At 37.9% G+C, this 140,980-nt stretch overlaps 18 protein-coding genes and 1 long non-coding RNA gene across 22 annotated transcripts in view; 7 read left to right on the plus strand and 12 right to left on the minus strand.

Annotated features, from left to right (window-relative positions):
• Positions 1 to 988: 988 nt before the first annotated feature.
• LOC114536055 lies at positions 989 to 1,944 on the plus strand. The gene is made up of 2 exons (XR_003688386.1): positions 989 to 1,103; positions 1,906 to 1,944. It is a non-coding gene; the product is annotated as an uncharacterized LOC114536055 (long non-coding RNA).
• Positions 1,945 to 15,891: 13,947 nt separating this feature from the next.
• LOC114536048 lies at positions 15,892 to 18,166 on the plus strand. Its single transcript, XM_028557406.1, has 2 exons — positions 15,892 to 16,056; positions 16,958 to 18,166. The coding sequence occupies exon 2, from the start codon at positions 16,996 to 16,998 to the stop codon at positions 17,962 to 17,964; it is 969 nt and encodes a 322-aa protein (XP_028413207.1). The 5' UTR covers positions 15,892 to 16,056; positions 16,958 to 16,995; the 3' UTR covers positions 17,965 to 18,166.
• Positions 18,088 to 20,415, minus strand: LOC114536047. Its single transcript, XM_028557404.1, has one exon. The coding sequence runs from the start codon at positions 20,342 to 20,344 to the stop codon at positions 18,347 to 18,349; it is 1,998 nt and encodes a 665-aa protein (XP_028413205.1). The 5' UTR covers positions 20,345 to 20,415; the 3' UTR covers positions 18,088 to 18,346.
• A 758-nt stretch (positions 20,416 to 21,173) lies between these two features.
• Positions 21,174 to 22,259, minus strand: LOC114536042. The gene has a single exon (XM_028557400.1). It carries the CDS (start codon positions 22,001 to 22,003, stop codon positions 21,212 to 21,214), a length of 792 nt encoding a protein of 263 aa, XP_028413201.1. The 5' UTR covers positions 22,004 to 22,259; the 3' UTR covers positions 21,174 to 21,211.
• Positions 22,260 to 24,341: 2,082 nt separating this feature from the next.
• On the minus strand, positions 24,342 to 26,795 carry LOC114536032 (G-protein coupled receptor 157-like). Its single transcript, XM_028557387.1, has 3 exons — positions 26,120 to 26,795; positions 25,525 to 25,695; positions 24,342 to 25,208 (listed from the first exon to the last, which is right to left on the minus strand). Exons 1-3 carry the CDS (start codon positions 26,714 to 26,716, stop codon positions 25,032 to 25,034), a joined length of 945 nt encoding a protein of 314 aa, XP_028413188.1. The 5' UTR covers positions 26,717 to 26,795; the 3' UTR covers positions 24,342 to 25,031.
• A 3,436-nt stretch (positions 26,796 to 30,231) lies between these two features.
• On the plus strand, positions 30,232 to 32,891 carry LOC114535998 (von Willebrand factor A domain-containing protein 7-like). Its single transcript, XM_028557341.1, has 4 exons — positions 30,232 to 30,661; positions 30,862 to 31,242; positions 31,737 to 32,134; positions 32,706 to 32,891. Exons 1-4 carry the CDS (start codon positions 30,232 to 30,234, stop codon positions 32,889 to 32,891), a joined length of 1,395 nt encoding a protein of 464 aa, XP_028413142.1.
• Positions 32,892 to 37,579: 4,688 nt separating this feature from the next.
• LOC114536031 lies at positions 37,580 to 38,718 on the plus strand. Its single transcript, XM_028557386.1, has one exon. The coding sequence runs from the start codon at positions 37,711 to 37,713 to the stop codon at positions 38,470 to 38,472; it is 762 nt and encodes a 253-aa protein (XP_028413187.1). The 5' UTR covers positions 37,580 to 37,710; the 3' UTR covers positions 38,473 to 38,718.
• Positions 38,719 to 40,151: 1,433 nt separating this feature from the next.
• LOC114536065 (probable ATP-dependent RNA helicase DDX49) lies at positions 40,152 to 41,903 on the plus strand. Its single transcript, XM_028557422.1, has 3 exons — positions 40,152 to 40,405; positions 40,548 to 40,934; positions 41,122 to 41,903. Exons 1-3 carry the CDS (start codon positions 40,152 to 40,154, stop codon positions 41,774 to 41,776), a joined length of 1,296 nt encoding a protein of 431 aa, XP_028413223.1. The 3' UTR covers positions 41,777 to 41,903.
• LOC114536067 (regulator of G-protein signaling 8-like) lies at positions 41,888 to 55,054 on the minus strand. Its single transcript, XM_028557425.1, has 7 exons — positions 54,560 to 55,054; positions 52,022 to 52,098; positions 50,365 to 50,484; positions 43,640 to 43,765; positions 43,233 to 43,307; positions 42,512 to 42,623; positions 41,888 to 42,436 (listed from the first exon to the last, which is right to left on the minus strand). The coding sequence occupies exons 1-7, from the start codon at positions 54,647 to 54,649 to the stop codon at positions 42,329 to 42,331; spliced, it is 708 nt and encodes a 235-aa protein (XP_028413226.1). The 5' UTR covers positions 54,650 to 55,054; the 3' UTR covers positions 41,888 to 42,328.
• Positions 55,055 to 56,542: 1,488 nt separating this feature from the next.
• On the minus strand, positions 56,543 to 61,621 carry LOC114536063 (NACHT, LRR and PYD domains-containing protein 3-like). The gene is made up of 2 exons (XM_028557420.1): positions 61,002 to 61,621; positions 56,543 to 59,928 (listed from the first exon to the last, which is right to left on the minus strand). The coding sequence occupies exons 1-2, from the start codon at positions 61,089 to 61,091 to the stop codon at positions 56,623 to 56,625; spliced, it is 3,396 nt and encodes a 1,131-aa protein (XP_028413221.1). The 5' UTR covers positions 61,092 to 61,621; the 3' UTR covers positions 56,543 to 56,622.
• Positions 61,622 to 70,990: 9,369 nt separating this feature from the next.
• Positions 70,991 to 73,861, minus strand: LOC114536000 (NACHT, LRR and PYD domains-containing protein 3-like). Its single transcript, XM_028557342.1, has one exon. It carries the CDS (start codon positions 73,841 to 73,843, stop codon positions 70,991 to 70,993), a length of 2,853 nt encoding a protein of 950 aa, XP_028413143.1. The 5' UTR covers positions 73,844 to 73,861.
• A 1,415-nt stretch (positions 73,862 to 75,276) lies between these two features.
• On the minus strand, positions 75,277 to 79,633 carry LOC114536001 (NACHT, LRR and PYD domains-containing protein 3-like). Its single transcript, XM_028557343.1, has one exon. The coding sequence runs from the start codon at positions 78,829 to 78,831 to the stop codon at positions 75,277 to 75,279; it is 3,555 nt and encodes a 1,184-aa protein (XP_028413144.1). The 5' UTR covers positions 78,832 to 79,633.
• Positions 79,634 to 87,080: 7,447 nt separating this feature from the next.
• LOC114536062 (NACHT, LRR and PYD domains-containing protein 3-like) lies at positions 87,081 to 102,405 on the minus strand. Its single transcript, XM_028557418.1, has 2 exons — positions 101,510 to 102,405; positions 87,081 to 91,216 (listed from the first exon to the last, which is right to left on the minus strand). The coding sequence occupies exons 1-2, from the start codon at positions 102,080 to 102,082 to the stop codon at positions 87,458 to 87,460; spliced, it is 4,332 nt and encodes a 1,443-aa protein (XP_028413219.1). The 5' UTR covers positions 102,083 to 102,405; the 3' UTR covers positions 87,081 to 87,457.
• LOC114536064 (NACHT, LRR and PYD domains-containing protein 3-like) lies at positions 92,967 to 95,705 on the minus strand. The gene is made up of 2 exons (XM_028557421.1): positions 95,299 to 95,705; positions 92,967 to 95,122 (listed from the first exon to the last, which is right to left on the minus strand). The coding sequence occupies exons 1-2, from the start codon at positions 95,319 to 95,321 to the stop codon at positions 93,064 to 93,066; spliced, it is 2,082 nt and encodes a 693-aa protein (XP_028413222.1). The 5' UTR covers positions 95,322 to 95,705; the 3' UTR covers positions 92,967 to 93,063.
• Positions 102,406 to 102,553: 148 nt separating the features above from the next.
• On the minus strand, positions 102,554 to 108,101 carry LOC114536066 (developmental pluripotency-associated protein 2-like). Of its 2 annotated transcripts, none has more exons than XM_028557423.1 (6): positions 107,378 to 107,608; positions 106,746 to 106,907; positions 106,220 to 106,463; positions 105,730 to 106,014; positions 104,918 to 105,119; positions 102,554 to 103,795 (listed from the first exon to the last, which is right to left on the minus strand). In XM_028557423.1, the coding sequence occupies exons 1-6, from the start codon at positions 107,405 to 107,407 to the stop codon at positions 103,618 to 103,620; spliced, it is 1,101 nt and encodes a 366-aa protein (XP_028413224.1). In that variant the 5' UTR covers positions 107,408 to 107,608; the 3' UTR covers positions 102,554 to 103,617. The 2 variants fall into 2 exon arrangements, with proteins under 2 accessions (XP_028413224.1, XP_028413225.1); XM_028557424.1 differs by lacking the exon at positions 107,378 to 107,608 and adding an exon at positions 108,031 to 108,101 and having other exon boundaries at positions 102,558 to 103,795.
• A 1,320-nt stretch (positions 108,102 to 109,421) lies between these two features.
• LOC114535985 lies at positions 109,422 to 127,137 on the minus strand. Of its 3 annotated transcripts, none has more exons than XM_028557330.1 (23): positions 126,748 to 127,137; positions 125,131 to 125,176; positions 124,927 to 125,024; positions 124,657 to 124,802; positions 124,125 to 124,220; positions 123,923 to 124,047; positions 123,304 to 123,412; positions 123,102 to 123,210; positions 122,374 to 122,471; positions 122,214 to 122,267; positions 122,034 to 122,094; positions 121,860 to 121,952; positions 119,633 to 121,549; positions 119,330 to 119,380; positions 119,158 to 119,246; positions 118,952 to 119,068; positions 118,717 to 118,809; positions 118,191 to 118,377; positions 114,547 to 115,119; positions 111,436 to 111,612; positions 111,145 to 111,222; positions 110,944 to 111,025; positions 109,422 to 110,802 (listed from the first exon to the last, which is right to left on the minus strand). In XM_028557330.1, exons 1-23 carry the CDS (start codon positions 126,836 to 126,838, stop codon positions 110,724 to 110,726), a joined length of 4,569 nt encoding a protein of 1,522 aa, XP_028413131.1. In that variant the 5' UTR covers positions 126,839 to 127,137; the 3' UTR covers positions 109,422 to 110,723. The 3 variants fall into 3 exon arrangements, with proteins under 3 accessions (XP_028413131.1, XP_028413130.1, XP_028413132.1); XM_028557329.1 differs by having other exon boundaries at positions 122,034 to 122,097; XM_028557331.1 differs by lacking the exon at positions 119,330 to 119,380 and having other exon boundaries at positions 122,034 to 122,097.
• Positions 127,138 to 127,704: 567 nt separating this feature from the next.
• Positions 127,705 to 131,572, plus strand: LOC114536002 (G-protein coupled receptor 157-like). Its single transcript, XM_028557344.1, has 4 exons — positions 127,705 to 127,714; positions 129,437 to 129,900; positions 130,320 to 130,508; positions 130,915 to 131,572. Exons 1-4 carry the CDS (start codon positions 127,705 to 127,707, stop codon positions 131,116 to 131,118), a joined length of 867 nt encoding a protein of 288 aa, XP_028413145.1. The 3' UTR covers positions 131,119 to 131,572.
• Positions 131,573 to 131,653: 81 nt separating this feature from the next.
• LOC114535995 (ras-related protein Rap-2a-like) lies at positions 131,654 to 137,220 on the plus strand. Its single transcript, XM_028557338.1, has 4 exons — positions 131,654 to 132,405; positions 134,335 to 134,391; positions 134,504 to 134,577; positions 135,273 to 137,220. The coding sequence occupies exons 1-4, from the start codon at positions 132,054 to 132,056 to the stop codon at positions 135,681 to 135,683; spliced, it is 894 nt and encodes a 297-aa protein (XP_028413139.1). The 5' UTR covers positions 131,654 to 132,053; the 3' UTR covers positions 135,684 to 137,220.
• Positions 137,221 to 139,937: 2,717 nt separating this feature from the next.
• LOC114535996 overlaps positions 139,938 to 140,980 on the minus strand; it is a 1,275-nt gene continuing 232 nt past the window's right edge. Inside the window, exon 1 of the mRNA XM_028557339.1 lies at positions 139,938 to 140,980. This exon is cut by the window's right edge and continues 232 nt beyond it. Coding sequence (XP_028413140.1) covers positions 140,384 to 140,980 — 597 coding nt within the window. The 3' untranslated portion in view covers positions 139,938 to 140,383.

The raw sequence follows: 140,980 nt of genomic DNA on the forward strand, positions 1-140,980 counted from the left end.
TTACTGAGACAACCAATCTCAATTCTCAAATTATAGGTAGTTGTTTTGAAATTGGTTGTTGTTTTAATAACCTGTAGTCAACATGTTTACAACGCCCCAGAGTCGATTCGAATTGAGATGATCAATGAAGTGTGGAAAAATATATATCATGGCTTTTTAGGAGACGTGGTATGAAAATGATCGTGGGATTGGTTAGGGTTGCTTTCCACTTTTTCGCTTTTTGAGCGTATCTACACGCACGTAAAAGTTTAAAATAAAAAACCTAAGTTGTTGTATAATTAATTTTATTGTCGGGAAAACACAGCAAATCATCAACTGAATCCGATCCTATGCATCTATTGAATCGTTGATTTCATATAAGTATCATTTAATTTTAAAACAATTTAAACTATTATATACGTGGGTATACAAACTAGAAAAACGCAGGGGGAAACAGCCCTTAATTCCTTGTGTCGTCTGTGACTTGGAAAAAAGAAATGACAGAAATCATGATGGGCTTATTACCCACAGGCAGAACGGGGCTTATACGGGCAAAAAAATTGCAAAGTATGTCATGGAAGATGGAGGTATTTATATAAACAATGTTAACATTAACGTACTATCCGCATTTGATCATATTCAGATGCTAAAATGCGCAATAGAAATATTAAATATTATTAAATATTATTATTACACGCTCTCCAGAGTGGAGCTTTTCGAAAACGCCGTTTTCGTGTTTACGCGTGGACGGGCGAAAACCAGTCATTTTCAAAAAAACAACAACCCCATGTTGCATAAAATCGTTCGAAATTGGAGTTTTTGTTGGGTTTATTAAGAATTCTAGATTGGTTTTGTTATGACTGATTATGAATGGCATAGTGCATGCATGGTAATTTACATGTCAAAGATATCATATTTATTCGTGGATGAGAGGTCGCGTTCGACCGTACAGGCGGTACAGCAGTTGTATGTCACTTTTGAATCCTAGTGTTTCGACATTAAATTTCGAGTCGCCTTATATAATAAGAACCCGCCATTTTCCAATTACATTTGAGGGAAGACGTGCGAATGTAAGCTGAGAAGTAGTACACAGTCAAAATCAAACCAAAACGACATTACGACAGGTATGTTCTGATGTTTAGTTCAATCTTAGAAACGCGGAAGTACTCGCTCAGATCGCCAATTCGCTTGTCTTATTTAAGTATTTTATTATATTTTTACTTCACCAAATTTCCGGGGAAATTGCCCTGTGTTGGTAAGACGGTAAGAGGCAGGGTAACCGTTGATCAAAGCTACAAAAGTGATAAAACGTTGATCACAAATATTCCACTTTCATTTTAAAATTATGCTATTCAATAGATATGTGATGTTTTCAATTTATTGATCAAGGACCTATTTTGACTATATGTCAGTGTGTTAAGACAACTTTGAAATAAAAGAAGAGGGGTATAAAGTACAGTAGAGCGGTCGGGAAACAATCATGGTGGCTATTTTAATCGGTGAAATTTTAATCGTTTATCAGATGGCAAATACTGACATACCTATTCAAATTGTGTTAACAGTTAAAGCAAGATACAACATAGGGTTATTTACAACTTAACGACTGAATAAGATATATTTATATAGCATCTTCATAGGTCATGATAAAATTCATCATTTCCCTTGAATCATCACAAAATTAGTATCGGGAGAATTTCACTTGTATATACTTTGCCTACGTGTCTGGTTAAGGTTCATTGCTGATATGTAATCCTTAATTTGGCACTGACATTAATAAATATTATTGGTTTGGATCAACATTGAGACTAGTTTTACACAAGGATTAAATCCTCCGTTCGTATTTATTGCTTTTAATCTTTAATCTAAATCATTAGTTTGGATCAACATTCATCGACAAATCTTAATCATGTTTATTGCCTTTATTAGTCTTTTATCTGCTGATTATTCCAAGCTAAACATGGCAGAGCAAAGTGCCGACAGTATACCAGAATTTCAAGATACAGAGGAGTATAAAAAAGTGGTTAATGCATTGGAAGACCTCGCTAAAATGGCGACGAATCGCGATGAGAAATTGAGGCACAAAAACTGGTACGAAAATCTGGAACATTTACAATGTGGAGGTAAATTATGTAAACATGATTGCGTGCTGTGTACATTACTTTGGATTTGCAAAGAGAAACTAGGAGTTATTCCTTGTGGTCGCCAGTTGGAAAAGGTTCTGACTTGGCATGCAGCCACAAAAATCACTGCAAGTGATTTACAATGTGATCAGTTGATGGACATCGTTACAAAATGTGGAATAGCTGAGCGTAAAGATTATAACTACAATGACCAAGGCTCCAAGCGTATTGAGATGATTAATAAAGTATGGGAAGATATCAAGGCTTTTCAGGTATCTGGTGTACGAGTATTAATACTCGGGAAGTGGCATAAAAATGATAATGAGATTGGTCATTGTGTGGTTTGTGACTTGGACAAAACAAGAAATGACAAGAAACATGTGATGATCTACGATCCAAAGGCAGAACAGGGCTTATACCTAAATAAAGAAAAATTTACAGAGTATGTTAAGGAAGATGGAGGTATCTATTTATACAATGTTAACATTGACGTACTAAATGACATACTTAAAAAGCATTGGAATAATTTACACATAACAACTTTAACAAGTAGGAAAATTCGCAGCACGACGCCGGCACATTTGTAGCTAGTCGGTGGATGGAGATGCTGGAATTCAAAAAATGCCACATGTTTATATATAGATGACCCACATCCTCCTCTTTTACACTTGACATTGGGTTAGAAAGATCGGGCCGAACTCACAATCTTAATTAATCGGTGCCTTCTCTTCCATAAACAAGCACATCCTTTAAAGGCTTTTATTTCTATATAAGCATGAGTATTTTCTTAGCTCACCTTTTAGTTCCGCATCAAACTAAGGATGACGGAAACAACATAGTTATTGTAGGAGAAAAGCCGAGCAAGCAATATAGTTCATCGACCATCCAGCCCACCTGCATGTGGTTCAAAATTGGCGGAGCCATGCAGGGTTTTTCACCATACATGCATAAGGCTGTAAGCTGGCAACAGTAATACGTACGGTTCAGTAACGCGATCGCGAGTCTTTCGATTAAAATCTGTCTGGCTAAAGGTCCAAAGACTGCTTGGAGTAGACTTGAGAATCTATATTGAAAGGTAATAGCCTTACTTGACTGCATGACAAATTACGAATATTAGCTGATTATTATCGTAGATATGACATGGTCCGAAATTGAGTTTTCAGCAAAACTATGCAAACAATTTTATAATATTTCAAACTTTATCTATATAAATCACTTATCTCATTTTGTAATGTTATAACGAGTAAATATGATGATAACTAAGCGATTAAATTTTGTAACAGTTCAATGAGAAGGATCTAGAATATACACTTTCTAGAGGATTTTATTGTGAGATTGTCGTCTAAATTGTCTCAAGTCTCAATTGCGTCGGAAGTGAGAAATTGTTCGACCCACTTTCGTTCTGGGAAATGGAATTAGAGCACATTTTGGAAGCTTAAAGTTTTAGCTATGGCAAATGACTTCTCAAAGACTTCATGCATTGTCATATAACATTTAAAAGTGATCGGTTGTTATACCTGTTGACTATAGTGGCAATGACAGGGACCTGTCAAGGTTAATCTTAATTCGGACTATTCTCAAGGGGCTGAAATATTTTTCATCAAATATATCATTGGGTATACTTGCCATCGCAAATTCTCTTTGTCGTGTCCGTAAGTGTGATGTCTAATAATTAAGCAAAAATGTCACTTAGGAGTTTATACAAACTCGCGTTTGTTCGAGTCGATCTTTCTTGCCACAGTTTTTGCCTAACTTGGTCCTCTTATATTTTCATTTCTATATCTCAAAGCATTAGGCTGCATAACACTTTAAAATATCGAGAACATTTTTTTTTTCTTTTTCTTGTGAATATGCTGGCATTGGTAATATTGTAAGATCTACAGTACGTTGTCGTTGGTTGAGATCGAGTTGTTTTGTCTTTTGAGCTATCCGCAGTTTTTAGTAACTTGTTATTGTCAATTGTCTTCTTTTTAGTGCAAAATTTCCTCGACATCAGTCAGTGTAGTCAGTCATGCAGTCAGTGCGTCATGCAGTGAAAACTCTGCGGGTGCCATAAAAAATCTTTGTCTATACTGTAAATTTTTTAAAAAACCCCTGTCTTTCAGCCATACGCCCATAGTTTTATAATCCGCGTGTAAATTGTAAGTTTGTATGTTAATTTGTATCTCTAAGCTTTGTTTAAATAAGCCATTCATAAAAACAGCAATTGCTGATGAGACTAGTGCGCAGAGTTGCAAAAAAGCTGCGGGTACGCGGGTACCACCCGGAGGAAGGTTTGCTTTGAACGAGGTTTGTGAGGAAGGTTCAAAGTTGCACACTCTAATTGATCACATGCATGTGCCAAAAAACCAAATATTTCTTTATGCTGGTTGCCACTTGACTCAGTGACGTAACGTCATTTTGAGAAAGGTTTTCAAAACTTGAAATCCTACCGGAGGAAGGTTGACTCTCTTTTTGCAACTCTGCTAGTGCATTGAAATGTTGAAAGTTTTATGTGGTATAAAGCCCTAATTCCACAGGCTAAATTTCCAAGCGAAATGCGAAATATTTCGTCTGCTTCTTTTGTATGTACTTTAGAGTTATATATACACAAAACTTGCAGTAATTGTTTCCGCTAGCGCTCATGCATGCATGACACTATGGAAACGGGAATGTGACTGTGTGTATATATAGGAATTTAATTTAATAGCTTAAGTAATTAATTAGTGCAGCAACCAATGACAGAGTAGATGAGAGAGAATATATAATATAGGAAACGAAAAGTAAATTAATTGTGATATTTTTTACGCAATTTAAAATTGTGAGACGTTTATCGTGTTAAAATATCTATTTTTGGATAAGAATTGGATAAAGCTCAAAGCAAAAGGAAAAGTGAGAAGGGACCGAGAGCAAGACTAATCCTAAGCCAAGGTAAGATTTAAACGATATTTTTGACAGTGGCTAACAAATCTAGCCACTATAACTATGGTCAAAGCTATTGTACATATCTCATGACGCAGATCAACTTTCAAGGAAGCGAGTAACGCGCAAATGACATCACCAGACACTTACATGCAGATTCGCACCAAGAGTTGGGTTGTTAATAAAGACACCTCGCTTCCTCAATTGAATTTTCCAGAACACACGCGAAAAGGGAAGAAACTTAATAAACTGTTAATAAGATAAACAATGCCAGGAAACGTTTAAGCATAATCAGTATTATACGACTCTCATCTGTTATTAATTGTGAAAGTATATGGCCGGTTATGGCGTTAGCGGCTTTGTAGAAACTGAATGTCTCAACAGAACTCAAAATATGATAATTTCTAGGTTTCTAAAGGCAAAAGTACAGTACAATCTACAATCGGTTCTGGGTATAACCATGGCTCTGAGTTTCGTAAGTCAGTTCTTCTCTCTCGCGTATCAGGGAGTTAAAAGAGCGTGTGGCGCGATGTTTTCAAAGTACAACGAAATGAAGGCCACGAAGTTCTGGTCACAGGTACGGATGCTTTCATCACGCCTCCCACAACAGGAGAGTTAAATATTTTAATATTTATACGGCAACTTTTTGTCTCCTGTCTCCAGTGTTTCCAATCTCTAAAGACTTCGTATGGAAAGGGAAATGGGAAATTTGTAAATTTGCGCCAGTTTAGTCATGTTTTTCTATCGCAGATTAAAATTCAGTCTGGGAGCATGCAGGCATATATTGCTGCGTGTTCACTGTATGTTTTAGGTTTGTTAATGTGCAATTTCGTAATGTGCAATTCCTGTGGAACATGTATCAACCCTTTACACGAGAAAATAATAAAATATCCGTATTTTCTGAATCAATCTTTAAATAAACTCCAGTCAAACACAACAAATCTTTTTAAATCGTTTTAGTCGTGGAAAAAAGCCACCTCAATATCGTTGCACTACCGTCTGCCAATAGTTCAGCCAACAAGCGAAACAGCTGAACTTGAAAGGAAAGTTCACGAATTGCAAAACGAAGTTAAGAAGAAAGACGAGAAAATAAAAAAGATGACATATGAAAAGAAAATGTTGTTCAAAATAATCAAAGACCAAAAACAGAATTCAATACCCTCTTTACAGTGAAGGCCAAGTTTCTGCAATAAATTGTGTGTTGTGTGCATGCTCTTATTTAGATACGCCAAAAAAAACTGGGCGAGTTTCTTTGTGGACCTAAGTTAGTTCTTATCATGTTCTGCACGTTGGCGAGAGAATTACGAGGAAAAACGTTATGTGTGGAAACTTAGTGGACATGCATGCATATTTCAAAAATGCAACGTGATTAAAGAAGTGCTCTCGTTCAAGTTTATGACAAAATGTCGAAGGGTTATTAACTCAGTAACTGTCTACATCCAACCTCGTTCCCAGGGCCAATTCCAATTTCCCCTTTCCCCCTCTTTTGAAATTGGCCCTGGGAACGAGGTTGTGTCTACATCAAATCATGCAATATCTAGGTTTTATTTCTCATATGATGCAGCTATAGTTGTCAGTTTGACCGCAATATTTATAAAGTGTCATTTAATTTACGTATATATATATATATATATATATATATATATATATATATATATATATATATATATATATATATATATATATATATATATATATATATATATAGAATGTGATTGATCCACTGGTCTGTTAGCTGACAAAATAGAAAAAAGTATAAAGGATAAAGTAGGTTCTTAGTATAAACGGTATTTTACAATACCCAATAGGTAGCATTAGTTTATTAGGATGTAATGCATGCATGTTTAAAGAAAAAATTAACACAAAGTTAAAAAATGATACCGTGGCCGTGCGTTTTAAGTTAAACACACAATATATAGCTATTAGTATTACATGCAAGTACAATAATATTGAATAGGTTGTAAATACCGATACTATAGATTAAAATCGAATACAAATATTAGAATAGGGTTCAGTCAGAGACGCTTAGATAAAGATTGTGGATGGTCATTATTCTGTAATGTGATGGTAGTTATTCTGTAAAAGCATTTTTTTGTATAATTAATAGTTTTCACGCGTTTATACATCCTTTCTAGCGATAAGAATTAAGAATTTATCAATTGAGAATTCTTGTAGTTGAAGGTATTCTCTCAGTAAGAACCATTGATATTGTACGTATTTTTATAAAAAGTTTACTTAAAAATATCCTGTTTACTTCTCCGAGCCCTTAGACATAAACTTATAGACTTAGCGGAACAAACAAGGTCTTTATATGCAAAGCATGACACAGTTCTTCGCCTGTCAATTTCGTGTCGTCTAAATTGAACACATCCCGCCCAGCATAATAAACATTTTTTAACATTTTTAAACTTTGAACTGATGAATTTTCATGAGGATGCTAATTCAAGACTCAGATCCCGTGATGATCACACATTGTTGAAACAACATTGCGACACTAAATCAGCATTGCTTTTGACTTGACGGCTTTCCGACTTGCGGTAAAACATTGCTTATTTATATAGTTTTCAAGACATATTTGGTTCAGGATCGCATGCAAAGTGTCTAGAGGATATACAAAGTTAGATTTAAACCTAAAGGTAAGATCTAAATTATATTTTAAGCTGGCGAAGACTGAAGTGTTTATGACAGGTCTCGTCTAGTCACATTCAATGCAGTTGATATATATATTTTTTGTATTTTTCTTTAATTTTAAGACTTTTTAGTCGTATAGATTTTAGCATGCGATACATAGCGGGATTTGAAACATATTATCTATTTCAAGTCCGAGTTTTCACTTAAGTTTCACCTCAAAAGGCCCGGCCGAGCAAAGGCGACAAATGCATGGCTCCATATGGAATCATGTTGTTTTCAACTGAGCGCATTTTGAAAATAATATATTTCACATTTGTAGGTAAATCTGCGGTAAAGTGTGAGACTGTAAATCAAGAAGTCGTGTACAACAAAAATCGAAAGCCCGAAAGCAAAGTAAGTTGAAAGAAATCTGTATTTTAGCAAACGGAAGTAGGCCTTTATATTGGTCGTGATGTTGACTCAGGCCCTCATATTGCATGAGTATTGTGTTCGTTTGTAAAAAGATTTGCTCTTAAAATTTACTTGTAGCACCAATTCAATAAAAATGAATGATTCATATTGGCATGTACCCCAATTTTATTGTACTGAAGATGTTTTAGTTAAGACAATTCTTTAATAAATCTTTAAATTGAGTTATCAGTTTTGTCAATACTGTAGTCTGTGTACTTCAGTGGATATTTAACAATATAGATATTAGGTATATATATATATGAGCTGATAGTTATCGGTTATATTTAAGAGATAGGTATAATTGTTTTATAATATAGCCAAAACTTTCAATGATAGAATTGTGTAAACCTTTATTAAATTTTCATTACAAATGCTAATGTTTTCTGTGTTTAGATAAATGTTCTACTGTGAAAGTGCATGATTACAGTAGGATAAAAGGTGGGCTTTTTATAGCTACCAGGTAATTTGTAATTTCATGTCACCACCCTGATAAATTTAGTAGCTTTAACAAGTACGTCGTAAGGTTGTTAGGATGCCAATGGTAATATTCTGAAGCATTTCAGTCGTAGGATTTTTCTTATGCTTTACTGTACAAAATATGGGTGTCTAAATTGCATGGGGTTGAACTTGGGAATTGAAATATTCACTATATTTTGCTCGTATAGGTTCTAAAATGTGGAACGGTGATTGCTCTGGATCAGAGAAAAAAATCCACGAGGAAGAAAACTCTCGCATCAAACAAATGGAGAGTGAAATAGTGCGGTTAAACCAAAAGCTACGGGCAAAGGACCTTCAGCTTGAGACTGCAGAGAAAAGACACGACGATGAATTTAAGAAGATACAAGATATAACAGAAACGAAAGAAAGGCAAATCAAAGAATTGGAAAAGAAAGATAGAGAAAAAAACGAGGAAATAAAAAGGCTGGAAACTGAAAAAAAAGAGTTAAATGATCGTGTAGAAAAGCTACTCCAATGCTGGGAAAGCGAAGGAAAGGTGTGCGCAAATAATTGTGCCGTATGCGCTATTGCATTGATCTGCCGAAGACTTGGCTACTCTCTTTGTGGTCTGCAGTTGATACTTATAATGGTTTATCATAAAATGGTTTGTGCCCTTGGGGGTAGAGATGACGGTGAAGAAATAACGATAGGGGACCTACTGTGTGCAAACCACATGGCCATATTAAAGAAATGTGGTGTATTTGACAAAATGCCAAAGTTCGATTTTCCTGAAAACATTCATGACAAGACTGAAATGGTAAATGAGTTGTATAAACAACTCCAGAATATGGGCGAAAAAGGGGAGTGCATAATAGGAACAGAAGACGTCTCTGGTATCGGGCATTGTTATGTGAGCTATTTGGAGAAAGATGGAGCAGTTAGGATTTACGACCCGCAACAAAACTGTCCAAAATATCCAAAAGATTTATTCAATGATGTCGAAATAAAAGGCCTCAGATTGCATTTTGTTAACACAAAGAAGTTACAAGAAATAATCAGTAAATATAGTCAGTGTTTGCACCTCACAGATGAACCCTACGAAGAATTTATTCGAAGAGAACGATTACTTACATTATCTGATTTATGTTAGGTAACTGAACAGTAAATTTGATTAGTTTGTATTGTACGTTAAATATCTCAGCTCAACTGAATTGTAAATTAAATTAGTTTGAAATATCTCAGACTTTGTCATTCTCCAGCCTCGTACCCAGGCGCTTTCTTTAGTAGTAAATATATAACATATGTTATAATATATGTCACAATTTAATAAAATGCATTCAGCTATTATATAGAGGACAGTTGGAAAAAAAGCGAGCGCTTCGTAACCCAGGTCTTCGCTCATAGAACCCTTAAAGGGGTTTCCTCTGAAAAACGATTCGCACTGAGCGGCCCGTGTGTTGCAATTTTCCCTTTGTATGTAGATCTGCATGATCGTTCCTTTATATATAAACATGCTCCAGACATTTTATTGTGCTTCCTAAAACGGCCTCCTGACACTAACATACAAAATTTAAACCTCCATTGAACCAGAATAGGTTTGCTGAGTTGCAAAACAGTCAGTCTGTTGCTGTCCTGTGACATGATTCCATATGAAACCGTTTTGAAAGTTTGTGCTATTTGCAAATGCTTCCCGATAGTGATACTCGTTTCCTAAGCCTACTCCACTTCCAGAAGCTTCTTTCTTCATAGTCGCCTAGCTCCAACCACGTTCCTCGTTCCCCTCTTATTGGAAAAGGTTTCCGCATGGCACAGCGATAATCTACCTTAGAAACCTCTGATCGGCTCCAGCGCTAGGTATTTTGTCTCCAAATATGTCTCCCTTAAGCTTTCTTCATAACGGGATGGAAATGGTGAGCCAAGAGAAGCGTATGAATTATGCAATTATAATAACTCATTTTGGAGCTCTTTTCTGAGGGAAATTCCTTATTTAGTTTTGCCATGTCTCCAACATGTTACCACAACAATAATACAAATTTTCTTGTTGATACCGGTTATTGGATAACGGTTTCCACACAGGTGGGTAAACCAGACCAGGTATAAAAATTAAAACACACAAATAAATCCTACAAACGTTTCCTTGAACGATGGAAATATCCGCACGTTAATGTTGCACATCGTTAGGTTGCCCTAATTTCGCGTTGTGGTTCATAAATTGTGTCATTTAACAATAATAACAATAACAATTTTACGTGTTTTTATCTAATGTTAGTGTTTTTTTTTCGAAAGCGAATTTGCATGAGAATGCTAATTCATGATCCAATAATCTCGTGAGTCGTGATGAATGGACACACGCAGAGTTTATAAACAGTATACAGCCGAAGAAATCGATAGTTGGCCTGTTGCAGTCGAGTTTTGAACACCTCAGAGTTTTGGTGTTTCTAACGATACTGCTAGAAAAGATTTTTGTCAAGTTCCGAAGTAAAATGCATGAGAGGCGATAGGCAGTGATAGCTATTTAAACGAAAAGGTAAGATCTAAATGATATATTTTTCTTAAACAAAATATCAGACATAATAAAAGGTCTCATAACTGATAACCATACATTTTTATTTTGATATTCTACTATATCTCTTTCAATTTCTAAAGGGAATGGTAGATGCATTTTTCTTGTGTGAAGACTATTTAGCTATATAGATTTTAGAATGCGGCACGGTTTCTCGAGTTTCATTTCGACTTAAGTCTGACCAAGCGATAAGCAATTACCGATAGACTCTTTGTAGTCTTATTTATATTACAGATTTGTAGATGAACTATGAGCGGTAGGGTGTCGGAAGGCGCGTTGAGAATCAACCGAGATGTAGTAGACGGCTTTAATTTGCCTTCATGCAAATTTAGTTAAACTTGTAGAGCAATTTAGCCAACCTAAAATCTATATGAACGAGTGATACTTGCCATGTAGCACAATATAGTTAAACAAATTATGTTCTTGAGACAATTAGTCTCACAGTGAAACATACCCCTTGATTTATTCAATCCGATATTTCGTCCGTGTACTATAGATTTTTTTGGAACTTCAAGCAAAATGTCAGATAGACTCTCTGTGGAGGAATCGCGGGAAGGTTACTTCAAAACAGCGTGGGCGATGAAATACTTCAGTAGCACAGGAGATCTTGATGCTGATCGAGGTATAATACATAGATTATATTGTAGCTTTTACTTTTGCACATTTTGACATTTCATTAGGTAAAATGCCCTTTGAGAACTCATTTTTCCATCTAGGAGAGGTGTTCGATTGCGCACACGGAATTGATATTGAAAGGCTTAGCGGAAATTTATTTTGGTCTCACACGGTAATTGGCATGAGCCGCAAAGTTAACGAATAGTTAAAGAAGATTCTAAGGCTAAAAGATAGATTGAAGCGTGTTTCTGGCCTGTACTTGCAAGCACAGTTCACTTTAAACAAGGCGCGAAGTGATATTAAGCGTCACAAGAAGATGATTGAGACGTACCAGGTAGAAGGCAAAGTTTGTGATAACAGTTGTGTATTGGACACGTTATATTGGATCTGGAAAGAAAAGCTGCCTTCAGTACCTGCCAACTGTTCCTGTAGTCGCTACAATTGCCGTCGAAGATTAGAAAAAATTTTAATTCATAATGCGTTTGAAAGGATTGAGAAAAAAGATTTAGATTGTAACCAATTAATGCGCATAGTGGAGAAAAATGAAATAGTTCACGAAGAAAGGGACAGGTATCGTTATCCTAAGGAAATGCCAGGAAGAGATCGTGATGACCAGATACACCATGCATGGAAAAAAATTATGCGAAAAAAGCATGAAAAGATACGTGTTTTGATAATTGGGAGGGTGATTGTTGAGGGACTCGTTGGTCATGTTATAGTGTGTGATTTGGAGGCGAGGCCAGAGGATGAAAACACGGTTGATATCTATGACCCACAGAACGCTCTAGGAGATGAAGTGAATGAAGAAAGATTCAGAAGTTGTGTAAAAGATGACATTGGGCTTCGAGTATTCACCGTCAGTCTCAACCAGTTCGAAGAAATAATCCGGAAATATTACTCCTAAAATGAACGTAACTACACATTGTACAGATGTTGAATGTTCTAGCATATAGTAACCTGAACTGAAACTGATTACGTTCATATCAATTCATGCAACTGCATGCACCAAACAATAACAAAAACGTTTTTGTAGGTCTTATTAAAAATTCTAGATTGATTTTGTTATGACTTATGATGCGGACACGATAATGCAATTTGCATGTCATTCATGAATGAGTCAGGGCGATGCCATGCACATGCAAACATCTATATATGTAATTTTTAAACTGGCTTATAGTGAAGCAAAGTTTTCGAGTCACTTTTTATAAAGAATACAACTACCGAATTACACTTAAGGGAAGACGTGCGATTGTAAGTTGAGAACTGAGTAGTACACACTTAAAATCAAACAAAACGACAGGTATGTTCTGATATTTTGTTCAATATTTGTAACACGGAAGTCGCTCAGAACGCCGAGCAATTCGCTTGTTTTATTTCGGGATTTCATTATATTCTTACTTCACCAAATTCCCGGGGAAATCGTTCTGTGTTGGTATAAGAGGTAGGGTAACCGTTGGTCAAAGCTACAAAAGAGATAAAACGTTACAGTCGACCACAAACATTCCACTTTCACTTTCACTTTGAAATTATGCTATTCACATTTAAACACATTTAGTATAGTGGCTAAACTTCACCTCGTATGTAAAAGAGGCTTTGAAAAATGCGAATTGTAATTAAACTCTTTAAAGAAATGAAGCACCGGGCAGTCGTACAGGGCAGACGCCGGGAAATTTACTTAGGATGCTATTCGCCGGAATTTCCTGTCGATCTTAATTATTCAAACTTCAAGTGCCCAAATTACTTTAGCAATATAAACTTAATGTGTTAGAGTGCCGAGATCTCACATATAAAAAGGTTATCTTTAATGCAACGGGATATTCTTATGACATCTTCATGGGTCAAAATAAATTTCTGCATTTCCCTTGAACATCAGAAAATGAACTTTCATTTAATCATTTGAAGATTATTAATTGATGCCCAAGATCCATTTTACTATTTTTGTCATTAATCTATCTATTATATTAACATTAATAATATTCGCTGGGATCAACAGTTATAGTCAATTAGAGGGTAATATTCTTTCTTAATAACATTTACCAATATCTTAGTCCGTTATCTGCTGGTTCATTCTAGGCTAAACATGGCAGAAAGCAACGACGACGACAACATACCAGAAATTCCAGATACAGAAGAGTTTAAAAATGTTTTAAGTGCTTTCGAAAACCTCGTAAAAATGGCCAAAAGTCGCGAGGATAAATTGTGGTGTAAAAACTGGTATAAAAATATCGAATATTTACAATGTACAGGTCAGTTGTGCAAGCATAATTGCGTATTGTGTACATTACTGTGGATTTGCCATCACAAACTTGGGCTCGTTCCTTGTGGTCGGCAGTTGGAAAAACTCCTCACTTGGTATGCAGGCCCAAAAATCACTGATACAAGAGATTTGCAGTGTGGCCAATTAATGAACATCGTTACAAAATGTGGAGTAGCTGAGCAGAGAAAAGAATATGATTACAATGACCCGAATTCCACTCGTACTGAGATGATCAATAAAGTGTGGGAAGACATCATGGCTATTCAGGTACAGCGCGTACGATTATTAATACTCGCGAAGTGGCATGAAGATGTTAACATGCTTGGTCACTGTGTGATTTGTGACTTAGAAAAAACGACGAAGGATCGGAAACACATTTTCATTTACGATCCACGGGCACAGGTTGGATGGTACGAGGATCGAAAGAAATTTAAAGATTACGTTGAGAATGACAGTGGCCTGTCTTTATACACTGTTGACATCGACGTACTACATGCAATCCTTTTTAGACATTGGAAAACTCTACACCTAACAAGTGATACTATTCCCACTCTCCCGAATGTGGAATTACCACAAACATTGGAGTGAGGGAAATTAGATGATGGTAAACTCCCATGCAAGACAGATATACGTCCAAATATTTTGTCAGTCTCCTGCGGTCTTATGCTTATACATGCAGGAACAGTCTATCCTTCACTTTTTACTGTCCTGCTTCTGTCCCGGACATACTGCAAGTTCTGAAGAAAAAAGGTAACGCTTTTATGGAATATTCGCAATTATGTACGTATATTATGATCCGAAAAATGAGATGACATTTTGCGTATAACGATGAATGGGATTCAGTGTTTTAGTGACGCATGCATCTGTGGCTGTGCTTATTTTTATAAACAAGCGACATGAACTATATTTATAAATGAACTCATCGAGTGTTTAGTGTTAGCCTCACTGTGACGAGTCCTGTGACAAAAAAGGTTAAAGTAAAAGGGTATATATCATTTGTGAAAATGTTGTAACTAAGTGAAATCGAGAATTCATAATTGATAATTTTAACGTCTACAAATTGTAGACAATACCATTCTTATAAGTAAATTAGCTTGTAGGTAGACCACGTAAGTATTTAATACTGCAAAGCTTTCGGTCCGTTAAACCCGGGCTTTTATCAGTGCAATTCATGAAGACCTGTGGCTCTAAATATGTTTGTTCGTTGCCATTGGATATTCTGTACTATTTAAATTAATGATTTTTACTTCACCGACTAGGAATTCGTGTAATTCAAGATAACTTTATATTCTTGGTAGGAATAAGATAAATATTGTTGGTTGTCATAGGATAATTTAAGGTACTCTCTAAAAATCATTGTACATATTTTTTATTAAAAGCATGACTCAGTTCTTTGTTTGTTAAAAACTTTGATTTCGTTTCGTAGTCTAATTGACGACACTTACACATAACACATTTCTCAATATTTCTAAACTTTGAACTTCTGAATTTGCATGATAATGCTAGTCAAGATTCAATGATCTCGTGATGTAGACACACGCTCAATTCACCACTGTTCAAGCGGCACTTCGACACGAATTGAGCTTTGCTTCTGCTTCGAGGACTTTTCGGATAAAATATTGGTACGTTTTTAGAAGATATTTGGGCCAAGATCGCATCTGAAGGAAGAGCACATACATAGTGAGATTTAAGCCCAAAGATAAGGTCTTAGATACTTTTCACAACCAAAATACCAGACCAATTTGGTGGTTTCGTTTTCATGACTAGTCTTGTGCAGTTACATTTTAATCTTTTACTGTTATTAATTTCAAAAAGAAATGGGCAATCATCTCGTATGAAAAACTAGTTTTGTCATCAGGACAAATTTTAGAATACGTGATACATTACCAGGGTTTTCTCCAGCTCAAATTCACTTCAAGCCAAACAAGCGAGGCCACCGAGACTGACTAACAAGAGAGTCTGCATGTAATCCGTAATTGTGTCGTTTTTCGCACAAATTTGAACAAATATTTTATACATTTGTAGATATATCTCCCGGTAAGGTGTGAGATTGCGAGTTGAAGGAAATCGTAAACAGCCATAATCGAAACCACAAGAGCAAGGTAAGTCAAAAGATATTAATTTTTTAGCACACGGAAGTGGTAGTTGTGTTGATCATCGTCGACGTATGTTCAAATACTGGGTTTGCAGCGTGTTTCCATCAAGTTTAACTTGCAGTGGCGATTAGGCAACGAAAAAAATACATGTGCTGTTAGTATAGCATGAAGCAGAATGGTACTTATACCAATGATGTTTTCCTGAGGATTCAAATTCAATGGGTCAATTTCAATTTTGTCTGTATTAAACCTGTATTATTTGGATGAATATACCATTGTGAAAGTGGTTACAACCGGTTAAGCGACGGACCTTATGAGTTTGTATCACTACCGATATTTATTCAAAGGATTTTGCTATTATATGCCACCGCTCTGGTTAATAATAACTTTCACATTCACAAGTAGTCAATGTCTAAGCGTTGTCAGTATAGCATTACCTTTGTTAGCAACCTGGAGTTTTCAAAGGGGGTGGCATATTTCAGGCTGCTAGCAGGTTAAGATAGCACTAACTATGGATTGATTAAAGGTTTAAACTTAAACTGGACATTATGAAAACAAATGCAAACGTAAAGTATTCTGAGAGACGTTTTTACAATCCCTCGTGTCTTATAGTTTTTTTATCACAAAATATAAGAGATTTTAAAAGTGGATTGATGCCGATTGGGTGCAAGTGTTAATATTTTCCAGTAACCTATTAAATATTTATTCACTGATTTATTCACTGCATGATGTTATCAAAGACATAGGCAAACTCGCAAGCCAGCTTTTTCTAGGACATAGGAAGGCTGCATGGCTATGGGGGGAGGGGGTGATAGGGCGGTGGGGGCACAACACCTCACTCCTATCCCTCGTTCCCGCCCCTGCATGGCATGTCATTGAAAAATTTTAATCTACTTCTCCTGTTTAGATCTTTTTAAATCCAAACTTCAATAAAGGATAATCAAAATGGCGAGAAGAAGACAGGAATCGACAGAAGGATTGGGAGAGTCTCGCATCAGAGAGCTGGAAGTCGAAAATGAGAAGTTAAAACATGTGTTGCAGGAAACGTTATGGGGCGTTAAAAGTTATTTGCAAGAAAGAAATAGTATGAAAGAACGTGTGAAAAAACTGGAAGAAGAAATTAATGGACGGAAAAGTCAAATTAAGAAGTTGCAACAAACTTTAAGTGGAGCTTTTGAGACTATAAGGGGTCTTTACACGGAGATAGAGTCTCTTCAGGGGGAGGTAGACATTCTACAGGAGCGGATAAAGATGCAAGAAATAGTATTTGAAATGCAACTCAAGACAGGAGAACTTTGTAATTACAGTTGTGTAATGGACACACTATACTGGATTTGTAGAGAAAAACTGCCCTCGTTAACAGTCAAATGTGCATGTGGTTCAAACAATTGTCGTCGGAAATTAGAAAAAATTCTAACTTACAATGCGCACGGAAGAATTGATAAAGGCGATTTGGACTGTCATTTATTACTGGAAATCCTCAAAAAGAGCAACATAATTCAACCACTAGAAGAAGTGTTTGATTTCCCCAAGGATATGGCAGCCAAAGATCGTGATGAAGTTATTCACCGCGCGTGGCAGAAAATCGTAGAAGAAAAGAAAAACAACACGCGTGTGTTGATTCTTGCAAGGACGTGGGCCAGTGGGGCTGTTGGTCATGTCGTAATGTGTGACTTGGAGAAAAGGCCTGAGGATGAAAGCAAAGTTGATGTATATGATCCGCAGAAGGCTAAGGTACGTACAGAGGAAGAAAAAGAGTTCAAAGAGAGTGTCATTGGTGACATACAGCTTCAGTTGTACACCGTCAATTTCAGAGAGTTTAAAAAAGTAATAAAGACATATTACCCCGATGCGACTGATGACACTCAGAATTTCGATAATGCCATGAAGGACTTGGATTTAAACAAGGACTGATTTCGCTTATACTTATAATGTTAAACTGCTTTCATTTATGCACATAATCGAAACACAAAATAACTGGGATGTAATATAATCCAAGCACTAGAGAGGGAACTTACATTTTTAATATTTGCTATTTGATAATACTGTAATACCTTGATTGTAATAACACTGACGTAGCTACAGTTGTGGCCATTTTTATGAATGAATAAAAAACGAATACTTTAAAATGATATCACTTTATTGTTTTTTAAACTCAGGAGTGTAGCGACCAGTTAACATTTCCGGTGATACCTTTCAGAGTGGGGAGAGCAAAAAGCTTGGATCCAGGCCTAATAAGGGGGGAGAGGTGAAAAAAAAGGTGGAATAATTTAGATGGTAATGTAATTGGCCAATTCTATTTCCACCATAGCATAACTAAACGAGTCACAGCCCTTGAGATTGGAATATAGTTCTGCATGTCTTTCACGTGTCCACAAACTGCTATAACAACAGGCCATTCATACGATCGAGCGTAATCAGCCAAATCCAGCACAACTTTATTCTCCGTCTCCCCGATACGACCCACTGGGATCCCTTCACGAAGCATGAAAGAATGAAGAGTATCCAAATACCTGGGAGCCACCACCAAGATGGCAACTTTTTGATAAAAAAACACATCATCCTCCTTCGCCCATTCGTGAATCTCCTCTTTGATCATCTTGCAACAGTCAACAAAGCGTTCCTCGTACGACGCGTAACTAATCTTTCCTTCGACGATGACTTGAGGTCCACAAATCTGATGGCCAAGGTGGACCGGATGATGCCAATACTGCTGAGGTATTTGCGGTCCATCTCCGGCCTTTTTACCAAAGGAGAACCTCAGGTAACGCTGTAGAAACTCGTATACTTCAGAAGTGGATCTCATGACGGTTGTGAGGCTGGATGCATGGTGGAAGTTCCTCTCACGGCAAAGCTCTGACAGGTAATTCGGAATGCTGAAGCTCCAATCTCGTTTGATCCCAAACATCTCGTCAGTGGTAAGGATCATCTGGTTGACATCATATATTATCCATTGGTAATAATCCTGCGACTGGTTTTCGACCAGAAATTGTGTAAAGGGATCAAGGAGTATCTTGCTCGTTACAAGAAGAGTTTGAAACTCGTCAACAAAGATATGAAATGGCTCGACCAGAGAATAGGGTACCAAGGAGAGTTTTGAAGCCAGGTTGTCAAAGGTGATTATGAGAAAGATGTTATTGTCTATCTGATTTCTTGAAAAGAATTCTTTGTAGAGTTTGTCAAGCGGTGGTGGAACAAGAATGACAACCTTCTCTCCTTTCTTGGCACACTCTAAAGCTTTGTGTTGAAGTAGGATTGTTTTACCACTTCCAGGCGCGCCACAAAACAGCTGCTTCTTCGCGCCGTTCCATAAAGCCAGCTGCTCCACGTTCAAAAACAGAAACTGTTTTGTAAGAATACTCAGACCTTGCACATCCGTGGTCTTCACAACAGCATCTGAACTCCTCGAACCCTTTCTCTTCATCATCTTATCGTAGCTTCGTTCCAGAAATCGTTGCTCATCAATGCTTTTAAACACTCCGCTAAGAATCTTCGCTGTTGCGCAAATCGCCGCTCGCTCGCCAACAAATATTGAAATCATCTTCACAAACTCTGCCTCGTCGTCTTCAAAGGATTTCTCGATGAAATGGTTCGCCCACCACATCTCAAAATGTCCAACACCGTCTTCTTCACCTTCCATTCCATTCAAATGAATCTTTCGCAAATCGATTAGTCCCGATCCGTCACGACCCTCGTCGACAACGTGGGGCATTGCAATCACCTTGTAAATAGGAATGTCTAAACCTTTGGCTGACAACAGTGCGTTTATGAATCTTTCTCCAACCTCAAGTTGTTTTTTGGCATCGAGGTACCGGTTGGACTTAAACTTCTCGGTTGCCTTAACTTCTATGAGAATGAAGCCGACACGGCGGTGCATTACTAGGAAATCAATTTCTCGGGAGAGATCAGTCTCGCTCAGGTTAGCAAACAAAGCGTCCACTTCCTCTTTAGGAAAATATTGAAGGAGAACTTCCTCGATGAATTCTTTGAATTTAAATTGCGTGATAACAACCATTGGTTGTTTTGTTTTTCTTCCAAATTCATCGAGTGAGCGAAATATCTGAAGTTCAGCGACATCTCCCTTCAAGTCTATTTCTTCAGACTTGCTGAGACGAACAGCTCCAGAGGCTTCGCCTGTTGGCGCTGCATAGCGAAACGAGAAGGCTGGTGGAAACATGTAAGTTCGCTCGTTTGTCTTCCATTCTGGCCAGAGACGACAGAGATAAGCATCACAGGCGTCTTCCAAGACACTGTAGTAATTTCCTGCCACATCTTTCGCTACACAACTCGCCATTGTCAACGTTAAGCAGCTATAAAGCGAAATTACTAGCCGACAATTCGTTGAGGCATCTTGCGTGTGTAGACGGAAATACGCTCCTCGATATAAGGAGTTGTGGCGAATATGGAAGAGCGCAATTCGTACCCAGGTCTTTACTCATAGAACCCTTAAAGGGGTTTCCTCTGAAAAACGATTTGTGCTGAGCGGCCAGTGTGTCGCAATTTTCCCTTTGTAGATCTGCATGATCGTTCCTTTATAATATAAACATGCTCCAGACATTTTATTGTGTTTCCTAAAACGGCCTCCTGACACTAATATACATAACTTAAATCTCCATTGAACAAGAAGAGGTTCCTAAAAAAACCAACTTCAGTCTGATCAGGATAAGCTGCAGAAAATCTAAGCCGTGGATTTGAGCGGTTAAAGCCCCGTTTACACTACACGCGATATTTGGTACGACTCGGATAAAAGTTCCGGCCTTGCCACTTTTACAAGTACTTGGACTGCCTAAGATACGGGTGCCAGTTTCATCCGAGCCGTACCAAATATCGCGCGAAACGGGTTTTAGTCAGATTTACTGAGTTAAACATACAGTTTAACCGAACTGCAATCCAAGTTTCAAGAGAATGACACAGTTGTCACTTGTCTATTTATCTATTCATCACGCAAATTCAAGTTTTTATATTTAAAACTTAATTGGCCACCTAGGTCATTCAGTTAAAAAAAAATGCAATATGACGCAGATTGACGAAAATGATGCATCGAAAAAATGAAAGACTATATTTAGAAAAGAGAGAAATATAAAAGTTCAGACACATCATATTAAGATTATTGTTCACTATTATTATATATTCTTATTATTACATACTTAACAATACTATTTTACCAACTAAGAATACTTGTGGTCGAAGGAACAGTCTGAAAAATATTGTACATATTTTCATCTAAAGTGCAAGACGAATACTTGAAAACATCCTCGTTATTCTCTTGCGATCTTTCGGGAACAAACAAATCGTTTATATCCAAAGCATGAGTCAGTTCTTCTCCTGTCAGAAATTGTTCCGTTTCTTCGTACAACATAAAAGGCATTGTGTCATCTCTATAAGATGACGTGCTATGAATTTGCTGAGTTGCAAAACAGTCAGTCTGTTGCTGATTCCATATGAACCCGTTTTGAAAGTTTGTGCTATTTGCGAATGCTTCCTGAGAGTGATACTCTGCGTTTCCTAAGCCTACCTCACTTCCAGAAGCTTCGCGAGGTAAATATATATTGTTATTAGTTGCAAAACCTTGATTTGGATTCGTGTTCATGTATAATCCGCCATGGCAGTTTGTTTGTCGATACCAGCCTTGCGTTGCTGTTCCAAGCGCCTGCTTGCTCGCTCCTGTTTTCACCTTCGGTCCAGTCTTTGCCTTCGTTCCACTCCGTTTCTTGCGTCTCGGGCAAATTTTCAGCTGTTTTTGTAGATATCGTCTGTGGTTGATGTTCTTCTTGTAGTTTGCAGGTTTCTGCAAAGCGGTTTTAACACTTCCCGTCGCGAGCGTCATGAATTTAATCAACGACAACCCCAGAGTCGCTCCATCATTTTTCACTTCGCTTTCCGAAACTTTCTCGGCAGCGATTTGTGAATGACTTGTGCTACCCGACGCTTCTTCCCCGCTCTCAAAATTCATTTCCTCTTTTTGTTCACCGCTTTTCTGACACAAATTGCTACCTTTGCCTGCAGCCCTTTTTCACGGCAAAAACTACCGGAAAACTTCAACAATTTCAGCGTCAAAGTTTTTCAACGATTCGTCTCTCTGACTTTCAACAAGTCTTCGTCCTTGCGTTATAAGATTTGTTGTATGAAAATTTTCTTTTTTCTCGGGGCCACCTAACTCTATCCTATAGCCTAGCAAGTATGATATTTTAGAAGTATACACTGCCTTTTTATACCTCTGTAGTTTGTATGATATTCATTGTTTTATTCATCCGTCATCACACCTTTTTGATGCAGATCGCTGTTGAGTAATTGTGTAAGCGCAGGTGTGCTAATAAAATATCTGCATATTTTTTTCTAAAACGCCGGGAACGACTCATTAGCGGTAGACAATTTATGCGAATCCGTTTTAATTCGCTACAAAAAGACACAAGCTTTAAACAATGATTTAATTTGTTGTTGAGGGCCATTTTATGTGATTGCAATATTTTAATTTGATGAATCCTGCGGGCGACAATGCCGTTGGATTTTTTCCCACCTACACGAAATCTTGAAGAAAGGAAATATCTGCACGTGTAATGCAAACAAAATGATTTTTTAAAACAAGAAAACTGTCCATTGTGTCAATTGTATGATATATCGTGCTTTGTTCGTTAAAATATCTACGTCTTATATTTGACAGGGTGAAGGATACACAAAGGATTATTTATATGAAGAACAGAATATCAAATTTTAATCTCTGCACGAATCACAAGGGTCGCTTTCTGCCTTTTATATTAAACAAATTCACAACAAGGAATGATTAATTTTTTAAACACCCCAAGATATCGTTGATTTATAACAGCGCTTAATTTGTATATATTAGCCTGAAAAATTTTAGATTTATTGCAACTAGTGATAAAGAAATATTTCCAAATGTGATAGTTTCATTCAACAAATAACAAAAATATCTTATCAACGTATGCAATATATTTTGTAAAGAGTCAGCGATGATTTCGTTTTTTGATATAAGGTTATAATATAAGCCTTATTATATTTTCTGGTCAGTACTGAACCTCACGATTTCAAACGCAAATTTCTAAAATCAAATTTTTGCAAACAAAAACGGCAATCTTTTGTACAATATCATAGACACGTTCTTCCTGAAATCATGCGGCGTTTTCAGACAATGCACAAGCGTGCTGTCAGTAGTTCCTGGGGTTTTCAGTCCTCAGTGTGAAAGAAAGGAGCTCAAAACCTCGAAGATAAAACGTGCTTTCTTATATATCCACCACAATAAAAAATCTATATATTCTCTGCGCTTGCACGCGCTCGAATGCAAGACGAAATTTTAAAGGGAACACAGAACTTGATCTCCAAGGGCTAAAATTTTTCAGCATTTTATAATTAGCAATAAAAATGCGATACAATATTTACTTTACGACGTGAAAAGACATCAAAGCATAAACATCAATATATCGAGTAATTAGAGGGGTGCCACGTCAGGAAAGCGTGATTAATTACTGCACGTGTGCATTAGTATTCCAATGTTCCTGCAAAAATTATTCCAAAAATAACCGGAATTGTATCATTACCACGCGTTTGAACGCTTTCCAAGCCAACAGGGCAGGAATAAGGAACGATTAGATTTTTCTTTATGCGAGCAGTCTGTAATTGCGAGATATGCTTAAGTTCCGCTAGTCGTCTTTGTATTTAAGAAAGGGAAAGATATCATTTCAGATTGCCATTTTGTGGAACTTAAGTCAGAAGTGGTTGAAGGAAAGTAACAGTTTAAGTTCTGATCAATATCTGATCGATATTCGCCCATTCCAAATTTCAGCAATCTTAATTTTATCCGCACCAAACCTAATATGAAACAAAGTTGAAATTTGACTAGCTTTTAGGAAATCAAAATTCTATCCGTAACAATTGTGCGTAGTGTAAATAATGCTTAATCAGGCCATAGCAAGTGTTAACATTTCCATTATATATATGTTTCTAAATATATATCTTTTGCAGTGTTTATCAATGTGTCCAGTGTTTCTACCCGCTGTGAATAAATTGGAGGTGACTTTAAAACCCCGTCGAGTTAAAGAATTTGAAACACATTGCATGATGATAGATAGAATGATTGCTTCAGAACGCAACGAGTTCTCGTCTGAAACGGGAGACAAGGGTGCCCGTAACAGCTTTAAATGAACAATGTATAGTTATTGATACATATATAATCTTATCTTGATTCACTAAGAGTTTGAACGGCAGCGTGGGGTTATAACTTTGATCCCTAATTGAAAAAAATTAACAACTCAATTTTTTTACTAATTTCCATTTTAAATTTCAAACTAATATTTTCCTCTCAACTTCAAGAAAGGAGTTCACTGACAAGAAGTGACATTCAGTCAGAATAATTAATTCCATGCTCCGAGCACCTTTCATACACTCACAAATCCGTTTTATATAGAAATAAAATTAGTTTGATATTGCCTCCATGAACCCTTCAGCGACCTTGACTGCATGTCTGTGTCGTATTCAAGTAAAATTACAGTCACATGGTGGAGCAATTACACCTCTTTGTAGGACCAATCTTAACTGATGTTATCTTAAAACGCATCCTGTCCTTTGGCGATGTATAGTTCACTTGCATGCGATAAATTGATCAGTGGTTAAGATAACATAGAGCACCTTACGAAAACATTTAATTGCATTTCATATTAAATATTGATACATTTCCATTCTTTGTTTCCCCGTCTGTCTAAAATGCATGGCTTCATTTATTCCTTACGATTAAAGGAAGTAATTCTATTATACTGCATTGAAATAATCTATATTTAGAGGCGAAAATAATTCCATTCATATTGTTGTTGAACGAAAGAGTGAAACGGACACTGAAGCCAAGAGATTAGTTCAGACGTAAGAGCACTTAGTGTTTCCAGTGAAATAGGTTGCGGTTTAAGTACAAGTCTAATATACCTCAGAACTTGATAATTAAAATAGATCGTCGTGAAATTAGAGCTAAGATCGTATCAGATAACGTTCCCACTGCCAGGGTTATTTTGAACACTTCTACGTTCCGCTAGTAAGCTTTGTCGTTCGCCATTTTGCTCGCGACGGCAACACTTAAGAAAAATTAGTTTCGACTTGTCAGCTATCAGACAAAAGAGGACTGCGTTTACAAAGCCTTGTGCTCCGTCACCAAAAGCCTAGAAAAACAAAACTTCTCATCAATGAAGTTGAGATTTAGCAGGAGACGTTGAGATTTAGACTAGGAGTTATGAGATGAACAAACCAAATAACATTATGGCGTTGAGCCAGAAAGGATGAGATTAGAGTGAAATACTGAATAAAACACTGCAAAGCAGCAAGTACTGGGCTAGTCAGACTGGTATTAGTAGCAACAGTCAGCACTCAGTCAGACTACTGCTAGTACTACAATGAGGAAGGTCGAAGGTGAAACACTGAGTTTGCAAAACTGACAATAAGTACTAGACTAGAATAAGTACTTTTAAATAGTCTTACATGGAGATATTTTATACCAGCGATTTCATTGCTGTCACCAGTGAAAGCATAATTAAAAAACTGTAGAGTTCCCCAGATACGAATGCATATGAAGAAAATAGGTATTGAGATTGTCCTCATTTCAACAGCGCGAAAACGTGCAACTGACATTGCATTTGACTGCTCTTCCACCTGAATCGAAACAAAAAAGTATTTTGATGTAGGAAATGAATTTGCTAGTAAATCGTTTTATTCATACGGTCAGCCGAGCCAGGGATTTCAATCTATCAACAATTCAAAGGCTTTTGTCCTTTGCGCGTTCTGTACATGACAGGTTAGCTTCAAGCTCCAGCATGTTAAAACTTATTTCATTCTTAGAATTTGACCCTGGCAATGTAATTTAGGAGTTAAGAGTGGTTTTTCATAAATTTCTGTCAAAAGAATGTCTACAATGGACCTAACTCAACTCCCAACTGCTTCCAAGTCCCTGATGTAAGCCAACACTCACGGTCACAAACTGCTGACCCTTGAGGCAGATTAAAGGCTCAATTTACAAGTGAGTACAAATGGACAGGAAAACACAATATCGACAAAACAAATATATATCATTTCTTACCAATTTTCGTTGCCTTCTCACATACATGAATATCCGAGCATAAACAATGAGAATGAGAATATAAGACAATATCTCCCATAATTTCCCAGTGAGCAGCATCCAAGAAACTGTCTCATAGCGAGGATCACTTGTCGAGTTTAAATTATCAGAACAGTCCAGATCCTTAATCCAACACCAGTCGTTATTCCAGCATCCTTCGCCAAGCTTATGAGCTAACAACGCGATGAGCGTGACCAGTAATGGTACAGGCCACGCTATGCAATGGAACGCGAAGATAATGCGTTTACCAAGCTCATAATTTGCATTAATCGACACGACGTGTAAATACAGCGCCATACAAGAGGTCCAGAAGAAGGACATCATACTTGACGTTGTCGTTATGAAGCTCTGAAACACACAGCTATCTTTCCAAGTGCTTTGAAGGTTGAATAAATATCCCATCGCTGTAAATAGATCGGCGATTGTGATGTACAAAAGAATGTTACGTGAATTCGAGTGTAAATCCTTCCAAAATCTATGCGCGATGAAGATTACGATACAACCGAGAATGGAAAGACTAGTTGAAATCGTTGCGAGGATTTTTGAAGTATCAGCCATCGTTGAATTAGGTGAGAATAATAAAAATCAAAACAAATATGGTGCCTTGTTTAGACATGCCAAATCACATCACGGTTGTGTAATCACCTCAAATTCCTAAAGAAAATATCGGATTACACTTTGCTGGAATTGTTGTACATTTCGATAAGAGAAGCTGGAAGAGCTGTTTTTTCATTAGTTTCTCTTGCTCGTGCGGGCAAATCATGCTTTGTTTTCTAAATCCGTCAGCACTAAATCCGTCAGCACCTGTGATAACTGGCAATCAGATAATCTAGTTGGCGGATGTTAGAGATCACTCAGTCACTCACTCACTTAGTCTTTGAGGCTTCAGCCCAATTTCCCATCAGAAAGGTAACTAAATACTTCTCAAGAACTTGCAGATGACCCGAAGGCAATGGAAAAACAACTTGTCACGTGAGGAAAAGGTTATAAGAGGCAGAGATTTGAACACTGTTCGAACAGATGAGAAACTGAAGCGGTGTCAAGATGAATAAGTTGCTCAGTTTAGTGATCGTGTCGTTCATCCTCGAAGGCACGGTGTTTTCACAAGTTTTGTTGGCTAATCCAGGTTTGTACTCATCAGATTGTCTTATTATCAACATTCTATGATTTTTTTTAAATACCAGTACAATAAGAACGCGATGCTGAGTGTGAAGACGATATTGATTATTGAGAACAGGGATAGTGGAAAGACAGGAAAGTGGCTTGATTCATACATTCGAGGCAACACGCATGCAACCAACGCCTCAGCCATACTGTTGCAATGTCAGCCAGTCGTATAGTAAATTCGTACAAACAAACGTCTCTGAAATACAAATCTGAAATCTCTCTTATCTGTAATAATTCGTCTCATATCGTGTTCCTGTCGGTGCTTCTGTCTTATTCCACCGCTCTCCTAGATTCTTTCCTACCCACATGAATGCCCATGCAGCGAAGTCTAACTTCATAATGGAATTGCTGATCAAATATGGAAAAACATCTGATCAAACAGAAACTGAACAATCTAACTAATAGTGACACATTTATCCACGTCGTAGTTCTATAACGTGATACTACTGAACTTAACTCATATTTTCCGCATTCGTATGAACAAAACGCAATAATGTTTGTATTGCATCCTGTACGACTGATGCTCAGTGTGACGTGTTTTTTTTACGTTACGTGCAATCACGCACGCGAAAGATTATCGCATATTCCACGTTATTACGCTGTTAATTTCAAGTTAGCAAAAAACCTTATATTATATCATGTTAGGGAAACACGTTAAAATCATCAACTTGTACCAAACCCTTTTCATAAGTGAATAAAATGAATGATCATAATCTAGATTCAGGCAAGCGATGCATGATTATTGCATGGCTCTTTTCAGACTGGTCCCGTCCGTACCGTAAAACTAGCATATATACAAAATTATGTTATATAATCATATATATAAATATCTATTCGTATAAGGTTGTTTACTTGTTTACAAGTATCATTCAAATAATTTTAAACGTGTGTTTACTTACGCCCGACAGTGTAAACAGCTGTATTGACATAAGCCTATATCATCGATCTGCGTGTACAGCGGAATGCAAGTTTACTTCAGTGGTTCAACTATATTGATACTGAATCTATATTATTTCTGCGGTTATTGTATTCTTTCCTCGCCTTTATCGTTTACCAGCCGGCGAAATTATTAATTGACGCAATTCCTGAACGCGCTTGCATTTCCGTTCCAAAATTTCGCCGAAAAAAAATCGCGTTTGGAGATAGAATTTGAGTATAGGTCAGTACTCGCTTCAGTAAAAAACTTCCTCTGATGCAGGTGAGAGAGGAAAGGCCCGAATTATTCCCACACACTTGTTGCATTTTTTTTAACCCGCAAAATTAAGTTGATCGCTTAAATTTACGCACATAAAATTATCCTCGTGAAGTCAATGAATGGAGCATATTTTACGCCTGGCTTGAGCAGGCTAGTTTGGTCAGTGGTGTGCCCATGACCAATGTTTTTGACAATGTTTTTCTGCGTTGATTGAACGACAGACGTAACATTCTGAAAACAACCAAATATGTGGCTGTTTCTTTCACGGGGATGAAAACGCGAGATCATATTGCTCAACCGTCCGGGGGCGATTTCTACGAAAGATTACTTAGGATTTCAGGAAATTGCGATGTAATGATTGAGATGTTTTTCACCATGCTGTTACAATTCGGAAAAACAATTTATCGTGTTGAAAGACGGAGGCGAATGCCAAGTCTTTATTTCCTGTTCACTGAGGTACAAACTATTCAATTGTAATCGATTTTTTGCTTTTACAGCAAAACCTTTTTGCACGAAGCTGGAAGACACGATTTGCCCCTTAAAACCAGCAAGCTTTTGCAAGTTATCCGCTAACTACAGGTATCAATGTCCACGAAAGTGCGGGCTTTGTGGTAAGTATATTATATGAAAAGTGGTTTAGAGACATGCACAGTTCGTTAAGAGTGAAAATTACTTGCCGTAAAATGAATATTAATATTTCATTTGGGATCTCTCTGAAGTCATGAGGTAAAACTTTAAACTTACCTTGTAGTTGATAAGCCAGTGGTTCCAAAACATTTGGTCAGAGTGGATGAAGCACGCTCCGTGATAACAGAGGTCGTTCAAGATGTTATAAAAAACAGTATACTGACTTCCAACAGCACGACCAAACCTAAAAATTTAAACCAGGTCAATGACGTCATTTACCAGATCGAACGTTCTGTTGCTCAAGCTGATCTTTCAAGGTAGCCTCAAGAAGGATTTTAATCCAAGTTTGTAAATAGTTGTAAATGCCTACCTTAACCAACCACCAACTTACCCAGCTCATATCCACTTTACCCCCAACTAACATTACCCCCTGGCATACCCCCACCTACACAAATCTCCCCTACCCAAACCCTCACCTACCCAAATCCCCCATCTACCCAAATCCCCCCACCAACCCAAGCCCTCCACCTACCCAAATCCCCCTTACCCAAATCCCTCCCCCCAACCCAAACCCCCCACCTACCCAAATCCCCCACCTACCAACCCTTATGGACTATATGCGATATATTTCAATTTTAGAAAGAAACATAAATTACCAGAGCTGAAAAACGATATAAAAGATGCAGTGAATCTTGGTAACATAAAATTTGCAAGACGTGCCGTAGCTGTAGCTCTTAGTACGATTGGAAAAGGCAATTCAGGAGCTTCTGGTAGACGAAAACGATCGACAAAGATAGACCCGAAGAGATTCCTGGCTGAAGTGAGGAAAGATATCGGCGAGAAAAATTTCTCAAAACTTCTTGGCTTGGATGGTGGGAAAACTTTAATGTTTGCCATTGATATAACAGGAAGTATGGATGACGAGATTCAATCAGCCAAAGCGATTGCAATTGAAATAAGCTCGTACAACAAAAGAAATCCACCTTTTAATTACATTCTGTCAACATTTGGAGACCCAATTGAAGGTACAAGCCTACAAAGTTGAAGTTGTTATTTCTACTACCATAACTACGCCTCAATTCCCATGGTTGTGAAATGCTACCGTTGTATTTTAGAACAATCAAATCTAACGTATAAAGACGAGGGAGAAGTGGACGAATTCATAGATGAAATAGAAAATCTGAAAGCCAGTGGCGGAGGAGACTGCCCGGAATACACTTTCAATGGGATGATTGCAGCGATAGAAGAGGGTCCGGAATTGGGATCACCGTTGATTGTTTTCACAGATGCTCCTCCAAAAGATGCCGATGAAAACGATAATCTGAACGGCCTCATCGCACTTGCTGGAGAGAATGAAGTTAACATAAACTTTTTCACGCACGAAACTTGCGATAGTTTTCCTTTCAAAGGCTTCGAGCTTTTCAAACAGTTATCCGCGGAAACTGGAGGTCAGTATTTACCAATGGAAGAATACGAATTGCGAAGCTTGGCGAAGTTCACGGACGCAAAATTAGGTGGGTTTCTATGAAGAAATTGTTGATGACTTACTAGCTATAGTTTAACTAGATAGTTTATGTCACTAGCTATATGTTTTATCTAGATGCAATAGCGTATATTAACGCTCAAATGCATATAGCAAGGTGCATATGCAAACTACACTCAAGTTCCTCTTTGCAATAAGCTATAGCATAATTTTTATCCGGGATGAATGTAGGTACTTTGGCGGCGGTAAAAACTGGTGAATCAGTGGCGAGGACAAGGCGACGACGCAGCACAGTTGATGAAATCCTTATCGCACTTGACGATACCGTCGACCGTCTGGTTGTGTCGACAACCACCGAGAACAGCGCGACTGACGTCAGTCTTCGGGCACCTTCGGGAATAGCATGGGACGAGGGAAAGAATATCATGACTAATGCTGCTGTATACATCGTTGATCTGCCTGCTGATGGCGATTGGAAACTCGAGGTCCCAGTGAGTGCTGGAGAATATCGTTACTCCGTGAAAGTCTCGAGCAAAGAAAATATCAACTTTAAACACGATTTCAAAAAGAGCGTGAACAGAAGAAAAGTTGACCTGAAATATCCCTTGGCTGGTGAGTGACCAGCTTATCAGAACTGTTTCTTACAACGATGATGGAAGGGGGTACTGAGGGGGGGGGCATACTTCATTGTTTTTGCGTTGTTCCAGCGCTTCTGAGAGGGTAAGAAGGGAGGAGAGGGGGTAAAGAGGAGGGGGAGAGGGGTAATGACGAGGGGGAGAGAAGGTAAATAGGAGGGGGGGGAAGGTAAAGAGGAGGGGGAGAGAAGGTAAAGAGGAGGGGGAGAGAAGGTAAAGAGGAGGGGGAGAGAAGGTAAAGAGGAGGGGGAGAGAAGGTAAAGAGAAGGGGGGAGAGGGAGTAAGGAGGAAGGGAGATGGAGTAAGGAGGGGGCACACATGCCCCATTGTCTTCGCGTTGTTCCAGCGCCCCTGGTTGCTTGAAATCAGGCAACAGCGTGGGGCGAGAATCATATGTTGTTGATGAAGAGGTGATTTTTCTATTCGAGGCTTTCAGTCAATAAATAACAGACAGTGTCTCATTGCATTAAGGTGAACAGGCGGAGGTGGAACTTAGGATGGCTGGAGAGAAACAAATTAAGAAAGATTCGCTACGCGTTGACATCGTGGATACCTCGGGCGAGGTTCTTATCCCCGACCTGAAACCGACACCGAACGGCGCCGATGGCGTATACTTCACCGTAACATTCAATCCACCGAAGGAGAAATTCAAAATGATGTTGAAAGGGATGACAAAGAAGAACAAAGTCTTCACCAGGGTCTCGGAGCGCCCAGATGAAGTTAAACCGTTGGTTCTTAAAAAATTCTATAATTCAAGAGGAGATTTCATCAGACCAGGGGGGAGTGTCTTCCTTATGCTGTACTTGTTCAATGGAAAGGACTCAAATCAAGTGTTCCGAATTTCGTTCAAAGATACTCTCGGATATAGTGTAAGCAATACCAAAGGGCGATTTATTTTCATTCCTGTTTCTAGTAACTAGTAAGAGTAGATACACATCGCCCTGTTGAACACAGAAACGTTTATAATAAAACATGGTTAAAGCCTGCTTTTTTAATCATGTCGGCTTCGAAGCAAATATATTTTTCTTCGCAATTTCTGAAGTTTAAGTTGAGACATTTCACCACACAACGAGGCTAAAGACAGCAGTATCAAGTAGTCATTGTTTGTTACAGGAAAATTTAGGAAGAAAAAATATACATTGAAGCGTGACAAACCTTCCTGACATTAACGTAGGGCCAGGCAGTCAATGGCTTCATTCTTTATACAACCGCTCAGATATTATGATATAGTGCATGGAACCGACGTTCAAACCTAGCTTATACGGTTTGTTACGAACAGTATAGTGAACCTAACTATCTTTCCGGTGGTATGCATTGAGGTTAATCGAAGCTAGGGGGCTATAACAGTCTGTGTGTAAACCAACCGTCTTATAGTACCACAAGTCTCGAAAGAAATCTTTACATTCGAAGTTTACCCATCATAAAAATTTGCCTTTACAGATTTCGCTTCTTGGTCGCAGACGATTGACAGCGAGGGCTAGAAGCAAGAAGTATTTGCGAGTCGCTGTTCGTTATGGCGGAGGAAAACGTGGTAGAGAAGGTCAGAATGAGAATGTTATCATTCTGGTCAAAGGTCCTGATGGTAGCATTGCAACAGAAGTTGTTCCATTGATGGTGAAGAGTTGAGTTGTGTGAAACCTGTGGGTGGTGTTGAAATTAACTTGATCATGATTTGAATGATTGACTAGATTGTTACGTGATAAATATATATTTAGTTTTTGGATACAAAGAAACCACAACAACATACTATAGCTTTCATCGATGCTCAGACATTTTGGGTGCGAATTTGAACAGTCGAACATGTTGTTGAAAAAGCGCTTTTAGAATTCTGACTATATTATGGCTTGTTTGGACAATTTATCTTTAATCAAATAAGTAAATATTCAATAATGAACAAGGACATATTTCCGTCGTTTTTTTTTATATGGACCTCTCGATAAAGACAATCATGAAAGCGCAAACCGCTGGCAAACCACGCACAAGCACGCTTTCTAGTTACGGCCAAAAATAGACGCGTTAATTAGCAGGTTCACTAATCGCTCTGAAACGACGAAATTTCCGATTTTCGATTTTTCACAAGCCACTTGAACTTAAAGCTCTTGAAGTCAAGAACGACAGCCATGATTGCTCTAGAGATACAATTATTTTGAAAGCTGAGCTTTGAGAGGCGAGTCTTAGACCATGGAACGAATTGGGATGCTTTTCAACCGAAAAAATGTTCTTAATTCTTATATACGTGTTATGATAATTATGATATTTATAGCCTTGTTTTTGATAAACATCAAACATGTTTTGATTCTCAATTGTTATACTAGAGGAGGAAAGTTAAACTAAACTAACTTTATTTATACTGGATAGCTCTATCAGTTCTAAACTGTTCTTCCTAGAGATCCAGTAAGGATCATCTCTTATTGATTCAGTGTTACTACAGGAGGAAACCTAAACTAAACTAACTTTATTTATACTGGTTTCGTTTGAATGAGAAAAATTTGAAGACTTCTACCAAAAGATGCATTGTCAAAAAATATTCCATTCTATTTCCAGAACATAGAAAAGTCTTACTGATTAGACTTCTTCACGTATTTTGACCATTCGAGTTGATATCAAGAAATTGTCAGGCATTATTATTACTGGAGGGCGTTTCTTCCTAACGATGTTTTAAAAAATTCTAGAAATTCATACAGGTACGCTTTTAAAATGATTGACATAGGTGATTTAGTAATTTTGTGCTCTTAACAAAGAGGGTGAAATCACAGATATAGATCTGTTTAATTACAGCCTTTGAATGATATAATTGAATGATACTTCGTTCCCATGGCAACCTTCAAAACAAATATTATTGCCTCTGAACTCTATACGATGCACGGAAGCGCATTAATTTGCGTAGCTAGATGTTTGAAGATATCACGTAATAAGAGAAGGTCCTTACTGGACCTCTAGGAAGAACAATTTAGAACTGATAGAGCTATCCAGTATAAATAAAGTTAGTTTAGTTTAGGTTTCCTCCTGTAGTAACACTGGATCAATAAGAGAAGGTCCTTACTGGACCTCTAGGAAGAACAGTTTAGAACTGATAGAGCTATCCAATATAAATAAAGTTAGTTTAGTTTAGGTTTCCTCCTGTAGTAACACTGGATCAATAAGAGATGATCCTTACTCGACCTCTAGGAAGAACAGTTTAGAACTGATAGAGCTATCCAGTATAAATAAAGTTAGTTTAGTTTAGGTTTCCTCCTGTAGTAACACTGGATCAATAAGAGAGTGATCCTTACTGGACCTCTAAGAACAACAGTTTAGAACTGATAGATAACTGAAAGTTAGTTACTTAAGGAAGACAGTGGCCTGTATAGAGCAAACCGTGGTAAATATCACGAAAAGTGTTTTTCGTTAAACAGCTCCACTGGAGGTAAACCTTCAATATTTCAACAACGCGGTATGACGCAATCTACGTCTATGACGTCAGCTAGCTACTCAGGGCCATTTCGTAACAGATTCCAGCCGCTTAAGTAAGATTATAGTTTTGCATGCTGAACTTGATCATGACCATGCAATAGCTCTTAAATTTCACTAGGATATGTGGGTTAACTGTCTCGAACGAGTTTATACAGACAATAATTTTAAGTCAAGTTCATTCATCTGAAACACTGAATACAATTCTGTGTTGTTGAGGAAACTTTACACTATTCATCAACGAAATTAAACGAATATTGCAGGCCACTCTTATCTATGAGGCTACTTCATTCTAGTGTAGCGTTTTTTTCTACTTGCGTAAATTAACGTGTGCTGAAATATTTGAACTTCTTATAAGCTGCAGCATTGTTTAAAATAGGAAAACATCTGATCAAATAGAAGCCAAATTACTTAAGCCACTAAATAGTATCCACTAATTCATTCTGTTGTTCGTTCATGCAATCAGTAATCATGCATGTCGTGTTTACCTCATCTGCAACACATGTTTACGCGCACGTGAAACTGTTAAAAAACCATTTCAGTGTTTGTTTATCACAGCAATCGCTTTTAGCAGCAAGCTTTTAGTATAATAAACTGAAAGGAGGTCAGGAAGCCATAAATGATGACGTACAAAGGGCCATGCAATTATACTCATATCTATAAATCTGGTATAAAAAATAACGAAAAAAAGGTCATTCATATATATACCTACATATATATGCATGACTATACAATTTTTAAAGCTGCTAAAGGCTGCTTTCCACTGTCGTATTTTTTGCATAGGATTGGATTCTGTTGATGATTTCTTGTGTTTCTTCTGGCATAGAATTTATTAGCTATATACCAACTTAGAAAGTTTTAAGCTTTAAGTGTTCGTACGTGCAAAAAACGCGAGAGTGGAAAGCAACCTCAAGGGTAGTGTTTAAAACCTTCTAAGGTGTTATATAATAAATTCTATGCAAGAAAAAAAACACACCGTATCGATGCACACGTAATAGAGTTAATATTAAAAAAAACTGCAGCTGAACATTGAATCTCATGCATCGCCGGTATTTTATTTCAATTGTTCGACGATTTGTTTTATTTCTGCCAGATGATTGCGCTATTCTTGATGCACGTTAACGTTGGCAATTGTATTTCTAGCATTGTCGGTTGTTCGAAGCGGATTTATGAACAAATTGCAATGCAATAATCAAATAAATCGATAGAGTATCCCTTGCCCCATCCTAGCATGGCTCCACCGGTAAAAGGCAAGGGGGGCAGCTCCCCTGATCCCCCCACCTTCCAGGTCTAGCGTCTTCGACTATGCTGATAATATTCGCAATCTCACTGCGGATAGAAACTTCTATCTTAACATCGTCCAAGATCCATCTAAGGTCCTAACTCGCTCTGAAAACATTTCTCGAATCATTCTTTTTGACCTCAATTGTGTGAATCTATATCCAGGGTTTGCGATATATAAACTGCGGTCAGCACAAGCCATATATGAACACGACTATTGCACTCGCCTTTAGGTATAAATGTTTTCCTGAGGTAATTCAGTATCGACTAGAAACATATACAGTTAAAATTAAATCTGACTCACGCACCACGATAAATCTATCCAAGCTGTTACCCTTCGTAGCTTTTTCCCATCGTGAAATTCCAGCAACGATTTATATCGGTTTCCTTTGATGGTATTTGTCAGTTTGCTAAGATGACGCAACTGTGAGCATAAAAAGTGTATTGCTCACCCGTGGAGAAGAAAGAACTTGTGTCATAGTATTATTGCCTGTACCTTTTACGTAACCAAATGATGATGCGATGCGTGTTATTGACGACATGATGTCAATTTCATGAACTAAAACGTTCAAACAAAGAGGCCGAATTAAGGCGTTGAAAAGCTTACACTCTTTGAAAAACGTATTGAAACAGATCTTACACAATCCGTGGTGTGATGAGACTCAAGTGGCTATTGAATCCTATTTTGTACTCGCAAAATTGTCACGTCCCCGCCTATATTGACATGAAATATAAACACAGTGCCACGCTAATATCTTTCATTATCACCTTGAGGTAAATCGACCGCACATCGTCTAGATATATACGCTGAGAATTGTTTGTGTTTGAGGAAAAGATTCAGGTAGTTGAATCATTGCCATCTCTGCTTATATAGTGTTGACAATCGAGGAAGGTGAACTACAAATCTACGACGATTGCAATCGTCTGGTAAAGCGTTGTGTCGACGAAGGGCTGACAGCTTCAACTAGACTTATCAATACACAGGAAATTATTGTTAAAAGCTCTGATACAAGACTCATTGAAAGAACAAACGGAGCGCAGACGACTCATCTCGTGAGAAAATTGCTAAGCTGAACTATAGTACAATATAACAGCACTGAAAACGGTCTGCAATCCTCTCCGCTGTGAAAAATCTACCAAGTGTAATATATTTTCCCACAGCAACCAGGTAAGATGATTTCATGTTTCATGAAAGAAGATTTACAACAGCACACGGCTAATGCAGATTGAGAATTGCTTGCGGAAGGAATTTAAGCACTAATGACTTCTATTCTAAATCTAAGACTTACACTTGGAGTAATATATATATATACCGAGGATTTTATTTTGTCTTGTGTGAGGATCCATGAAAATCGAAATATACTCTAAAACGATACGTTAGATTTATTCCCTTGTGATTAGTTTGGTTTGAGTCCAAAATTTTGAAGGATTTATCGAGCGAATCACTTTCATAATCGTCTTGTTCCGCGGCTCAGAGCTTAGATCAGACGACGACGAATTGATTTTATGCATTTACAAGCAAAGGACAGCGAAGTGAATACTAAATTCGCTTTAATATTCCGTTGTTTTGTTGCAGATTTTTTAAGAAAGTTTGAAAGAAGTGCCAAAACAGGAAGCCGCAGCAGGAATTGGGAATTTCACTGTTTCCAAAGAAGGACACAAAAATAGACTACAAAGTTTGAAAGAGCATCAAAGATCGTGAAGGACGCGTTTCATGACAAAAATGAAGAGTCGAACTCAGGAACCTTCTGTTCAATCCTTGTTAGAATTTATGGACATCGCATCCGACGCCGTCAAAAGTGCTCTGAAGAAGCCCACGACTTTCAAACGCCACATAAACCACCGACGATATCTTCAACGACAGGTCAAAAGTGTCGTGAGAAACAGACAGCATCCAAGAAAGGTCAACCCGTGCGATTTGAGAGAAGACGTTCAGGAGCTTGTTCGAGAAGCCATCAAGGAACTCAAACATTCCCCGTGTTATGCTAACGCTTTGGGAGCAAGTTTTGGACATATGCGCTCGCATCACGAGCTAATGACTAATAGACGACTTTCGCAACAAATTCAAACCCATTTCCAAAGTTCCCGACCTACCCACCCCACCTATAGGCTCACCCACCCGTCTCAACCTATAACCTACCAAACGCATATCCACCGAGCAAATAAGGAGAATAGCTCGACCGTATCAGCGGACTTTTGCTACCACAACGAGGCAAATCTAACCACAACAAATGAATGTTTAGGTCTGAGCTCGCTCACGGACGAGTGCTTCATGTCTGGTGAAGAGCTCACGAACAATATAGACATCAATGATTTGTATATTCCGGAATTACATGAGCCACGAAGTCCGGTCGTGAAATGCGAGGATTACATATTTGAAAATGACCTGGAAATTCCCAGCCCAATCTATGGCGAAGAATCTATTATGCGCTTTAAATTCGACCATAATCTTGGAAACTTGGATCAATTTCTTTAACAAAGACTAGTCGATGCAAGTGTCTTCTTACATTAAAACAACATCACATATGCTTAATATTCAAAGATTTTTGCATAAAAGAGAATATTTGGAGTTTATGATAATCACTAAAAACTATACTATCGTTCTCCCAGGATCTGTATTTTGTAATGTTGGGTAATGTTGCAAATGCTTCATTCGTCTTCCAATATCTCTGTCAGTGATATTGCCCAGAATTAGGAACGGAATTAAACGGTATTCAAAACACATCTATTTACTATTAATATTTGGGCGGTGAATTATTACGAAACTGTTTAAAAGACCGACCTAACCGAGAGTGCATGTGTCTCTTGTGAGAACAATACTAGACAGAGTTGCGTAATTGTGGATAATGTTTATTGACTGAGAATTATGTCACTGCATGTTCTGCGTGTATTCGAGTAAAGTGTTCTTCTAATAAGTCATTGTAACAAGTGCATGAAAAAAGCTTAGACGAAGTATTATAATGACCTAGGCTTCTCGAGAAAATAAAAAACAAGGGTTGATATTTACCAAACAATAAATATGACGTCGCTAAACTATTTTAAAAAATGTATGAAACCAGATTACAATCAAGGCACTACTTTAATCTGTTTTTTAAGCTTTTAGTGAAAGCTACTTCTTTGATAAGGCAAAGAGAATGAAAGAGGCCATCTCATTATATATCAATAACATCGTGGTCCTTGTACCTGGGCTATGCCACGAATCTTTGTTATTTCAAACACGCTAGTGGTGTGATTATGATATATGGTTGTGAGCGGTGCTAGAATGCACGGATTTTTAATTGGTATTAAACTGCTTCATGAATGCGTCGTAATATTGTCACTGCAATCCAAGGACTCAGTACTTCGTGCGTCAAGCTTGGATGATATCACACGAATTTCACAACAGTTCAGTCAACTAGGGACATTCGATAACGTAATCCGAGTTTAATCGGCCCGATCTTCATCCGCTAATCCGCTAGAATTTGAATTCAAATCCGTTAATCTGCTGGCTTAAATTTTCCGCAAATATTTCACTGCATATGATATGACGCATTACTTTAGCCAAGTAAAAATCCAAAATACAAGATCAAATAGTCGAAAATATTAAATATCATTATCAGTTCTATACTATACGCAACTTAAAAACGGGTCAAACGCGTGTACAAAACCTTTACCGAAATCAGTAATCCGCTACCAAAGCACTCGTTATATTATTTGCAATTATAATTACTATAGGATCTTAATATAAAACTCACCTTTGAGTTGATTTTGTGATTTATTTCTCTCAGTTTCCAAATTTCCCCTTTCAAGTTGCATGAAATGTCATCTGCGAGTCACGTTTTCCATTCGGACATTTAAATTTCGAGCCATTTAAATTCGAACTGTAAAATTGAGACATTTTACTTAATTTGTGACATTCAAATTTCGAGCTCCGATCAGCGGCCCAAGTGCAGCAACAATTTGTAGTATATCGTCAAGAATATAGCAAAATTCACTTACTTTGCATCATGTATTGGACCAATAGACTATATTTTACTTTTATCCAGAATTTCTTGGTAGATTTCCACGTTATTTCAGTCATTTCGATCATATTTTTATTGCATTCTTTCTTCAAAAACATTTAAATTTCCTGCCATTTTGGCCTCGGCCCAGTCTCAAGCGGCGTTTACTCTCAACATGGCGGACAACGTTGAGACTTCCTTTTACGATTTAGGCATAAAAACATGGCTTGTAAAGCAATGCCATGCAATGGGAATTAAAAAACCCACGGAGATTCAAGAGAAATGTATCCCGGAGATATTAAAAGGCCGAGATTGCATTGGTTGCGCTAAAACTGGCAGTGGTAAAACAGCGGTTTTTGCCCTGGCAATTTTACAGCATCTTTCAGATGACCCCTATGGGGTGTTTGCGCTCATCCTGACCCCGACAAGGTTAATATATGGCTCGTATTTTATGTAGATTAGGGTCTTCAGTATTCATGGTCATGTTTTAAAGTCCTCGAAGGCTATAAACACTTGATGATGGGAGATGGTTTCTGTTCACTATATTTTATTTCCTTGATGTTTTTCATAGAGAGTTAGCATTTCAAATTGGAGACCAATTCAAGGCCCTGGGAAAACCAATAAATTTACAAACTGCTGTAATAACTGGGGGCATGGACATGATGACGCAGAGCCTTGCGCTTGCTAAGCAACCGCATGTTGTCATAGCAACCCCAGGCAGGTGCGCCGACCATCTGCAGAGTACCGATACCTTCAGTTTGCGTAGAATCAAGTACCTGGTTCTAGACGAAGCAGATCGGCTGCTCGAAGACACTTTTGCAGCAGACTTGGAGGTGATATTCTCCAATGTCGCAGAAAAACGTCAAACCTTGCTCTTTAGTGCTACATTGAATGACACTATTGAGGAACTTCGTGAAATCACAGCAACAAACCCATTTTGCTACAGTGTTCAAGATAAGTATGTATTACAAATGTTATCTGGCAGCGGCCACTGTTAATCCATTAGCTGCCATTGTGCCTGGGCTAATCTTGACTTTCTGTGAAAATTCTCCCAATCTTTTTATGAAAAGAGCCAACCATTATAGCAACCATGCAACATATGTGATCTTGAATATACTCATCTTAATTTATTTGATTCAACTTAGAATTGCAACAGTTTCTGAACTGGACCAAAGATACCTTCTAATACCAGACCAAGTGAAAGATTGCTACCTGGTTTACATCTTGCGAGAACACACAGAAAACAAGTCTGTCATAGTTTTCACCAAAACCTGTCACAGCTGCCAAGTAATGGCTGTGATGTTTCGAAAAATTGAGCTCCCATGTGTCACTCTACACTCCTTGATGACCCAGTCGGAACGCCTGTCATCCCTAGCTAAATTCAAAACTGGAATTGTAAACATTCTCGTGGCAACTGATGTTGCAAGTCGAGGCTTGGATATACCTGAAGTAGAGCTGGTGTTAAATACGAATGTACCAAGATCTCCAGACGATTACATTCACAGGGTGGGTAGGACTGCGCGTGCTGGTCGTGGGGGGCTGGCTCTAACGCTCCTCACCCAATATGATATCAAAGCTTTGAAGCAGATTGAGGAAAAGATTGGAGTAAAATTGTCCTTGTTTGAAACAGAAGAGAAAGAGGTTTTGAGGTATTTGAAAGGTGTTTTGGTTGCCAAACGTGAGGCAGAACTTCGGGTCAGAGACAGCGGCTTGTTCGACAAAAGAAATATTCATAAACAGAAAAGAACTATCTTAGAAAACACAAGAAAAAATGGAAAGCAAAAACGAAAAAAACTCTAAGGAAATTGCATTAAAAAAACTTCCGAACTCTGTAGACAGAAAATGAACTCTTGCAGTATTGTAAATATAAAGTAATCAGATTGTGGAATAAACAAGGCTCCTGACTATATTGTGAACTAAATTTAATTTAAACAACAAACGTAATCTTAATTTAACACTTTGTACAATAATGAGTGAAATTTACAATCTCTTTCTTAATATAATTTATAAATCCCCAAAAAAATACCATTCGGATATGATTTTCTAAATCCCAAAAAACACAAACGTTGAAGAACATCAAAAATATTGCTCGGTGATTCCTTTAGTGCTAATTTAACGCAACAATGGCAATGATTTTGCAATGGCAGAATACCTGTCATGAATTATATCTGTAAGCGGTACTTGACTTTGTTTATGCCCATTTATATCTTCCACGGACTGTGTTTCCGTTCTTTTGCCAAAAAAGGCATATGATCAAATAATATATCATCTTGAAATTTCTACATACAAACAGTCGTGTTTGATGCGTTTCTTTGAACTGTAATCAATTGAATTCGTTGAGCTGAAAGCGCTTCATTTTTTGCGTGATTTTCCAGTGGTATCCTTTAGAATTTGATTGTATTTGTCAGATCGTATAAATCTTGGATAACTGTCTGTTTTCATGAGTTGAAAAATATGCTCCTATACAAAGAATGAGGTGGTGTTATTCTCAGCTCAAACTGCAGAAAACGATTTCATGGTGAAGATGTTTGTTACCTGCGCCTCATCAAAAGTATTGTAAGATGGGTTGGAAAGATTAAGTTTGACGTGATTGTAAGTTTTCGCATCAACGTTTATGGCGTGAGTGGAATCTTGATCCAAAAAATCACTAAAATAAGATAAATGAAACACACAAATAAGCTTTGTAGTTACCACAGGTGGAAACCTAAACTAAACTAACTTTATTTATACTGGATAACTCTATCAGTTCTAAACTGTTCTTCCTAGAGGTCCAGTAAGGCTCATCTCTTATTGATCCAGTGTTACTACAGGAGGAAATCTAAACTAAACTAACTTTATTTATACTGGATAGCTCTATCAGTTCTAAAATGTTCTTCCTAGAGGTCCAGTAAGGATCATCTCGTATTGATCCAGTGTTACTAAAGAAAGAAACCTAAACTAAACTAACTTTATTTATACTGGATAGCTCTATCAGTTCTAAACTGCTCTTCCTACAGGTTTAGTAAGGATCATCTCTTATTGATCCAGTGTTACTACAGGAGGAAACCTAAACTAAACTAACTTTATTTATACTGGATAGCTCTATCAGTTCTAGACTGTTCTTCTTAGAGCCTGTAGGGGTACAGTAAGGATCACTTCTTATATTGATTCAGCGCAGAAAGTTGGCCACAAATAGATGTGATCTTTCCTCATATAATTAAGCTGGAATAATCAATAGTATTACGCTAATAAGGCAAGATTGAGATGAGACACTTACCCAAATATTTTATTTACTAAACTAGGAACGTTCATTCGTGGGGTCTGTTTTAATTCCTGACAAGCCAACCAGAACCTTAAGAGAAAGCGAAGTTACATATCAATAAACAAATAATTTAATTGCACATTTAAATCCACGATTCCCCAGTGGTGGCAATAAGAAGACCAGTTTCTACAATTACGAGTTATCTGAATTAGCGTCTCCTCCTGACGCATGCGATTTCGCATATACCTGCAACAATCGCACTATTGTCAGGTATAAACCAATAGCTTTACTCCTGTCTTTCAAATCCAGTATATCACATGCGACAGGATGAGACTTTGTGAATGTTGGAAATCTGTAGCCGCAGGCTTCTATCCGACTAATTTCGTGTTCTCTGATGTACAGAAAGAATCAAAGAGTCTTACCTTAGATTTTCTGCACTAAATTCTTTCTCTAAAAACGCCAGAAACATTTGAATTCCGACGTGATCGCCGAGAAGATCTAAAAATGAATACGACCAACGTTGTATCCTGTGAGGGGTCAGCTTCTCCCTGAAGAAAACAAAAAATAACTTCTATGAGTTTACCAAACGCAAGCTTTAAGACTTCCCCTAGTTTATACAGCGCCGTAGATCAGCTGGTAGCGATCAAGGCTTTGTTATTACAGTCAGTCCTTGAAAACTCCTCGACGTTTAAAAACCCTAATATGAATCGTACTTATCATTTCCAAGAGTCCTTCGTTTCATTTTGACAAAAAAATTGTAGTCACGAATGCCAAAGAATTCGATTCTGCGACAAATTGAGTCAAGTAAACATTTTGGAAAAGTAATTTTCGAAACAAATACTCGCTGAAACTACAGGAAATTATTTTTGCTGTGTAGTCATTGGCAGAAATATAAGGATTCAGGAAGTTCAAACCCTCTATGGTCTCTTTCAAGGTTTAGGAATGTGTGTGTACCCAAATTCCTCGCATTGCAATCGAGGAAGAGTTAGATAACTGCATTATACGGAAAGACTCTTAGCTCGAAACGTCGAGAAATTGTCTTGACGTATGATTTTAGGCTGTTACACTTAACCACTTTTGATGAAAAGTTTTAAGAAAACGCGACCACACTGCTCCCGGCTTGTGTATTGAAGAAAAATTAACTTTACTTAATTCTCGTGGATAGCTCTAGCAGTGCTAAATTGTTCTTCCTATTCTAGGGGTCCGATGAGGATCATCTCTTCTAAAAGACCCGGTGTTACTACAAGAGGAAACCCAAACTACCGTCAAATTTATCTATTTCATCCTTTTTCAGTTCTAATACATTGATCGAAATAAGCAATTTATGGGGAATGAGAATAAAAATTTTGCTTCGTCGCCAAAATGAAATCATCACGAATGCATCCGCTAGCACTTGAGATATTGAACCACGTTTTCATGGACAGTCAACATGACGAAGGGAAAATTGGGTTTTTTTGCAAGAAATCCAACAACAAACAATAATTTGTCGCTACCAGAACACAACTTTATCGTCATACTATTGACCACGGTCGTTTTTCGCATCGGAAATGCTCGGAAAGAGCATCTGGTTCTGTTTCTTAAACAGGTTCCAAACTGTATTCAACTTTTGCCACTTGCATCCGGTTTGGCGCCCAAATCGTGTTTCAATATAGTTGTCGAAAGATTTGAGATTGTAGTACGGTTGCTACTATAAACAACTTGCGTTAGTTTATAGTAAGAATAATTACTTACTATTGTTGTTAGCTTTGTAAATGTACAATTAACTAATAAACCAACAAGAATAAATGATAAATGGCAATTCAAGATGCATATAAAAAATAATCCTATAACATGCATATCTCGATAAATTGTTCCCGAGAAGTCTTTGCCCGAAAAAAAGTCTTTTTAGTTTACACAATACAGCGCAATCAAGATATTTTAAACACGCTTAACAGTCATATTTAAATGTGGTCATGAAATTGGGTAACAGTTAACTCTGTAGAGCGGAATCCGATCACAAAAGATACACAAAGCTCAATATCGTAAATAAACATCATACGGTTGCATACAAAGATTTTTGAACAGTGCAATATGAAATCAGGGAGGAAAACACTCGACGGAACAAAGAGCCATCACGAGAATCACACACGAAAACCTACATCCCAAAATCATTTCGTTCAGCTATTGATCCAACCTTTTGAACTCCAGCTTACTTACAAAACCTGCACGAAGATATTGCCTCAGCCACTTATAGCTGCACTACGATAGAGAATATTTTAAAAGTGCCCAACTGGTTGATAACGAAATGTTTCAGGGCGATCAGGATTTAGTTATCCTACAAGGCTGTGGATAATTTTCATTTTTTTAGATCTTTAAATCATCCCTGATAACCCAAATCTTGTACTTCAGCCCTAGACGAATTTATGCTCGTATAAAGATCAACGGTGCCTGAATCCTTTCGTCAGCTAACAGTAATCGACCCCAAAATAACCAGCCCAAAGTCTTCGCCCAATAGTTTAAAGTTCAGTGTATTAATAATCAACCAAGAAAATACCAAAGCGTTGAGCACACATCCCAGATCCCAGAGCCCCATTAAGCCTCTCTAATTAGTCTAAACACTGCTCTCCTAATTTATACAAATATTTGACTCTTACAGTTTAACGCTCCGTCTTTGCATCGCAGAAGCAGATGATTTTGACGATTTTGAATTGGCGCCTCGAACGAACATCGACATCGCGAACACAGGAACAACCTCGATTGGATACTCCAGGGTGATAACAAGGTATATACCTCCGCTTTACGCAATATAACCCGCCTAGCTTTATGTAGATTTGCACCACAGACACGCAAGGCGCGATAGCCGGGCGTTTAACACGATAGTACCCACGTTCAAGGCTAGTTATGAATACGGACTATTCCAGGTCTCTTGATACTCAATGACAGAACAGATGTTCCAACGAAGAGGCCGTTGAAATAATATGAAGAGGACTTCGTTTTATTTTCTCATGATATAGCTGCTTTCGACGAGAACAAAACTCTCAAATGAATGATTCCGGCAAAGAAATTTTAACAAAACGGCACAACGGAAAAGGATCGAAGATATAGGAACAGACGTACACATGCTTGTTCAAGTGACATCTAAAAATACGAGTGATGATAGCGGTCCGACCAATAGGAAGCGAGAACGAGAAGAATCCGACCAATCATATGACTTGATTTCAAAGCTTTCATAAACATTTATTCACGGAAGCAAGGGTACTTGGGTTAAGATAAAGAGCGGGTGACATAAAGAAACTTGCCAAATATGGCATGCAAGATCCCAATGGATGCAAATGGCGGAACTCATAGAGGAGATGGGGTGGATATTGCTTATTTGGGTTGGCGTGACCCTTGGTTTGTGCTACCTGCCCGGTGTTCCTGCCCTGTGATACAGCATTTAGGTTGAGCGGAGGGGATGTGGTTGGAATGTTGCAAGGAACTGCCAGATGAGAGGTAGTACGTGTTCTTGAACGTGAGCTACCTTCTAGTCATCAGATGTTGTACAGGATTCAGTGATGAATTAAGCATGGTTAGATCATGTACAGTAGAGGTGGTACGTGTTTCTGAATGTGAGCTCCTTCAAGTCATCAGATATTATACAGGATTCAGTGATAAATTAAGCATGGTTAGATCATACAGAGGTGGTACGTGTTTCTCAATGTGACGGCTATACCTTCAAGTTATCAGATGTTTCACAGGATTCAGTGATGAATTAAACATGGTTAGATCATGTAGAGGTGGTACGTGTTCTGAATGTGAGTTACCCTAAAGTGATCTGATGTTGTACAGAACTCAAGTTAAGCGTGGTTAGCTCACGCTGAGATACTTAACAATTATTGAATAGCTAGCCACATCAGGTAATAACTGCAACTTCAAATAATTAAAACCTCTTATAGCTTGAAATGCTATCACATCCCCTTTCGTTTCACATATAACTTTCATATATATTCACTCACTATCCATCCTGAATAACTCTATCAGCTCATCACTGTTCTTTCTAGAGGTCTAGTGAGCATTAACACTACAGAAAGTAGCCTTGACTAACTTTATTTATAACGCAATCACTATTCTTCATGAGAGGTCTCGGGGAAAACCTGTTATAAACTGCCTTTCTAGTGTTGTTAATTGAGAGGCAAATCACTACATATTACTAAAGGGCAACACATTTCACACACATAGAACCATGAAAAAGTCACACTCTCAACTTGTTCACTCCCACTGTTAAAAGCTGAAAGATTATTTACATGTATTAACGACATGAAAACAAACATTCCTGTAATGTAAAGCGATGTCAAATTCAAACCTTTTGCTGCTTTTTGCACTTTTTGTTGACGTCCAAGAGACGAAAGTTGCCTCACGTTTCATTCCTGCCTTTTTCATTGGCATCATATGACAATCCTAGCGAAATCCCAAACCTTAAACTGTCTATCTTCGAAACACGCAATGTGTATACATACACGAATATTTCAGGCCAGACCGCTTTAGTGTGTGTTCTTATAATTCATTAAATTAACAAAATTACGAAAGAATTCTTTATGTGAACTGCACCACCCATTGTGAGGAGCGGAAGACGTACTTATGACGTCGTACAACACACGTTGAGAGTTGAGACATACAAAAACTATGTACGTAAAACAGGGTGTTTGAGGAAATAATAAGGTCAACGGTGAAGCCCCGTAAACCGTATTTGCTATATCCTAAACTAAACTAACTTTATTTATACTGGATAGCTCCATCAGTTCTAAACTGTTCTTCCTAGAGGTCCAGTAAGGATCATCTTATATTGATCCAGTGTTACTACAGGAGGAAACCTAAACTAAACTAACTTTATTGATATCTCTATTTTTTTCTGAGAAGGACCAATAGCGCGCCCACGATCTTATACAAGAAAGGAGTATCCAAAGAGGAGCGTCTAATAATTGCAAACTCTGGGGTGAGGCAGTGAAGAAAGCCACGTAGAACAAGTGAGAGGCGCGTGCAACATCAACACGCCCTATATTGGATGTGCAGCGGGATTTCTTTGGTTAGAGTCGCGGGAATCAGTTCACAGGATTCTTTATAATCATTTCAAAAAGCCATCGAACCGACGGAAACAAAACGAAGATATTTTTCTTGACAAATGATAGAATACTCGACGAGCATTTTATACAAAAACACTCGTAGAACACGTCAATATTTTGACGACACGTGAGGGAACTTACGGCTTATGAATGATAACAATGACGTAAGAGGAACTTCGCGAGGAGAGAATATTGGTTTGTGCACAGGACTTGTGTGAAACGAGTTAGTTGTCAAAGTTTCAGTTACAATATCTTTATTTGGTAAAAAACAAATCCATTGGTATTGTATGATATGGTATTGTATGGTGTATGGTATTGTACTTCCTGGGCGAATGTTCCTTAGATAAACACTTCAGTTCTAAAGTTAGACAATACCGTCTCAATCGCATTCATGAAAGAAAACCCGTGGCTAGATTTAGCTACATGGGGTGAAATGAACGACTATAAATATTCACAGCGGTTTGTTTCTAGACTTTCGGAAGAAATCTTTGGCGACTCTTCAAAGGAAGCTTCCGTGTTGCACTAGGATGAGCCCAGGCAACAAGCGGAGGCTTCCTTTGAAGAGACACCAAAGAATTAGAAATCCAGACAGCCATATTAATTAGCAGCTGTTGATATGAGCTGAGTAGGCTGGTTCATTTCTCTCGCTCGCTACTCGTTATGGTTTCACTAAACAGTCAATCAGCCAACTCAAATCATCAGCGCTAACGGGTCGAATAAAAACCCATCACTCCTCCCCCCCCCCCCAATCGCATATACCACCAGCATAGAGCTTGTCGAGGGTATCCTTAGCTTGTTGACAGACATGAACTACCACAGATAAAGAAATACATATACTACAGTCCACCCAAAGCATGTTCTCTGGGGGGGGGGGAGGGGTGATGGGTTTTTTTATTCGAGCCGTTAGCGCTGCTAATATGAGTTGCGAAAATCTCTTTTTAGTCAAACCATAAGGCATAACGAGTAGCGAACGAGAGAAATGAACCAGCTACAGTAGCCCAACTCATATCAACAGCCTCTAATTAATATGGCTGTCTGGATTTCTAATCCCTCTAGTCTGACACAAGCCTTGTAAACCATACATTGGTGCGGATGTGTTTAAGTGAAGTGGGATAACAGAAGAGCAATACTTGGTTTTAACGCTGACATGAAATGTCTCATGACAATTTCCTAGACTCACAGATGCCGGCATGAAAGACAATGACATGCGATCATATGATGCAAATCCTCAACCTTAATCTCAAAACTCTATGGTTCTGGGTTATACGGTTCCACCTTCGTAGGCAAACGATCTCAGCAAATGGAAATCCAGCCAAAGGGGCTGCTATCATGAACCGGGTTACCGAGATTTAACAAAGCGTAAAATGGACTTTGAGGTATTGAAAAAAGTCTTTTTTACACAGAACAATCACGTGCTATTGTTAGGATGATCACATGCGGGACTACCAGAATCGTGTTATTTACTCATTTCAATACCTCAAAAGTCCACTTTACCCTTCATTAAATCTCGGTAGCCAGGCTCATGTGAACAGCCCCTAATTGAATGATCGGCTGATGAATGCATGAATATATTGTTTACTCGCACGAGTGAAACTTCAATGTTTGCCGAAAGCTTTTAGCCAATCTTATCTGAAAAGCCATTCGAATTTATCCAGCTTCACGCTGCTTGGCTGAGCTAAACAGAATCCTTCAAACCCCTCTTGACAAACACTGAAGTTTTACAATATCACCCCATGCAACGAAGACTTCGCATGAGAACAGAATTTGGAAAACTAGGCGGAACAATGAAAATTGATCTAAAGGTCTGCATGTTCAAATGATCCAATTTCGTCCGATAAATGTTTCATAGTCTGTTGAATTGCAATGTTTATGGACAGCAAATCAAGAAGAGCCAATGATTCAATACTGCTTTATCAATATACAGACTACATTCCGTACGTCAAAAGTAAAATGGTCCGTCAAAATGGAATCGTGCAAACAAACCCTGAAATGCAATTCTCTCTGCGATTGATTTAATCCAGTTGCAATCATATGTAAAAATACACGTATAAAATAAATCCCTCACTTACATGACTCGGCTATTGGGCTTTGGCAGGAACGGAAACGAGCCATCAGAATGACGTCTCGCACTCAAACTCGGTGAAGTGTAATTTCTGAAGGATGATACATGAGGTGAGCGTCGAATCATTCTATACAAGGAGTTAAAGGAGTTAGAATAACAATACTCAATAGGGAGCTTTAGCAGTGGCTACGAGTACGACTATGAGTACGAGATTCGTCATTCTCGCGCGTTGCTTGCTTACGCCATCAGTCAAAACTCGTAGTCGTTGGGCTTTTGAGTACAAGTTTTTCGGCAAATTTCGTACTCCAAAGAACTCAAAAGCCCAACGACTACGAGTTTTGGCTGATGGCGTAAGCAAGCAACGCGCGAGAATGACGAATCTCGTACTCGTAGTCGTACTCGTGGTCGTAGCCACTGCTAAAGCTCCCTATTTATGAATAATGATTGAGGTTGCAATCGTCGCCGTTTTTGATTGAAAAGCTGGTGATTTCTAACGGTGAACCTTTTAGTTTTGATCTCTCCTTGATCGAAGTTTAAGTCTTCCGATTTTTTTGAATGGAAGGGAATATATCAACGAATCACAAAAAATTTTATTTCCTTATCTGATCTAGACAGGATGGCAAAAAACATCAGGATAAATTAAGGTATTATATGTAAGAACATTGATGTTAAATTAGACGGCAACCGTAATAAGCAAAAAAACGCATCAAATACAGTAATCAAGATATCAAATGATTAACAACTTTTTTAACCGCATCGTATAAGCGAGTTAAAAGGTTCTCAATAAGCACTCTTACTTGCAGTAGGTTCTACAGACGCAGAACTCTCGATTTCCGTAGATGCGAGATGATCTCTGCCGGTTTGATGAAGGCAGCGCTTTGAAAGACTCTTGAAAATCACGATAATCCCCCCCGTCCAAGGAAGGAAACGATTAACAAAACTGCTCTCTCAACAAATGTGAAAACAAAAGCGTTTCCAAACCTTAACAACACGTTTTGTCACTAAAATACCGCTTCGGCGCCAACGAGGAGAGGAGAGCTAACACGAATTTTAATCAATAATAATAAATGCATTTGAAAATAGATGCGGTATATATACTCAATACTCATTACAATCAGCGATAACCTTATGTGCAAAGATAAGCGCTCGAAATTAAAATCCCTGACGCGTATTTATTACAACGTCAATGCACAATTTATTACTGGCGCGTGAAGGATTGAAGGCTTCTTCCCCATTTAAGGAAACAAAAAGGCGATCAAAGTCATCAAATGGGATGGTGTAATCGCATTTACCCAACTTTAATCGTGAACACGAGCTCATAAGATTGTTGAGGCTTTTATTTCAAAGCGAAATGGATCATGCGGTCAACCAGATATAATTAACAAATCGCAATTTCGTTGTCGCCTTTTAAATTCGTCGTTTTACAAACGAAAACAAGATTTATTAAATCGCAAATTAGTTGAAATATTAATGGCTGTTTGGTTTTCTCATAAACACGTATATTTGTAAGTGCTGTTCATGCGCTTTGTCACAATAGAATTTGAGATGAAATGACCTCTCGCAGACGGTAAAAAGTCTCTTTCCCGAGAAGCAAGAATCTATATATATATATCGGCAAAGCGTGCCAAAAAATTCACAAGCTTACAACTCAGCATAAATCTTACCTTTCAAGTCCAGAGGGCGGCAGATTTGACGGGCCAAAACATTCGTCGAGAGAATTGCTTTTGTCCAACACCACACGCTAAACACAAAATACAACACAATGATCCTGATAGAAACTGACTTATCCTGAAAAAACGTCGAATGAATTGCACACGTAAATATTTACCAATCTTTCTTTAATACCAACTAATCCTATTTCTACACAGTTCGTGAAAGAACAGGTTTGAAACTTGCAGTGAAATTCGAACTGTATTTTGATAAATCGTTTCCTTTTCGTGGCTTTAAAGAGAAAATATGTAATTCGACCTGCCACCTGTAGTGTTATGAAATGCAAATCGGAAACGACCGGAATGCAGTTGTACGAAAATTGGTCATTTGCAAGACAATGGACTAATTAGTACAAGTTTGGTTCAAAAATTGGACTTTTGAAATCATAAAAAATAAATGAACGTGTTTTGGATACGAGGATTGATGACCTCTTGAAAGATGAAACGCTTCTTAATTTTAACTATTTTTACCCCCTTTTGAAAATTAGTCTAAAAAATTTTGAAATATCGCCAAACGTTGAGACAAAGACCAAGTCAACACAACTTAAAATAGAACTTTTATACTGCTTGAGTATTGAGTAATTTATGATTAACTTCTATTTTAAAAATATAAGATTTCTTTGTTAACGAATAAAAAAATTGCAGATGAGGGATTCTTTTACGAAAAGTGGAATAAAGTTCCCGGCTTTCTGTTGAAAAGTAATTTCACGTGATGGAAAATATTTTCACATTTGCGGATTGCTAAGAAAAATAGAAGGTGTGAAATAAACATGAACTATTATTAGTGTTTGTGCTTCGTGTTTTTCTTCCTAAAATTAACGCGTCGACTGTATGTCATGCTCCTGGTGGCTGGTGAATCATTATAACAGTCAATATTGGAACGAAATTAGGTAGTTCTGAGCAGCTGGACACTGAAATTGAAATATGATCATGTTGACATAGGATTGTATCTGAATCGGAGTTTAAATGTGAAGGTTGCTTTGCATAGTGAGTTTTTATCAACCTTTGTGCATTCATCTGTGGGATGTAAGACTGAGTTTTTTAAGAAATTGGAAATATTACGCACTATGGATTATTGCTTCATAAATTTTACCAGAAGAGATGACGAACGTGGACCTGCTATGCAACACCAAAAGAGGAAGGTAAGAAATGTGATTTTAATCGATTCTGAATGTGATTCTGAATGATTTCACACCTTCTATTTTTCTTAGTAGGTAGTATTCTACAATAAGCTGTCGTGGTTTGTGTCTGAACTACCTGAGAAAGATATCTCAAACGTGGTGGTCTAGTGTAGGTAGTATTCTACAATAAGCTGTCGTGGTTTGTGTCTGAACTACCTGAGAAAGATATCTCAAACGTGGTGGTCCAGTGTAGGTAGTACTCTACAATAAGCTGTCCGGCGTGGTTTGTGTCTGAACTACCTGAGAAAGATATCTCAAACGTGGTGGTCCAGTGTAGGTAGTATTCTACAATAAGCTGTCGTGGTTTGTGTCTGAACTACCTGAGAAAGATATCTCAAACGTGGTAGTCTAGTGTAGGTGGTATTCTACAACAAGCTGTCGTGGTTTGTGACTGAACTACCTGAGAAAGATATCTCAAACGTGGTGGTCCAGTGTAGGTAGTATTCTACAACAAGCTGTCGTGGTTTGTGACTGAACTACCTGAGAAAGATATCTCAAACGTGGTGATCCAGTGTAGGTAGTATTCTACAATAAGCCGTCGTGGTTTGTGTCTTAACTACCTGAAAAAAGATATCTTAAAAAGAATTTTCCCAAACTTACAGTTATAAATCACATCAAACTTACAGTGATAAAATCAACATGAAGTATTTACTATATGATACCGTATCGCGTTTCATTGTGGGCGGACATTTGACACTTTGTATTTGGCGAGTCTGTTTGAATCTCATAAATCAATAACAAAGTCGTGAGAAATCACAAACTATATTCTTCCCTGCAATATACAAACTTCACACAAAGTGGCCATGTCTTAAACACCACGACATATTCTCACGTAGTTTGTTTAATCTCTCCCGTGCTGTTTTTTTAAGAAAGCCACAGACAATAACAAACTTTCATTCGAAATATTATCAAATACCCAAGTTCCGGTAGAATAAATTTATGATTGTATATAAGTGCAAGATTATGATGATCTAAACGCAAAACTCTATTTCCGTGAAATAGCAACATGAAATTAAACTAAAGACAACTATTAATTCACGAAGATGAATGGATTTACAAAGTATTCCATATAAATTTTAGAATACAAAGTATTCCTTGTAACTCAGTCCCAACGCAGTCTTGCAGGCGTTTGAATAAAGGAGAATATGGTCAATTGAAAGCTACGAAGAGATTTATTTACAACCAACCATAAACCATTTATTAACCAAACTCATGTTGGATTATCGTTAATTAAAGAGTCGCCCTATTCAGGCTTCTTAATGAGATCAGTGCATAAACCAGACATATTATTAATGGAATATACAAAACTCACTTGTTCAGCTGACCTGACATTTCTAACCTCTTCAATTCGAGTCACTTTCGTCAACTCCGGCGAAGTATCCTTGAAGTCCACTCCATCCATATTTATCAATATTGAACCCGTAACACCGTATTAATCTTCGAAATCACAGATACGCCCGTCTCTTCCTAATATCTCAACGATTAATTTCACCTCATTGAAACAAATTCTAGTTATATTGCAAAGATCTCAACCATTGAACAACGAGTTTTCCTCATGCGAGCACTTCCAGCCGACAAACAAGAGTCTTGCGCAAAATATCCTTGTCAAAATAGACGAGGAAATTTCGTAAGAGTTTTGACAGACTGTTTACATTGCAACAAGTTGAACAAATTTTAATTATATACTGTATGTGCTTTTCCCTCTCGTGAATAAATCATAGCCATCCGGTTTAAATAAACAATGCAAAATCAAAACCAACCACGGAACAGTGTTATGTACTTTCATATTGATGTTTTGTAGTTTATTTCATGTTGAGAAATCGAAAATGCAGAAATATTTTGACCGTTTTGACCAATGAAATGGCAAATGATATTGGGTTTGATTACCTGACTTTATTCCGTGTATACGATTCGTGCAGTATAAGATTGATTTGAATACTTTCCAAATTTGAAATGAGTTAACTCGCCGCCAAAATAGGAGTTGTTTTGCATGTTGTAAAAATATACATGATATTCATAATAATAGGAGGTGCAATACTGCCCAGAACAGGAAAGTCACTTGGAACAGTCGCAATGCGGAAACTCAAAAATAAATTAAATAATTGAATGATAACCTTAAACGATTTTTTAACAAACTAAAGGTAATAATGCGATGCATAAAACCGTCTTCTTTAGCATGTAAATCAGTTTTATTTCATTTCATTGAACGTCATCAACATAACCTGGATATTGCACTGGAGTCAGTTCACTTTCTTTAGCACATAAATCAGTTCAAATCCATTAAATTTGTCAATGAATATCATAAACGTAAATTAATTTTGAAGGAACTGGACCTCTCACCTTCAACAACGTTATACCAACTTGATAAATAAACTTCTCACCACATACGTTTTGTGGGAGTTTGGGAAAACCCGAGATAACGTGGATTATTACACGAGAAATAATCGATTTTTCATCTTATGAAACGTCCATGGGTCCATAAAAAAGGCCAGAAAATCCAGAAGCACGAGTTCAAACAGGGAGACCATGGGTACGAGCTTGAGGGAAATGCCAGGTTGGGATACTATTTGGAAGATTGCTACCTGATAACTGCTTGTTTCAAGTAAAATTCTGTTCTCTGAAAGAATGAAAGATCGCAACATGCCTTGACGCTCATTTGCAGCTCTGTAAACCAGAACACAATGACCCTGCCCGCAGACAATTAATGAAATTATTCATGTGTCTGTCATTCAGAATAAAGACAACTATTTTATTGTTTTAATTAAACAACTACAGTTTAAATTTAATCAGGTTTTTAACCGCCTGTAAAGTTTGTATATATATTGACCTTATTGAATAGGCTGACTGGTCTGGTATTACACGCGTTTCGTGCGTATTTATGCGAGAAACGAGTAAAAAGTGCTCTCGTGCATGACCCGATTTTTGCAATTGAAGTTATTATACAGTGTAATCGTGCTTTAAGGCTCGTTTACACTTGTAATTTTTGCTGCGATTTTCTTCTTTTGATAGATGTGAACGAGTGAATAAGTTACTGATGTTCAAAATAGGAACTCGTAAACATCAGAGAAATCGTAACTAATTACTCGTTCACATCTATCAAAAAACGAAAATCGCAGCGAAAATTGCAAGTAATTTTCGCTGCGATTTTGTGCGATTTTCTTCTTTTGATAAATGTGAACGAGTAATTACTTACGAATGCTCTGATGTATAAGAACTCTTATTTCAACATCAGTAACTAATTCACTCGTTCACATCTATCAAAAGAAGAAAATCGCACATAAAATCGCAGCAGAAATTGCAAGTGTAAACGGGCCTTAGGTAAATCATTTTAAGAACATGCAATTATGTTAAATATATCATAACACGGCATAAACGTTATTTTCGGACTCTTAAACCTCTTGCTTTACAAACTTCATATGTTTCTAGTTCACCAAGAGACGCCAATCCTTCCGCGGTAAACTTATTTCCAGCTATAGACAAATCATTAAGTACACAGCGTTTATCTAGCAGTGCCTCGCGTAACCAGGGTATACATTGATCTGTTAATGAACAGAAATTAAGGTTCAACTCAGCCAACTTGCAATGTTCATTTGTTAAAACATCTTCGCACAACATACGAACACCTTCATCACTTATACGATTATTCATTCCTATATCCAAGTGCGTCAGTTTGCAATGTTCATCTTTCAATAGTTCACATAGCGAAGGTATGCATTCATTAGTCAGTAAACACGAATTAAGATTCAGTCCAGTAAGCTTCAGTTGACGACATTTAATAAGAGCATTACACAACACTCTTACACCTTCATCACGAAACATATTGCCAAAAAGATCAAGATATGTAAGTTCAGGACAAAGTTTGTTGTCGAGGACTTTGCATATTACGCCTATTTCTAATAAAGTTAAGCGACATTTTCCTAGGCCTAATGTTTTAAGGCAACTTGCATGTCCGTGTTCAAAAAATTCCACTATCATCGGCAAATTTTCACGCCATGTTAAAAGTCCGCGAACATTTAATTTAGTAAGCTTGCTGTGCTCGTGGTCCAATGTACACTTCAAGTTTTTAAGAGCCTTGAAGAGAAGTCCTCCTGGAAAAAGGGAAATAAAGTAAGAGAAAATTCTATCTCCCATAAGCATACTAGGTCGCACCAACACCAATTCTTTTATACATCTTTGTTGTAGCAATACACAAAATTCCCTGTAACATTCCTCACTCCAATCGGGCGCCACTATCTCTATAACTTTCAATTCCTTGATGCATTTACAAACGAAAATGACAGCGGCCCACTCACTTGAGGAAAGGAAATGATTGTCATCATGCCGAGGGTCGTAGGATAGACGTCCAACATTTATAGCAGTTCTTTCGCAAGCCTCTTTAACAATATCTTCATCACCCGCTTCCCTAAAACATTTCATCACAAACAATGAAACATAATCAGTACCAAAAGCATGTTCACCATCATTTACTCTGAAGCTTTCTGCAAACGCCAAGACACAATCTTTGTAGGGCTGGTACTCTTCTCCAAACGTCTTTATTTTCTGGCCCAATATTCCAGCAATAAATTGAAGCACTAAATGCCATTTACCATCCTTAACCTTGGAAGAGATAAAATTCTTTATTTCTTCTGGAGATTGCGTTTCAATCACGTGTTTTGCAGCAAGAAATTCTTGTAGAGTCAAATGAATGAAGCAAAACTGTTCTTGAATTGCGGCGTAAATAGGGTTGGACAACTTGTTTAATAAACCAGACCTTCTCATTTCTTCATCAATTGATTCTTCATTGAAAACCAGTTGTCCATTTTTAATACCTTCGTATGCCTTCAGTTGAAGATTCTTGATTGCTTCAGAAGACGGTCCGTCTGTCTTTCTGTAGTGATGCTTATCAAAATGCTTTATGGCGGCCTGATATACTTCAGTCAGTGTTGTTGGAAGAACAGCGGTCTCGTTCCTAGGATCAGTGAGATATCCAAACAGTACGGTGGAAACTATGAACGAATTCACTGGGATGTAACATAAATTTAACAAGTCCGACGAGGAATTTATGTGCTTCCACATCTCTGGTTTCAGGTCACTTCTCTTATGATTTTCACAAAATTTGCTCACGTAATGTTCAATTTTCTCCGAGGTGAAACCAATAATCTCCACATTCCTATCGAATTCAAATCTGGAGTAAAAATCAGATGCGGTTGGTCTAGTTGTAACCAGAATCGTTGCCCCAGGCAAAAATTGGCCAGAAATCAACTGAATAAACAACGAAATGGCAGGCATACGAATATCAGGGTTGTTTTGACGCGGTAGGGGGTCTAAGCAGTCTTTGATGTCGCCATCAAAATCATCCAAACCATCAAAAATAAGAAGAGTTTTTTCTGGTTCTTTAGTTATTTCCAGAAAAATACTTTCAAACTCTACATCTCTTAGTCTCGTTCCACAACAAAGGAACGTTTTAAGATCATTGCTTTTCCATTCGGTAAGATTAAACCATCTAAATTTAAAATAGAAGGCAATCTTACAAGAATAAAACTCGTCAACTTCATTCGCCCAATCGCGCATAATTTCTCCCGTCAAGACAGTCTTTCCTATTCCAGGACGGCCAACCGCTAGAATTGTACGAGGACGTTTCCCTTTAGTATCCTCATTGGGATAAAATAAATCTTTTACCTTTTCCAGACGTATAGAATCATCGGGAACTTTCATGTAGACATCAAATATTTCATATCTATCCATGTTGTTTGGAAAGTTGTGACGAGCTCGTTCAGTGTGAATAACAACGTCAATAAACAAATCATCCAAACCAGTTTTCGGTCCATAAATTACGTCAGGTGTGGGAGACTGTTCTAAAACACGTCTTTTGTAATAATCTAAGCATTCAAAGTTACGGTCATCACGGTTAGTATGAGGATCAGGATAAGAGTCTGGGTTGTGGCCACGGCTGGTTTCACGGTTAGGGCCAGGGTCAGGGTCACGGTGAGGTATAAGGTCAAGGTCGACCCATGCGTATTGGTTATGAGAAAAATAATCAGTGATAAACTTAGTGTCATGAACAAAGTCAACTCCAGAGCAAAATCGTCGGCAAAGATAAATCACTTCCACAAATATTATCGCGGCAAAAATCGTGTTCAACGCACACACAATCCCTCCCCATAACTGCTTCTCCGATGCAGTAGAATTCTCGCATGTTATTGTTGACGTTGTACTATTCAACTGACTGACACTTGCATTCTTTGCTATCTTCGACGTCACATCTGATGCTGGTTCATCACAACTGAATTCAAAATCGAAACCGCTGCGGAAAAACACAGCATACTGCAGGATGGTAAACACTAGCCCGAATAACAAACGGATGATAAGATGGAAGAAATAGGAATAGACATAAAATGATCTTCTATTGTGTACTTCGTTTCCTGCTTCGGCGTCATTTTGTGGTTCATCATTTGAGCCACTGATTTTTTTAACGCGATTACGAACTGAGAGAGAATAAATAGCAGCGACAAAAATAGGAAACCAAATACTCAGGATGACAAAGGCATAAAATGGCAGTGGAGAGTTATACTTCTCTTCATATCTTGAATAACATGTTTTCTCGACAGTCGTCTTGTTCGAGGCCGCACTTTCAGGGCCGACAGCGCAGTTAAATTTCGCAAACTCTCCGACTCTTAAAGCAACAACAATGCTTGTAAATACCAGGCCACAGAGAAGTTGAGCAATCAAACATACGTATGCTGGGATACTGAATGTCTTAAGCGTTAAATAATCTTTAACTTCGTCCAACATCACGGTATTTCACGACAATCATCTTTCGAATTGTGTTTAGTGATGTTTATGACGCAGCAGGAATGGAGTTAAATTTAAACAAAACAATAGCGCCATACAGCATGACGATAGACGCCAAACCGCCAACGAATCCTGCGTTTCAACTACGCTATCGCGGAGTTTACCAAATGAATTTTGTAATGAATGTTCTTCATAAAACTCGCGATCTTCAGCATTGATGTAAAAAAGGATCATCGGACCTGGTAAACACTGTCAAAATATATCTGCCATCACAGCTGGAAATGTGCAAAGGTATTTTCTTTGTATTAAAGAATTTGCTGGAAAAATCTGTGGAACCAAAACAGTTATTAACACTGAGCAATCTCACCCTGACATTTGCGCAATAAATTCCTCAAATACTTAGGATTTATCCGATGAAAAATTGCAGTTTTGATCACAGAAACTTTGACAGTAAAATCCCGTCCTCAGCTATAGATTTTGAGTCAAACACAAAATCCAGTTTTTGAAGTTTGTATTTTATCGTATGAATTAAATACTTCAAGTGAATACACTAGCCACTATCATGACCGTTCATGCTTTAAATTTATTCAGCAGAGTAAACTACACTCTTCAAGGTAAGACTTCCTGCCTTGATTCATACACAAATAATAATCAATTGCTTTACCAACAATACTGTCAATATCACAAAATTTGAGTGAAATCTTTGATAAAGCATTGAAAAAAGTGTATTCGTTATTAGTTTTCATTTGGTCGTTATACTAGTTGCTACAGTGACAAGTGATAGATGCATGTGAAATAGTCTATGTCTATATTATGTGGGCTGCTGAAAATTGCCTTTTTTTCTACAGCTGTCTATGACAGCGAATTTAAATGATGATTTACAGGCTACGCATGGAAATTATCTTGCGACATTTTTACAAATCAAAATTGTCCATGAAAATTAAAAGACTATATTTGTATTACAGTTCAATGCTTGTAAATACCAGGCCACAGAGAAGTTGAGCAATCAAACATACGTATGCTGGGATACTGAATGTCTTGGGTGTTAAATAATCTTTAACTGCGTTCAACATCACGGTATTTCACGACAAACATCTTTCGAGTTGTGTTTAGTGATGTTTATGACGCAGCAGGAATGGAGTTAAATTTGAACAAAACAATAGCGCCATACAGCATGACGGTAGACGCTAAACCGCCAACGAATTCTGTGTTTCAACTACGCTATCGTGGAGTTTACCAAATGAATTTTGGAATGAATCTTCTTCATAAAACTCGCGATCTTCAGCAGTGATGTAAAAAAGGATCATCGGACCTGGTAAACACTGTCAAAATATCTGCCATCACAGCTGGAAATGTGCAAAGATATTTTCTTTGTATTAAAGAATTTGCTGGAAAAATCTGTGGAACCAAAAAAGTTATCAACACTGAGCAATCTCACCCTGACATTTGCACAATAAATTCCTCAAATACTTAGGATTTATCCGATGAAAAATTGCAGTTTTGATCACAGAAACTTTGACAGTAAAATCCTGTTCTCAGTTATAGATATTGAGTCAAACACAAAATCCAGTTTTTGAAGTTTGTATTTTATCGTATGAATTAAATACTTGAAGTGAATGAACTAGTCAGTATCATGACCGTTCATGCTTTAAATTCATTCAGCAAAGTAAACTACACTCTTCAAGGTAAGACTTCCTGCCTTGATTCATACACAAGTAATAATCAATTGCTTTACCAACAATACTGTCAATATAACAAAATTTGAGTGAAATCTTTGATAAAGCAGTGAAAAAAGTGAATTCGTTATTAGTTTTCATTTGGTCGTTATACTAGTTGCTACAGTGACAAGTGATAGATGCATGTGAAATAGTCTATGTCTATGTTATGTGGGGTGCTAAAAATTGCCCTTTTCTTCTACAGCTGCCTATGACAGCCAATTTAAATAATGATTTACAGGCTACGCATGAAAATTATCTCGCGACATTTTTACAAATCAAAATTGTCCATGAAAATCAAAAGACTATACAAATATTACAGTTCATCGTGCATACAGTTCAATGCTTGTAAATAGCAGGCCACAGAGAAGTTGAGCAATCAAACATACGTATGCTGGGATACTGAATGTCTTGGGTGTTAAATAATCTTTAACTGCGTCCAACATCACGGTATTTCACGACAAACATCTTTCGAACTGTGTTTAGTGATGTTTATGACGCAGCAGGAATAGAGTTAAATTTAAACAAAACAATAGTGCCATACAGCATGACGGTAGACGCCAAACCGCCAACGAATCTTGTGTTTCAACTACGCTATCGTGGAGTTTACCAAATGAATTTTGTAATGAATGTTCTTCATAAAACTCGCGATCTTCAGCAGTGATGTAAAAAAGGATCATCGGACCTGTTAAACACTGTCAAAATACATCTGCCATCACAGCTGGAAATGTGCAAAGGTATTTTCTTTGTATTAAAGAATTTGCTGGAAAAATCTGTGGAACCAAAACAGTTATTAACACTGAGCAATCTCACCCTGACATTTGCACAATAATTTCCTCAAATACTTAGGATTTATCCGATGAAAAATTGCAGTTTTGATCACAGAAACTTTGACAGTAAAATTCTGTCCCCAGTTATAGATATTGAGTGAAACACAAAATCCAGTTTTTGAAGTTTGTATTTTATCGTATGAATTAAATACTTCAAGTGAATACACTAGCCACTATTATGACCGTTCATGCTTTAAATTTATTCAGCAGAGTAAACTACACTCTTCAAGGTAAGACTTCCTGCCTTGATTCATACTCAAATAATAATCAATTGCTTTACCAACAATACTGTCAATATCACAAAATTTGAGTGAAATCTGTGATAAAGCAGTGAAAAAAGTGAATTCGTTATTAGTTTTCATTTGGTCGTTATACTAGTTGCTACAGTGACAAGTGATAGATGCATGTGAAATAGTCTATGTCTATGTGTTATGTGAGGTGCTAAAAATTGCCTTTTTTTTCTACAGCTGCCTATGACAGCTAATTTAAATGATGATTTACAGGCTACGCGTGAAAATAATCTTGCGACATTTTTACAAATCAAAATTGTCCATGAAAATTAAAAGACTATACAAATATTACAGTTCCTCGTGTATACAGTTCAATGCTTGTAAATACCAGGCCACAGAAAAGTTGAGCAATCAAACATACGTATGCTGGGATACTGAATGTCTTGGGTGTTAAATAATCTTTAACTGCGTCCAACATCACGGTATTTCCATAGGCGGCCCAAAAATTCGTGGTGTGTGAGTATAATCAGTAAAGCTATTGCAAAATATTAATTTCCTGAAGAACTCGCCCCATTCCTATGTAAACGCACGCCGCGCGGCGTGCGTTTACATAGGAATGGGGCGAGTTCTTCAGGAAATTAATATTTTGCAATAGCTTTACTGATTATACTCACACACCACGAATTTTTGGGCCGCCTATGGTATTTCACGACAAACATCTTTCGAATTGTGTTTAGTGATGTTTATGACGCAGCAGGAATGGAGTTAAATCTAAAAAAATATTATACCTCAGATTCAAATTGTCCAATAAAAAAACTGTATTTGTACCACGTGATGAGTAGATTTTTTGTGGAAGCACATAGACTGCGAACTTAAATCCTGGTATTTTTACCCGGGGCATGTAATTTAAAGTCGAATTACCCTCTTTTGCCCGCAAGGGAGGGTGATTCCACTTTAAATCACCCTCGAATTCGTAAACTAGCCTGCCGTTACGGGTGTCAGATTGTAAATATGGCCGACGGCAACAAGACGCGGGACGACTTTTTGTCAACAGCTTTAAATTTTCGGTATAATATATCAGTTATCAACCTTTCACTCGGGTGACTCCACAAGAAATTACCCTGAGGGATAAAATATTCCTCGGGCAGCGCCCTCGGAATATTTCATCTCTCAGGGTAATTTCTTGTGGAATCACCCTCGTTCCAGGTTGATAACTGATAAAAAGCGCCATACAGCATGACGATAGACGCCAAACCGCCAACGAATCCTGTGTTTCAACTACGCTATCGTGAAGTTTACCAAATGAATTTTGTAATGAATGTTCTTCATAAAACTCGCGATCTTCAGTAGCGATGTAAAAAAGGATCATCGGACCTGATAAATACTGTCAAAATATCTGCCATCACAGCTGGAAATGTGCAAAGGTATCTTTGTATTAAAGAATTTGCTGGAAAAATCTGTGGAACCAAAACAGTTATTAACACTGAGCAATCTCACCCTGACATTTTCACAATAAATTCCTCAAATACTTAGGATTTATCCGATGAAAAATTGCAGTTTTGATCACAGAAACTTTGACACTAAAATCCCGTCCTCAGTTATAGATATTGAGTCAAACACAAAATCCATTTTTTTGAAGTTTGTATTTTATCGTATGAATTAAATACTTGAAGTGAATGCACTAGCCACTATCATGACCGTTCATGCTTTAAATTTATTCAGCAGAGTAAACTACACTCTTCAAGGTAAGACTTCCTGTCTTCATTGATACACAAATAATAATCAATTGCTTTACCAACAATACAGTCAATATCACAAAATTTGAGTGAAATCTTTGATAAAGCAGTGAAAAAAGTGAATTTGTTATTAGTTTTCATTTGGTCGTTATGTGCTATTTGCGGCAGTGACAAGTGATAGATGCATGTGAAATAATCTATGTTTATGTTATCTTTTGCCAGGGGTATGCCGCTAATTAACTTTATTGAGCGCAGTGATACAATGTCACTCTTTTAGATCTGCCACATGTCGCGGTCAGTTTGCAATGTTCATTTTTCAATAGTTCACATAGCGAAGGTATGCATTCATCAGTCGACAGTCAGGGAACACCCATTAAGAACCACCCTAGTAAGCTTCAGATGACGACATTTAATAAGAGCATTACACAACGCTGTTACACCCTCATCACGAATGTCATTGGCAGAAAGTTCCAGTGTTGTGAGATCTGAACAAAGTTTGTTGTCTAGGACTTCACCTATTTCCGTTATTTCACTTGAAATTATGCCACAAATTGTTAGCGCTAATTTTTCAAGGCAATTTGCATGTCCATGTTTAAAAAAATCATCGAAAACATTCATCCGTTGTGGAAAGTCCTTGTAAATATAACAAAGTAAGTTTGCTGTGCTCGTGATCCAATGTTGTACATTTCAATTTTATTAGGGACTTGAAGAGATCTCCCAGTGGCAAGGCGGGGTATTTACCTGATTTCCCTAACTTCAATTTTCTCCTACATCTTTGTTGAAGAAATTACAAAATTCCATGTAAAATTCCTCACTCTAATCAATATCTTGTACGTGTATATCTGTCAATTTCTTCATGTGTTCGCAAACATAAATCACTGCGGCCAAATCACTTGAGGAAAGTTTAGGAAACCTAGAGTATATATTAATAGACTTACAACATCCTGCATCGCAGTTCTTTCACAAGCTTCTTTAACAATATCTTCATCACCTGCTTCCTTTAAACATTTCACCACAAACAATGAATCATAAACAGCAAGGTTAAGTTAACCATCATCCACTCTGAAGCTTTCTGCAAACGCCAAAACACGATCTTTGTAGGGCTGGTTCTCTTCTCTAAACGTCTTTATTTTCTGGCCCAATAATCCAGCAATAAATTGAAGCACTAAATGCCATTTACCATCCTCAACCTTCGAAGAGATAAAATTCTTTATTTTTTCTGCTGTGTTTTACGGCAAGAAATTCTTGTAGAGTCAAATGAATGAAGCATAACTGTTCTTGAATTAATTGGGTAAATAGGGTTGGACAACTTGTTCACTGATAAACCAGACCTTCTCATTTCTTCATCAATTAATTCTTCATTAAAAACCAGTTTCCCATCTGCAATACATTTGCACGCCAACGATTAAAGATTCTTCAATGTTTCCACAAAAGACAGCTCGTCAATCTCTCTGTAGTGACTAGTGATGCTTATCAAAATGCTTTATGGCGGCCTGATACAGTTCAGTCAGTGTTATTTGAAGAACAGCGGTCTCGTTACTAGGATCAGTGAGATATCCAAACAGTACGGTGGAAACTATGAACGAATTCACTGGGATGTAACATAAGCTTAACAAGTCCGACGAGGAATTTATGTGCTTCCACATCTTTGATTTCAGGTCACTTCTATTATGATTTTCACAAAATTTGCTCACGTAACGTTCAATTTTCTCCGAGGTGAACCCAATAATCTCCACAGTTCTAAGGAATTAAAATCTCGAGTAAAAATCAGATGCGGTTGGTCTAATTGTCACCAGAATCGTTGCCCCAGGCAGAAATTGGCCAGAAATCAACTGAATAAACAACGAAATGGCAGGCATACAAATATCACGGTTGTTTTGACGCGCTGTGTGGTCTAAACAGTCCTCGATGTTGCCATCAAATTCGTCCAAACCATCGAAAATAAGAATAAGAGCTTTTTTTGGTTCTTTAGTTATGTAATCAAAAATTCCTTTTAATTCTTCATCGCTTAGTCTCGTTCCACAACAAAGGAACGTCTTAAGATCATTGCCTTTCCATTCGTCAAGATTAAACCATCTAAATTTAAAATAGAAGGCAATCTTACCAGAATAAAACTCGTCAACTTATTTTCCCAATCGCGCATAATTTTTTCCGTCAAGACAGTCTTTCCTATTCCAGGTCGGCCAACCGCTAGAATTGTACGAGGACGTTTCCATTTAATATCCTTGTTGGGATTAGATAAATCTTTTACCTTTTCCAGACGTATAGAATCATCGGGAACTTTCATGTAGACATCAAATATTTCATGTCTATCCATGTTGGTTGGAAAGTTGTGACGAGCTCGTTCAGTGTGAATAACAACGTCAATAAACAAATCATCCAAACCAGTTTTCGGTCCACAAATTACGTCAGGTGTGCGAGACTGTTCTAAAACACGTCTTTTGTAGGAATCTACGCATTCCAAGGCTGTTTGTTGAAAACCAACATGGGTGGATCGCTTTTGAGAAAAATGAACAGTGATAAACTCAGTGTCATGAACATGGCCATCTTCAAAATCGAAGGTTCCTGGAAAATCGTAGGCAAAGGGATATCACAACTGAATTCAAAATCGAAACCACTGCGGAAAAACACAGCATACTGCAGGATGCTAAACACTAGCCCGAATAACAAACGGATGACAAGATGGAAGAAATAGGAATAAAAGACATAAAATGATCTTCTATTGTGTACTTCGTTTCCTACTTCGGCGTCATTTTGTGGTTCATCATTCGAGCCACTGATTTCTTCAACGCGATTACGAACTGAGAGTGAATAAATAATACCGACAAAAATAGGAAACCAAATACTCAGGATGACAAAGGCATAAAATGGCAGTGGAGAGTTATACTTCTCTTCATATCTTGAATAACATGTTTTCTCGACAGTCGTCTTGTACGAGGCCGCAATTTCAGGGCCGACAGCGCAGTTAAATTTCGCAAACTCTCCGACTCTCAAAGCAACAACAATGCTTGTAAATACCACGTATGCTGGGATACTGAATGTCTTAAGCGTTAAATAATCTCTAATTGCGTCCAACATCACGGTATTTTACGACAAACATCTCTCGAACTGTGTTCAATCTATGCTGTTTGTATGACACAGGAAGCTGTGGTGTGTCTATTGTAACCAAAGTCCAAAACCGTCTTACGAAATAGCTTATCGTTCGCAGTTTAATTAAAATGATCACGGTTTTACCTGGTTGGAAAGTATTTTGCTTAATTGAACTACATCGTTAACAACAAGTGTTCACTATTCATCGAAATTAAGCGCCGCCAGTTGAAGAAAAGATTTCATTGAATTCTTGATTTTTCTGAACATTTGTCAAAAGATCTGTCATGGCATGACCTGGTTTCAAATTTCTTGTGATTTAATCTGAAGTCATGCGCGAATGTAAAAACATTTATTAGAAAATTAGGGTATATTTTAATAGATTAGATTACGTAATGTCTAGGTGCTTGGTAACAATTAACTTGTTTATTAACTTGTCATGTGACGATCAACCCACATAACTATATATGGTGATCATCTGACCAATCACAGTCGATGGTAGGAATAGTAAAAGTTATGACGTCATTCCAGTTTTTATAAACAATTTCGCGTGCGTGGTCAAACTATTTCGCGTGCGCGGTCAAATGTTTTCGCAGTAACGCAAAGCGAAGGCACTAATTCCGACCGGAGATTTTAATGATTACGTAACCTACCCATTGCGCTCCCAAGGAAGCCAAGAATGACAACATCTCACTCCAGGTCTATCTCGTGCACCCGCGTCTTGGGGTGCTAAAAATTACCTTTTTTTCTACAGCTGCCTATGACAGCTAATTTAAACAATGATTTACAGGCTACGCATGGAAATTATCTTGCGACATTTTTACAAATCAAAATTGTCCATGAAAATTAAAAGACTATACAAATATTACAGTTCATCGTGCATGAATCATGCCAGGGTTGTTGAAATGAATTACAGCTGATCAACCCCGATTTGAAGTTTTGAATTTCTAAAGATCTTGCTTTATTTGTGAATGATTTGTTTGTCTTCTGGAAAAAATCCTGGTACGATGTCGGACTGACATCTGACCAATTTAGGGCGGCTCTTATTTAAGAACACGTACCACCTCTGCATGATGTCTCAGAGGTCATGGTTAACCCTGAATTATGAGTTCTGAACAACATCAGATCGTTGTAGCACAGAACTTTGTCAACTTACTGATATTCCCACATTGAGAAACATGTCACTAGGAATATCAGACGACATCTCACGAAGTATTTTCAACTGGACATGCAAACCCAATATTTTTAGCAATATACAATTATTCTAATCCCGTAAACAGTTTAAAAAATTACGTTTCAAAATAGACGGTCAAATACCTTCAATCTTTGCTTTTGTCTCTCTTTCAAATTTTCGTCAATTTTTATATTTTGACATTGTGTTTCATTACCTAACTTCATTCCGTGTATGGTTGATTTGAATATTTCCAAATTTGAAATAAGTTAACTCGTCAAAATAGGAGTTGTTTTGCATGTTGTAAAAATATACATGATATCGTTACGCAAAGCTTTATTGTGTTTAGAGATATGCATATAAAAATAGCTGTAAAAATAGGAATATCAATAGCATGACAGGGATTAGTGAATGATTTTTGCCACAAGACGCCTGAGTGACCGCCTGAGTAAGTATATTTTTCGGCCATTAGCAAACATTAATCGCCTTTCCCTTTCATGTATGACATATCGTGGGATTAAATAAGTAATAAGGTGAAAATATCTATAATCCTCTCAGAACTAATACCTGGATAAACAGTCTTAAGTCTTCACTTATCTTAATGGTTGCATTTTTATAAAAAAGAGTGCGTGCTGTAGGCCATTCAAGTTCTTATGTCAATCAATTGTGTTAAAAATGTTGCTCGGTCAAGCATGTAATAGATTACGTCATCAAAAGTTCAATTCGATAAAATAAGAGTGAAAATAGTTTAAGTTGAAAGATATTGTTCACAGACGTATTGTTTGTAAATTTTACTAGTTGTTGATGATAAACATTTTAAGTTGTGAACATTTTTAAGTATTGATCGATTGAGCAGAAGACCAACTCGACTAGTGCGACAACGCCTTAAACAAACAAGATATGAGAGCTGGAACGAGCTTCTAAGACCAACCCACATTTCTAACTTACAACGCTGATTAGTTGGATAAGAATCAGCCACTCTGGTTGATGACGTCTGCAAGTTTCCCTCAACCGTTACTATAAAAGAGCGTGCACAACACCCCAACCTTCAGTGGACTAGCGGAGTAAAAAGCATGTGAAACGTTAGGAAGCTCAACCTTACAGAACAGACAAACCAAGACAAGAACTCAAAACGACGAAGATCAGAAGATCAAGTGAAGAGTAGAGAATCCAGAAAAGAAACATGAACATTAATGAACATTAGTTAACAATTGTAAAAGATCTCCTACCTCGCGTAAATAGAAAATAAAAGCAACTTAACAATATTCATAATAATAGGAGGTGCAATACTGCCCAGAACAGGAAAATCTCAGAATCATATAACTTGAGTCACTTGGAACAGTCACAATGCGGAAACAATGTTTGACTGACATGAGTCAAACACTTGATTTTGTTCACTTCTCAAAGCTTCTTCCGCCAGATTTTCATGGTCTTTTTAAACAAAGAGGAAAGGAAATTCACGCGTTGGATGACAAGACGAGGTGTTAGTGACCAAGAAGGTGACGATGCACGAAACCCGACTTCTTAGCACGAAGCTAAATTAATTTTTAATCCATTTCATTTTTCATTAAACGTCACAACTTAAATTTGATATTGCATGAGGAAACTGGAGTCAATTCACTTTTTTTAGGACATCAAATCAGTTCAAATCAATTCATTTAATGTCATGTAAACTTAAACTAATTTTGAAGAAACTGGACTGTTTACGTTTAACAACGCTATACTAACTTGATATATAAATTCTATTAGCCTGCATGCCCTCAGATCATTAATGAAGGTAGCTCGATAAATAAGTCTATATTCATTCAACACTGTCTTTATACTTCTGTCATTCAGAATAAAGACAACTATTTTATTGTTTTAATTAAACAACTATAGTTAAAATTTAATCAGGTTTTTAACCGCCTGTAAAGTTTGTATATATATTGACCCACAGTTGATAGAAATTTCTATTAACTGTGATTGACCTTATTGAATAAGGTTGACTGGCCTGGTATTACACTATAGCCTCCTCCGCATGCAATCTTTGGAAAAAATTGGAAAATAAGTATTAAGTAATAATAGCAGAGTTTCAGAGTTGTTTTATATATAAAAGGAGAAAGGAATTGTAAGAATTACAAGTGTTTCGTTACTTATTCATGCCAGAAACGAGTAAAAAGTGCTATCATGACCCTATTTTGAAGTTACTATATATACAGTGCAATCATGCATTAATGCTGACGAAAGTTCCAGTGTTGTCAGCCTCTGGACAAAGTTTGTTGTCGAGGACTTCACCTATTTTCGTTATTTCACTTGAAGTTATCCCAGATGCATTTAGGGTTAATATTTTAAGGCAACTTGCATGTCCATGTTTCAAAAAATCCAAAATCATCGATAAACATTCATCCGTGATGTGAAATCCTTGTAAATATAACCAGGCAAGTTTGCTGTGTTTGTGATCCAATGTTGTACATTTCAATTTTATTAGGGACTTGAAGAGACCTCCTAATGGCAAGGCCGGGTATTCACCTGACTTCACTAACTTCAATTTTCTCATACATCTTTGTTGAAGAAATTTACAAATTTCCATGTAACATTCCTCACTCCAATCAATATCTTCTACGTGTATATCTGTCAATTTCTTCATGTGTTTGCAAACATAAATCACTGCGGCCAAATCACTTGAGGAAAGCCTCTGTGAATTATGAGCGCTAACGGATAGACGTACAACATCCTTCATCGCAGTTCTTTCACAAGCTTCTTTAACAATATCTTCATCACCCGCTTCCTTTAAACATTTCATCACAAACAATGAACCATAATCTTCGCAAATGTCAAGTTCGCCATCATTTACTCTGAAGCTTTCTGTAAACGCCAACACACAATCTTTGTAGCGCTGGTATTGTTCTCTGAGCGTCTTTTTTTTCTGGCCCAGTATTCCAGCAATAAATTGAAGCACTAAATGCCATTTACCATCCTTAACCTTGGAAGAGATAAAATTCTTTATTTCTTCTGGAGATTGCGTTTCAGTCACGTGTTTTGCAGCAAGAAATTCTTGTACAGTCAAATGAATGAAGCAAAACTGTTCTTGAATTCCGGAGTGAATAGGGTTGGGAAACTTGTTTAATAAACCAGACCTTCTCATTTCTTCATCAATTGATTCTTCATTGAAAACCAGTTGTCCATCTTCAATACCATCGTATGCCTTGAGTTGAAGATTCTTGCTTGCTTCAGAAGACGGTCCGTCTGTCTTCCTGTAGTGATATTTATCAAAATGCTTTATGGCGGCCTGATATACTTCAGTCAGTGTTGTTGGAAGAACAGCGGTCTCGTTCCTAGGATCAGTGAGATATCCAAACAGTACGGCGGAAACTATGAAGGAATTCACTGGGATGTAACATAAATTTAACAAGTCCGACGAGGATTCTATGTGCTTCCACATCTTTGGTTTCAGGTAACTTTTTTCATGATTTTCACAAAATTTGCTCACATAATGTTCAATTTTCTCCGAGGTGAACCCAATAATCTCCACATTTCTATCAAATTTAAGTCTCGAGTAAAAATCAGATGCGGTTGGCCTAGTTGTAACCAGAATCGTTGCCCCAGGCAGAAAGTGGCCAGAAATTAATTTAATAAACAACGAAATGGCAGGCATACGAATATCACGGTTGTTTTGGCGCGGTAAGTGGTCTAAGCAGTCTTTGATGTTGCCATCGAACTCATCCAAACCATCAAAAATAAGAAGAGCTTTTTTTGGTTTTTTAGTTATGTAATCAAAAATTCTTTCAAACTCTTCATCGCTTAGTCTCGTTCCACAACGAAGAAACGTCTTAAGATCATTGCCTTTCCATTTGTCAAGATTAAACCATCTAAATTTAAAATAGAAGGCAATCTTACCAGAATAAAACTCGTCAACTTCATTTGCCCAATCGCGCATAATTTTTTCCGTCAAGACAGTCTTTCCTATTCCAGGCCGGCCAACCGCTAGAATTTTACGAGAATGTTTCCCTTTAGTATCCTTGTTGGGATAAAATAAATCTTTTACCTTTTCCAGACGTATAGAATCATCGGGAACTTTCATGTAGACATCAAATATTTCATGTCTATCCATGTTGGTTGGAAAGTGGTGAGGAGCTAGTTCAGTGTGAATAACAACGTCAATAAACAAATCATCTAAACCAGTTTTCGGTCCATAAATTACGTCAGGTGTGCGAGACTGTTCTAAAACACGTCTTTTGTAGGAATCTACGCATTCAAATTTTGTTAGTTTAAAACCAACATGGGTGTATCGCTTTTGAGAAAAATGAACAGCGATAAAATCAGTGTCTTGAACATGGCCATCTTCAGACCAAAATCGAAGGTTCCTGGAAAATCGTAGACAAACGTAAATCACTTCCACAAATATTATCGCCGCAAAAATCGTGTTCAACGCACACACAATCTCTGCCCATAACTTCTTCTCCGATGCTGTAGAATTCTCGCATGTTATTGTTGACGTTGTACTATTCAACTGACTTGCATTCTTTGCTATCTTCGACGTCACATCTGATGCTCGTTGATCACAACTGAATTCAAAATCGAAACCACTGCGGAAAAACACAGCATACTGTAGGATGGTAAACACTAGCCCGAGTAACAAACGGATGACAAGATGGAAGAAATAGAAATAAAAGACATAAAATGATCTTCTATTGTGTACTTCGTTTCCTGCTTCGGCGTCATTTTGTGGTTCATCATTCGAGCCACTGATTTCTTTAACGCGATTATGAACTGAGAGTGAATAAATAACACCGACAAAAATAGGAAACCAAATACTCAGGATGACAAAGGCATAAAATGGCAGTGGAGAGTTATACTTCTCTTCATATCTTGAATAACATGTTTTCTCGACAGTATTCTTGTACGAGGCCGCACTTTCAGGGCCGACAGCGCAGTTAAATTTCGCAAACTCTCCGACTCTTAAAGCAACAACAATGCTTGTAACTACCAGGCCACAGAGAAGTTGAGCAATCAAACATACGTATGCTGGAATACTGAATGTCTTGGGTGTTAAATAATCTTTAACTCCGTCCAACATCACGGTATTTCACGACAAACATCTTTCGAATTGTATTTAGTGATGTTTATGACGCAGCAGGAATGGAGTTAAATCTAAACAAAACAATAGCGCCATACAGCATGACGGTAGACGCCAAACCGCCAACGAATCCTGCGTTTCAACTACGCTATCGTGAAGTTTACCAAATGAATTTTGTAATGAATGTTCTTCATAAAACTCGCGATCTTCAGCAGTGATGTAAAAAAGATCATCGGACCTGGTAAACACTGTCAAAATATCTGCCATCACAGCTGGAAATGTGCAAAGGTATTTTCTTTGTATTAAAGAATTTGCTGGAAAAATCTGTGGAACCAAAACAGTTATTAACACTGAGCAATCTCACCTGACAGTTGCACAATAAATTCCTCAAATACTTAGGATTTATCCCATGAAAAATTGCAGTTTTGATCACAGAAACTTTGACAGTAAAATCCTGTCCTCAGTTATGGATATTGAGTCAAACACAAAATCCAGTTTTTGAAGTTTGTATTTTATCGTATGAATTAAATACTTGAAGTGAATGCACTAGCCACTATCATGACCGTTCATGCTTTAAATTTATTTCGCAGAGTAAACTACACTCTTCAAGGTAAGACTTCCTGCCTTGATTCATGCACAAATAATAATCAATTGGTTTACCAACAATACAGTCAATATCACAAAATTTGAGTGAAATTTTTGATAAAGCAGTGAAAAAAGTGAATTCGTTATTAGTTTTCATTTGGTCGTTATACTAGTTGCTACAGTGACAAGTGATAGATGTGAAATAGTGCATGTCTATGTTATCTTTTGCCAGGGATATGCCGCTAATTAACTTTATTGAGCGCAGTGATACAATGTCACTCTTTTAGATCCGCCACATGTCGCGGTCGGTCGGCAAGCAACGGCTAAATAGAACTGGCCTCAAGCGGTTCGGTAGTAATTTCATCTCGATAAATCCACGAATATAATCCTAACTTTAATCCTAAACCTGACACTAAAGGATTAGATTAAGGATTATGTTCTTACTTAAAATCTTAGGAACTTGAAAATTGACGATATAAAAATATAGGAAATTTATACAAATTCTAAAACACAATTTATTGATATTATATTTTGTTTTGACATTTGGTATTTCAAAGTCTAGCCCTCTCTGTCCTAATGGTTGATTTAATGATGTCCTTTTTTGATATTGAGAAGTTTGATAAATTCTCTGTTTATCGGGAATGTCGCCCCCAAACTGATGTCCCCGACAAGTCACAAGGTCTCAAACAACAAAATTTAATAAAGAATATACACTAAAATCACAAGGTTTTCGTCCGCGCTTCTCGCGTGTCACACACTAACTAAATTTAAAACCCTCCCCTTAGTTAATATGTTATATGATATTGGGCAATTTGTGCTTGCCCTAAGGTGTTTTTTGTGCTTATCTGTTAGTCAGTTCCCGACATGTTGATGCTAAAAATGACATTACGGTCCCTGCAGTAAATTACTAAACCTCTTGCTTTACAATCTTGATTTGCTTCTAATTCACGAAGAGAGTTTTTTCCATTCGCAGTAAAATTATTTTGACTTATCCCTAAACGATTAATTACACAGCGTTTATCTAGCAGTGCCTTGCTTAACCAGGGTATACATTGATCTGTTAATGAACAGGAACCAAGGTTCAACTCAGCCAACTTGCAATGTCCATTTTTTAAAACATCTTCACACAACATACGAACACCTTCATCACTTATACCACTATTCCATCCTATATCCAAGAATGTCAAATTGCAATGTTCATCTTTAAATAGTTCACATAGCGAAGGTATGCATTCATCAGTCAGGGAACACGAATTAAGATTCAGTCCAGTAAGCTTCAGTTGACAACATTCAATAAGAGCTTTACATAACACTCTTACACCCTCGTCACGAAAGAAATTACCAAAAAGATCAAGATATGTAAGTTCTGGACAAAGTTTTTTGACGAGGAGTTTGCATATTTCGCTTATTTCTTTTAAAGTTAAGCGACATTTTCCTAGGCCAAATGTTTTAAGGCAACTTGCATGTCCGTGTTCAAAAAATTCCACTATCATCGACAAATTTTCACCCTCTGTGAAAAGTCCGCGAACATTTAATTTAGTAAGCTTGCTGTGCTCGTGGTCCAATGTACACTTCAAGTTTTTAAGAGCCTTGAAGAGAAGTCCTCCTGGAAAAAGGGAAATAAAGTAAGAGAAAATTCTATCTCCCATAAGCATACTAGGTCGCACCAACACCAATTCTTTTATACATCTTTGTTGTAGCAATACACAAAATTCCCTGTAACATTCCTCACTCCAATCGGGCGCCACTATCTCTATAACTTTCAATTCCTTGATGCATTTACAAACGAAAATGACAGCGGCCCACTCACTTGAGGAAAGGAAATGATTGTCATCATGCCGAGGGTCGTAGGATAGACGTCCAACATTTATAGCAGTTCTTTCGCAAGCCTCTTTAACAATATCTTCATCACCCGCTTCCCTAAAACATTTCATCACAAACAATGAAACATAATCAGCACCGAAAGCAAGTTCACCCTCATCTACTCTGAAACTTTCTGCAAACGCCAAAACACAATCTTTGAAGCGCTGGTATTTTTTCCCACACGTCTTTTTTTTCTGGCCCAAAATTCCAGCAATAAATTGAAGCACTAAATGCCATTTACCATCCTTAACGTTGGAACAGATAAAATTCTTTATTTCTTCTGGAGATTGCGTTTCAGTCACGTGTTTTGCAGCAAGAAATTCTTGTACAGTCAAATGAATGAAGCAAAACTGTTCTTGAATTTCGGGGTGAATAGGGTTGGACAACTTGTTCAATAAACCAGACCTTCTCATTTCTTCATCAATTAATTCTTCATTGAAAACCAGTTGCCCATGTAGAATACCTTCGTATGCTAAGGATTGAAGATTCTTGACTACCATTTTAGAAGACGGTCCGTCTGTCTTCCTGTAGTGATCCTTATCAAAATGCTTTATGGCGGCCTGATATAGTTCAGTCAGTGTTGTTGGAAGAACAGCGGTCTCGTTACTACGATCAGTGAAATATTTAAACAGTACGGTGGAAACTATGAAGGAATTCACTGGGATGTAACATAAATTTAACAAGTCCGATGAGGAATTTATGTGGTTCCACATCTCTGGTTTCAGGTCACTTCTATTATGATTTTCACAAAATTTGATCACGTAATGCTCAATTTTCTCCGAGGTGAAACCAATAATCTCCACATTTCTATCGCATCTAAATTTCGAGTAATCAGATGCGGTTGGTCTAGTTGTAACCAGAATCGTTGCCCCAGGCAGAAAGTGGCCAGAAATCAATTTAATAAACAACGAAATGGCAGGCATACATATATCAGGGTTGTTTTGACGCGCTGCTTGGTCTAAGCAGTCTTTGATGTTGCCATCAAACTCGTCCAAACCATCAAAAATAAGAAGAGCTTTTTCTGGTTCTTTAGTTATGTAATCAAAAATTCTTTCAAATTCTTCATCGCACGCCGTGCCAAAACGAAGGAAATTCTTAAGATTATCGTGGTGCCACTCAGGTCGATTAAACAATCTAAATTTAAAATGGAAGGCAATCATACCGGAATAAAATTCATCAATTTGTTTCGCCCAATCGCGCATGATTTTTTCCGTCAAGACAGTCTTTCCTATTCCAGGCCGGCCAACCGCTAGAATTTTCCGAGGACGTTTCCCTTCAGTATCCTCGTTGGGATAAAATAAATCTTTTACCTTTTCCAAACGTATAGAATCATCGGGAACTTTCATGTAGACATCAAATATTTCATGTCTATCCATTTTGGTCGGAAAGTTGTGACGAGCTCGTTCAGTGTGAATAACAACGTCAATAAACAAATCATCTAAACCAGTCTTCGGTCCATAAGTTATGTCAGATGAGAGAGACTGTGCCAAGACTTTTTCTTTGTACGAATTTATGCATTCCAAGTTACGATCAGGGTCAGGGACAGGGTTTCGGTCCAGGTTAGGGCCAGGGCTGGTTTCACTGTCAGGGACAGGGTTACGATCCAGGTTAGGGCCAGGGCTGGTTTCACTGTCAGGGACAGGGTTACGATCCAGGTTAGGGCCAGGGCTGGTTTCAGGGTCAGGGACAGGGTTACGGTTAGGGTCTAGGTTAAGTGCAAGGTCAAGGTCAAGGTCAAGGTCAGGATTAGGGTCGACATGTGCGTATCGCTTATGAGAGAAATAATCAGTGGTAAATTTTGTGTCATCAACAAAACCAACTCCAGAGAAAAATCGGATGGAAAGATGAATCACTTCCACGAATATTATCGCAGCAAAAATCGTGTTCAACGCACATACAATCCCTGCCCATAAGTTCTTCTCCGATGCAGTAGAATTCTCGCATGTTATTGTTGACGTTGTACTATTCAACTGACTGACACTTCCATTCTTTGCTATCTTCGACGTCACATCTGATGCTGGTTCATCACAACTGAATTCAAAATCGAAACCACTGCGGAAAAACACAGCATACTGCAGGATGGTAAACACTAGCCCGAATAACAAACGGATGACAAGATGGAGGACATAGGAATAAAACACATAAAATGATCTTCTGTTGTGTACTTCGTTTCCTGCTTCGGCGTCATTTTGTGGTTCGTCATTCGAGCCACAGATTTCTTCAACGCGATTACGAACTGAGAGTGAATAAATAACACCAACAAAAATAGGAAACCAATTACTCAGTATGACAAAGGCATAAAATGGCAGTGGAGAGTTATACTTCTCTTCATATCTTGAATAACATGTTTTCTCAGTGGGCTTGTAAGGGGCTGCACTTTCAGGGCCGACAGCGCAGTTAAATTTTGCAAACTCTCCGACTCTCAAAGCAACAACAATGCTCGTAACTACCAGGCCACAAAGAAGTTGAGCAATCAAACATACGTATGCTGGGATACTGAATGTCTTGGGTGTTAAATAATCTTTAACTGCGTTCAACATCACGGTATTTCACGACAGACATCTTTCGAACTGTGTTTAGTGATGTTTATGACGCAGCAGGAATGGAGTTAAATTGAAACGAAACAATAGCGCCATACAGCATGACGGTAGACGCCAAACCGCCAACGAATCCTGCGTTTCAACTACGCTATCGCGGAGTTTACCAAATGAATTTTGTAATGAATGTTCTTCAAAAACTCGCGATCTTCAGCAGTGATGTAAAAAAGGATCATCGGACCTGGTAAACACTGTCAAAATATCTGCCATCACAGCTGGAAATGTGCGAAGGTATTTTGTTTGTATTATAGAATTTGCTGGAAAAATCTGTGGAACCAAAACAGTTATAAACACTGAGCAATCTAACCCTAATATTTGCACAATAAATTCCTCAATTACTTAGGATTTATGCGATGAAAAATTGCAGTTTTCATCACAGAAACTTTGACAGTAAAATCCTGTCCTCAGTTATAGATATTGAGTCAAACACAAAATCCAGTTTTTGAAATTTGTATTTTATCGTATGAATTAAATACTTGAAGTGAAAGCACTAGCCACTATCATGACCGTTCATGCTTTAAATTTATTCAGCAGAGTAAACTACACTCTTCAAGGTAAGACTTCCTGCCTTGATTCATACACAAATAATAATCAATTGCTTTACCAAAAATACTGTCAATATCACAAAATTTGAGTGAAATCTTTGATAAAGCAGTGAAAAAAGTGAATTCGTTATTAGTTTTCATTTGGTCGTTATACTAGTTGCTACAGTGACAAGTGATAGATGTGAAATAGTCTATGTCTATGTTATGTCTGGTGCTAAAATTGCCTTTTTTTCTACCGCTGCCTCTGACAGCTAATTTAAATAATGATTTACAGGCTACGCATGAAAATTATCTCGCGACATTTTTATAAATCAAAATTGTCCATGAAAATGAAAAACCATACAAATATACAGTTCATCGTGCATACAGTTCAATGCTTGTAAATACCAGGCCACAGAGAAGTTGAGCAATCAAACATACGTATTCTGGGATACTGAATGTCTTGGGTGTTAAATAATCTTTGACTGCGTCCAACATCACGGTATTTCACGACAAACATCTTTCGAATTGTGTTTAGGTATGTTTATGACGCAGAAAGAATAGAGTTAAATTAAAAAAAAACAATAGCGCCATACAGCATGACGGTAGACGCCAAACCGCCAACGAATCCTGCGTTTCAACTACGCTATCGTTGAGTTTACCAAATGAAATTTGTAATGAATGTTCTTCATAAAACTCGCGATCTTCAGCAGTGATGTAAAAAAGGATCATCGCACCTGGTAAACACTGTCAAAATATCTGCCATCGCAGCTGGAAATGTGCAAAGGTATTTTCTTTGTATTAAAGAATTTGCTGGAAAAATCTGTAGAACCAAAACAGTTATTAACACTGAGCAATCTCACCCTGACATTTGCACAATAAATTCCTCAAATACTTAGGATTTATCCGATGAAAAATTGCAGTTTTGATCACACAAACTTTGACAGTAAAATCTTGTCCTCAGTTATAGATATTGAGTGAAACACAAAATCCAGTTTTTGAAGTTTGTATTTTATCGTATGAATTTTAATTCATACTTGAAGTGGATGCACTAGCCACTATCATGACCGTTCATGCTTTAAATTTATTCAGCAGAGTAAACTACACTCTTCAAGATAAGACTTCCTGCCTTGATCCATACACAAATAATAATCAATTGCTTTACCAACAATACTGTCAATATCACAAAAAGTTTGAGTGAAATCTTTGATAAAGCAGTGAAAAAAGTGAATTCGTTATTAGTTTTTATTTGGTCGTTACACTAGTTGCTACAGTGACAAGTGATAGATGTGAAATAGTCTATGTCTATGTTATCTTTTACCAGGGGTATGCCGCTAATTAACTTTATTGAGCGCAGCGATACAATGTCACTCTTTTAGATCCGCCACATGTCGCGGTCGGTCGGCAAGCAACGGCTAAATAGAACTGGTCTCAAGCGGTTCGGTAGTAATTCATCCCGATAAATCCACGAATATAATCCTAACTTTAATCCTAAACCTGACACTAAAGGATTAGATTTAGGATTATGTTCTTACTTAAAACCTTAGGAACTTGAAAATTGACGATATAAAAATATAGGAAATTTATACAAATTTTAAAAGACAATTTATTAATATTGTTAAACACATGTTTGAACTATTTTGTTTTGACATTTGGTAGTTCAAAGTCTAGCCCTCTCTGTCCTAATGGTTGATTTAATGATGTCCTTTTTTGATATTGAGAAGTTTGATAATGTCTCTGTTTATCGGGAATGTCGCCCCCAAACTGATGTCCCCGACAAGTCACAAGGTCTCAAACAACAAAATTTAATAAAGAATATGTACTAAAATCACAAGGTTTTCGTCCGCGCTTCTCGCGTGTCACACACTAACTAACTAAATTTAAAAAATCCACCCCTTAATTAATATGTTATATGATATTGTGCAATTTGTGCTTGCCCTAAGGTGTTTTATGTGCTTATCTGTTAGTCAGTTCCCGACATGTTGATGCTAAAGATGACATCAGGGTCCCTGCAGTAAATTACTAAACCTCTTGCTTTACAATCTTGATTTGCTTCTAATTCACGAAGAGAGTTTTTTCCATTCGCAGTAAAATTATTTCCACTTATCCCCAAACGATTAATTACACAGCGTTTATCTAGCAGTGCCTTGCTTAACCAGGGTATACATTGATCTGTTAATGAACAGGAACCAAGGTTCAACTCAGCCAACTTGCAATGTCCATTTTTTAAAACATCTTCACACAACATACGAACACCTTCATCACTTATACCACTATTCCATCCTATATCCAAGAATGTCAAATTGCAATGTTCATCTTTAAATAGTTCACATAGCGAAGGTATGCATTCATCAGTCAGGGAACACGAATTAAGATTCAGTCCAGTAAGCTTCAGTTGACAACATTCAATAAGAGCTTTACATAACACTCTTACACCCTCGTCACGAAAGAATTACCAAAAAGATCAAGATATGTAAGTTCTGGACAAAGTTTTTGACGAGGAGTTTGCATATTTCGCTATTTCTTAAAGTTAAGCGACATTTTCCTAGGCCAATGTTTTAAGGCAACTTGCATGTCCGTGTTCAAAAAATTCCACTATCATCGACAAATTTCACCCTCTGTGAAAAGTCCGCGAACATTTAATTTGTAAGCTTGCTGTGCTCGTGGTCCAATGTACACTTCAAGTTTTTAAGAGCCTTGAAGAGAAGTCCTCCTGGAAAAAGGGAAATAAAGTAAGAGAAAATTCTATCTCCCATAAGCATACTAGGTCGCACCAACACCAATTCTTTTATACATCTTTGTTGTAGCAATACACAAAATTCCCTGTAACATTCCTCACTCCAATCGGGCGCCACTATCTCTATAACTTTCAATTCCTTGATGCATTTACAAACGAAAATGACAGCGGCCCACTCACTTGAGGAAAGGAAATGATTGTCATCATGCCGAGGGTCGTAGGATAGACGTCCAACATTTATAGCAGTTCTTTCGCAAGCCTCTTTAACAATATCTTCATCACCCGCTTCCCTAAAACATTTCATCACAAACAATGAAACATAATCAGCACCGAAAGCAAGTTCACCCTCATCTACTCTGAAACTTTCTGCAAACGCCAAAACACAATCTTTGAAGCGCTGGTATTTTCCCACACGTCTTTTTTTCTGGCCCAAAATTCCAGCAATAAATTGAAGCACTAAATGCCATTTACCATCCTTAACGTTGGAACAGATAAAATTCTTTATTTCTTCTGGAGATTGCGTTTCAGTCACGTGTTTTGCAGCAAGAAATTCTTGTACAGTCAAATGAATGAAGCAAAACTGTTCTTGAATTCGGGGTGAATAGGGTTGGACAACTTGTTCAATAAACCAGACCTTCTCATTTCTTCATCAATAATTCTTCATTGAAAACCAGTTGCCCATGTAGAATACCTTCGTATGCTAAGGATTGAAGATTCTTGACTACCATTTTAGAAGACGGTCCGTCTGTCTTCCTGTAGTGATCCTTATCAAAATGCTTTATGGCGGCCTGATATAGTTCAGTCAGTGTTGTTGGAAGAACAGCGGTCTCGTTACTACGATCAGTGAAATATTTAAACAGTACGGTGGAAACTATGAAGGAATTCACTGGGATGTAACATAAATTTAACAAGTCCGATGAGGAATTTATGTGGTTCCACATCTCTGGTTTCAGGTCACTTCTATTATGATTTTCACAAAATTTGATCACGTAATGCTCAATTTTCTCCGAGGTGAAACCAATAATCTCCACATTTCTATCGCATCTAATTTCGAGTAATCAGATGCGGTTGGTCTAGTTGTAACCAGAATCGTTGCCCCAGGCAGAAAGTGGCCAGAAATCAATTTAATAAACAACGAAATGGCAGGCATACATAATCAGGGTTTTTGACGCGCTGCTTGGTCTAAGCAGTCTTTGATGTTGCCATCAAACTCGTCCAAACCATCAAAAATAAGAAGAGCTTTTTCTGGTTCTTTAGTTATGTAATCAAAAATTCTTTCAAATTCTTCATCGCACGCCGTGCCAAAACGAAGGAAATTCTTAAGATTATCGTGGTGCCACTCAGGTCGATTAAACAATCTAAATTTAAAATGGAAGGCAATCATACCGGAATAAAATTCATCAATTTGTTTCGCCCAATCGCGCATGATTTTTTCCGTCAAGACAGTCTTTCCTATTCCAGGCCGGCCACCGCTAGAATTTTCCGAGGACGTTTCCTTCAGTATCCTCGTTGGGATAAAATAAATCTTTTACCTTTTCCAAACGTATAGAATCATCGGGAACTTTCATGTAGACATCAAATATTTCATGTCTATCCATTTTGGTCGGAAAGTTGTGACGAGCTCGTTCAGTGTGAATAACAACGTCAATAAACAAATCATCTAAACCAGTCTTCGGTCCATAAGTTATGTCAGATGAGAGAGACTGTGCCAAGACTTTTTCTTTGTACGAATTTATGCATTCCAAGTTACGATCAGGGTCAGGGACAGGGTTTCGGTCCAGGTTAGGGCCAGGGCTGGTTTCACTGTCAGGGACAGGGTTACGATCAGGTTAGGGCCAGGCTGGTTTCACTGTCAGGGACAGGGTTACGATCCAGGTTAGGGCCAGGGCTGGTTTCAGGGTCAGGGACAGGGTTACGGTTAGGGTCTAGGTTAAGTGCAAGGTCAAGGTCAAGGTCAAGGTCAGGATTAGGGTCGACATGTGCGTATCGCTTATGAGAGAAATAATCAGTGGTAAATTTTGTGTCATCAACAAAACCAACTCCAGAGAAAAATCGGATGGAAAGATGAATCACTTCCACGAATATTATCGCAGCAAAAATCGTGTTCAACGCACATACAATCCCTGCCCATAAGTTCTTCTCCGATGCAGTAGAATTCTCGCATGTTATTGTTGACCGTTGTACTATTCAACTGACTGACACTTCCATTCTTTGCTATCTTCGACGTCACATCTGATGCTGGTTCATCACAACTGAATTCAAAATCGAAACCACTGCGGAAAAACACAGCATACTGCAGGATGGTAAACACTAGCCCGAATAACAAACGGATGACAAGATGGAGGACATAGGAATAAAACACATAAAATGATCTTCTGTTGTGTACTTCGTTTCCTGCTTCGGCGTCATTTTGTGGTTCGTCATTCGAGCCACAGATTTCTTCAACGCGATTACGAACTGAGAGTGAATAAATAACACCAACAAAAATAGGAAACCAATTACTCAGTATGACAAAGGCATAAAATGGCAGTGGAGAGTTATACTTCTCTTCATATCTTGAATAACATGTTTTCTCAGTGGGCTTGTAAGGGGCTGCACTTTCAGGGCCGACAGCGCAGTTAAATTTTGCAAACTCTCCGACTCTCAAAGCAACAACAATGCTCGTAACTACCAGGCCACAAAGAAGTTGAGCAATCAAACATACGTATGCTGGGATACTGAATGTCTTGGGTGTTAAATAATCTTTAACTGCGTTCAACATCACGGTATTTCACGACAGACATCTTTCGAACTGTGTTTAGTGATGTTTATGACTCAGCAGGAATGGAGTTAAATTAAAAAAAAACAATAGCGCCATACAGCATGACGGTAGACGCCAAACCGCCAACGAATCCTGCGTTTCAACTACGCTATCGCGGAGTTTACCAAATGAATTTTGTAATGAATGTTCTTCAAAAACTCGCGATCTTCAGCAGTGATGTAAAAAAGGATCATCGGACCTGGTAAACACTGTCAAAATATCTGCCATCACAGCTGGAAATGTGCGAAGGTATTTTGTTTGTATTATAGAATTTGCTGGAAAAATCTGTGGAACCAAAACAGTTATAAACACTGAGCAATCTAACCCTAATATTTGCACAATAAATTCCTCAATTACTTAGGATTTATGCGATGAAAAATTGCAGTTTTCATCACAGAAACTTTGACAGTAAAATCCTGTCCTCAGTTATAGATATTGAGTCAAACACAAAATCCAGTTTTTGAAATTTGTATTTTATCGTATGAATTAAATACTTGAAGTGAAAGCACTAGCCACTATCATGACCGTTCATGCTTTAAATTTATTCAGCAGAGTAAACTACACTCTTCAAGGTAAGACTTCCTGCCTTGATTCATACACAAATAATAATCAATTGCTTTACCAAAAATACTGTCAATATCACAAAATTTGAGTGAAATCTTTGATAAAGCAGTGAAAAAAGTGAATTCGTTATTAGTTTTCATTTGGTCGTTATACTAGTTGCTACAGTGACAAGTGATAGATGTGAAATAGTCTATGTCTATGTTATGTCTGGTGCTAAAAATTGCCTTTTTTTCTACCGCTGCCTCTGACAGCTAATTTAAATAATGATTTACAGGCTACGCATGAAAATTATCTCGCGACATTTTTATAAATCAAAATTGTCCATGAAAATGAAAAGACCATACAAATACTACAGTTCATCGTGCATACAGTTCAATGCTTGTAAATACCAGGCCACAGAGAAGTTGAGCAATCAAACATACGTATTCTGGGATACTGAATGTCTTGGGTGTTAAATAATCTTTGACTGCGTCCAACATCACGGTATTTCACGACAAACATCTTTCGAATTGTGTTTAGGTATGTTTATGACGCAGAAAGAATAGAGTTAAATTAAAAAAAAACAATAGCGCCATACAGCATGACGGTAGACGCCAAACCGCCAACGAATCCTGCGTTTCAACTACGCTATCGTTGAGTTTACCAAATGAAATTTGTAATGAATGTTCTTCATAAAACTCGCGATCTTCAGCAGTGATGTAAAAAAGGATCATCGCACCTGGTAAACACTGTCAAAATATCTGCCATCGCAGCTGGAAATGTGCAAAGGTATTTTCTTTGTATTAAAGAATTTGCTGGAAAAATCTGTAGAACCAAAACAGTTATTAACACTGAGCAATCTCACCCTGACATTTGCACAATAAATTCCTCAAATACTTAGGATTTATCCGATGAAAAATTGCAGTTTTGATCACACAAACTTTGACAGTAAAATCTTGTCCTCAGTTATAGATATTGAGTGAAACACAAAATCCAGTTTTTGAAGTTTGTATTTTATCGTATGAATTTTAATTCATACTTGAAGTGGATGCACTAGCCACTATCATGACCGTTCATGCTTTAAATTTATTCAGCAGAGTAAACTACACTCTTCAAGATAAGACTTCCTGCCTTGATCCATACACAAATAATAATCAATTGCTTTACCAACAATACTGTCAATATCACAAAAAGTTTGAGTGAAATCTTTGATAAAGCAGTGAAAAAAGTGAATTCGTTATTAGTTTTTATTTGGTCGTTACACTAGTTGCTACAGTGACAAGTGATAGATGTGAAATAGTCTATGTCTATGTTATCTTTTACCAGGGGTATGCCGCTAATTAACTTTATTGAGCGCAGCGATACAATGTCACTCTTTTAGATCCGCCACATGTCGCGGTCGGTCGGCAAGCAACGGCTAAATAGAACTGGTCTCAAGCGGTTCGGTAGTAACTTCATCCCGATAAATCCACGAATATAATCCTAACTTTAATCCTAAACCTGACACTAAAGGATTAGATTTAGGATTATGTTCTTACTTAAAACCTTAGGAACTTGAAAATTGACGATATAAAATATAGGAAATTTATACAAATTTTAAAAGACAATTTATTAATATTGTTAAACACATGTTTGAACTATTTTGTTTTGACATTTGGTAGTTCAAAGTCTAGCCCTCTCTGTCCTAATGGTTGATTTAATGATGTCCTTTTTTGATATTGAGAAGTTTGATAATGTCTCTGTTTATCGGGAATGTCGCCCCCAAACTGATGTCCCCGACAAGTCACAAGGTCTCAAACAACAAAATTTAATAAAGAATATGTACTAAAATCACAAGGTTTTCGTCCGCGCTTCTCGCGTGTCACACACTAACTAACTAAATTTAAAAAATCCACCCCTTAATTAATATGTTATATGATATTGTGCAATTTGTGCTTGCCCTAAGGTGTTTTATGTGCTTATCTGTTAGTCAGTTCCCGACATGTTGATGCTAAAGATGACATCAGGGTCCCTGCAGTAAATTACTAAACCTCTTGCTTTACAATCTTGATTTGCTTCTAATTCACGAAGAGAGTTTTTTCCATTCGCAGTAAAATTATTTTGACTTATCCCTAAACGATTAATTACACAGCGTTTATCTAGCAGTGCCTTGCTTAACCAGGGTATACATTGATCTGTTAATGAACAGGAACCAAGGTTCAACTCAGCCAACTTGCAATGTTCATTTGTTAAAACATCTTCACACAACATACGAACACCTTTATCACTTATACCCTGATTATATCCTATATCCAAGTGCGTCAGTTTGCAATGTTCATCTTTAAATAGTTCACATAGCGAAGGTATGCATTTCTCAGTCAGTAAACACGAATGAAGATTCAGTCCAGTAAGCTTCAGATGATGACATTTAATAAGAGCATTACACAACACTCTTACACCATCATCACGAAACATATTGCCAAAAAGATCAAGACATGTAAGTTCAGGACAAAGTTTGTTGTCGAGGACTTTGCATATTACGCCTATTTCTAATAAAGTTAAGCGACATTTTCCTAGGCCTAATGTTTTAAGGCAACTTGCATGTCCGTGTTCAAAAAATTCCACTATCATCGACAAATTTTCATCCCACGTGAAAAGTCCGCGAACATTTAATTTGGTAAGCTTGCTGTGCTCGTGGTCCAATGTACACTTCAAGTTTTTAAGAGCCTTGAAGAGAAGTCCTCCTGGAAAAAGGGAAATAAAGTAAGAGAAAATTCTATCTCCCATAAGCATACTAGGTCGCACCAACACCAATTCTTTTATACATCTTTGTTGTAGCAATACACAAAATTCCCTGTAACATTCCTCACTCCAATCGGGCGCCACTATCTCTATAACTTTCAATTCCTTGATGCATTTACAAACGAAAATGACAGCGGCCCACTCACTTGAGGAAAGGAAATGATTGTCATCATGCCGAGGGTCGTAGGATAGACGTCCAACATTTATAGCAGTTCTTTCGCAAGCCTCTTTAACAATATCTTCATCACCCGCTTCCCTAAAACATTTCATCACAAACAATGAAACATAATCAGCACCGAAAGCAAGTTCACCCTCATCTACTCTGAAACTTTCTGCAAACGCCAAAACACAATCTTTGAAGCGCTGGTATTCTTCCCCACACGTCTTTATTTTCTGGCCCAAAATTCCAGCAATAAATTGAAGCACTAAATGCCATTTACCATCCTTAACGTTGGAACAGATAAAATTCTTTATTTCTTCTAGAGATTGCTTTTCAGTCACGTGTTTTGCAGCAAGAAATTCTTGTACAGTCAAATGAATGAAGCAAAACTGTTCTTGAATTGCGGGGTGAATAGGGTTGGACAACTTGTTCAATAAACCAGACCTTCTCATTTCTTCATCAAATAATTCTTCATTGAAAACCAGTTGCCCATGTAGAATACCTTTGTATGCTAAGGATTGAAGATTCTTGACTACCATTTTAGAAGACGGTCCGTCTGTCTTCCTGTAGTGATCCTTATCAAAATGCTTTATGGCGGCCTGATATAGTTCAGTCAGTGTTGTTGGAAGAACAGCGGTCTCGTTACTACGATCAGTGAAATATTTAAACAGTACGGTGGAAACTATGAAGGAATTCACTGGGATGTAACATAAATTTAACAAGTCCGATGAGGAATTTATGTGGTTCCACATCTCTGGTTTCAGGTAACTTCTATTATGATTTTCACAAAATTTGATCACGTAATGCTCAATTTTCTCCGAGGTGAAACCAATAATCTCCACAGTTCTATCGAATCTCAATTTCGAGTAATCAGATGCGGTTGGTCTAGTTGTAACCAGAATCGTTGCCCCAGGCAGAAAGTGGCCAGAAATCAATTTAATAAACAACGAAATGGCAGGCATACAAATATCAGGGCTGTTTTGACGCACTGCTTGGTCTAAGCAGTCTTTGATGTTGCCATCAAACTCGTCCAAACCATCAAAAATAAGAAGAGCTTTTTCTGGTTCTTTAGTTATGTAATCAAAAATTCTTTCAAATTCTTCATCGCACGCCGTGCCAAAACGAAGGAAATTCTTAAGATTATCGTGGTGCCACTCAGGTCGATTAAACAATCTAAATTTAAAATGGAAGGCAATCATACCGGAATAAAATTCATCAATTTGTTTCGCCCAATCGCGCATGATTTTTTCCGTCAAGACAGTCTTTCCTATTCCAGGCCGGCCGACCGCTAGAATTTTACGAGGACGATTTCCTTCAGTATCCTTGTTGGGATAAAATAAATCTTTTACCTTTTCCAGACGTATAGAATCATCGGGAACTTTCATGTAGACATCAAATATTTCATGTCTATCCATTTTGGTCGGAAAGTTGTGACGAGCTCGTTCAGTGTGAATAACAACGTCAATAAACAAATCATCCAAACCAGTCTTCGGCCCATAAGTTATGTCAGATGAGAGAGACTGTGCCGAGACTTTTTCTTTGTACAAATTTATGCATTCCAAGTTATGATCAGGGTCAGGGACTGGGTTACGGTCAAGGTTAGAGCCAGAACTGGTTTCACTATCAGGGACTGGGTTACGGTCAAGGTTAGGGCCAGAGCTGGTTTCACTGTCAGGGACTGGGTTACGGTCAAGGTAAGGGCCAGAACTGGTTTCACTGTCAGGGACTGGGTTACGGTCAAGGTTAGGGCCAGAACTGGTTTCACTGTCAGGGACTGGGTTACGGTCAAGGTTAGGGCCAGAACTGGTTTCACTGTCAGGGACTGGGTTACGGTCAAGGTTAGGGACAGAACTGGTTTCACTGTCAGGGACTGGGTTACGGTCAAGGTTAGGGCCAGAGCTGGTTTCACTGTGAAGGAATGGGTTACCGTCCAGGTTAGGGCCAGAGCTGGTTTCACTGTCAGGGACTGGGTTACGGTAAAGGTTAGGGCCAGAGCTGGTTTCACTGTCAGGGACTGGGTTACGGTCAAGGTTAGGGCCAGAGCTGGTTTCACTGTCAGGGACTGGATTACGGTCAAGGTTAGGGCCAGAGCTGGTTTCACTGTCAGGGACTGGGCTACGGTCAAGGTTAGGGCCAGAACTGGTTTCACTGTCAGGGACTGGGTTACGGTCAAGGTTAGGGCCAGAACTGGTTTCACTGTCAGGGACTGGGTTACGGTCAAGGTTAGGGCCAGAACTGGTTTCACTGTCAGGGACTGGGTTACGGTCAAGGTTAGGGCCAGAGCTGGTTTCACTGTCAGGGACTGGGTTACCGTCCAGGTTAGGGCCAGAGCTGGTTTCACTGTCAGGGACTGGGTTACGGTAAAGGTTAGGGCCAGAGCTGGTTTCACTGTCAGGGACTGGGTTACGGTCAAGGTTAGGGCCAGAGCTGGTTTCACTGTCAGGGACTGGATTACGGTCAAGGTTAGGGCCAGAGCTGGTTTCACTGTCAGGGACTGGGCTACGATCAAGGTTAGGGTTAAGTCCAAGGTCAAGGTCAGGATTATGGTTGACCTGTGCGTATCGCTTACGAGAAAAATAAACAGTGATAAACTCAGTGTCATGAACACGGCCATCTTTAGACCAAAATCGAAGGTTTTTGGGAAATCGTAGGCAAAGATGAATCACTTCTACGAATATTATCGCGGCAAAAATCGTGTTCAACGCACACACAATCCCTGCCCATAACTGCTTCTCCGATGCAGTAGAATTCTCGCATGTTATTGTTGACGTTGTACTATTCAACTGACTGGCATTTTTTGCTATCTTCGACGTCACATCTGATGCTGGTTCATCACAACTAAATTCAAAATCGAAACCACTGCGGAAAAACACAGCATACTGCAGGATGGTAAACACCAGCCCGAATAACAAACGGATGACAAGATGGAAGAAATAGGAATAAAATACATAAAATGATCTTCTATTGTGTACTTCGTTGCCTGTTTCGGCTTCATTTTGTGGTTCATCATTCGAGCCACTGATTTCTTCAACGCGATTACGAACTGAGAGTGAATAAATAACACCGACAAAAATAGGAAACCAAAAACTTAGAATGACAAAGGCATAAAATGGCAGTGGAGAGTTATACTTCTCTTCATATCTTGAATAACATGTTTTCTCAGTGGGCTTGTAAGGGGCTGTACTTTCAGGGCCGACAGCGCAGTTAAATTTCGCAAACTCTCCGACTCTCAAAGCAACAACAATGCTTGTAACTACCAGGCCACAGAGAAGTTGAGCAATCAAACATACGTACGCTGGGATACTGAATGTCTTGCGTGTTAAATAATCTTTAACTGCGTTCAACATCACGGTATTTCACGACAAACATCTTTCGAATTGTGTTTAGTGAAGTTTATGACGCAGCAGGAATGGAGTTAAATTTAAAATAAACAAAAGCGCCAAACACCATGACGGTAGACGCCAAACCGCCAACGAATCCTGCGTTTCAAATACGCTATCGTGGAGTTTACCAAATGAATTTTGTAATGAATGTTCTTCATAAAACTCGCGATCTTCAGCAGTGATGTAAAAAAGGATCATCGCACCTGGTAAACACTGTCAAAATATCTGCCATCACAGCTGGAAATGTGCAGAGGTATTTTCTTTGTATTAAAGAATTTGCTGGAAAAATCTGTGGAACCAAAACAGTTATTAACACTGAGCAATCTCACCCTGACATTTGCACAATAAATTCCTCAAATACTAAGGATTTATCCGATGAAAAATTGCAGTTTTGATCACAGAAACTTTGACAGTAAAATCCTGTCCTCAGTTATAGATATTGAGTCAAATACAAAATCCAGTTTTTGAAGTTTGTATTTTATCGTATGAATTAAATACTTGAAGTGAATGCACTAGCCACTATCATGACCGTTCATGCTTTAAATTTATTTCGCAGAGTAAACTACACTCTTCAAGGTAAGATTTCCTACCTTGATTCATACACAAATAATAATCAATTGCTTTACCAACAATACTGTCAATATCACAAAATTTGAGTGAAATCTTTGATAAAGCAGTGAAAAAAGTGAATTCGTTATTAGTTTTCATTTGGTCGTTATACTAGTTGCTACAGTGACAAGTGATAGATGCATGTGAAATAGTCTATGTTTATGTTATCTTTTGCCAGGGGTATGCCGCTAATTAACTTTATTGAGCGCAGTGATACAATGTCACTCTTTTAGATCCGCCACATGTCGCGGTTGGCAAGCAACGGCTAAATAGAACTGGTCTCTATAGCGGTTCGGTAGTAATTTCATGTCGATAAATCCACGAATATAATCCTAACTTTAATCTTAAATCTGACACTAAAGGATTAGATTTAGGATTATGTTCTTACTTAAACACTTAGGAACTTGAAAATTGACAATATAAAAATATAGGAAATTTATACAAATATTAAAACACAATTTATTAAAAATGTAAAACGCATGTTTGAGCTATTTTGTTTTGACATTTGGTAGTTAAAAGTCTAACCCTCTCTTCCCTAATGGTTGATTTAATGATGTCCTTTTTTCACATTGAGAAGTTTGATACAGTCTCTGTTGATGGTAAACATGACATCACCGTCCCTGCTGAACATATTAGTCTTAGCAGTGGATTTTTAAACCTCTTGCTTTACAATCTTGATTTGTTTCTAATTCACGAAGAGAGTTTCTTCCATTCTCAGTAAAATTATTTTGACTGATCCACAAAAGATTAAGTACACAGCGTTTATCTAGCAGTGCCTCGCTTAACCAGGGTATACATTCATCTGTTAATGAACAGCAATCAAGGTTCAACTCAGCCAACTTGCAATGTTCATTTGTTAAAACATCTTCGCACAACATACGAACACCTTCATCACTTATACCAGGATTCTCTTCCATATCCAAGACAGTCAGTTTGCAATGTTCATCTTTAAATAGTTCACATAGCAAAGGTATGCATTTATCAGTCAGGGAACACGCACTAAGACCCAGTCTAGTAAGCTTCAGGTGAGGATATTTAATAAGAGCATTACATAACAATCTTACACCCTCATTACAAATGACATTCCGACGAAGATTCAGTTCTGTGAGTTCAGGACAAAGTTTGTTGTCGAGGACTTCACGTATTTCCACAAACGTAGTTATGCCACATCCATTTAGGGATAATTTTTCAAGGCAGCTTGCATGTCCATGTTTAAAAAATTCCGAAATCTTCGATAAACATTCATCCGTTGTGGAAAATCCAAGTAAATCTAATGTAGTAAGTTTGCTGTGCTTGTGATCCAATGTTGTACATTTCAATTTTATTACGGAGTCGAAGAGACCCCCCAATGGCAAGGCATGGTATTTATTTGAATTTAATATTAATATTCTCCTACATCTTTGTTGAAGAAATTTACAAAATTGCATGTAACATTCCTCACTCCAATCAATATCTCTTACGTAAATATCTGTCAATTTCTTCATGTGTTTGCAAACATAGATCGCTGCGGTCAAATCACTTGAGGAAAGCCTCTGTGGAAGAGACCAACAGTATAGACTTACAACATCATTCACCGCAGGTCTTTCACAAGCTTCTTTAACAATATCTTCATCACCCGCTTCCTTTAAACATTTCATCACAAACAATGAAACATAAAAAGCAAGGTGAAGTTTACCATCATCTACTCTGAAGCTTTCTGTAAACGCCAAAACACAATCTTTGTATCGCTGGTATTCTTCTCTAGACATCTTTATTTTCTGGCCCAATAACCCAGCAATAAATTGAAGCACTAAATGCCATTTACCATCCTTAACATTAGAACAAATAAAAATCTTTATTTCTTCTGGAGATTGCGTTTCAGTCACGTGTTTTGCAGCAAGAAATTCTTGTACAGTCAAATGAATGAAGCAAAACTGTTCTAGAGTTGGGTAAATAGGGTTGGACAACTTGTTCAATAAACCAGACCTTCTCATTTCTTCATCAATTAATTCTTCAATAAAAACCAGTTGCCCAATTAGAATACCTTCGTATGCCCTCAGTTGAAGATTCTTGATTGCTTCAGAAGACGGTCCGTCTGTCTTCCTGTAGTGATGCTTATCAAAATGCTCTATGGCGGCCTGATATAGTTCAGTCAGTGTTGCTGGAAGAACAGCGGTCTCGTACCTAGGATCAGTGAGATATCCAAACAGTACGGTGGAAACTATGAAGGAATTCACTGGGATGTAACATAAATTTAACAAGTCCGACGAGGATTCTATGTGCTTCCACATCTTTGATTTCAGGTCACTTCTATTATGATTTTCACAAAATTTGCTCACATAATGTTCAATTTTCTCTGAGGTGAAACCAATAATCTCCACAGTTCTATCAAATCTAAGTCTGGAGTAAAAATCAGATGCGGTTGGTCTAGTGGTAACCAGAATCGTTGCCCCAGGCAAAAAACGGCCAGAAATCAATTGAATAAACAACGAAATGGCAGGCATACAAATATCAGGGTTGTTTTGATGCGCTGTGTGGTCTAAACAAGCCTCAATGTTGCCATCAAATTCATCCAAACCATCAAAAATAAGAAGAGCTTTTTCTGGTTCTTTGGTTAGTTCCAGAAAAATACTTTCAAACTGTTCATTGCTTAGGCCCGTTCTGCGACGAAGGAACGTCTTAAGGTCAGTGGCTTTCCATTCGGTAAGATTAAACCATCTAAATTTAAAGAAGAAGGCAATCTTACCAGAATAAAACTCGTCAACTTCATTTGCCCAATCGGGCATAATTTTTTCTGTCAAGACAGTCTTTCCTATTCCAGGCCGGCCAACCGCTAGAATTTTACGAGGACGTGTCCCTTTAGTATCCTTGTTGGCGTAAAATAAATCTTTTACCTTTTCCAGACGTATAGAATCATCGGGAACTTTCATGTAGACATCAAATATTTCATGTCTATCCATTTTGGTTGGAAAGTTGTGACGAGCTCGTTCAGTGTGAATAACAACATCAATAAACAAATCATCCAAACCAGTGAGTTTTTATCAACCTTTGTGCATTGATCTGTGGGATGTAAGACTGAGTTTTTTAAGAAATTGGAACGATGACGCACTATGGTTCATTGCTTAATTTTACCAGAAGAGATGACGAACGTGGACCTGCTATGCAACACTAAAAGAGGAAGGTAAGAAATGTGTTTTTAAACGATTCTGAATGATTTCACACCTTCTATTTTTCTTAGTAGGTAGTATTCTACAATAAGCTGTCGTGGTTTGTGTCTGAACTACCTGAGAAAGATATCTCAAACGTGGTGGTCTAGTGTAGGTAGTATTCTACAATAAACTGTCGTGGTTTGTGTCTAAACTACTTGAGAAAGATATCTCAAACGTGGTGGTCAGTGTAGGTAGTATTCTACAATAAGCTGCCGTGGTTTGTGTCTGAACTACCTGAAAAAGATATCTCAAACGTGGTGGTCCAGTGTAGGTAGTATTCTACAATAAGCTGTCGTGGTTTTTTGTCTGAACTACCTGAGAAAGATATCTCAAACGTGGTGGTCCAGTGTAGGTAGTATTCTACAATAAGCTGTCGTGGTTTGTGTCTGAACTACCTCAGAAAGATATCTCAAACGTGATGGTCCAGTGTAGGTAGTATTCTACAATAAGCTGTCGTGGTTTATGTCTGAACTACCTGAGAAAGATATCTCAAATGTGGTGGTTCAGTGTAGGTAGTATTCTACAATAAGCTGTCGTGGTTTGTGTCTTAACTACCTGAAAAAAGATATCTTAAAAAGAATTTTCCCAAACTTACAGTTATAAATCACATCAAACTTACAGTGATAAAATCAACATGAAGTATTTCCTATATGATACCGTATCGCGTTTCATTGTGGGCGGACATTTGACACTTTGTATTTGGCGAGTCTGTTTGAATCTCATTAATCAATAACAAAGTCGTGAGAAATCACAAACTATAAGTCTATAATCTTGCATATAATATACAAACTTCACACAAAGTGACCATGTCTTAAACACCACGACATATTCTCACGAAGTTTGTTTAATCTTTCCCATGCTGTTTTTTTAAGAAAGCCACAGACAATAACAAACTTTCATTCGAACTATTATCAAATACCCAAGTTCCGGTAGAATAAATTTATGATTGTAGATAAGTGCAAGAATATGATGATCTAAACGCAAAACTCTATTTCCGTGAAATAGCAACATGAAATTAAACTAAAGACAACTATTAATTTACGAAGATGAATGGATTTACAAAGTATTCCATATAAATTTTAGAATACAAAGTATTCCTTATAACTCAGTCCCAACGCTGTCTTGCAGGCGTTTGAATAAAGGAGAATATGGTCAATTGAAAGCTACGAAGGGATTTATTTACAACCAACCATTTCTTAACCAAACCCATGTCATTGGATTATCGTTAATTAAAGAGTCGCCCTATTCAGGCTTCTTAATGAGATCAGTGCATAAACCAGACATATTATTAATAGAATATACAAAACTCACTTGTTCAGCTGACCTCACATTTTTAACCTCTTCAATTCGAGTCATTTTCGTCAACTCTGGCGAAGTATCCTTGAAGTCCACTCCATCCATATTTATCAATATTGAACCCGTAACACCGTATTAATCTTCGAAATCACAGATACGCCCGTGTCTTCCTAATATCTCGACGATTAATTTCACCTCATTGAAACAAACTCTAGTTATATTGCAAAGATCTCAACCATTGAACAACGAGTTTTCCTCATGCGAGCACTTCCAGCCGACAAACAAGTCTTGCGCAAAATATCCTTGTCAAAATAGACGAGGAAATTTCGTAAGAGTTTTGACAGACTGTTTACATTGCAACAAGTTGAACAAATTTTAATTATATACTGTATGTGCTTTTCCCTCTCGTGAATAAATCATAGCCATCCGGTTTAAATAAACAATGCAAAATCAAAACCAACCACGGAACAGTGTTATGTACTTTCATATTGATGTTTTGCAGTTTATTTCATGTTGAGAAATCGAAAATGCAGAAATATTTTGACCGTTTCGACCAATGAAATGGCAAATGATATTGAGTTTGATTACCCGACTTTATTCGGGGGCAGTATAAGATTGATTTGAATATTTCCAAATTTGAAATGAGTTTACTCGCCAAAATAGGAGTTGTTTTGCATGTTGTAAGAATATACATGATATTCATAATAATAGGAAGTGCAATACTTAGAAAAATCTCAGAATCATATAACTCGAGTCACTTGGAACAGTCACAATGCGGAAACAATGTTTGACTGACATGACTCAAACACTTGATTTAGTTCATTTCTCAAAGCTTCTTCCGCCAGATTTTCATGGTCTTTTTAAACAAAGGGGGAAGGGAATTCACGCGTTGGATGACAAGACGAGTTGTTAACGACTAAGAAGGTAACGATGCACAAAACCCGACTTCTTAACACCTAGCTAAATTAATTTTTAATCCATTTCATTTTTCATTAACCGTCACAACTTAAATTTGATATTGCATGAAGAAACTGCAGTCAATTCACCTTTTTTAGCACATAAATCACTTCAAATCCATTCATTTAATGTCATAAACCAAAAACTAATTTTGAAGAAACTGGACTTTTCACCTTTAACAACGCTATACCAACTTGATATATAAATTCTATTACCATGCATGCCCTCCGATCATTAATGAAAGTAGGTCGATAAATAAGTCTATATTCATTCAACACTGTCTTTATACTTCTGTCATTCAGAATAAAGACAACTATTTTATTGTTTTAATTAAACAACAATAGTTTAATTTAATCAGGTTTTTAACCGCCTGTAAAGTTTGTATATATATTGACCCACAGTTGATAGAAATTCTATTAACTGTGATTGACCTTATTGAATAAGGTTGACTGGCCTGGTATTACACTATAGCCTCCTTCGCAGGCAATCTTTGGAAAAAATTGGAAAATAAGTATTAAGTAATAATAGCAGAGTCTCAGAGTTGTTTTATTTATAAAAGGAGAAAGGAATTGTAAGAATTACAAGTGTTTCATTACGTATATTCATGCGAGAAACGAGTAAAAAGTGCTATCGTGACCCTATTTTAAATTTACTATACAGTGCATACATGCTTTAATTGATGCCCGTTCACATGCACTTGCAATTTTTGCTGCGATTTCTCCTTTTGATAGATGTGAACAAGTGAATTAGTTACTGATGTTCAAATTGGAGCTCGTACACATCAGCATTCGTAACTAATTATAAATCGCAGCAAAAATCGCAAGTGTAACGGACCTTTAGAAACATGCAATTTAAAGAACATGCAATTTCGTTAAATATATCAGAACACAGGATAAACGTCTGGGGATCTGATAAATCGGGATTGCATGTAGTGTGTGCAGACTCTTAATCCTCTAGCTTTACAAACTTCATATGTTTCTAGTTCACGAAGAGACGCCTCTCCTTCCTTGGTAAACTTATATACAGCTATAGACAAATCAGTAATTACACAGCGTTTATCTAGCAGTGCCTCGCGTAACCAGGGTATACATTGATCTGTTAATGAAGAGTAATCAAGGTTCAACTTAGCCAACTTGCAATGTTCATTTGTTAAAACATCTTCGCACAACATACGAACACCTTCATCACTTATGTCACGATTATATCCTATATCCAAGTCCGTCAGTTTGCAATGTTCATCTTTAAATAGTTCACATAGCGAAGGTATGCATTCATCAGTCAGGGAACACAAATGAAGAGCTAACCTAGTAAGCTTCAGATGACGACATTTAATAAGAGCATTACATAACACTCTTACACCCTCATCACGAATTTTATTGCCGGAAAGATTCAGTGTTGTAAGTTCTGGACAAAGTTCGTTGTCGAAGACTTCACCTATTTCCGTTATTTTACTTGAAGTTATGCCAGAAAATCTTAGGGATAATTTTTTAAGGCAGCTTGCATGTCCATGTTTAAAAAAATCCAAAATCATCGATAAACATTCATCCGTTGTGGGAAGTCCTTCTAATTCTAATGTAATAAGTTTGCTGTGCTCGTGATCCAATGTTGTACATTTCAATTTTATTAGGGACTTGAAGAGATCTCTCAGTGGCAAGGCGGGGTATTTATCTGACTTCACTAACTCCAATTTTCTCATACATCTTTGTTGAAGAAATTTACAAAATTCCATGTAACATTCCTCACTCGAATTAATATCCCTTACGCATATATCTGTCAATTTCTTCATGAGTTTGCAAACATAAAACACTGCGGCCAAATCACTTGAGAAAAGTTTAGGAAAGCTACAGCATATTGATAGACTTACAACATCCTTCATAACAGTTCTTTCACAAGCTTCTTTAACAATATCTTCATCACCCGCTTCCTTTAAACATTTCATCACAAGCAATGAACCATAATCAGCTAGGTCAAGTTTACCATCATCTACTTTGAAGCTTTCTGCAAACGCCATGACACAATCTTTGTAGGGCTGGTACTCTTCCTCAACCGTCTTTATTTTCTGGCCCAATAATCCAGCAATAAATTGAAGTACTAAATGCCATTTACCATGCTTAACATTGGAAGAGATAAAATTCTTTATTTCTTCTGGAGATTGCGTTTCAATCACGTGTTTTGCAGCAAGAAATTCTTGTACAGTCAAATGAATGAAGCAAAACTGTTCTAGAGTTGGGAAAATAGGGTTGGACAACTTGTTCAATAAACCAGACCTTCTCATTTCTTCATCAAATAATTCTTCTTTGAAAACCAGTTGCCCATGTAGAATACCTTTGTATGCTAACGATTGAAGATTCTTGACTACATTTTTAGAAGACTGTTCGTCTGTCTTCCTGTAGTGATACTCACCAAAATGCTTTATGGCGGCCTGATATACTTCAGTCAGTGTTGTTGGAAGAACAGCGGTCTCGTTCCTAGGATCAGTGAGATATCCAAACAGTACGGTGGAAACTATGAAGGAATTCACTGGGATGTAACATAAGCTTAACAAGTCCGACGAGGATTCTATGTGGTTCCACATCTTTGATTTCAGGTCACTTCTCTTATGATTTTCACAAAATTTGCTCACGTAACATTCAATTTTCTCTGAGGTGAAACCAATAATCTCCACATTTCTATCGAATCTAAGTCTCGAGTAAAAATCAGATGCGGTTGGTCTAGTTGTCACCAGAATCCTTGCCCCAGGCAGAAATTGGCCAGAAATCAACTGAATAAACAACGAAATGGCAGGCATACGAATATCAGGGTTGTTTCGACGAGGTAGGTGGTCTAAGCAGTCTTTGATGTTGCCATAAAACTCGTCCAAACCATCAAAAATGAGAAGAGCTTTTTTCGGTTTTTTACTTATGTAATCAAAAATTCCATTAAATTCTTCATCGCTCAGTCTCGTTCCACAACAAAGGAACGTCTTAAGATCATTGGCTTGCCATTCGGTAAGATTAAACCATCTAAATTTAAAATAGAAGGCAATTTTACCAGAATAAAACTCGTCAACTTTATTTGCCCAATCGCGCATAATTTTTTCCGTCAAGACAGTCTTTCCTATTCCAGGACGGCCAACCGCTAGAATTTTACGAGGAGGTTTCCCTTTAGTATCCTTGTTGGGATAAAATAAATCTTTTACCTTTTCCAGACGTATAGAATTATCGGGAACTTTCATGTAGACATCAAATATTTCATGTCTTTTCATTTTGGTTGAAAAGTTGTGCCGAGCTCGTTCAGTGTGAATAACAACGTCAATAAACAAATCATCCAAACCAGTTTTCGGTCCATAACTTATGTGAGGTGTGCGAGACTCTTCTAAAACACGTCTTTTGTACGAATCTACGCATTCAAAGTGTGTTAGTTTAAAACCAACATGGGTGTATCGCTTTTGAGAAAAATGAACAGTGATAAACTCAGCGTCATGAACATGGTCATCTTCAGACGAAAATCGAAGGTTCCTGGAAAATCGTAGGCAAAGGTAAATCACTTCCACGAATATTATCGCTGCGAAAATCGTGTTCAACGCACACACAATCCCTGCCCATAACTGCTTCTCCGATGCAGTGGAATTCTCGCATGTTATTGTTGACGTTGTACTATTCAACTGACTGACACTTGCATTCTTTGCTATCTTCGACGTCACATCTGATGCTGGTTGATCACAACTGAATTCAAAATCGAAACCACTGCGGAAAAACACAGCATACTGGAGGATGGTAAACACCAGCCCGAATAACAAACGGATGACAAGGTGGAAGAAATAGGAATAAAACACATAAAATGATCTTCTATTGTGTACTTCGTTTCCTGCTTCGGCGTCATTTTGTGGTTCATCATTCGAGCCACTGATTTCTTCAACGCGATTACGAACTGAGAGAGAATAAATAACAGCGACAAAAATAGGAAACCAAATACTCAGGATGACAAAGCCATAAAATGGCAGTGGAGAGTTATACTTCTCTTCATATCTTGAATAACATGTTTTCTCGACAGTCGTCTTGTACGAGGCCGCACTTTCAGGGCCGACAGCGCAGTTAAATTTCGCAAACTCTCCGACTCTCAAAGCAACAACAATGCCAGTTAAAACCGGGCCACAGAGAAGTTGAGCAATCAAACATACGTATGCTGGGATACTGAATGTCTTGGGTGTTAAATAATCTTTAACTGCGTCCAACATCTCGGTATTTTACGACAAACATCTCTCGAACTGTGTTCAGTCTATGCTGTTTCAGCCTGTTTGCATGACACAGGAAGCTGTGGTATGTCTATTGTAACCAAAACCGTCTTACCAATTAGCTTATCGTTCGCAGCTTAAAAGAATCACGGTTTTACCTCGTTGGATGGAAAGTATTTTGCTTGATTCAACAACATCGTCAACAACAAGTGTTTATCAAAGTTAAGCATCGCCATTTGAAGAAAAGATTTCATTGAATTCTTGATTTTTCTGAACATTTGTCAAAAGATCTGTCATGACATGACCTGGTTTCAAATTTCTTGTGTGTTAATCTGAAGACATGCGCGAATATAAAAACATTTATATTTCCACGGTTTAAAAGAAAAACAATTGAAAATTATAAAACTAAAGTTAAAGTAATCGCGGTATCGAAAATCATTATCAACGTGTTTGAATTTTCGGAAAATTAGGGTGTATTTTAATAGGTTTGATTACGTAATGTCTAGGTGCTTGGTAACAATGCTTCACTTGTTAGTTTATTAACTTGTCATGTGACGATCATAACCATCCTTCACAATCAAATATCTCTCAGCCCTAATTACCATATATGGTGATCAACTGACCAATCACAGTCGATCGTAGGAACAGCAAAAGATTATGTCGTCATTCCAGTTTTTTCGAATAAACATTTTCGCGTGTGCGGTCAAACAATTTCGCGTGCGCGGTCAAATATTTTCGAGCTCAGTAACGCAAAGGGAAGGCACTAATTCCGACCGGAGATTTTAATGATTACGTAACCAGCCCATTGCGCTCCCAAGAAAGCCAAGAATTAAATGACAACATCTCACTCCAGGTTTATCTCGTGCACCCGCGTCTTGGGGTGCTAAAAATTACCTTTTTTTCTACAGCTGCCTATGACAGCTAATTTAAATAATGATTTACAGGCTACGCATGAAAATTATCTCGCGACATTTTTACAAATCAAAATTGTCCATGAAAATTAAAAGACTATACAAATATTACAGTTCATCGTGCATGAATCATGCCAAAGTTGTCGAAATGAATTACAGCTGATCAACCCCGATTTGAAGTTTTGAATTTCTAAAGATCTTGCCTTATTTGTGAATGATTTGTTTGTTTTCTGGAAAAATCCTGGTACGATGTCGCACTAACATCTGACCAGTTTAGGGCGGCTCTTATTCAAGAACACGTACCAGCTCTGCATGATGCAGAAGCCATGGTTAACCCTGAATTATGAGTTCTGAACAACATCAGATCGTTGTAGCACAGAACTTTGTCAACTTACTGATATTCCCACATTGGGAGACATGTGACTAGGAATATCAGACGACATCTCACGAAGTATTTTCAACTGGACATGCAAACCCAATATTTTTAGCAATGTCCGTCCAATTATTCTAATCCCGTAAACAGTTTAAAAAATTACGTTTCCAAAATAGACGGTCAAATACCTTCAATCTTTGCTTTTGTCTTGCTTTCAAATTTTCGTCAATTTTTCCCTAATTTTAATCTCATAGTTACTTCGTATGCGGAGGTGATCTTGGAAGATCAGAGTTTCCCAGACCAAACACAAGATTTCGCTGTTCTTCAGGTGATAAATCTGTGATAATTTTCTCGACTTTTTGAGCGTAATCTGGGTCCTCCTTTGGCGGCGTTTTCTTTGCCTTTTTCGGTTTGAAAGGTTTCAAAAGGTTCCTTCAAGAAAAGATCTTACATTCAGAATACTACACACTAACTCTGCTATTTTAAAAGCTTGTTTGCGCTGGGATAAACAACCTTTCAGGACAGGATCTTTTGTACATTGATATGAAAGTCTCTTTTGTGTGTAAATATTACTAAAATAACCAATGATGTTCAGAAGAAAGAAATGATATTCTCATAACCGATCGCTCAATTGAAATGGATTCATCAACTAGTGTCTTCCAAATTGTGTGAATTGGAGTCAAAGCGACTTAAAAGTGTAAAAAATTTCGAAGAGAGATCCACCATATTCCCTTCCCCTAGACCCCTACAACTCCAGACCAACCCCACCTACAACTCTAGACTGCAACCTACAACTCCAGACCGCAACCCCAAACAACTCCAGACTGCAACCCCCTACAACCCAGACAACCCCTCTCCTACAACTTCAGACCGCAACCCCCTACAACCCAGACAACCCCTCTCCTACAACTCCAGACTGCAACCCCCTACAACCCAGACAACCCCTTCTCCTACAACTCCAGACTGCAACCCCCTACAACCCAGACAACCCCTCTCCTACAACTCCAGACTGCAACCCCCTACAACCCAGACAACCCCTCTCCTACAACTCCAGACTGCAACCCCCTACAACCCAGACAACCCCTCTCCTACAACTTCAGACCGCAACTCCCTACAACCCAGACAACCCCTCTCCTACAACTCCAGACTGCAACCCCCTACAACCCAGACAACCCCTCTCCTACAACTCCAGACTGCAACCCCCTACAACCCAGACAACCCCTCTCCTACAACTCCAGACTGCAACCCCCTACAACCCAGACAACCCCTCTCCTACAACTCCAGACTGCAACCCCCTACAACCCAGACAACCCCTCTCCTACAACTTCAGACCGCAACTCCCTACAACCCAGACAACCCCTCTCCTACAACTTCAAACTGCAACCCCCCACAACCCAGACAACCCCCACTCCTACAACTTCAGACCGCAACCCCCTACAACTCCCGCATCTTTAAATCACCCATTTCTGGTTAGGACCATCTCACCCCACCCCATCCCTCCCCTCCCCCCACACAAGCAGTTATTTGAATGAGGCCTTGATTTATGGAACTTACTTTGGTAATTGAAAATCCTCTCCTCTGTCACGCCTGACCTGCGGGCTGGCTGGAGAGCAACTCTGTGGATTCAGTCGTCTTAGTTTATTTGGAGTATCAACCAAGTCAATGAATTCTGATGTGAAATTTGGTGATATGACGTCTTCTCTCTTTCGTTTGAATGACTGCCTTAATAGACTATTATTATTCAGGTTTTCTTTACCTGCGATAAAGAATAAACATTTGAACAAATCTCAGTAAGGATCATCTCTTTATTTATACTGAATAACTAACTTAATCAATTCTAAACTGTCTACCTAGAGGTCCAGCATGGATCATCTCTTTATTTACACTGGATAACTCTATCAGTTCTAAACTGTTCTTCCTAGAGGTCCAGTAAGGATCATCCCTTATTGATCCAGTGTTACTACAGGAAGTAACCTAAACTAAACTAACTTTATTTATACTGGATAGCTCTATCAGTTATTTCTAAACTATTATTCCTAGAGGTCCAGTAAGGATCATCTCTTATTGATCCAGTGTTACTACAGGAGGAAACCTAAACTAAACTAACTTTATTTATACTGGATAGCTCTATCAGTTCTAAACTGTTCTTCCTAGAGGTCCAGTAAGGATCATCTCTTATTGATCCAGTGTTACTACAGGAGGAAACCTAAATTAAACTAACTTTATTTATACTGGATAACTCTATCAGTTCTAAACTGTTCTTCCTAGAGGTCCAGTAAGGATCATCTCTTATTGACCCAGTGTCATAGCAACAGGGTCAATTAAACTGATACACAGCATAGAAAGTTCTACATAGACTAACTCACCTAGAGAAGATTTTGGTGTTTCAGTAAGGCCACTCTTTCTTATTCCAATCCAACCTGACAATTTTTCATGGTTTTTCCTCACACAATCACCACATATATAATTATCCTCGTATTCCTCTGGCGTGGGTAATATTGTTGGTTCCAGCACAAAATCATAACGTTCTTTTGTTTTTGTGTCTATGATTAATGGCCGCCCACCAACCAATTGAATCTGAACCCATCTTTCCGCAGCGTCTTGTTTAAGGACACCATCAACGACACACCATCGGGCCAACCAGTTCCAATCTGTCATAAAAAACAATTGAAGGTAATAAATTATACTGTTCAATGGATACAGCATAATATCATTTAACATGCAATCCTTGCAATCCTTACTGGGTACATGCAGCATAACATTGTTAACTCGTGTTTTGAACAAGTTTGCATCAAAATGATGATTTTATACATGTACTAGCTATATACACTGCCCATACATTCCTAGAATACATACCTTTAGGAGAAGATGTGTTTGATGTTGGCTGCGCACTTTCCCCAGGTTTTCCGGCCGGTGATAATGTATTGACATTCTCGTCACATTCATCTTGATGGACTTTATTAGGCGCTACATCAACATTGTCACAGCCATTATCTTCAACAACGACATTCTCTTTGCCAGCCTCAGTTTCCCCGCTGCCAATGTCTGTTAGTTTGATTGTATTGAAGTGGCATCGTAGCCTCTCTACTAGTTCTGAATTCTATAAAAACATGTCATTGGATGAACAAAACTACGTACATCATCACCTCTAAGGTCAGTTTAGACTTGCAAGTTTTGGTGCGATTTTCTTCTTTCAAGAGATGGAAACAAGCAAAAAGTTATGAATGCTCTATTAGTATAAGTGTCCATATTTGTGCATCTATAACTTATTCACTCATTCTCATAAAATTGCAGCAAATATTGCAAGTGTAAACAGGCCTTTATTGATCAAAGTGAGGCCCATCACTTATACAAAATATTCTGAAAAGCCACCAAACTTTACCTTTCCATTAGCTTTTAGATTGTAAGTTTTACAAAGTTTTTGTAAATCTTTTCGTTTCATTGACTCCAAGTCATCTGGAATGCTTTCAATGTGATTCTCGTCTTTTTGGACATTTTTCTTCGCTCTTTTTCCCTTGGTCATTCTACAACCCATGCATGTATCCTGAAGAGAAAACTGATGTTAGTCAAAAGTATGTTCCAATATAACCAAGGCTGGAGCAGCATCCCTGACTATTTTAAATCAAATATGGTATAACAACTACCTAAATTCGACTCAAAATCTTCCTACAGTTTGATCCAAAGGGCCTTATAATCAAGAGAGAAAATATAATCTAATAAAACTACAATCTAATATATAGACAAAGGCAGTTGAATTCATCCACACAGATGAACTTTCTGTAGTGCATGTTTTAAAATTAGGCTATTACCTATTTATGCAAGTTACATTTGATCCTCTTAAACCAAAATTGTCTTATCAACCTTCGTATAAACTTTGTGCATATATCCTTTGTGTTATTAACAAATTAAGGCATTAAATATTTAATACATATACAGACTCCTGTAAGCCTTCAAAACAAAGGTAAAATTCACGTTTTAGAACCATGTTTAATCGTTTGATTCGTCTCAACTTACTTCGCTGTCGGGATTATTTGAAGAAAACATGTCAAATAAGACAAGGAGACAAAGACGATGTATTTGCCAATGGATATAAATCTTAAACGAGTTTTCTTTACGCAAATACGCTAATAAACTACACTTAGTACATCGTTAAGAAGTCAAAATTAAACTAGCGCAACCCTGTTTAACACACGCCGCTTGGAATAAACAAAGAATAAACAGAAAAGCTACGTGAATTCTCCTCTTTCGTTTCAAATGCGGCGCCAGCCCGGACGGGAGTCACGGGACAGCGTGAAATGCTTCAAAACAAGGGGTATTACATTTCAAAACCAAATAAGGACAATGCCCTAACACCTGGTTGAAACGAAAATATTTCGAAATATCTTGCACAATTTTGTACAAATACAGGCCGTAGAAAACCCTTCAAGACTGGGAAACCGAATAATCGTATTTGCTCGCAAATTGAGAGAAATATAAGCTTTCACTTGAGATTTTCAAATCCAAAATCACAAGTCTTAAGTGGCCGCCCATGTTCAAACCGAGGTTCAAACGACGACTCTATGACCTTTGAATCTTTATCGCGAAGGATGTAAACTTCACGAGATACAGGACGAATACAAACAGTTTATGTTTGACTAAATACATGACAAACAATTAAATAAACTTACAGTTTTTTTTAGGTTCTTCTTTGACGGACTTGTATTGAATGAACGACTTTTTTTCGGACATCAACAATTAATGGATGGATAGAAGGGGATATAAAGGGACAGGATTAAGAAAGGAAGAATTTTTTTAATATAATAAATTAAAAAATAAAAGGATTAAAAAGAAAGTCATTTTATACGATTAACTTTTCAAACTTTTTTTTGCTTTACACGCTCAGGAATAGATTGTTGTTTTTTTAAATTAAAATTGCAAGATATTCTGATATAAATCTAAGCTTTATGCAAGGAAATTTACGGTGGCGAAGGAAATTTGACCGAGCAACTGGAAGCACGTTCTTGCATTTTTTTTCAAAATGGCGGCTCAAATAAGCGAAGGAGTGACAAAAGCTATTTTAAAACCAGGTTCGGGAGAAATGCCAAAGGCTGGTGATCTAATCACGGTTCATTGTACAGGAAGCTTGGTTAACCCGCCAAGGAAATTTTGGAGGTTCTCTTGAAAATCGTTTCTTGTCTTTTAAGTATATTTAAGTGTGACGTTTAAAGCAATTATGTGTTACAATTTACAAATTTGGCGTATTACCAACGTGTCGTATTGTTATATCCGTTTACAAACATCACACACGTCTCCTTTGCAGTACTAGTGATCCAGGACAGCAGCCGTTTAGCTTTCAAGTTGGCTTAGGAAAAGTTATTTCAGGTATACGCAAAGCAGGGTGTATGTAAAATATCACCAAAGTTTTCACCATTGTTCCTCTGTCATAACAGCCAGATACAATTGTTGAGACCAACCAATTACTTTTCCCCTAACATTCAAGTAATTCTTTATTTGTCATCTCATCAAGGTTGGGATGAGGGATGCCTCACAATGAAGAAGGGTGAGAAAGCAAGATTTATCTTGCAAGCACACAAGGCGTATGGTGCCGGTGGCTTCCCAGCATGGGGATATCCTTTTTGATGAAAAATTATCTTAGCTAGTTGCTTGTATTAGACCAAGACAACATCAATGTCCTACACTAGCAGCAGTTTAGTCTAGCAATACCCTACTTCAAGAAACATGTACATATATTTCAGGCTCCCTACCCAAAATTGCAAACCAATTTCAGACTAGTACAAATTTACCACATGCATTGAAGACCTCATCTTACCTTCCTAGAAGCAACTTTGTTTTCCTTAACACTACCCACAATCCCAGCCAACTCTCCGCTCCAATTTGATATTGAATTACTGAAGATCAACAACAAGTAAAAAGACAATACAATGAACAGATGCTGAGCTGCACTACATTCTCAATAATAAATCTCAATGCACTAGAACTAGTAATGATATTTCATCAATTTTAATAGAAACAATAAAATACTCCATACCCAATCTCTCTGTATTCTTTGTGTATCCGAACCAGCGCCATTGAGCACAGCTTCAAATACCAAAAACCTTTCAATTCTGTTTCAAGTTGCACCAAACTCACACGTACATATTTATTGATACATTAAAATTCTACAATATACTTACAACTTCATTAAAAACGGGGAATATTTCAAAGCTATGATTTGTTAAAAAAATTTATCACACTAATAAACTATTGCAAACCCAGGACAAACTAACTACATGAGAAGCAACTTTGAAGTTGCAATGTTTTGCTCTTATTTTATGTATCAAAAATGGACACTTCAATCGATGTGAAGGTATTATTAAACTGTGTCGTCCATAAACGTTTTTAGGAAATGTGACTTACAACGTGTCAAAATGACGTGTCCTCCTTGCGGATAGGAAATAGTTGAGTCATAGTAAAAAACTTGAAACGACGAATGTTAGTTTGTCAAGAGTTATGAACTACTACTACTCTTTCCTCTGGGATAAGGGCTGCCTTCCACTGTCGCGTTTTTTGCACGTACGTGTACGCACGTAAAAGCTTTCTAAGTTGTTGTATAAATAATTTTATGCCAGAACAAACATACCAAATCATCAACAGAATCCAACTCTATGAATCTACATTCAATCCTTGATTTCATAAGTATCATTGAAAGGATGCGAAAAACGCGACAGAGGAAAGCCGACTTTCTGGTAAAATTTCTGCCTCTCAAAATCTTGCGATACATAATTATTTCTAGCTAACGTAGTGTGGAAAAAAAATGCAACTTCACTTAGATTTTGTCGACCTCATAAACGAATGTTTCCAATTAGACACGTTTCTGTCTATTATAATCATGGTTCCTATTTGCATGGAACGCAGACAGAAGAATAACTTAACCAACAAGCAAGTTTACATCATTTCCACAATGGTAAACGACCAAATTATATATGTACTTCAAAGCCAATAAATAGTTTCTGATATTTCTATATCATCCACTGAATAGAAACAGTGAATATTTATAAACGTTCCCTTGGAATCAAATACTTGAACGCTATTAGACAAGGGCTTGATTGGTGGCGTAGCAAGCGGCAAGCCTTGCAAATTCAAAGATGCAAAACTAGAGTTAGATATACTAGCTACTACATACACATCCATTTCCAATGCACCATGAACAAGCCTGACTTGACTTTACCACCCAAAAGTTATTTATCAAAGCATATCTGGATATTGGTCACCACCATACTATAACTGACCATCAAAATGCTGCAATTTACCAACCAAACTCTTGTCCTTCGCCGCCCTGTTTCCGTCTAATATATTATCATTTGATCTCTTTCACTCACATCTATTTAAACATATCGTCCAGTTCCGAGTTTAGATTATCCAACATTCCTTGGATATCGTTGAAAAGCATGTCTGTTTTACTGTAAAGAAACGAGAAACATTGTCAGGAACGTTTCACAGGGAGAGAGACGATTTTATAGAGACCAGACTGGACAATGCATGAATGTTCCACGTCGTGCAAAAATGAGTTTAAAATTAGTTTAGTTTCAATCCTAAAGCACCTTTGTTCCTGCTGGTATTTTTCCACCTCTTCCTCGCGTCTTTGTTGTTCCAGCAAATCTTCTTGAGACAAAGTAAGATAACCTGTCAAAAAAGAGTGTTTCTCTTTAGCTTTCTCTTTAGCGATTTCACAACACAGTACGAACGATGATGTTATAAGAAAGCTTATTCCGAGTCTGAAAAGATAAACGCGCGATGCTTACTTTGTTTTGTGATGTCTTCAATTGAATTACCAGTTGAAGGTTTGTGATGAAGAGTTTCTTTGATTTCTCGTTGGAATTCTGCAGAATTAAACAGAAATATTGAAGTGTTTCTTGCATATACTGGTCAAAAAAAATAATCTTAGTCCCTTGACTTAAAACCAAATCTATTCTGCACTGAGCTAAAATCATCATTATATTAGCCCAATTTTTGTTGTCTCGTAGTAGAAGAGACCTCAACAGTTTCTTCATTCACCGATGAAGTGTTGCAAAAATGAGAATGGATCATCGTACCTTCTGATTCGCTATTCAATGATCCCTGACTGCCAGCCAATGAACTGTCGACTGAAATGCCACTTTCTGATTTTCGATCTCGACCGAGCGTCGATGGTGGAGACTGTTCCGAGCCACTTTCTGACAGAGCTTCAGCCTCCTTGATCACCTCCGTGAAGTCAATCTTTGCATTGGGATCTGAAATGAGACACACAGATTGATTATTATTGATGCTACTCGTCATCCAGCTTACTTCTATGATCCTGTATATTGTAGAATACTACCTACACTGGACCACGACGTTTGAGATATCTTTCTCAGGTAGTTCACACACAAACCACGACAGCTTATTGTAGAATACTACTTACACTGGACCACTACTGAGATATCTTTTTCAGACAAAAACAACGGCATCATGAGGCACAAACAATTGACCCCACGTTTGAAGTGCCTAATTACTTTCTAAATCTAACCTAGACAGGACTCCAATTACTCGATGCAAAAGCTCGAATGCCCAAACCGGATTTCATTAACATCTATTTATACTGTGCTATTATTGTAGAGAATTATTAGAATATTTTCAATAGTGTGTGTTCATGTCATTTATTTTCACAGCGAGTGAGCAAATATTGAAACAGCATGTGGCAATTTGTCTCAATAGAACGCACGAGGCGGTTGCAAAGCCAATATAAACAAAACTATAATTATTTGAAGTCCCAATTTGTGTGTCCTGTGGTATGGGAAATGCGGGTTGCTACGTTATATGAACTGGACTGGACAGAAGTCACTGAACTGGATTCACATCAGATAGTGTAGAAAGTTAGGAACACTACTTGCTATATCACGAGACCGCGAGTCCAGTTTAAGGGCGGGATCAGTCCAGGCTTTCCACAATGATGACTTGTGATAAACTACGGTTAATAGAACCGAGATAAACTCAAGACATGTCTCATTGCCTTTAAGAGGCATTTTGCCCAAATTTTGTAAGTGGAATATTAACATCCTGTTCCATACTATACTCGGAAGAACAAACGACGGGAACATATATTACATGCCTGTGAAAAAAATGATCGAAACAACTTTCGTAAGGTGTGGTGGAAAGCCGACGTTACTTGGGAAACAATTTTGCCGACAAAATATCGATGCTATTTGAGAATCATCAAAACAATTACGATATTTAAAATTCGGAAAAGTCGTGAGAATTAATCGCGGTAAGGTCAATGGTCCACTTATATCATCTCATGCCAAGCGCCTCGCAGATTTTTTGGGAATAATTTGCAATTCGGGTTGTAACATGAATATTTGAAATACTTTGAAGTGTAGCGATATTGAAAAGTTGTTTTCCCTCTTGTTTTTGGCGACAAAACAACGTTTACATCACAAATCTTTAAAATAACTTTTAAAATACTTTTAACAAACACTTTTTGGTCTGTGGGCTGAACGAAATTGCTTCGAGCGTTGTACACAGACGCTCTTCTTTTTTTCTTACTTCGTCTTATAAAAATCTTCGCATTAAAACGCTGGTAATTTTTATTTATGACAGCTCCACACAGCGCAGCATTTGAGCGGAAATTACTTTGATAACCAGATCACGTTCAACACGAGTCAACGGTATTCAAAACCGTTTAATCCTCTTAGAATGCACGTAGACCAATCAAGTGATATATCTAAACTCAGGCACTCCAGCGCCGATAAACGATTCTAATCTCGTTAATTAACAAGGTTGATAATAAAAAACATCAGTTATAAACTATGAACACATGCGCAGCTTTTACACAATTTCCCCTATCGTGTTTCCAAAACATATATTTGCAAAAACTGTAATGTATTTTTACATAGACAAGTACAAACGATTCCTGACGGGACGTTTCGTTTGTGGGCAGGTGATACAAGTTAAAACGACAGGCGAGTTTTCCCCTCATGAATAAAGCCACCGTGAAAAGTCTGTTGTTGGCGTACTCATTGAAAAACTTCGCAATCATTTGAATTTGAAGCTTCTCATGAATGTATAATAAACGTCAATATATGAGAATTTCAGCAAAGGCATTTGTAAACATCCATGTTCCAATATATTTGGCAGGGTCATGGACTCATGGATCACTCACATGACGGATGAACGTCTCGACTTAGCGCTGGCTGAATCGCAAAGTGGATGAACTCAAAACACAAACCACCCTTGCATTGAATTAATTAAATAAACGTGATCTATATTCTTGAAGTGATTCTTGGAAAAAACATCTGCGATGTATTCCCCGCGCTATGGTGATCATTTTAACGTCGGATTTCAACACATCGTCTAATCTATTGTTGCGGTGAAACGAATCTAGGACAGACTGCTTACAGATCAGTTTCGATCGAACGATGCCAATCATTGTTTCGCCTACTTAAGCTAAGAATATGCCTTATTTTGAGTTTCCGACGGAACGCGAGACCTTCTTGAAGGGTTCCTACCGAACACAATAACTTGCCACATTATACAATCGCTTCAAAAATACATATTTATGTGGGGGAAGGTTCCAGAAGCGGTTAGCGAGGCGATGTTTTGAATTAGATCATAGCAACAAACGAACGTTGTATTCTGTTACGATTGAACGCTACGACAGCACACTAAGTGTTAAATACTTCCTGAGCTAACACTTCAGCTTGTGCCAAATTTAACATTCAATCTCGCGTTTGTAATTCCACTATTTATTTAGCCTTCGTTCGAGGTAAAATGCAAATTAGGACCACAAAGCCGTCTTAGGAATAAACAAGATGTAGCTTGTTCGTGGTTGGAACGATCTTCGAACATCGCAAATTCGTTGCAAACGTTCCTTCGTAAGGTTGAATTACCAGAAGGAATGTCAACGATGCGATCATCGGTAGCCTATGTTTACCTTACTCGCGAAATGTTCAAATAGGGTGCGGATAAGATCTAGATGACCGAATACCCTTGACTACGGAAAAGGTAAATCACAAACCAAAACAAATCGAAATTATTTGTGATAAATGAATCCCGTTGATTTTCAACAAGAGTTTGTTGTAGATTTAAATAATCTACACTCATTAAACTTAATCCTCTTGGCCCGATGACGCCAAGCAATATTCACGTTTCATAAGATTGAAATAAAATATAATATAGTAGCGACGTACCTGTAGGACTGTGGTTGAATTTGTTAACTTTCACTCCGTTCGCTTTGGGTTTAGGGGCGACTACGGGCGGTGGAGCTTTCTTATACGACTTGGGTTTTACTGGAGGTGGTTTGGCCTTCACTTTAGCCGTTTCCTCGTGAATTGCGTGTTGGAAAGAGGCTGCAAGCTCTTTCACGCCGTCAATATTATCACTGCCTTCCGTGTTCCCATTCATCTCAACTGTAAGGTTTTTATTGTCCAAATCTTTCTCGATATTTTCGTTATTTAATTGGAGTGACTCCTCTTGCGGTCCTAGATCTTCGCTGATTCTCTTCGATTCTTCTCCGTCCGATATTTGCTCCTCCGAGCAACTGAGTTCTCGATGTGCGACTGTCGTGTTATCGTCACTGATGGTTTTACTCCCGGCGAAATTCAATACTCTGGGAACTGCATACTCGCCCACGCACTCGTCAGCATAATCGCGCGTGACACCCACGGACTTGACGTCATCATGAGAAGGCTGTGTCCGTTCCGTTTCTAGCATGCAATCTTCTTGAACATAGTTACATTCTGTCGTCAACTCTTCCTCGTTATCTGTAAAAAAGGAAGACAATCATTAGGTTTATTAAGAGATAATCCAGGATTAAGAGGTAATCCTGGATTGAGACATAACTTAATCTTGTTTACATGGATTCGCTTCAGGTGTAACGAGGCTTGTAAAATATTTGCATTACTAATTTTCGGCTTATTGCTAGGTATTAGCAGAAGGCTCGATGCAAAACTAGTCTTAAAAGTTAAGATTTTGCATCGCTTGCTATTAATAGTCAAAGGCTTCTTGAGAAATTTCTGTCACACATTTAGTGAACGAGCTTTACGAAGCAGTCGACCCTGCAATAGATGAATGGATAATTCACACGACAAAACAAAGATATTTTGAAAAGATAACAGACATATTGGAAAAGAAGATTCAGCGAAGGATATGAAAGGCAGCCTTTACGGGCTTGAAGGAGTATGAAAGAGAGAGGCTACATTTGAAAGAGAAGTTGTTTTTTTCTGTTTTCTTCGCATGGAAACAAATATTGTTGTTATTAACCCGCTTATAAACATAATTCAACACGGACTTAAGCCAAGATTTGTTAGTGCTGGAGAAAAAACAGAAAAATCGGCAACTTTGAACTTTAAGAGGCCCACATGCAGAAATCTTTCCAGATGATGCTCTAAAGACAGGGAAAGAAATCGAAGGATTTTGTTTCATCCTAATTTCAGATCTGTTGAACGGTCTTCTAGCAATGACTCGTGGCTTCTCTCATTTGTCTAATCATTAGATTCTGGAACAGTTACAAAAGACTGAAGCACTGTCACGTTCATAATGCACAGCTGAAGGAAGTTATTTGGTGTTAATGGTTTATATTTTTTCTGTCAGAAGTGATGTAAAAATAGCTTCAGCTTGAGACTTTTTATCATTAACGGAATTATACAAGATTAATCCTCAGGGGGGTGCCACTAGAGTGCCACTAGAGGAGGGGGGGGTCGTAGCGTTTGGAGAAAATGAATGCAGTATTCACTGTTTAAGTTGAAAGAATTTTTCTTATGTAATATCAGGGCGTAATTTTAATCAATGACTAGCCACAATATCCAAGGAAATTCAACATCTTTAAGAAGGCAACATTATATAACTGCTTTACTTCATGCATTTTAAACGCTGCAATTTTTTACCAAAAAAAGACGTAATGACTAAACAAGTCATAAATTAGCATCTTGAGTGGGCACTCCTACAAGCTGTGGGGTCTGACGCCTTCTGTACAGGAAGTTCAGAGTTGCCACAGGAGACAGCAGTGACAATCAAAGAGATGTTTCTATACAAAATTACCTAGTTAACCCAGAATAGCCCAGAAAAATTTTCAGGATGGAAGTATTGATTCGGATTTGATTGATGAGTATTGGGATGGTGTTTTCAAAGGTGGAAGAAAGATGATGAACTATATTTCTCTTGCAGTTGGGAGAGGAATAGCGACAGATAGCTTAATTTCCTTCAAGGCGTCCTTAATATCAGGGAGTGTCTGGCTAGTGAACGAGTTGTGTGTGAACGAGGATATGGCCGAGTTGACTGGCCAGTTTTCGATGAAGGCAAAACTCCTCCGGGCCAGAAAGCAGAACTGAATTCTATTGATCCTAATTCTCAGACAACCAAACGACAGTTGCTTATCGCCTGCCACAAGCGAAGTTGCCTCTGTCTCATCCTACACCAAATTTAGCCAGAGTACTACAAGCATTTATTGAAATCAGTTTTTGCTGAAATATATCTCAATTTTTGCTTCCATTACAAGGGACGGTTGTACGAAGACTATAGACAGCTCTATCCATAGGATAGCTTTTCGACTATCTGGGAATAGCGTTATCGAACCTTCGTACAACCTACGCCAGGATATTTCTCAATATACAATCACCGCTACATACTAAACTACATTGAATAACATCGCCCAAGACCGGTTGTTCAAAGGGCGATTTCTTTCCAGCATTTCCACAGTATGGAAACACTGTGTGTTTACTGGTCAACAAAAGTGCTCGGCAGTTACACAAAATGCAATTCCAAAATCTAAAACATTTTATTGCTAAAATTCTAACAACATTTTTGCTCTAAATGTAGTCCACCTTGAAGCAGAGTTATTTTTTTAAGACGAGCCGGTATTGATACAATCTATCAGTGTTAGTTAACAGTTGGTTAATACAGTCACAGTTTATACGTTTAAACGTTCTTGAAACTTTGAAACTTTAGTATATCATGCAGTTCCTGCGCTATTTTATCGATATTTTTACGATGATATTAGTATTCTCATTACGATAAACGACGTTATTATGAAATCAATTTTCGTTACCATAAAATTACTTTTATTACAATTTTATTGCGTTTTATTATTATATTCGTTAAATTTCTATTATTATTATTATTATATATGATTATTTTCGAGTTTCGACGATTATTACTTGAAGTATTGATAACAGACTCGCACAACGGATGGCCAACATTTCGCATGGGGGATAAAAATTTCAAAAAGTTGATGAAAACAGGACTGAACAATGTTGTGCTGCACCTCACGATCTTACGTAGTTGTCATATGTTGCTACAACTGTTTTTAGCTTTAGTGAAAGTGAAAACTCGTCGCCAACCGTGTTCGTGGCGTGCTGAACGACAATATTCAGCCTTATTCTCATCATCGAAGAATTCATCTTTACCATGTATGGGCGTATAACTCGTCTATTAAGACCGGTTTCAGAGCGACAAGGTGGACGACAAAATAAATATCTATCTGACACAAAATTTCATTTAAGCGTGCAATTTGGCAGGCATGCCCAATCTGTGAGTCCTCGCAGATTTATCAAGTTTATTGTGTATAAATATTGCACCGTAAGCCGGGATCTACCACGAGAAATTGAGTATATCTTCGGGATTTAGGGTTCGTTGTAAACCAGAAGCTAAGATTTGAAAATCGTTTCGAAAAAATACGATGTAAATGGGGCATGTTAAAATACGAAATGATTAGTCGAGGTATATTGCATGCTTGGGAATCATTCGTGAATCCACAGCCATCTCAATTGTGCATTATTTATCCACGTTTTAGGGAAAGAATCGCCTCTTTAAACAACCGGTTTCCACGGTGTAGTACCTCTTTGTTGTAATTTCTTGGTCGCCATGAGAATTTTACGTTGATGACCAACTTTTGTGATTCCGATCGCATCAAGATCCTCCTTCGTGAGGTCGTACAGGAATTCGATGTCATCAAAACCGCCATCCATGAAATGACTCTCGTAGACAGACAGACCCAGAGATTTCAGCCATGATGGAACGTTATTCTAAAAAGAGTTGAAGGTTTATATTCGTATTCTGCAGAAAATATGCAAACATTGACCAAGATATTATCCAGTTTAGTTCAGAGTCGGGTTATAAAAGGTTCTATATGTATACTTTTAATGAATTCAGCGTACAAATTCATAGCACCCCAATTTCAAGCTCATGAGAGGACCATTTAACGAGTAAAATTATATCACAGTTAATAGAAATATGATTAGATCAAGAGCTATGTCACATAATTTTAAAGAAAGCCTACATATTGCCCAGAATCCTCCCGGGGAAGGTTAAGTACTCTCCAACGATCTATCCATTTCACCTGAATGAACACACAGTCTAAATACCTCGTACGTGATCACTGGTTTTGGCAATTTCACAGCCTCGGATAAAAGTCTTTTGCGATGACCAGTTTTTGTTATCATCATATCAGATAAATCCTGAAAAATGGAAAAGGAAGAAGACACTTAGAAAATCTTTCGTGCGATAACCGTTAGTGCTATTTGTTGTCTAATCTTTTAACGAAACGATATTTCGTTTTGAAAGGATGAGTTTTCTGCACATTAGATCATGCACACTCACTTCTGCAGTTAGTCCAGCCATTGCAGAGAGGTCAAAACCAGCGCCCGCGAAATTATCCATGTACGCCAGCAGCTTGGATTGGGCCAGCCAATCATACAACTCATCATATTCGACCTTCTGTAGAGAGAAGATAACTTCAGCTGTCTTTCTCTGTTGTAAGTCATTAACTGCATGGCAATGTCGACCAATCAGAGAACGTTACCTACCCTTGAACTTGGAGCATCCGACGAGGAATCCGGTGGTACTTGGGGCACTGGGGGGACACGAAGGACGGGTAAGGAACCTGCTGTTGATTCTGAAAATGAAAGATTGAAAGACTAGTCTACAAGATTGCAGAAGGTTAGGACGGATGATGAATAAAATGATAAAGAATCATACTCTCGTTCGAATCATCTTTAGAATTTTGACAGTCGCCACTACATTCATGATCTGGAAATCAACATACAGTAGGATGCGTGTAAATTAACGATTGATTAAATCAGCATTTATGAAATCATTCTGATGTATAAATGAATCATTAATTCATTATGATAAAAATAAGAGAATTATGCTTTTACTGACAAAAAAATCAGACGGTTGCTGTGTGCAAAACTCGTCAAAACGAAGTCAGTCCTTCCTAAGCTGATAACAAACAACAAACAATTGTTTATAATCTCGACATACCGCTACAGGACAACTTACTTTGCTCTACAGTGCTCTGCTGTTGTCCGCTGACTTCGCAGTTTACGTAACAGTGACGACAAGGTTTCTCGGGTTTCTGGGATACATCTGACTTAAGGTGGCTGGACTCCTCTGCAGCATTTTCGGCGTCCTCGTGTGGTACATGACGTGGTATCTTTCGTACCTCATAATGGCGCGTTTTTAGCGGGACAAAGTTCTCGTAAAACTTTGAGGAGATGGCCAAGGGTTTGGGCGGGGTGGGGGCCTCTACCACGGGGGATTCCGGGGAAGAGGAACGCTTCACCGGGTTGATAAGAACGTAACCCTTTTTGTCAACTTGAACCTCTGGTTTAGTCCATTGTCCTTTGAGTCTCGTCATATCTTCGTAGCCTGATTGTGAGCCCGTAGGTGGGTGAAGAGTTCCGGGGGTTGAAGGTTGGGTTGATTCTTGAGTGATAGGTGGGGGGTGGGGGAGAGAATCTCGGTCTTCGGAGTGGGGTTCTTCATCGCTAAGGTTAAGGGAATCCTCCATCTGTCTCGGTGGCGAATGAGTCGGAGAGGCCTTAGGGGAGGCTTCCATGAGTGCTTGTGGCGGTGGGGGGAAGTCGTTCACAGAAGAAGTTGAAGGAGAGGTGAGGTTCTCTGGTGGAGGAGGGAGAGGTGGCGAGGGTGAACGATTAACCTGGGGGTTTACATTAAGTTGATTACTAACATTTGTTGTTTCTGTTGTATCTGATAAGGATGCTGGTGGAGGGGGGAATGAAGCTGGGGGAGGGGGGAATGAAGGTGAGGGTGGTCGAACGGGCTTCTTGAAAACGGCGGGGGGTAATTCTTCCGCTTGGGGCTGGGGTGACTTTGGTGTTGGTATTTGAACGGGCTGTTTAAAGAATGTTGGAGATTGCACACCTTTCTTGAGAAGAATCGGGGAAAGCGGCGACACATCCATGGGTTTAGGGAGTGGGGGTAGAGAAGGCGAGGGTGATCTTGGTGTGCTTTGAGATGAAACATCACTTGACACGGGCGATGGCGTGGTAGAGCACGAGGGTGGCGGAGGGGGTGGTGGAGGGGGTGATGTCATCCTTCTGTCACCTCGCAACGAAGATCGATTCTTTTTATCGTTCTTTAGCCCCGAATCAAAGGAGGGTCTCTCCCCGGACAGCGAGTGTCGTTTCTTCAAAGGCAGAGGAGAAAGGTCTGGTGAATGCGTCACCAGCGATGACATGGTGTAATGTCGAGATTTTTGTACTGGGTTCACTGGAAGCTGTGATTCGGACAACGACCTTTGCTGTCCCTGGTCTACAATAGCTGCTCCTTGTTGTCCCTGGTTTACAATAGCTGCTCCTTGTTGTTCTTGATTGTAGGTTAATGATTGTTGTTGTTGCTGTTGTTGTTGTTGTTGCTGTTGTTGTCTGCTCTCTTGCTCAACCCTCTCTTGTTGTCTTCTCATTCGTTCCTCTTGCTGTCTCTGTAATTCCAATCGAAGTTTCTCCTTGTCTTCAGCTCCTTGCTTCCCGAGCATCTGTTGTCCCAGCCTGGCATAACTGCCGTTCACTCGCACCGATTTCTGAGTTTCATTTGTCCTTCCGACATCCTTTTTGGGAGCGGTTGTAGCATTCTTGCCGTCCATTTGCTCTGCACCGTCAGAATTCGGCACCCAAACATCGGCATATTCCGTTTTCGTCTTCGGAGATGAGGGGTTCCCCGACTTGTTATTTTGATTATCCACGATCATTATGTCCAAATAGTTTAGTTTCTTTTTGCTGTCATCTACTTCGTTCACAGATCGTGAACGCTCGGCCGCGCTTCGGGCTGCTTCGCCATTGTTCGGGGCAACACGAGACGAACGGTCGTCAGGTTCTGATTGAGATCTATTCGGCGGTTTCTTACGGAAACTACTCATTCTCGGAGCACGAGGTTTGCCTGCTACTGGTTGACTGGCTGGATAATGAAAGAAATATCCGATTGATCCAGTGTTACTACAGGAGGTAACCTAAACTAAACTAACTTTATTTATACTGGATAGCTTTATCAGTTCTAAACTGTTCTTCCTAGAGGTCCAGTAAGGATCATCTCTTATTGATCCAGTGTTACTACAGGAGGAAACCTAAACTAAACTAACTTTATTTATACTGGATAGCTCTATCAGTTCTAAACTGTTCTTCCTAGAAGTCCAATAAGGATAATCTCTTGTTGATCCAGGGCTACTACAGGAGAAACCTGAACTAATCACAAATACAAGTTCACTTACGTGGTGCGACGGTCACAATCTCAAACGAATTTGAAACTGTTCCAAGAGTTGAGAATTTCGAAGCCTCGCTGGACGAACTAGACGAACGCTTCACTGAAAATAACATGAATACCAAGAGGTTAAACCGCTGCCCAAGTTGGGATGACATGAAAAAAACAGGAATGGGTTTAATACCTGAATTGCGAGGCGATCGAAGAACTTGGACAACAGACGAGGGAAAATATCCGATTCTTTCCTTCTGATAAAAGATACAATAAACGTGAGTCAAAATTCACTCAGTTTAAACTCGGTACTTACATCATTCATAAATTTCCTAATTGTTCAAGAACATATATTAGATAAAATTCGACGCACATGATCATCTCTCACGCATCCCTTCCACATTCCGTCCTTCCGTCTGTCAAGAACCTAAGTAAAACACAACAAAATATTTCATCGACCGCAGCTCAATTGGAATAAACCGTGCGCATCTTTGGAATAAACCGCATCTTTTTGACAGGAATTGTAAACTTACCAATACAATGTCGCCCATCCGCAGAGTCAAGAAAGAATCATTTGTTATGTTTGCATAGTCCTTCACAGCTTTTGCATAGACTACCTCCACTGATGCTTCTGAAAGTTAAATAAATTAGTTCAGACACAAACCACGACAGCTTATTGTAGAATACTACCTACACTAGACCACCACGTTTGAAATATCTTTCTCAGGTAGTTCAGACACAAACCACGACAGCTTATTGTAGAATACTACCTACACTGAACCACCACGTTTGAGATATCTTTCTCAGGTAGTTCAGACACAAACCACGACAGCTTATTGTAGAATACTACCTACACTGAACCACCACGTTTGAGATATCTTTCTCAGGTAGTTCAGACACAAACCACGACAGCTTATTGTAGAATACTACCTACACTGAACCACCACGTTTGAGATATCTTTCTCAGGTAGTTCAGACACAAACCATGACAGCTTATTGTAGAATACTACCTACACTAGACCACCACGTTTGAGATATCTTTCTCAGGTAGTTCAGAAACAAACCACGACAGCTTATTGTAGAATACTACCTACACTAGACCACCACGTTTGAGACATCTTTCTCAGGTAGTTCAGACACAAACCACGACAGCTTATTGTAGAATACTACCTACACTGAACCACCACGTTTGAGATATCTTTCTCAGGTAGTTCAGACACAAACCACGACCGAATATTACTGTTTCAAAACACTGACTTACCTCGTAACAAATGCTTAATCTCAGACGAAGCTCCTGACTTGGTGAACTCTGTGACCATATCCAAGGCTGTCTGTCCTTCTCTGTTTTTCAAATTCACATCAATTCCAGCCTAAGATGAAACAAACTCCACAAATGAAAACAAGACAATCGTGAAATAAAAAAATTACATTAAAGTATGCTTGTGTGCAGCTTGATAACAAACCTCAACCAAGTACTTCACAACATCAGTCTTTCCATAAAGTGCAGCTTCATGAAGACATGTTCCAGTTGGTCCTCTCTGGTTGATATCAGCGCCTGACTCAACCAACAACCTGAAAGGTATCACGTTATTGTAGTCAAGTAGAAAGAAATACAAAGATTGTTGTTTAATGACAAAAATGGACAAATGTTAGAGTTATATAATGAGGGATGGATTCAGTGTGGTTTTGTAGGGAGGTGGGAGAAGGGAGGTGGGAGAAGGGAGGTGAAAGAAGGGAGGTGGGAGAAGGGAGGTTGGAGAAGAGAGGTGGGAGAAAGGAGGTTGGAGAAGGGAGGTGAAAGAAGGGAGGTGGGAGAAGGGAGGTTGGAGAAGGGAGGTTGGAGAAGGGAGGTGAAAGAAGGGACGTGGGAGAAGGGAGGTTGGAGAAGAGAGGTGGGAGAAGGGAGGTGAAAGAAGGGACGTGGGAGAAGGGAGGTTGGAGAAGGGAGGTTGGAGAAGAGAGGTGGGAGAAGGGAGGTGGGAGTTGGGAGAAGGGAGGTGGGATTGCCAGAGCCCGGGATAAGACTCTGAACTCCCAAGTACCAGTACATCAGAATAAAATAAAATTTGATAACTGATGTACCTGACAACGTCAAAATGGCCTGTTTTGGCTGCCATGTGCATGGGCGATGCTTTTTCCTGAAACTCTTTTGGATTCAACAACTTTTCGCATTTTCCACGGCTGTTGTTGAGCAAGATTCGGACAACCTGGGAGAAAGTTCTTAGTTAATAAATGCAACTCAAACCTGGTCAATTTTACAGTTATTTGTGAAAATTCTCAATACCTCCAAATGGCCAAATCGACATGCGAGATCCAAAGCAGTTTCACCTTGATTGTTCACTACTGTAGGATCACAATCATGATCAACCAAGCGCTCAACCTGGAATAATGATTGGAGAAATTAATATAATGGTGGCTGTGGACCTTCCTGGAGGTTCAGACAATACTTTTTGACCTCTAGGAAGAACAGTTTAGAACTGATAGAGCTATCCAGTATAAATAAAGTTAGTTTAGTTTAGGTTTCCTTCTGTAGTAACACTGGATCAATAAGAGATGATCCTTACTGGATCTCTAGGAAGAACAGTTTAGAACTGATAGAGCTATCCAGTATAAAAAAAAGTTAGTTTAGTTTAGGTTTCCTCCTGTAGTAACACTGGATCAATAAGAGATGATCCTTACTGGACCTCTAGGAAGAACAGTTTAGAACTGATAGAGCTATTCAGTATATATAAAGTTAGTTTAGTTTAGGTTTCCTCCTGTAGTAATACTGGATCAATAAGAGATGGACCATTGGTATCTTATTCCTGCACACTTACCACTCCATAATTTCCATGTTCTGAAGCCAGATGTAAAGGTGTAGCTCCACTTCGAGAGCAAAGATTTGTCTCAGCTCCAGCATCAAGAAGCAGTAACGCAGGCTCCACTTTCCCTGCCCATGCTGCCAGATGCAGCGGCGTCATTCCTTGAAACGACAAATAGAAAATAACTACATTATTATTGCCTAACTACACCTAGCTAGAGACAGCAAAGGATCATTTGCCTGGCTTGGATTTCCAATTCAGCATCTTTAAAATCAGAAAACACACCTTTCTTATCCTTGGCATTAACATCACATGAAAACTCCAATAATCCCATGACAATCTCACCATTTCCACTGAGGGCAGCATGATGGAGAGGAATGAATCTGGTAAGAAAATTGGAAATTTAAATTAGACTCAATTTAGGCTGGGGACTATGAAGAAAGGTAGTCATTTTGAAGTAATAAATGATGTACAAAAATTTATACGAACCCATCATGATCAATAATATGAAGAGAAGGTTTCTTATTTCCTTTTCCTATAAAAAATTGTTATATTATGAGGTTGAGTAACTTCCAAAAATGCACATGGAACTTCTGGATGTTTCTACACAAGGGCTTTTATTGGGAGAGTCAGTTGAAAACAGAAAGCTGGTTTCTTAATCATGCCAGTTAATCCTATTAGTTCTGTTATTAAACCACTTAAGACAATCAGCTTTTGGAGCTGGTAGAAAAACAAAGAACATGCCATTATCACTGTAAGTGGAGAGATTAAATTTACAAAGTGAATCAAATCTTAGCTTAGTAACTTTCCTGAGGTAGCACCCTATTTTTAACAGTTGCTGTCCTTTATAGATAGTGGACAGAAGAAAGTAACTGTTTCCCTCTTTTGAAATAACAGTATTGCACCTTTCACAGGCAAAATACTATTTTGCATGCATTGAGCACTGTACATTTGGCAATGGCACATCTAATGGCTTAATGAGAAACAGAAAGGTTTTTTGTTAAGTCATTGACTGGCAATGTTCTAACACTGATAAATCAATTTGGTCATGGGAGAAAGAATATTGCTAGGGGGTATGTTATGGTCTGTTGCCATGAAATTACAATTATTCAACATAATAAACTACTCCTTTGAACACATTAATGCAAAATACCAGCTGTTTGCTGGCAGTCTGCCGAATACGATTCATATCTAGCGGGAATAATTTGCCTTCATGATGAAGTTTCTAATTCAATTTATCTTAATATTAGACCTTGTATATCGATCGCATTCCAATATATGGGATAACACAAAGAAGTCACATGCGTTTTGACAATATCACTAGGTATCAAAGTAAAGGTCGATGCACCGCTAGTGTTGTTAATATCCCTGCAACATCTCCAAACAAACTATGCTGTCAGAAGGATTATTCAAAGAACAGGTGTTTATCTATTTATAAAACACATTAGCAACAGTTAAAAGAAGGGTTTAGGATCTAATAAATTTCAAGTTTCCGTTGAGATTCAAGTGTGTAGATTCTAGAGGAATCCAGCTTTGCAATATGCAATATCTACCTCAGATGAAAGCTTTTTATGTCGACATACAAATAGATTATCGGTATTTGTCGACAGAGACAAAGGCTGTGTCGGCATTACAGTAATTGTGTTATCCAAAGTACACAACGCCGTCTTCCAATATATTAAACCTCTCTATAAATATTTACGTTTTACGATCTTCACCAACAAAGTTCCCTTTAAATGGCTGAGGAAGTGGCGTTTTATCTGCGTTATAAATGACCAAAACAGACCATATATATATCGGCTTAGTTAACAAAACAAACGATAGGGGTAAACACCACAGATATGTTTACACATACCTTTCGGAATTCATGTTTTTGATATGCAAAATTTCACAATCAAAGCGTGTTTAAAAATGTACCCCTTGCGGTTTACAAAATGGTCATGATCTAAACGTCCCTCTATTATTTGTTAATTTCTGAATATCTCAACGTTTCCTGTGGCCGGTTACAAGTGATTTGTTTGCATTTCAGTTAAGATTTTATTGTCATGTTTCACGCTGAATGACAACCTACGAACGTACGCTCGAAAAACACAAGCGAATACTTACTCGATTTCGACTTGAATTTCGTTATTATCTTTCGGAATGACTCCACATCGTTCCTCCGGATAGAATGAACAAGTTCTTGCTCTTTTCCCATGCTTTCTCATTCCCAATTATCTCGCGAAAACGGCAGACGAGTGCTGTTCAAACAAGCATCAGACATTCATAATTTGCGATAGCGCCTTACACTCAAACACTACAGATATCGTTTCATGTGTCAAGGTGCCGCTCGTCCGTCTGTGCGAAGCTATGCCAAAATCCACTCGATTCCCAAGCATACAAGCTTCTCTTCGTCCTTTGTTTAACCCCAGAAACAATACTAAAGCTGTCAAATTTATCAAAACAACAACATATGTTTGAAATGTTTTGCCTCAAGCTTTCTCTTCGGCATATCAAACAAAATACTTTATTGGATTGTGTTTCCACTATGCAAGCCTCACGTCCTTAGATAACCGCCTTCGAAACTGAATAGGTTCCAAAAATAGCATTTTAATATAATATGAATTTATATTTTTTGAAGACGTTAGAAATAATTCTCTACCACTATCAACGATTGTCGCTCAATTCGGTTCATTTTTGATCTATTTGTTATCCGTCCCTGATAAATTTTGCTCGCACTTCTTTATTTCCTCCAAAGTGGAAGCCCCCCACAGGGGACCGCACGTAATGCAGATTAGGTAATTTTCGAAACGGAATTTATGCGAATCGCTTACATCCCACGTCGAGAACTTATATGGTATTCTCATCATAAATATTGCTCGTAATTCTGGTAATAATGAAAATAAAAGTCGAATGAATAAAGTACTTAGTACACGTGTTGTCATGTTTCCATTTAGAAAGAATCAAAAAAAGTGACAGATAAGGTTATATTTTTTTCTATGATGTGACAGATCGCACTGATTTTAAGCAATTTAAAGCTATTAATTATCATAGCGGTTTATAAGCAAAGTGCGACAATTTAAAATGACCTCCAGTAAGACTTGATATGTTAAATTCAGAAATCTGTCAAATCGTTCCATTAGGATAAGTTTTCAAACTGTCTGGCATTGAGAGCAGATTTCTGACGATTGACAAGAGAAAGCAATGACGGAGCATGACTGAGAGGAATGATGATGACAGGGGGTGCGTTTGCTAAACGTTTTCAGCCTGTAACCTTATATCTATGATGATACACAACATATTAAGACATAATCCCTCGAGCTATCTTTCTATTATCACTATCAGGCCCAATCCCTTCTTTGTGCCTGTATATTCAGATACACCTATTTTCTGGAGCAGTTTGATTTTTGCGCCACTTTTGGCTTACTGCAATACATTCTGTACAGTCCCAGCTTGCAACCTGCTAACCGTAGAAAGTGTTTTTTTCGCACTTGAAAGTTTCATCAAATCAATAAAACACACCCAAACGCCACCTTTGAAAATAATTATTATTCACTCTTAGGATTCAAGGATGGTCTCTTATTGATTCAGTGTTATTAGAAGACGAAACATAAACAATCCTAACTTCATTTGCACTAGATTACTCTCATTTAATAAAATGCTCTTCCTAGAGGTCCAGTAAAGATAATTTGTTACTGTTGATCCAGTATTGTTACAATATGTAGGCAATAGATTTTAAATGAGTCAAGTCAGCCAACCACTGCGTTGGTGAGACTTGAAACCAACAATTTCAATTCGCTTTTTCATTTACACAGAACATCAGATATATCGTTGTTTAACATCAGTGACGAGTTGACGTCACTAGAACAAACATGAAACATCCCTTCTTCTTCTTCAGCCATATCACATTACAAGATACAAAGGTCAACCTTTGCAATAAAAAGAAACAAACACGATTCAGCAAACTAAACATACGTGAATATGTTCACGCCAGAGAGTTTCCATTCTTTTTCGCTTACTGGAAGAATGAAAAATATTTCAACTAGCGTTGAACAGAATCCTGGTTACTATCACCTTGAAGCTAACGTGATAACGACCACTATTGGTGGTGGTCTATCCATGATTGGAGTCATATTTATTGTCATCTCTTACATTAAACTGGTAAAGTACAGAGTTGGGGGAACTACAGCACAGACAATTTTGCTTTTCATTTCTGCAGGTAAAATAATTGTGATCAGCAAATGCCTTTATTACTCCCTAAGGGTAAAATCTGATCTGATTAGGGTAAAATCTTTTTGCTCCATTAGTTTGCGTGCAATATGCTTCCTCTTTGAGCTAGTTTCTTTCAACGAAACGCCAAAAGCGACCTGAACAGTCTGATTACTTCAAAAGCTACCATAAATCAAATTTAGGTTATTATAATAGCATTATAGCAATCATTTTAGCAAAAATATTTCCCATGTTAAGCTTCACGCAGAACTTGCGACAAGTACAAATTAAATTCCCAATTTGTTTGCTTAATAGCTTCCGCCTATTAATCTTGACAATCTTTTATTACGTAACTACCAATTTTATAAAAAAAAAACACGTTTCGCTCTTAAAAGATACCAAAGAGCTACTTACATTATATGCAAGAAGAGAACTGAGAACAGTTTTTAAACCTGAGAGCTGTCCAGTAGTAGTTTCTGTTTAAAATTCCACTTGCATCAACGCCTGACCAGTCGTACCATCGAGTATTATGATACATCAGTACAAAGATATCTTGGCGACCAAGTTTTGTTCACACAAAATAAGTCCATTATTCTTTTATTTTCAGCTGACTTTTTGTCCGCAGCTTCAAATATTTCAGGTGTGTGGCACCAAACGCAGACAGCTACCCCTGCCTGCCAAATTGAGGGTTTTATTATCATTTTCTCCATGACATCTTCATTCTTCTGGACCTCTTGTCTCACGATCCATTTATACCTTATCATAATGAACAAGAACCATCTCATTTCCACAAGCAAAAAGATGTTCATATTCCACGCAGTAGGCTGGGGTCTGCCGCTAATTCTTGCGTTTATTGCCCTCGGAGGTAATGCGTTAGGGCCTTCGCCGGCTTTGAACAAAAATGAAAGTTATATCAAGCTTACCACGGGTGGATGGTGCTGGATCAAAGATTTCCACGATGATAGGAAAACTCTTGCGTGGACGATGATGACTTCGAAATTTTGGGAGCTCTCTTCGTATCTGCTCATCACTGTGTTGTGTTTGACAATTTTCCTGACACTTCGTTTCAAGGTGAGAAATTCTGAGTTTTCGTCACTTTCCGCAACTCTCTAGTAGTTGCAACAAAGGATATCTGGATTAGACCTGGGAGAGATGAGTAAAGACTGATTATTTTCTCATGAAATATGTTTTGCAAGCGCCTAAAACCTTTTCCACCCAATAGATCAAAGGGTCATTTATAATAGAAGAGTTACTTTATAATTCTCAGACGACTAAGACCCTTAGGTCGAAACATCTACAAGTTCCTTAGATATTAGGGGATCTTTGTTGCTACTGGCACTGCGAGTAATCCTTTTATTTTAAAGAATAAACTATAGGGCAGTGCTAGAGATGATTAAACATTATTAAACAATAAACATACAGTTGTTTTAACTCAATCAAATCCTATACAGACGCCAGCTTAGAGCCTATTTGAAATTGACACTTTTCAGATACAAGAAACAGACTCGATTGGCGAGGACACGTTGGCAGAAGCCAGGAAAGTTGAAAGGCGTATGATGTTCATTCCAATTGCATTTATCCTGCTAAGGATCTGGGGAACTGTGAGATATTTTGCCTTCCTTAGTACGCTCTCAGTTAGAACCAGCGTCCTCAAGAATATACCGCTCTATGCTATGCAGGTATAAATAAACTAACCTTTTATGAAGAGCGAAGTTACACGTGTTGATTAAGTATTATTTTCATCCGATCCTTTTGTCTCTACTGGTTCAATTTTCAGACTTCACCAGCAGTTCATTCTCAGTTTGAGCCAGTTCGATGTGACACAGTGAATCATCTGAAGTCTTCTCATCACATTCTGTTTTCATTATCGATATAACTCCATCATTTCACTGCCAATTCTCAATTATCACCACCGAGTATATTGTTCCCTTGTTTGCATTTGTTTCTTTTGTCCAAAAGTTTTCCAGTTCAAAATCCAAACCATGTCATACTCGGTTCGTTTCGTTACAAAACTCTTCGCCACGCCTTCTCTTGAGACTCCAAGCAGCCTCCAGAAAGAATCTTCAAATTCTATTTCTTTTTCAGGGTCTCGGGGACAGCGGCCAAGGATTCGCAAACAGTATTTTCTTCGGCATTTCAAATAAGCGAGTTTTTGAATATTGGAAGTACGTTATTACAGGTTTCTTTCACGGTTTCTTGTGCTATAAATCTGACTCGGAAGACAGCGAACGAACTCCAATTATTTATAGTTTAAACGTTGATCAAAAGGAACGTGCTAACAACTGCTAATGTATCTATATTGAATGGCTTGCACGGTCGGAGTAATTAGTTTAACGAATGATTTTGACCAAATACAATTGTATATTTGTCACCATTTCGTATGAAGAATATTTTGAGAGCAGAATCATCCAGTTGACTGAAATTAATAAATAAATAAGTGGGAAATTAATTCTTTTTCTATGGCTTCGGGACTTGGTATAAATCTATATACCCCTGCACTGTGCTTTATATAAATAGAATCTGTGTATTGTATATGTATTGATCATTTACATGTATATATTTCGCTTAAATCTAATATCAACAGATCTTCGTTTTATGGTATGGTAAAAAACTGTTTGATCTGTGTTCAGTGAAAATAACTCGAAGTTCAAAGTTTTATAATCTAATGCCACAGACGAGCTACTCAACTGCCCTCAGAAAATCAGCTGCGTCACGGTGGAAATTTTTTCGACGTTACTTTCAGGTTCCTAGCAATGAGTTTTCACAATGAATTTTCAGATTTGAAAAATCAGCATGGAATAAACAAACCAGAAGCGATACCTTGAATGTTTCAACTTTTTCGCCTCTGTAACATGAACCAAGACATGATGCCGTCAAGTTTCGAGTCTCCGACACACGTTTCGATGACGAAGAACATGCCGTTCTTTTGGGGTCGGAGAGTAATTAGTGGAAATCTCTTAAGCCAAGCAAACAAATATCTCTTGTGCGACAATGTAAATTTGTCGACAATGAATGTATAATTAATTTTGTACTAAGTGGATATGCAAACTTTGACGACTGTTGATGACCGACGAAGAATAGAAACTATGCTTTTTATTGCTTCGTAAGGCAGGCATGCATCAACATTAACAGCTCTGCACGACAGCCTGATATATGATGAAACAAACATGGTACTGCTAAAGAAGTAAAGAATTGATTTGAAGTGTTACATAAAAAGAAACAATATGCACAAAAGAAGGAGAAGAGGAATGGCTTTGCCTCCTGGAAGAAGCTTTTCTTTCAACCAAGCAAATTCTGTATCCACGATTAATGAACAAAATAAAATGCGTCTCAAACACAACAACAATACGGAATTTAGCACGGGAGAAACGTTTGAGGATTATGACAAACACATGAGTGGACGGCGAGAAAGAAGAACATCTGCCTGTAGCATGACACTACCAATGGCTCGGGAAAGAAGACGTAAGAACTCGTTTCAGATTGGCGCTTTTTCCGCAAACCGTTTTGAGATGCAACGACAAGATATTGAAAGTCATTTTACAGTCATACTTGGCTCGCCTGCAGTTGGAAAGACTGGTAAGGTTAAATTTGCTTCGGTCTTACGGTTAGAATCATTACCACATGTAGAGGGAGCCCATTGAACTTTATTTACACATCATGTATCTTCAAACTGGATAATCAGCCTCTAAACTGTTCTTCCAAAGGGTCCAGTAAGGATCATCTCCTATTGATCCAGAGTTACTACAGGAGGAAACCTAAACTAAACTAACTTTATTTATACTGGATAGCTCTATCAGTTCTAAACTGTTCTTCCTAGAGGTCCAGTAAGGATCATCTCTTATTGATCCAGTGTTACTACAGGAGGAAACGTAAACTAAACTAACTTTACTTATACTGGATAGCTCTGTCAGTTCTAAACTGTTCTTCCTAGGTGTCGACTGTTATAATTAAACTAACCACAAGATCTCCTTTAAGTAGATTTCGAAGAGTTCCGGCCAGGTTGTTATCGAACGCGTCAACTTAGATTTTTCTGACCTTCAGAATCTCTTGATTGATAAAACCGAATTTTTTTATTGACACGAAGTAATGTATGTTGTACACATTGTTGCACTGCTTCGGAAATGAAATATTAACAGGTTCCGCTTTCTGTGACAACGTTAATCCGCTCTGGATAAACACGAATTTTACCTCGAATTAAAAACCCGTCAAAGATTAGCGTTTAATCGACGTATGATTCGTGGTTTCTTCAGCTATCAAAGAATCATTTCCGATGTACATAACATGTCATCATCTGTCTCAGGCGCATTTTAGGAGACACGAGAAGACTTTTTAGCAAACGTTTTCCCCTAAATTTAGTAATACTTGATCAATAAGAGATGATCCTTACTGGACCTCTAGGAAGAACAGTTTAGAACTGATAGAGCTATCCAGTATAAATAAAGTTAGTTTAGTTTAGGTTTCCTCCTGTAGTAATACTGGATCAATAAGAGATGATCCTTACTGGACCTCTAAGAAGAACAGTTTAGAACTGATAGCGCTGTCTAGTATAAATAAAGTTAGCTTAGTTTAGGTTAGTTCTCCTGCATGTAGTAACACTGGAACAATAAGAGATTACTGGACTTCGAGGAAGAACAGTTTTAAAGTTATATATACCTATACCTATCAAAAAGCTTCAAAATAAATATAGACTCCTATCTTATTGACTTAATCCTCTATCTTATAAGTTACGTACGACAAATTACAATTAAAAACTGCTGTTATTCCAGCAGAAAACAAACCAATTGTTTTCTTTCAAACAAAGACATGACAGTTTTCACTTACTAAGGGATATCACTTGCATGGCAAAAAGATTAAATTGTCACAATTTGTTATTATTAAGTACATAATGGCAACAAAATGTCTGGCCCTTTGTTAGAAACGCCGAATAATCAATATCTTCATCGAAATTAGTAGTTGGATGTATCATTGAACCAACTTGTAAGCTGAGGGCACCCAGGTCAGGATAAGTTCTGCTCAGAATTACAATTGTTTCATGTGGTTATCGACTGCAAAATCTGAACGCACGTCTTGGGCACCTTACCCATTCTTTTTGCAATCGCTGTGTTCAACAAGGCGTCAAAACAAGCGGGGGGGGGGGGGGGGAGGGTCACAAAAGCCAAACGCACCTTAAATTTGTCGTAATTGCAATTGTTCCCACGATATTCGACCATCTGCTTTCATCGTGGAAGGAGAGACGCTAGCTTACAGACACCAGAATTTCATGCTTCACGCCCACCTAGAATAAACATCGCGTTTTAAAAACATATGTTTTTAAAAACGACATATAAAAATCACTGAAAAACAATGGAAACTGTATAATAATTGCATGTTTCCATACTGTGTTATTGAACAAAACCAGATACAATTTCATCGTTATCAGTGGAATATTTTCCCTGTGAATAAGCTTCGCGTAAAAAAGATTGAAAATGAATGCTTAGGATTGCATGTTTTCTATTTTTTTTATAGCATTGGTTGTTCGTTACGTTACTGGGAGATTCGTGAACGAGTACGACCCGACGTTAGGTAAGATACTAAGGCTGTCCAGGAAGAAACAGACGATTTAATGATACGCAAGAGTGTCTCGGCAAAAACTACGTTTACTATATATGTGTGCTGAAAGGCAATTACCTTTTAGAAATGATTTACGGAAAATTGCAAGAGGTTGGAAATGTGAAGGCGATATTGCGCATTATGGACACTGCTGGATCGGTGAGTTCATTTTTAGTGATTCTCTACACTGGATCAGCACTTTTGAGGTGCCGTATCCGGTAGTTCAGTATGCAGTGGTCCAGACACAAACAAAGACAGTTTATTGTAGAATACTACCTACACTATACCACCACGTTTGAGATATCTTTCTCAGGTAGTTCAGACACAAACCACGACAGCTTATTGTAGAATACTACCTACACTGGACCACCACGTTTGAGATATCTTTCTTAGGTAGTTCAGACACAAACCACGACAGCTTATTGTAGAATACTACCTACACTAGACCTCCACGTTTGAGATATCTTTTTCAGGTAGTTCAGACACAAACCACGACAGCTTATTGTAGAATACTACCTACACTAGACCTCCACGTTTGAGATATTTTTCTCAGGTAGTTCAGACACAAACCACGACAGCTTATTGTAGAATACTACCTACACTGGACCACCACGTTTGAGATATCTTTCTCAGGTAGTTCAGACACAAACCACGACAGCTTATTGTAGAATACTACCTACACTGGACCACCACGTTTGAGATATCTTTCTCAGGTAGTTCAGACACAAACCACGACAGCTTATTGTAGAATACTACCTACACTGAACGATCACATTTGAGATATCTTTCTCAGGTATAGTTAAGGCGTAGAATACTATCCACACTGACTGACAAAGTATATTTTGTTTCTATAGTTTGAAAGCTGCACTGGGTATATCAGAAAGGCCGAAGGAATCATTGTGGTATATTCAATAACAGATCGTTACACTTTTGAGACAGCCAAGGATTATCTGAGGGCGATCAAAGAGTATCAACGACTCGGGACTCCGTTTGATTACGAACTACCGACGATCCTTGTCGGGAACAAACGCGAGCTTCGACGGGGACGCCAAGTGAGCCGAAACGAAGCACGAGAGACGGCGAAGGAGTTCGGGTGTCTCTTCGTGGAATCGTCGGCAGCTTGCGACAGGAATGTACAGAAAATTTTCATAAACCTTTTTTTACAAATCCACCGAATTAAAGAAGAAAGGCGAACGACTATTGCCAACAATGCACGCAGCTTCGTAACCTCAGTAAGAAACTTTTTTCAGTCGAAGAAAAAGTGATCATCATTGCTTAAAATATACATCACACATGCAATATCTTGTGATGATTCCAGATTCTTGGTCATTTAGGTTGCATCATAAAGACATAAGTAGTTTCCGCTTTCTTTGAAAGTAAACACCATAAGTTCGAAGTTGTTCTTCCGAGAGACCTAGTGAGACTCGACTCGACTCTTATCGATCCATTGTAGTACTGCAGAAAAAATATTCAGCCGTGCCAGCCGTTCAAGAGTAAAATGAAGTGAAAGTTGCATAGATAGAAAGGCAACTTCAAGAATATTAGACATACGAATTACTCCGACTGTGAATTACAGTTCTGATGAGGCATTTACGTCATATTCAGATTTTCTTCACTGTTCTTTGTACCAATGTTTTTCAAGATATTCAACTCTGTTTACCGTGCCAATTACTGAAGTAGGTACTTGGAAAACATATAATTAGTGTAATATGGCATCGTATTTATCAGCTGATTCAGCTCATACAACTCCGTATGATTGTCCGGGCAAGAAATACGCCCACATCCTTCCAATATACCTTGAAGGACGAATGGTTACTGAGTCAGGCATATGAGGAAAAACATAAGACATTTCTCGGGCTGAATTATATGTTACAGTTTGGCAGACATTGAAGGAAAGACAACTATATAGTGCAAGAAACAAACCCCAGTCACAAAGATTAAATGGCAATCGATTCATCTGCCGATATTTCGAACCTAAAGTAACCGTCTCGACTAACCTAGCTTGCCAAAGAACACTCGTGACGCAGTTAAGTCGTGTCGACATTTTTAGATACGGTCAGTGTCGACAATGTTAAAAAAACTCCACTTGGCTTATGCAAATAGACTTAAGAGTTTTTGACTATTTGAGATGATTACAGCGAGGTAAGATGGTCATTGATGTAAGTGGCTTTTTCAAAGACACTCGAATGATCTATGAAAATGAAAATCGTCAATAAGCTTAAAGCAGATTAATTGAATATCATTTCATACGACGGAGAATATTGTTGATCTGAGCAAATTTTTTGCATGTGAGAGATCTAGATAGGTGTCTGCTGATAGACGATTGTTTTTCACTAGTGTTTTTCTGGCATGCATGATCCCGTTTAGCCGAGGATTCACCGACGAAGCGTTAGGTGACTTTGGGGTATTGAAAAGAGCATGTAACACGATTCTGGTGATCGTGTAGTTATTCCAACAATAGTATGGTGAATGTTTGGTGTAAAAACCCTTATCTTCATACCTCAAAGTCCTCTCACGCTTCGTTGAATCTTGGGTAACCTGGCTCATGCAAACAGCCCTTAAGACGTCCAACCTTGGCCGAATTAAAACAACCTGGGAACCTCGGCATACAGTTAGGGGATGGAGCAGTCTGTCTTGTTATTCTTAGGAAGAAAGAAATGGAGAATACTGAGGAACGACATAACAGAACATATTTATTTAATATTGTGTAATTTCCTGGTGATCATTGAAAATAAATACTGAACAGCCAGGCCGATACATTTTGTATTTTTAGGAATGATATGAGATCATATTATCGGATGCGGGATCACCCTGTTAATTCCACTGCTATTTGATATTTCCAAACAGAAAAACCATAGTCTGTGAATTGGCGAACAACGTAATTACTAAGTGGCCCTTGATTTTGAATAAAAAAAAACTGCACGCGAGTGACTGAATAATTTAATCAAAAACATCTCTCATATACGACATTCCTTCTGGCTACTGGAAACAGTACGTTTAGTTGTGGAAAGACCAGAATTCAAGCGAGAAATATCAGCCGAAAGATGATCTAGAGAACCCAAGATGTCGATTGAACCACGACGTCAATATCTCTGCTTTCTTGCAAGATGTTGACGTCATGCCATGCCGATTATGTCTCGGGTTTTCCGTTTTGAATATGCTCTCAGTTTTCAATCGATACAGCTTTGGTAAAGCTGTGCAAATTTGCTTTTTTACTAAACGTGATAATGCTTCAAGAATGTGTTAAGAGAATATTTCGCCCTCACTTGAAGTGTGCATTTTACAATTTACAAGTTATCGATGACAAAAAAAGAACCACTCGGGTATTCGTGAGAGACTGCATCATCATTCACCATGGTTTTTCAAAAGAAACGGGACGATTGCAAAGGAACAAAGGATGACAGGCACAACAGGTTTTTTCTGCAGGACAAATACAAAGATGAAAATTCTATGATTTGGAATAAAGAAGCACGGCATAACTGCATTTAGAAACTAACAAAGAGGGAAAAGGTCAATGTCATTTGATTTGGTTGAACTTGCTTGCTTAACTAAACCAAAAGTACAAGAACTGAGCAGTATCTTTTTAGCGAAACAATGCCAGTGAAAATATCATATTTTTTCAATAAAACAGAAAGTAGAATCTATGTTACTTAAATCATATTTACAAGAATCATGATGTCACGTTTTTTGGAATGACCCTCGTCCATCTGAAAGGTTGTTTGGGAACACATTTTCTTTTTCTGTGTGTTTCAGTGCAAAGTGTTATTTTGAGCTTATTGTACTTCAAGGACCTTGCAGAACAAACTTTGTATGCAAATGAATCAAACTGCTCTATTTTGGTCGAAATTTGCAACGCACTTGGCAAAGACGTGATAGGGCAATAAGTGTTGAATCCTACTATAGACATGTAGTCTAGTAAAAAGATTAAAAAAAGGAAAGTAAAAAAAAAACAATTTCGGAGTAAACAAGACATCTTGGAGGTCAAAATATGAGCCAAAGCAAGACACAGTCTCAACCTGTGCCTTGCTCTTATTCATATTTTGACTCTCAAGATGTCTTGTTTATTCGAAATTTGTTTTTTACCTTATGTAGTCTGGTGATAAGTGAAGATAGAAATATTTAGTATAAAGAGATTTACATGTTAAGCTTTGATTTCCTTTTGAAGTAACAGTAGGAAAGGTTATCATTACTGGACCTCTATACTACGAAATGAAGCTATGCAGTGTTTGTTACTTTGTTACGGTTTTCATTGGCTAAGTTCAAGTTTTCTCTTAAGTTTAGGTTTCCTCCTGTAGTAACACTGGATCAATAAGAGATGATCCTTACTGGACCTCTAGGAAGAACAGTTTAGAACTGATGGAGCTATCCAATATAAATAAAGTTAGTTTAGTTTAGGTTTCCTCCTGTAGCAACACTGGATCAATAAGAGATGATCCTTACTGGACCTCTATAGGAAGAACAGTTTGGTCTTTGGAACTGATAGAGCTATCCCGACCAGTATTAATTTGTTTCAGTTCTTTCAACCTACTCACAAACATTACGCTCACATGCACAAGATCGTGTCCGTCATCAAGCATCCTTTAAGCTTTCAAAAACTCCACCCTAATCACACGACACAAAGAAGATCATTATGATGTCTTCGCTGCTAACAAATTATGGACTTTAAAAAACAGTACAATTGCGTATTGCGTATGTCGTCATATTCTGGTTATTTCTAAGCTGTGAACAGAACTAGTCAGAACGAGATTTTTTGAAAAATCCATTTGGTTAATGTTAATCTTGTGTTTGACTTTAAATTTTTGGGGGAAGTAATTCGTGGCAATCCGTATTTTCAGGAAGAAAAATCGTCTCCGTATAGCCGTCTTCATTACCGTTAAGACAAAGCAATTGGTTTACCAAAAACAAATATCGAACCTAAGGAAGAATATTCACTCAAAGATTTGTTTTCCGACACTTTTCACAGCTGCATGTCTTTGCTTTTAAAACACATTGCTCACCGCGAAATTGTTTTAACTTGAAACAAATGCGGATAATGCTTCAAAATTGACGATGGCTTGAAACGGGAGGATCGTTTAAAAATAAAAACCCCCAGCATTTCCTTTAATATTCTCACCAAAATTTCTGGGAGTTTGGGATGCATCCAAACCCTCTTGTCCAGACAATATTCGCGCACATACGGACCAGATCTATGTTTTGCATGAGTCAGTGCTACGTCGGCATGTTTCGATTCGGTCAACCAATGCCAATGGCAAAAACACTTCAGAATTCACTTCAGAATTACGGAAGTCTTTTAATTAACGTCCTTTCAAGGTTTTTCTACTTACTGCTACATAAATTACTCCGTAAACTGTATCTCAATATCCTATTTACAACTATAGAATTCCACCATACACAAATCTCATTTATAATATAGAAAGGACTTGTAGTCCAATGTTAAATGAGTTTTTGCCGTAGTCGGAATTTGGACCAGCCAAATCTTGAACAAGCTCCATTATAATTTAGCACCAGTTCACTGTTGAACGCGCGGTGCTGTCGTGACAGTTACAATATAAGCGAGCTGTTGTAAGCAATAAAATTTATAATTACAATATAATACAAGTCTATCCTATCAACTATTTTCGCTACGTAGCTACTGAGCATTTAAACAAATATTGTTTTAAATTGCTGTCCTAATTCTGATTTAGGCGAGCCCACGTACTACGATGAGATACCGTGATTTGTGTCTGAGTTACCTGAAGAACTCGATATTTTTCTGCTTTTGAAAATATATTCTCTTAGTTGGTCATATTTCTGGCATAAATTCAGGCAGCTCAAACAAAACGAACGAAAGCAGCCTAATTATTCTTCTTTTGCCTGAGGCATTTATACCAAATTATCAACTCATTCACAGAGACTTACAGACTCTAAACAGTTATTACATCGAGAAGACAGGACAGTTTTTCCTGGTCGATGTTCAAAGAAACTGCTAAAATACTAAAATATCTTCTTGCAATCCAAAACTACCGCGAGCTTGCCAATTGTCCATGCCTAGGGATCCATCATTGTTGCAAAAATCGCCAATATTCTCTTTACCATTCAAAAGATACTGAGTTAGGTCCGTGTCTGGAATGAAAAGATCTTTAAGTTCAAGAGCCTGAGTCAGCTCTTCGCATGTCAAAAAGTCTTCTTCGACAACCAGCTCTGGTGTTGACGTGATCGACGAGTACTCTTCTGGTGCTTGATATAGACAGCTGCTCTGTTTCCTTATTTGTCCATGGCACGTCATTTGCCTTTCTGGGAGATTTTCAATGCCACAAGCAGCATTCCTTGCAAAAGGAATGGGAAAGCTTGGCTCTGCAAAGCCCAAATTTGGATTTGATGTTTGAAGCGTATTGAACTGCAAAAAATTATGCGTAAGGGGTGGCGGATAACTCTGACCATTGCATTCACGAAGCGTAAAGTTCATCGACTCAATGCTATCTTTGGTGAAAGATTTTTTGCCAGCGCCGCCTTTCTCCGGATTCTTTACTATAGCTCTGAACTGTTTTTGTAAAAATCTTCGATGATTAATGTTCCTTTTAAA

The sequence above is a fragment of the Dendronephthya gigantea genome, unplaced genomic scaffold (assembly GCF_004324835.1).
Source record: "Dendronephthya gigantea isolate DGI-Jeju-01 unplaced genomic scaffold, DenGig_1.0 000129F, whole genome shotgun sequence".
Taxonomy (NCBI): domain Eukaryota; kingdom Metazoa; phylum Cnidaria; class Anthozoa; order Malacalcyonacea; family Nephtheidae; genus Dendronephthya; species Dendronephthya gigantea.

What these genes read in the sequence shown, in the direction of transcription:
- LOC114536048 (XM_028557406.1), top strand. Translation starts at nt 16,996, where the DNA reads ATGGCGAGAAGAAGACAGGAATCGACAGAAGGATTGGGAGAGTCTCGC.
- LOC114536047 (XM_028557404.1), bottom strand. Translation starts at nt 20,344, where the DNA reads ATGGCGAGTTGTGTAGCGAAAGATGTGGCAGGAAATTACTACAGTGTC.
- LOC114536042 (XM_028557400.1), bottom strand. Translation starts at nt 22,003, where the DNA reads ATGAATTTTGAGAGCGGGGAAGAAGCGTCGGGTAGCACAAGTCATTCA.
- LOC114536032 (XM_028557387.1), bottom strand. Translation starts at nt 26,716, where the DNA reads ATGGCTGATACTTCAAAAATCCTCGCAACGATTTCAACTAGTCTTTCC. An exon ending in TGAGAAGGCAACGAAAATTG is followed by an intron (nt 25,696 to 26,119) that starts GTAAGAAATGAT and finishes GTTTCGATTCAG; the next exon opens with GTGGAAGAGCAGTCAAATGC. An exon ending in CTGGTATAAAATATCTCCAT is followed by an intron (nt 25,209 to 25,524) that starts GTAAGACTATTT and finishes TTGTTTTTCTAG; the next exon opens with GCTTTTGGTGACGGAGCACA.
- LOC114535998 (XM_028557341.1), top strand. Translation starts at nt 30,232, where the DNA reads ATGGTTGTGAAATGCTACCGTTGTATTTTAGAACAATCAAATCTAACG. An exon ending in GTTCACGGACGCAAAATTAG is followed by an intron (nt 30,662 to 30,861) that starts GTGGGTTTCTAT and finishes GGATGAATGTAG; the next exon opens with GTACTTTGGCGGCGGTAAAA. An exon ending in AAGATACTCTCGGATATAGT is followed by an intron (nt 32,135 to 32,705) that starts GTAAGCAATACC and finishes TTGCCTTTACAG; the next exon opens with ATTTCGCTTCTTGGTCGCAG.
- LOC114536031 (XM_028557386.1), top strand. Translation starts at nt 37,711, where the DNA reads ATGACAAAAATGAAGAGTCGAACTCAGGAACCTTCTGTTCAATCCTTG.
- LOC114536065 (XM_028557422.1), top strand. Translation starts at nt 40,152, where the DNA reads ATGGCGGACAACGTTGAGACTTCCTTTTACGATTTAGGCATAAAAACA. An exon ending in CTCATCCTGACCCCGACAAG is followed by an intron (nt 40,406 to 40,547) that starts GTTAATATATGG and finishes TGTTTTTCATAG; the next exon opens with AGAGTTAGCATTTCAAATTG. An exon ending in TGCTACAGTGTTCAAGATAA is followed by an intron (nt 40,935 to 41,121) that starts GTATGTATTACA and finishes GATTCAACTTAG; the next exon opens with AATTGCAACAGTTTCTGAAC.
- LOC114536067 (XM_028557425.1), bottom strand. Translation starts at nt 54,649, where the DNA reads ATGGATGGAGTGGACTTCAAGGATACTTCGCCGGAGTTGACGAAAGTG. An exon ending in CCGCCCTCTGGACTTGAAAG is followed by an intron (nt 50,485 to 52,021) that starts GTAAGATTTATG and finishes CTCCTTGTATAG; the next exon opens with AATGATTCGACGCTCACCTC. An exon ending in TTTAGTGCAGAAAATCTAAG is followed by an intron (nt 43,308 to 43,639) that starts GTAAGACTCTTT and finishes CTTTCTCTTAAG; the next exon opens with GTTCTGGTTGGCTTGTCAGG.
- LOC114536063 (XM_028557420.1), bottom strand. Translation starts at nt 61,091, where the DNA reads ATGTTGAACGCAGTTAAAGATTATTTAACACCCAAGACATTCAGTATC. An exon ending in CTCAACTTCTCTGTGGCCTG is followed by an intron (nt 59,929 to 61,001) that starts GTATTTACAAGC and finishes CTCTGTGGCCTG; the next exon opens with GTATTTACAAGCATTGTTGT.
- LOC114536000 (XM_028557342.1), bottom strand. Translation starts at nt 73,843, where the DNA reads ATGTTGGACGGAGTTAAAGATTATTTAACACCCAAGACATTCAGTATT.
- LOC114536001 (XM_028557343.1), bottom strand. Translation starts at nt 78,831, where the DNA reads ATGTTGAACGCAGTTAAAGATTATTTAACACCCAAGACATTCAGTATC.
- LOC114536064 (XM_028557421.1), bottom strand. Translation starts at nt 95,321, where the DNA reads ATGATTCTATACGTCTGGAAAAG. An exon ending in ATTCTATACGTCTGGAAAAG is followed by an intron (nt 95,123 to 95,298) that starts GTAAAAGATTTA and finishes CTTTAAATTTAG; the next exon opens with ATGGTTTAATCTTACCGAAT.
- LOC114536062 (XM_028557418.1), bottom strand. Translation starts at nt 102,082, where the DNA reads ATGTTGGACGCAGTTAAAGATTATTTAACACCCAAGACATTCAGTATC. An exon ending in AGAATGCAAGTGTCAGTCAG is followed by an intron (nt 91,217 to 101,509) that starts TTGAATAGTACA and finishes AATGCCAGTCAG; the next exon opens with TTGAATAGTACAACGTCAAC.
- LOC114536066 (XM_028557423.1), bottom strand. Translation starts at nt 107,407, where the DNA reads ATGTTTTCTTCAAATAATCCCGACAGCGAA. An exon ending in AACACCAAAATCTTCTCTAG is followed by an intron (nt 105,120 to 105,729) that starts GTGAGTTAGTCT and finishes TCTTTATCGCAG; the next exon opens with GTAAAGAAAACCTGAATAAT. An exon ending in GAGGATTTTCAATTACCAAA is followed by an intron (nt 103,796 to 104,917) that starts GTAAGTTCCATA and finishes CTTTTCTTGAAG; the next exon opens with GAACCTTTTGAAACCTTTCA.
- LOC114535985 (XM_028557329.1), bottom strand. Translation starts at nt 126,838, where the DNA reads ATGGGAAAAGAGCAAGAACTTGTTCATTCTATCCGGAGGAACGATGTG. An exon ending in GGATGGGCGACATTGTATTG is followed by an intron (nt 122,268 to 122,373) that starts GTAAGTTTACAA and finishes TGTTTTACTTAG; the next exon opens with GTTCTTGACAGACGGAAGGA. An exon ending in CAAGAAATTACAACAAAGAG is followed by an intron (nt 115,120 to 118,190) that starts GTACTACACCGT and finishes CCTTTTTTACAG; the next exon opens with ATAACGAGGAAGAGTTGACG.
- LOC114536002 (XM_028557344.1), top strand. An exon ending in TCCTGACACTTCGTTTCAAG is followed by an intron (nt 129,901 to 130,319) that starts GTGAGAAATTCT and finishes GACACTTTTCAG; the next exon opens with ATACAAGAAACAGACTCGAT. An exon ending in TACCGCTCTATGCTATGCAG is followed by an intron (nt 130,509 to 130,914) that starts GTATAAATAAAC and finishes TTTCTTTTTCAG; the next exon opens with GGTCTCGGGGACAGCGGCCA.
- LOC114535995 (XM_028557338.1), top strand. Translation starts at nt 132,054, where the DNA reads ATGCACAAAAGAAGGAGAAGAGGAATGGCTTTGCCTCCTGGAAGAAGC. An exon ending in CGAGTACGACCCGACGTTAG is followed by an intron (nt 134,392 to 134,503) that starts GTAAGATACTAA and finishes ATTACCTTTTAG; the next exon opens with AAATGATTTACGGAAAATTG. An exon ending in TTATGGACACTGCTGGATCG is followed by an intron (nt 134,578 to 135,272) that starts GTGAGTTCATTT and finishes TTGTTTCTATAG; the next exon opens with TTTGAAAGCTGCACTGGGTA.